The 117,914-nt window shown below is 35.1% G+C and overlaps 3 protein-coding genes and 2 pseudogenes across 4 annotated transcripts in view; 3 read left to right on the top strand and 2 right to left on the bottom strand.

The window, feature by feature from the left end:
* The first annotated feature begins 2,349 nt into the window (after positions 1-2,349).
* On the top strand, positions 2,350-2,910 carry LOC114310049 (protein FAR1-RELATED SEQUENCE 5-like). The gene has a single exon (XM_082890632.1). The coding sequence runs from the start codon at positions 2,350-2,352 to the stop codon at positions 2,908-2,910; it is 561 nt and encodes a 186-aa protein (XP_082746758.1).
* Positions 2,911-25,305: 22,395 nt separating this feature from the next.
* LOC145800878 (GDSL esterase/lipase At3g26430-like) lies at positions 25,306-66,078 on the top strand (annotated as a pseudogene).
* Positions 66,079-69,800: 3,722 nt separating this feature from the next.
* LOC114295745 (uncharacterized) lies at positions 69,801-77,381 on the bottom strand (annotated as a pseudogene). Its single transcript, XR_014342948.1, has 6 exons — positions 76,889-77,381; positions 76,367-76,537; positions 74,523-74,693; positions 74,255-74,434; positions 72,538-73,015; positions 69,801-70,858 (listed from the first exon to the last, which is right to left on the bottom strand). The product of XR_014342948.1 is annotated as an uncharacterized LOC114295745 (transcript).
* A 5,496-nt stretch (positions 77,382-82,877) lies between these two features.
* Positions 82,878-83,474, bottom strand: LOC145800877 (uncharacterized). Its single transcript, XM_082890631.1, has 2 exons — positions 83,255-83,474; positions 82,878-83,140 (listed from the first exon to the last, which is right to left on the bottom strand). Exons 1-2 carry the CDS (start codon positions 83,472-83,474, stop codon positions 82,878-82,880), a joined length of 483 nt encoding a protein of 160 aa, XP_082746757.1.
* A 33,410-nt stretch (positions 83,475-116,884) lies between these two features.
* Positions 116,885-117,914, top strand: part of LOC114295744 (uncharacterized) — a 5,618-nt gene continuing 4,588 nt past the window's right edge. Inside the window, exon 1 of the mRNA XM_028240056.2 lies at positions 116,885-117,314. The gene's annotated coding sequence lies outside the window, so the exon portion shown is untranslated. The remainder of the gene's footprint in view (positions 117,315-117,914) is intronic.

Here is a 117,914-nt window from a genome sequence, read left to right as displayed (position 1 = left end):
TTTGCCTCTTCCCCTTTCAATTATTTTCAGAAAGAAAATGATATATAAACTCACTTTGTAGATCTAGTAATGTGTAAACAAGATGATTGATTGATGATTAAAAAATAAATAAGAGAGAGAGAGAGAGAGAGAGAGAAAGTTGACTTGGACGGGCGAAAGAGCTACATACATTATTTAGGTTGGTCACCCACTCTTCCATAGGCTCTCTTCCCCCCCGCTATTGGGCTTGGAAGAGAGTTAGTTCTAGTTGAATCGCAAGCAAAGCTTAACACTGCTAGCAAAGCTCTATAACAGAGCATTTCCTTTTAATAGAGTGACACATTAGTAGGTTTAAAAAATGAGTCTGACTTTTTTTGACCTAAATGACAATACTCTTTCAGTTATGACTGTCACTCTTCACACTTTTAAGTTAAGTATTAATACCACTTTTTTGTCCAATTAAGGTTAATAAAATTGATATAAATAGATCAGAACTGCTACGGGGCCCGAATATGCAACGGCTCGAATGGCTCAAAAGTGGTTTCCCTCCAAAAATTTGATGCACGTGGAGCTTACGTGTTTTGGAAAGCAAACTAACGAAACAAAAAACAGAAACAAGAGAGGAGAGAAGAGAAGAGAGAGAGAGAAGCTACAGGACTTCACGACGACAAGAGAGATGACCACGACGACCACCGACCTGGTGTTCACCAGCGACCGTCGCTGACCACCGTCCACCGCTGTTCGGAATCTCCATGCCGAATGTCCTAAACATTTTTTATCTGTGCATCTAGATAAGTTATTTATTTATTTTATTTTGTATTTTTTTTCTGAGATGCATTTGTGAGAGAGGTGTAAAAGGCAATTTATTTGATCTGTGTCTGTAAAAAAATTTTTTTTGGTTGTTTTGGAAGCAAGTCCTCTGTTAAACATTTCCATTGTAGTGATGCATGCCAATTGTTTGATGAAAGTTCTCATAGAGAAATTATCTTGATTTTTTATGTTTTGGTTGATGAAAGTCTTGATGCATAGCAATTGTTTTGGTTGATGAAATTATTCCCATAGAGAAATTATCCTGATGCATGCAATTATTTTCAAACAAAAAAGTAAATAAATTTAACCAAAGTCAGATTGTGACCAACCTATATAATGTCATTGAGTTTACAATCCCAATTGAGTTATTTAGCAAGAACAAATGGTATTTAAAGTCCCCCTCTGTTAAATTTTTTTTATTTTTTTATTTTATAAACTAATCTCTATAGAAACTAAGTAATTTTGTGATTAGTCATACAAATTTAGTGACATGATGCTAATCTTTCTTGTTTTTTGTTTTACTATTGTTTCCCTGAAAATGGAACACTTAAATTATGTTTGAATTAACTAATTTTGACATTTAGGGTAATGTTTGAATTACTGTTTGAATTCAAACACTAATCTCAGTGTTTGAATTAACTAATCTCATTACTGTATATTAGTTAATTCAAATAATCTCAATGTTTGAATTTAAGTGTTTGTACAGTGTTCTCATTAGTTAACTAATCTCAGTGTAAGAATTAATTCATTACTGAGATCAGTGTTCTCATTAGTTAACTAATCTCAATGGTATTAATTAACCTTGAAATGAAATATCCCTATCCAATGGTATTAATTAAAACAAATGGTATTAATTAACCTTGAAATGAAATAATTAACCTTTTATGGTTGTGTAATTGAGAAAGTATACTTTTGGCAAGCGGAGATGTCATATAAACTGAATAAATTCCTTTCAATCTTCAGGGATTTCAATTAATTTTGATAGCATTTCAAGTTTCTGGTTTCCAACGAATGAGCTCATCTCTATGTTATCTGGTTGCTCGTGGTGATCTCTTCATATAATAATACTTGTTTCTATGTTACAAATGATATGTTGAATATGATAGACCGATTTCATGGGCATCACTACCATCACACATGCCTTGAGTCATGCATTAGGATTGAGGCTGAAATTGAGGTAACAAGTGACATAAACTTGACTTTTAACTGAAAGATCCAATATATTGAGACATTACGTACTTTTGTGTCAATTCTTTTGTTAAATGCATTCCATTATATTATTAATAAATTAATGTACATAGTGCTCCTTTCTGTGTACAATCATCTTGGTTCTTCATTTCCGTGGCACTAAACTAGTATAAACCTGCAATAAATTGTAATTGTTCCTAGGTTAAGTTCTCTTATACATAAATGATATTAATTAACCTTGAAATGAAATATCCCAATCCAATATGAAAATCTATGTGGGGTACTGGTTATGTTGGAGAATCTTAGAAAAATTGAAATGCACTTACACTTTATTTTCTATTTGGTTTGAAGTTACATGAACTACACGCTTCAATGGACATTGATTCAAATAATCCTTCATTGAATGGGACTGAGGAAGTTAAAGAAGCGGAGAACAATCCGTCATTAAATGAGATTGGTGAAGTTGAAGAACCTAAGAAGGGCATGTGTTTTAGCTCAAAGCAAGAAGTATATTCGTTTTATGCAAAATATGCGAAGCACCTCGGATTTGCTATAGCTTATAGAACACAAAATATTGGACAAGATAGGGAAGTAAAATACTTTGGAATTGAATGTACTCGGGCATGCAAGAGAACAAAACGATCAGAAGTACACCCTCTCGAACCATCTTTGTTATCATTTATTGAATGTAAAGTAAAGGTTAGAGAAACTCTACAAAAGGATGGAAGATTTAAGTTGACCACAGTTGTGCTTGAACATACGCATCACTTGATTCCTAGTGACTCACGATATTTTGCAATGAATAAGAGAATTTCTACTCCTGCGAAGAGAAAACTAGAAATAAACGACGAAGTAGGGATAGGGGTGGCTAGGAATTTTCATTCTATAGTTGCTGAAGCAGGGGGGTATGAGGCATTAACATTTGATGAATGAGATGCAATGAATTATATTCAGAGTATGAGAAAATTGAGCCTTGGGGTAGGAGATGCTGAATCAGTTGCACTTTATTTTCATAGGATGCAACAACAAAATTCGAACTTCTATTTTGCAATTGACTTCGATGAAGATGGTCGCATGCGAAACTTGTTTTGGGCGGAGGCAAGGAGTAGGGCAGCTTATAAAGCATTTGGGGATGTGGTTTCATTTGACACAACTTATCTCACAAACAAATATGATATGTCATTTACTCCGTTTGTAGGAGTTAATCATCGTGGGGGGCCAATTTTGCTTGGTTGTGGGCTGTTATCTAATGAGAACACTGAAACATTTGTGTGGCTATTTAGAGAATGGTTAAGTTGCATGCCTGACATTCCTCCAAAAGCTATAATAACAGACCAGTGCAGGGCTATGCAAAATGCCATTGAAGTTGTCTGTCCACAAGCTCGACATCGTTGGTGTTTATGGCATATAATGAAGAAAATTCAGGAGAAATTAAGAGGATATGCCCAATATGAATCCATCAAGTTTGCTTTGCAAAATGTAGTTTATGATTGTTTTACAAAAAGATGAATCCGATGAAGAATGACAAGCGATGATTGCAAAGTTCAAGATAGATGATAATGAGTGGTTAGGGGTATTATACAGTGAGCGACATAGGAGGATTCCTGCATATGTTAAGCACCTTTTTTGGGCTGGCATGTCAACTACACAACGAAGTGAGAGTATGAATGCATTTTTTGATGGATATGTGAACTCAAAGACAACTTTAAAGCAATTTGTTGAACAATATGATAATACCTTGAGAAGTAAGATTGAGAAAGAGATGAAAGCAGACTTTAAATCTTGAAGCAAATTGTATGATTGCTTGACGGTATATGAGTTTGAGAAGCAATTTTGTGCAGCTTACACAGATGCAAAATTTAAAGAAGTGCAAGTAGAATTGAAGCGACTATTGTATTGTCGTGCAAATCTTGTCAAAAAGAAAGGAGCAATTTGTACTTTTCATGTGAATGAGGCTGTTCTTGTCGGTGAGAAAATGAAGACTGTGAAATTTGTTGTGTACTTTAATGCAAGTGAATGTGAATTGCATTGTATGTGTCGATGGTTTGAGTTTAGGGGCATTATGTGTGCCCATGCAATTACTGTGCTACTTGAGAGGTGTATATATCAGGTTCCAGATAAATACATTGTATCAAGATAGAGAAAAGATATTGAAAGAGGGTACACATGCATTCCAACTACATACACTAAAGCCGGGGCTATTCTTAATGCAAATTTGCATGATAAATATCACAAGATGTTGGATGAAATCATAGAAATTGCTGCCAACGATGATGGTAAACACGAAGTGCTTGATCTTGGGTTGATAGAAATCAAGGATGGAGTGAGAAAAGATCAATCAGGTAGTGCGAGTCATGTACCACCTTCTACTAGTAAGGTGCCACCTTCTCATAGTTCGCTGAAAAGTCCATCTGCTCATAGTACTACAAAAGCAAGCATGTCTCGCAAGATGCTTAGTCCTATGGTTGCTCGCCGAAGAGGACGTCTATGTACCAAACGGAAGGTTAGCAAAGTGGATGAAATAGTGAATCGGATGAAGGAAAAGAGTAAAAAGCCTCCAAAAGCACAAGTATGTTCTTTTCTTGTGTGTGATATGGAAATTGTTGAATGTATTTAAGATAAATTATTCACTAATGTGTCTGTGTCTTACTATAGGGACGTATGATTCCTCAATGTCAGCCTCGGAAGTTAAATTTTCCTGCTATAGATTATATGTAATACAAGACTTATCATGACCCGATATGTATTTAAATTTTTATGTTGTTGGTTGTTTTTTATTTTAATGTTTGAAATGTATAATGAAATTGTGTTAATATGATCATAAGGGGACGCAAACTGTACCTTACTATTTTCCTTGCATGGATGGCACACAACAGAGTATGTATGTACCGGTATGTGTTCAATGTCTGAAGTAAAATATTTGTTCTTGTTTTAATTGATATATATGTTGAATGGACAATTTTTGTAAAGTATACTTGTTTATTGAATAGGCACAGTTTAGTCAAATGCAAACGGTGGACAATATTGGAGGCACATCTCACACTCAATTAGGAATGGTGAACAACATCAGCAGTCAAAGTTCGACAATCGTTTCAAATTTTGTTCACTTCAATGTAGATGTGGATCTAAATGTCCCATTTTTTTTTTTTAGTTTCGCATTAGTACTTTGTAATTTTTTTTTTTTTTGTACTTTTAGTCTTTTTTTGTTGTTGTTGTGGAATGCTCCTGAGATGAGTTTGTTTGTAGAATACTATGAATGATGTTGAATGATGTTGAATGGGGCAGATTTTGGTGTATCCACAAGGCTGAATGGGGCAGTGTTATTGTAGTTTGAGACCATCAAATTCATGAAAGGGTCAGTGATAGTTTTTGGGCTTTGATCAGTAGGAGTAGATTCTGACTTTGATTCTCGTTTGAATTTTTTGTTTACTCTCTTGGTGAGTAAGTTGGAATTCAGAGAAGGCTCGGTGAGGAGTGGAAATGGAGGAGGATTGGTTTTGATTAGTATGAGTTGTTGATGAAATGATCATATTAGCACAAAAATATATATACATTTTAAAAAATCATGTGCATTGCTTGAACTGAAACAAAACAATTTGGAAGCTAATTGTTTTTGGCATGGAATGAAAAAGTCTGAAACAGAGCACAATATCATACCTATCATAAAAGTTTTATACTTTCAAATGTACAACAAGATATACATCTGATTTTAACTAACAGATGTACCCTAACCTTGTTTTAGTTAATTCAAATAGTACATTACATCCATAATAAAATTACAACATCACATTCATTCAAACACTAACATTCAACATGTCCATTACATCCATAATTACATTCATCAAACTTTCCAAAAACTAACAGTCAAGTATTTCAATTCTTACATAATAAAGTACAAAACGATACAGACTACAATCACATAAATCATAGCATTGAATTTGATGTCCATTCTTTGAAGCCTTCTACCATGGTCATGTATTTCATTTTCCATCTCAGAAAGCCTTACCCTGACATCATTCAATTCTTCTGTTCGGATAGCATTACGAGGTCTACTATTGGAATGGATTGTCGAGGTAACGTCCCTATCATTATCGTCCACAAACTTGAAGTATTTCCAGTGTTCTTTGTTACTCTTACTTTACAATGCATGATAATCAATTATTTAATTTACACAAATAATTTCTGAAATACTACAAGTTTAATTTCATAACACATACTTACATATTTGGATGGGCAAACAAAAAATAGGCGCTTTTGATTTTCATTCTCATTGGTTCGTACAATATACATTATAGCTATTTTCCCACAATCACACATTCTTGGTCTTAATCTAATGTTGCTGTTATTAGTAGTAGAAGAAGCCATTTTTAATCTGCATAAACAAAATTCAAAATATTTGAATATTAATTTCAAACCATGTTTCCATATTTCATGTTTTCAATGCTCTATGATATTCACTGGATAAGTGTCTTATACATTCAAAATTCAAAATTGAGATTTGATGGCAGTGAGTTTTTACTAAGAACATTTTCAGGAAAACTCACAACCTAAATCACTTAACAAGACACTTAACATATACATTCAAAATTGTTAAGTGTCTTATACATTCAAATTAAGTGTCTTATATATTCAAATTAAGTGTTCCATTTTTAGTAAAAACTCACAACCTAAATCACACCAACAAGCAACCAACTTACATCCACAGTTTGTTGAATCCTGCATATCAAGCTAGCAAATCAAACATTTTCTTCAAGCATAAGGCAAAGAACATACAAATTCATCTAATTCATCTAATTCAAGAACATACAAAGAACATTTTCTGCACATGGAACATACATCTTCTTCAAGCATAACGCAAATAACAAACATTTGCTGAATCTTGCCATTCACATTTATAAAAATGTAGATAGACGAGTGGAATAAATATCTATTTATTAACAAAATTATCATTGCTTTCATTTCATCCCTAAACTATCATCATTGTTTTCATTTCATCCTTAAACTATCAATTTCATCCATTTAGTTTAGTCCTAAAGTTCCTGGTTTCAATTCATATGGTCTGATGGGAGACAAGCCTAACCTAACAGGGGGAAAAAAAAAAATTGAAAAAAAAAGAAGAAGGTAATTTTACAATGTGGACAACCTAAATCACACCAACAAACACCTAACTTACATCCTACAACTAAATATTCATATTATGCTCCATCCCTCATTTCAAAATAGTGAATAACAAAAAAAAAAAGAGTAGTGTGTAAAAATTGAACCATATGAACTGAAATTGATAGCTTATGAATGAAATGTAAAAATAAAACCCTGTAATTGGGTATGAGAGTCGTTTGAAATTAACCAATGTACGGGAGATCATAGAGTAATAATCGGGTGTGAGAGTCGTTTCAAAATGCTCTATGCTCTACGAGATTAACCAATTATTGAAATTATTGGGGCAAAACATAAAAACCTTAAATCATCAAACCCTAGTTTTGAGCTTACTTGAGATTCGAATCAGATTGGTTAGTAATCCGGCAATGGGGGAATTGGGTGTGAGAGTCGTTTCCGACGTCGTTTTGGAGGAGATAGACTTGAATGCTTTGGAGATATGCTTCGAAAGAAACACGACTTTGGGAGAGACAGAGCAATAGAGAGAAAGAGAGTCTGGATATGAGAAGGAAGAAAAATAAGGAAATAGAGCGAGATAGAGGTTTTAGAGCATGAGTCCACATTTTCGGGCTATTCGAGCCAAATGCATTCGAGCCCTGAAACATTTTTGTAAATAGATATGGATGGCTAAACCTGGGTCGTGATAGGGAGCTCCAATCTGAGCTCCCCCGAATGCCCCGAATTCCATTTTTTTTTTTTTTTTAGCAGAAGGAAGAAGAAGACGGAGGGGGAGGGGGACTGTAGGGGGCCTAAAAAATGGGCTGGAGGCGGAGGAGGGGGGCGCGGCGATCGGCGATGGCAGAGGCGACGAGCAGAGGCATGGCGATCGGCGACGGAGGCAGAGGCGCGGCGATCGGCGACGGTTCTGCGACGGATCGGAGATGACGGCGATGGCGACCTCTTTCTCTCCCTCTCCCTCTCCCTCTTTCTCTCCCTCTCCTCCCCCTCCCCTGCAGGTCGAACAAAAATGGCAGAAAAAAAAAAAAAAAAGCCTAATGCCCAAAACGACGTCGTTTTGGGCATTAGGGGGGCTCATTTTCGAGCTCTCAAGCATTATTCGGCTAAACCTTATCCTTAAATATCTCATTTTTTTTGTCTTTTTAAATATAATGTAATTTGAAGTACTTGTAGCATTCTTACAAGCACCTTGGGATAAAATGGTGGTCCAAAAGGTAGTAAGGGTGGTTTGGGAACCTATTTTTTTGGTGATTTTTAGTTTTTTTTTTTCATGTTTTAAATAATTTTTTTAGTTTTTAAATACACTTAATATAAATAGAATTAAAAAGTATAGTATTTTTTTAAAAAATTCAAAAAGTAACTAATAAATACCAAAAATATAAAAAATACAAAATTAGTATATTTTCGTATTATTTTGTATTTATTATTTTTTTATAAATATTTTTATTTTTTAGGTACATCTAGGTTAACTGTATCTAAAGTAAAAAATTTATTTAAAATATTAAAAAAATTGCTAAAAATAAAAAGATACGAAAAATAAAATACTCAATTTTAAAAAAATTAAATTTAAAAAATTGAAAACAAGGTGATTCACCAAACTAAAAGGTTATACGGAAAATTTGAGTTTTTTTTACCAAACTCATGTGGGTTTTTATCAAATTTCTCAAACTTTTTAAACAAAATTACCATGCCCCGTAGAATGGGATATTTGGCCAAAGTCTTTCATTGGTCCCTTTTAAAGGGTAAACGGCAGTACAAACTTTTTTAATTTGTAAGCATCCCAGAGAAGAAACACCTCTTTCATTAAGGACAATTTTTATTTGTCTATAGATAATTTTACCGTTAGTAATTATTTTATATTTTAAATTTTAAAATGATATAATTTTTGATCTATAATTGATTTTTAATAAAATTAGTAATTTTAGAATTATCTCATCAAGATCTATTAAATAAGATTCATATTGGTTATGAATTTCTTTAAAAAAAAAAATCATATTTTTTCTTTCATGTTAAAACTGACGTTAACAATAAAATTTTATTCTGATTTTACTGTGAAATAAATTTTTTTGCATTGTTTATGTCAATTATGACTATTTTATCTATTTTTTTACATAATTTTAAGTCAACCTAAATCTTATTTGATAAATCTTGATAAGAGGATTTTAAAAATACTAATTTTGTTAAAAACCAAAATCTAAATAATATATATATGTTTTTTTTATCATTTTAAAGTTAAATTATTAAATAAGTCATTAAGAATATTTTGGTAATAGTGGTGTGTGTTGGATTTTTCAAGAAATTTTTTTATACTTATTCGTAATGTATTAAAGTTTTATTATAAGGAGATTTGTAATTTAGTGTAAATTTTCAAAATAAATTGCAAATTAATGGTAAAGTTTACCGACTTTAATAATTGAAGTGATAAGTTTTTACATAATTTTCTAATTTTTTTTTTTTTTTGGTATTACCACTGATTTATAATTTTTCCTTTTAAAATCGTGTATATATTCTACGACTTTATTCGTATAATTTCGGCCTGAACTCGGGTAATAAAATCACGCCTTTGTTGGATTTTTCTGTCGGTAGAAAAATTTAAATAAATATTTTGTGATTATATATTTTTTAATCTTGAGAGTAAATTTGTGCAGAGTGTGATTGGCAGTTTCTATTGAGAGATGAAATGATAATATTGTCGGATTGCCTTGGAAACAAAAGAATTGACTTAATAAATTATTTAATATTTCTAGAGTAATATTCTATTTTAGATTGATATTTTATTTTTTAAAATTTTAACACAAAAATAATAGATTTTATAATTTAAACTAACAACTACTTATTTAGAGCACTACTTAAATTTACTCTAGAAAAATAATTTCTCGTTTGACTTAGGAAATAGTCAAACAAGTATATGAGTTGTTGCTAGCCTTGATATATTAAACGGTTTGTATATGTGCTACAAGTGACAGGGAAATGATTTCTGCTTTGGTATGTTTCAACTAATTCTTTGAAAAGGAAACGTGGGCATTAAAGAGTGGCTATGCTCGATCGGTTGTTCTTTTTGGATCGTGCTGGCAAGTAAAATGATAATCATTGCATATATATATATATATATTATAAATCCATTTGAAAAGAAAGATTTATAGCTAAAATTTTTAAAAATAAGTATAAATTGTCATTTCACTTTTTATTTTTTACACTTTATTTTATAAAAATTTAAAAAATAATTAAAATAGTCAATTTCCCAATGAACCATATATATATGTGGTGGGAGTGTAAGGTGATACATATAGAGAAATATACAGTGAGTGTTTTTTATGTGGTAACATTGTGTGCAAATGTGAAAGCAATACTACATTTGTGTGTATTATCTCTGTGAGAGTATGAGATTGAGAGCAATAACAGTAAAGGGTGTGAGAAAATATTAAGGAATTATATTTGTCATATCATTGTAATTGTTATATTATTTTTAGTAGATTACTTCTCACTCATTGTAGATGTAAATATTTTTGCCAAATCACATAAAATTTTGTATTCTCTATTTTTGTTGTAATTTTTATTTTTATTTTTAATTGCTTTCATTGCTATAGGTTATATTTATTCCTAACAACGACTTTAACAAAGTCGTGTACTTCGATCACGTTTTCTTATTGAAACTGTGTACACCTGTGGGATGGATCGAGGAGGGGCTGGCAGGGGCGACCGCCCCCCCCCCCAAAGTTTTAAAAAAACTTCCTAGATATAGTAATAAAATTACAAATATTTTAAAATTATATAAGTTCGTCACCCAAAGTTTTTGCACAAAATTTAAGAACCGCCACCTCCTAAATTTTGTATAAAATTAATTTTTTTTTTGATAAATACTAAAAAAATAAAAATAATAATAACGATAATAATAATAATAATAATTTATTTTTTAAGTATGATTACTTTTTTATTTTAAATTTAGTAATGTTAAAATAATTGAGAATTTATTTGTTAATATGTTAAAGTCTTTTTTGTCTGATTAGGGCCCAAATTTTTTAGTTGTTTGCTTATAACTAAATAAAAAAATGAAAAAAAAAAAATGATTACTCAAGAACATACAAATCACAATCATATATAGGCAGTAGTTGAAAGAATTTTTTTTAAATATAGCTTAATGTGGCTTATGCATGATTATACTAGATTCATCTCATTAAGTAAGATACATATACATCAATTAGATGGTGACTAATTATTGATGAATGCACCTATATATACAATGTATAGAAGACTAATGCTAATGCATTGAATGTGATGGATTCATTATGAATGAATCTTAGAGATGCATTATGTATCTATTATGAATATATAAGATACATTAATCTATCTAATGAATTCATTAATATAGAAGATACATTATGTATCATGAATGTATAAGATACATTAATCTATTTAATGAAGTTTATTGAATGAATGGATTCTTTGATGGGAAGAATACTAGTATAAATAGTGTAAAGTCCCAAACCACACTCTCTATCAAAACTCAAGTTGTCACCACAAAAAGGCTCCCATCGCCTAGAGAGAGAGAGAAGTGGTTTGAAGATCTTAGACAAGTCAAGATCTTAAAGATCAAGGTCTTCCATTTGAGGTTTCTCTTTCTTGCAAGAGGATTTCATGCTATTATGGATCAAGATATGTATTTGCTTAAGTTGTATAGTAGAAATTCATATAGTTTTCATATATAAAATTGAATCCTTAATGGTTTTTAGTTTATGTTCCGCAAGGTTTTCTATCAATTGGTATCAGAGCCATGGTTCTCAATTCTGATGCATGAAACGTATAAGTATGAATTTCATTTTATGATGATGTTTGGTGTAACAAGTGCAAAACCTTGATTTACACTTATCCAATTTTATTTTTATTTTTGGCCAATCTTTTATTCTATTGATATTAAAATAAAAATTAAAAATTATTGAACAAGTGGTAATTAAAATAATGTTTTATGCACTTATAATATTTTGTTACACACCTTATGAGTTGAAACATTGTTGATCAGCCCAACGGAGGTTCAACACTATAGATGTTTGAACAACCGAGATGATTAGTATAATAAATATGGCAATAAGTTTTTCTGCCCAACGGTGATAAACTTCTCATGTGCTTTAGTTAATAAAATAAAATAAGAGACATTTGAGTTTTTCTGTCCAACGGTGACAAACTCGTTACGGTCTTAATGATTATTTTATTTTATTTTATGTTATTTATTTTTATTAGTCATCTCATTCACTTCTATGAATTGTTAAAATATATTGTTATTCGGCCCAACGGAAGAATAACTTGTTTTTGTATCTAACTAATTATGTTTTATAGTTAGATATATTTAACTTGTGGTGTTATTTTTATGAGATGTGAAAAATAGTTTTCTTAATTATATTATGTAATGGATATTATGTGTTTGCAGCATTGAATCCTATTGCTAGGGGTGAAAGAATAACCGGAAGAACCGACCGAACCATACGGTTTTCGGTCGGTGCTCTAATTTTTTTCGGTCGGTTCGGTTCGGTTTATTATTTTTTTTGTACATTCGGTTCGGTTTTTGGTTTTTGATTTTTTGAACCGAACCGATTCATATAATATTAAATAGTCTTAAAATCCTAGCCATCCACATCGCATCATCTGAGCCGTCCTCGTGTCTCACTATGTTAAAAAAAAAAAAAACACACACACACCACACATATACACGGTTCACACCAACCCACCACACACCACACCATAGATTTTTTCTCTCTATTCGTCTCTTCATTTTCTTCCTGAGAAGAAGCTCTCTCAGTTTCTCCATTTTTTCTCCATTTTTCTTATGCTGTCACTCTCTCTCTCTCATGGCCCTCTTTCGCCATCACTCTCTCTCTCACTCTCACTCTCTCTCTCTCAAGAATCAAACGAGAGCTCTCTGTTTTGAACGAGAGACACCGACTGTCACTCTCTCTTCGCACTTCCTTCACTCATCAACGAAGCAGATAATGAAGATCTTGGTGGGTTTGTAGTAAAATCAACAAGCCGAAGCTTAATCAAAACCCTAAGGTGATTTTTGAAAACCCTTTTATTGATTGTGCCCTAATTTTTGAAATCCTTTTTATTGATCTTGGTGGGTTCTCAGTTTTCCATGCAATTCCAGCTGTTTATTGTTTGCTTTGGTTTTGTTTTTGATGCAACTGTTGCTTGATTGCTGTGAATGTTGTGTTATCAGTTTGAATTTTTGTAAAAAATTGATCTTTTATTTTTTTGGGCTAGTGTGGGAATTGGGTTTTGGAGCTTGTTTTGTGATGAGATGTTGAAATGGGGTTTTGGGTTCAGTGGGAGTTGAATGTGCTAGGTTGCTCTAGTTTTGTTGATTGGATTTGAGTCTTATAGGAGTCCTCATCATATTATAAGTTTAGTGAAAGCATGTGAATATTGAGGATTATTCAGCAAACTAAACTATTAAATATCAATGAGTTTGAAAAGTGGCAAAACTTCATGACTTTTTAATCCCAAAAAAAAAAAAAAAAATACTTGTGACCTCATTCCCATGCTTGATTCACTTGAGTAGCATTTTGACTTCAGAATTTTTGTAGTGGTAGTTTGGGGACTACTATGGTGCAAACAAGAGGGTTAAACCCCAATCCTGTTAAAAATTTTGATTCTAATACTTCTTAGCATTGTTAAACACATTATACTTCACAAGGCAAGAGAAGAGTCCATTTGGAGAAAGAATTTTGATTTGCCCAGTTTTTATTCTAAATGATGTATAAAAATTTATTCCAGATCATCACAATTTTGAAAAGTTAATTCAATTAAAGAATTAGAAGGAAAAGGTAATGAGCTTTTTCTCTTTTCTTTTCTTTTCTTTTGTTTTCTTTTGCCCGTGGTGCAACTTATATCAAAATTTGAAATGAAAAGTAATTCTATGATTATATGGCAATGAGTTCAAAGCAGCTTTTTGATTTCTCACAGCACTTGCACAGTAGTAATTCTTTGATGCTCCTCCTGGGTGCTATCCTATAATTTATATCAATCTGAAAGGTTTATGCTATCATAGATATACTGTTGTTGGTATTTTATGTATTTGATTTGGTTCTTGGATTTCTTTGATTCCAAAATGAAGAAAGAGACACTCATTTGCCTATATTTTAAATGTAGTAACAGACTGTTTGTGTTTTGACATTCCTTTTTTTTTTTTTTTAAATTGTTGTGCTAATGATATATAAAGAAATAATATATATATATATATATAATGGTTTGCAAATTCTTGTTGTTATTATGTTTAGATGGATGAAAATATGCTTGAAGTGCCCAATGGAACTGAAGAACCTATGGTACAAGAAGCTAAGGAAACAAGCACAAAAAATAAATCTGATAATGTGGGTAAAAGACCACGGTCTTTGGTTTGGGAACATTTTACGAAATTGGATTGTGAATCTGGTAAAAGACCTAGGGCCTCTTGTAATTATTGTGGTGTAACTTATGCATGTGATCCGAAGATTAATGGGACAAAATCAATGCTAACTCCTATAGAATCGAGGTGTAAGAAGTATCCTTTAAGGGAAGATGCAAAGTAAAGTACCCTAGGTTTTAAACCAAAAAAGGATGGTGATGGAGAAACAAGTGGTAATCTTGTAGCTGTAAGCTTCAGTGTTGATGCATGTAGAATGGCCCTAGCAAAGATGATAATAATAGATGAACTGTCTTTTAAATTTGTGGAGGGTGAGGGATTTAGACAATTCATGTGTGTGGTGCAACCAAAATGGTTAAAAATCCCCTCTAGGATTACCGTTGCCAAGGATTGTATGTCACTATATTCTAGTGAGAAAAAGGTTTTGAAGAATGCACTTAGAGATCAACGACTATGCCTTACCACAGACACTTGGACATCCGTGCAAAATTTGAATTATATGTGTCTCACCGCACATTTTATTGATTGTGATTGGAAACTTCACAAAAAAATTCTTAACTTTTGTGTAGTTCCTAACCATAAAGGTGAGACACTTGGCAAGGTGATTGAGCATTGTTTGGTAGAATGGGGGATAGATAAGTTTCTCACAGTTACAGTTGATAACGCAAGCTCAAATAATGGTCTCATTAATTTTTTGAAGCGAAAGAGGAAAACTAGGAAGAGTACCATATTAGAGCATGAGTTTTTACATGTGAGGTGTTGTGCTCACATATTGAATCTAATTGTTTGTGAGGGATTGAAAGAAATTAATGACTCCATAACAAGGATTCGGAATATTGTGAAGTATGTGAGATCCTCTCCATCTAGGATGGCTAAATTCAAATCGTGTACTGAAACGGAGGGCATTGAGTGTCATGGTCAACCTTGTTTGGATGTAGCTACCCGATGGAACGCTACATATTTCATGTTAGAGCGGGCTTTACCATTTCAAAAGGCTTTTGAGCGGTTAAAAGATGAGGACACACACTTCCAGTTGACTCTTAGAGAGGATGAGGTTGGTGAAAATAGTGAGGAGGGTGAAGTTGGTGGTGAGAGGAGGGTGAACTTGGTGAGGGATTTAGAGTTGGTCCAACTAATAGTGGAAAAGGAAAAGAGAGAAGAAAAGCAATTGGGCCACCGACAAGTTATGATTGGATGAAAGCGAGGTTGTATGTCAAGTTTTTAAAATTGTTTTACAATGCCACATTGCGTTTTTCGGGTTCTTTGTATGTTACTTGCAATGCATTTTTTTCGGAGATAATGTTGATAAAAAGTGCAATAACCGAATTATGTGTGCATGATGATCTAAGTTTGAAATTATTGGCACATGGCATGAGTTCAAAGTTTGACAAGTATTGGGGTAAGTTTGACAAGATCAATTTGCTATTGTTTGTTGCTATTGTTGTTGATCCTCGTTACAAACTTAAATATGTACAATGGTGCTTGGAAGAAACTTATGAAACTCAACATGTTGATGGTTTGGTAAACAAACTAAAGAGAGGATTGACAAGGTTATATGAGTGGTATGTTTTGAGTGTTCAAAATAAAAGTATGCAACCACAAAATATGGGGCAGCCATCAAGGGAAATGAATTTGGATAAAGATCATGACACGGATGTCCGAACAAAAATGAAATCCAAGTTTAAGATGCATTTGGAAGAAGAAAATCATATTGTTAACAAGTCCGAATTGGAGAGGTATTTGGTGGAGGGTTGTGAAGAAGATGATGATAATTTTGATATATTGGGTTAGTGGAAGACTAATTCCACTAAGTATCGCATCCTCTCTCATATGGCTCGTGATGTTCTAGCTATCCCCGTGTCCACAGTTGCCTCAGAATCCGCTTTTAGCACGGGAGGATGTGCTCTTGATCCATTTCGCAGCTCTCTATCACCCTTTATGGTGGAAGCTCTCATCTGTGCACAAATTTGGTTTCGTTCCCCATCTCAAATTAGTCTTACAGATCAATTGGAAGAATTTGAGGAGCTTGATTTAGGTATTTTTTTTCTTAAGTCACAAGTATTTCTTATTTTCTTTTCTTTTTTTTTTAAATGAAAATTATATGTTTAACACTTTAACCTGTTGTGCATTGGGTCTTTTTTTAGTACTTATGGAAGGAACAAGCAATAAAGATGTAACTGTTATTGATTGATGCTTGAAAGCAATGGTAAGAAATTGAATAGTTGATGTAATTTTTTTTTTATGTTAAATTGAATTATGTTGATAATAATTTTATTTTTTTTACAGGTCTCTTTTGCTTGCTTAGTTGGAAAGTTCATGTTGCTGCTGCTTGCCTTAGATGGTTTCTATTTTATGTTTTTGAGTTTTGAGATTGATTAATGGTCTGTAATATGTATTAAGGCTTAGATTTAGACACATCGTTTTATGGTTGGATTGGATATATGGTTGGTTGATGGCTTAGACTTGCCTTAGATGGTTTCTATTTTATGTAATGGTCTGTAATATTTATTAAGGTTTAGATTTAGACACATAGTTTTATGGTTGGATTGGATATATGGTTGGTTGATGGCTTAGACTTAGACTTGGATACAAGGCTTAAACTTTATGATTGGATATAAGTTATTTTTCATTTTTTTGTTGGTATATGTTAATAACAGGGCAAGGGCCTCAAACTTATGCAAGAATTACATAGCTTTAGGCCCAAATTTTATGCAAATGGATAAGAATATAGGCCCAAAATGTGAGGCCCAAACCTATGAGGGAATTACATGGCTTGAGGCCCAAATTTTATGCAAATGGATAAAAATATAGGCCCAAAATGTGAGGCCCCAAACTTATGCAGGAATTACATGGCTTGAGGCCCAAATTTTATGCAAAATGGATAAAAATATAGGCCCAAAATGTGAGGCCCAACCAGCAAAAAAAAAAAAAAATCGAAAAACCGCACCGTACCGTAATAAACCGAACCGCGCCAGTTTATGTCATTTTTTTGGGCGGTTCGGTTCACAAATATGTAAAACCGAAATTACCGGTTCGGTGCAAAACTAGTGAAAAAACCGACCGAACCGAACCGAACTGATTTCACCCCTACCTACTGTCATTACTAGTTACTTGTTTGGTATTGAAGCTTTGAGTGGAACTAATTTTAAGAAATGGAAGGAACAAATTGAAATTGTTTTGGGAATTATGAATTTAGACTATGTATTAAGAGAGCCAGCTCCTACAAAGCCTAATGATACAAGTTCTAAGGAACACATGGCTGTATATGAAAAATGGGAACGCTCTAATCGCTTAAGTTTAATGATTATGAAAGGCTCAATTACGCCTGCAATTCAAGGAGCAATCCCTGGTTCTGAAAGTGCAGTGAGCTATATGAAATCTATTGAAGAACAATTCATTGGAACTTCCAAATCCCTTGCTAGTACTCTCATGATTAAAATGATGACAATGAAATATGATGGTTTGAGTGGTGTTCGTGAACATATCTTAAAGATGAATGACATGGCCTCTCAATTAAAGGGAATGGACATAGAAATTTCTGAAGGTTTTCTTGTTCATTTCATTATAACTTCTCTTCTTGCGCAATTTGATCCTTTAAGATCAATTATAATATGCAGAAAGATAAGTGGAAGATGAGTGAGTTAATTGCCATGTGTGTTCAAGAAGAAGAGAGGCTTAAAGCTGAAAAGCCAGATATGGTTCACCTTAACACCTTGGGTCCAACTAAAAAGATTTTCAAGAAAGGCAAAAGTAAGAAGAAGAAGAATGCAAATGATGAAACTCACAAGGCTAATGAAGAAAATAAGATTCGATGCCATTTCTGTCGAAAGAAAGGTCACATAAGAAAGGACTGTCCAGGTTTTAAAAGTTGGTTGGACAAGAAAGGTAACACTCAATGCTTTGTGTCTTATGAATCCCTTTTGGTAGATGTTCCACCAAATTCTTGGTGGATTGACACTAGTGCAAGTATTCACATAACAAATTCCATGCAGGGATACCTTACAAGTCGGAAACTAAATAAAGCAGAACAAACCATTACGGTTGGGAATGAAATAGAAGTGGACGCTGAGGCTATTGGCACCCTCTATCTAATTTTAGACTCTGGTTTCACTTTAGATTTAGTAAACACAGTTTATGTTCCTGTTTTTACTAGAAACCTAATTTCTGTTTCACAACTTGATTCCTATGGCTATGAATTTAAGTTTGGAAATAATAAAGTCTCTTCATTCCACAATTCTCATATGATTGGTTCTGGTATTTTATATGGTAATCTTTATTCATTGAATTTAGATTCTACTTATGCACAATCTCTTTTATCCTTTAATGTAAACAACTTGGTAAATAAAAGGAGAAAGCGAGTGAATAAATATTCATCCATGTTGTGGCATAAGCGTTTGGGCCACATATCAAGAGAAATGATGGAACGTCTTATTAAAGACAGAATTTTAAGTTCACATGATTTTTCTGATTTTAGTACTTGTGTGAATTGCATTAAAGGAAAATACACAAAGACAAAGAAAAAGGGTGCTACTAGGACTACTGAATTATTAGACACAATTCATACTGATATATGTAGTCCCTTTACTGTTCCAACTGTTTCTGGACATAAATATTTTATTACTTTTATTGATGACTTTTCTAGGTATACTTATGTGTATCTTATTCGTGAAAAATCAGAAGCACTGGATATGTTCAAACTCTATAAAGCTGAAATTGAAAATCAACTTGACAGACGGATTAAAAGTATAAGATCTGATAGATGTGGTGAATATTATGGTAGATTCACTAAGTCGGGTCAAAATCCAAGTGCTTTTGCTTTATTTTCGGCTGAGAATGGTATTGTTGCTAACTACACAATGCCTGGTACACTTGAGCAAAATGGTGTGGCTGAGCGACGAAACTGCTTTTGGACATGATGAGAAGCATGATGAGTAACTCTTCTTTGCCAGATTACTTGTGGGGTGAAACTTTAAAAACTGCTGTACATGTTCTTAATAGGGTTCCTAGTAAGGCTGTGCCTGTAACTCCTCATGAATTGTGGGTTGGTAGGGAACCTAATTTGAATTATTTACATGTATGGGGTTGTCCTGCTGAAGCAAAAATTTTCAACCCACAAATAAAGAAATTAGACCCTAGAACTATAAGTTGTTATTTCATTGGATATCCTGAGAGATCAAAGGGTTTTAGATTTTATTGTCCCACTCATAGCACAAGAATTGTTGAAGCTAGAAATGCTGTGTTCTTAAAGGATGAAAACATTAGTGAGAGTATGAATCTCAAAAATATTTCTTTAGAGGAAAATCGTGATTTTACGCCTTCTACGATTATCCAAGAAAATGTAGTACTTGAACCTATTGGTACACGAGATTTCTCATATTGGAAAAGAGGTTGTCCCAGTTGCAGAACAACCTTTACGCAGATCACAAAGAGAAAAGAAACCAACCATATCAGATGACTATGAGGTTTACCTAAATGAGTGTGATATAGGCTTGGAGAACGATCCTGTTTCTTATGCCCAAGCCATGAAAAATGGAAATGCAACTCAATGGTTAAATGCCATGAAAAATGAGTTAAAATCTATGAAAGACAACAATGTCTGGGATCTTGTAGAATTGCCTAAGGGAGCTACAACTGTTGGATGCAAATGGGTTTTTAAAACCAAACGTGATCCTAAAGGCAATTGTAGACGTCCCCCAACGCCCCGGGAGGATGAGTCCCGTTCTGTTCATTTAGGGTTACTACAGCTCAGGACTCTCAAATTGTCACGGTTCTAAGTCTGAACCAAGGAGTCCAAATCCGGCAAATCGTTTTGAGAAAACTGATTTTTGAAAGAAGTGCCAAACATGGACTGCTTTGCCAGATACAGAGTCGCCACCTAAATATTTTATTTTGGAGGGAATTTAGGAAACCCTGACTCGTTTGCCTAAGGCCATGTGTCCGTCATCACCAAAGTTGCCTCGGCTCGGGAACTTGGGTATGATTGGGGAAGGTCACTTCGTGAGCACCCCCGCTCGCCCGATCAAAGATCGGCCTCTACTAACCATGATATCTAGTTTTGAAAACATTGTGTGTTCTTATTCCGGTTATTAGCCTAGATTTACTATGTGATGCGCACCACATACAAGTATAGACTGGATCGCCTGAATTGGAACAAAACATTTCATGTTTGTTTATTTGAAAGATGGTTTGCTACTCGCAAGTAGGCTTGAAATGCAGATTTTGCCACCCACAAGTGGGCTTAAGAAAAGATGGTTTTGCCACTATCTAGTGGGCTTAAAACTCACAGTTAATGATTTGTTCCAGTCCAGATAACCCAACCTTCACCCACAGGCATTCAGGCAGTTATATCACATAAGCAAATAGCCTCATGGTAAGCATGTTATTCATGGCAGTCACTCACACGCATGCAAGGATGCTAAAGCATAAAACTCACCGAGTACTCTAAGCCAAAAAAGAAGCTAATTAGAAATCTATGCATGATCCTAATTATACAGAAGTGCCTAATGCAACACATGCAAAAATGCAACTATAGCAGGCTCGGCTATTCTAAACATGGCATATGAAATACTACAGCTAACATGTATTCAATTTGGAATTAAAAATACAATGCAGTTAGTATGATGCGCCTAGCCCGGTGCATGTTAAACAGATGAATGAATACAAACATGCTATCATACTGTATGCTAATTGAAACATGCCCTAATCTAACCATTATAAGCTGGTAAATAAAAGGGAGAAAGACGTGGGGTTGGAAGACATACAACACACACACGCACACTTATTACAGTTGTGCCCTCGCGTAGAGGGTCCGAATAAATAGTACAGTCCAAATAATACAGCCCAAATAATACAGTCCAAATATATACAAATTCTTAATTAATTTACAATTTAACTAAGAAAAATAATAAACTGGCATGCAAGCCAGGGACTGCCTTGACTCTTCTTTAGAGGATGGATGATGCATGTCTGGACTGCCTTGCGCGGAAATCCACTGGGATGCCCCAATTAGCCTCTGTTTTGCAATTATCCTTGGAAAGCGCGCCAAGCTCCGAAAGGTTGCTAATTCTTGATTTGCTGCAACAGAGAGCAGGAAAGGGGCATAGCAATGTATTTTCACAAATGTATGTATGCCTCGATCCTCGTGCCACCAATCACGCATACCGATGCATGATGGCCGAGGAGTCGAATTGTACAACTCAATATAGAATGAATGCACATGAAAACAACAAGACCTAACTCCATCATGGATAATCCGGAGTGTCGGTGACTGGGGAATTGAGACACGTTCCGTCACTCGGAGTACGAAACGTACCTCGTTTTTCGTGCTCGGGCTAACTCTTATCCCAAGCACAATGCAATATGCATGACATGCGTGAATGCAACTAATATACAACCTAGCATGCACAATGCTATGAGATGAAATGACATACGCAATGCAATATGGACTTACACCAACATGAGTGGACCTCAACCACACTCACATAGGAGGCCATGAGATGAAAATGAGACAACTCGGAATGCGTGCACACATGTACGCAAACCGAGGACCGACCCTAAGGCGCAAAATGCCACTCTATCGAGACATGGCAAGGCATGGAATATGGCATACAAGAATACAAATTTTAGAGGCAATAAGTGATGCAAAACAGCCCCGAAAGATGGCAAAATGACACCCGATGCATGAAATGAAACCGAAATGCAAAACTAGGCCTATGCATTGGCCTATAGCTATACAAAACATGCACTATTTGCGTATGACATATGAAGAAAGATTCAAGGAAGTCCAAAAATAAGCACATTTACAGTTTTAAGCAAGGCCAAACAGCAAACACAAATAGGGAAAAACTAGCATGCAAAAATGGCCCTAAATGTGAGATAAAGAAGCAACTCACAGCTGATGACCCCAAACAGATTAGGGCCCTTCAACAATGTTGAAGAGGGGCCCAAAATATGACCTTTTACAGTTTATGGTAAACCACAAAAACCAGCACAGGTATGGCTAAGCTCTCATGCAAGAAATGGGCCAAAAGAGGGGCAAAGAAGCAAGTGGCGGTTGCTGGCCTCAAAAACAAAAGGGCCCTTCAACAATGTTGAAGAGGGGAAAAAAATATTGCACTTTACAGTTGATGGCCGGACCCAAAACAGTATGCATGCAAGCCTAATATACTATGCAAAATGGGGCCAAAAAGAGAGATATAACACAAAGTGTATAAAGGATGCCTCAAACCATGAAAGACCCTTAATGAAACATGAAGAGGGGGTCAAAATAAGGTCATTTTCAGTTTGGACCAGAGTCCAAAAATAGAAGCAAAAGAGGCTAATAAATCATTCAAAAATATGGCCAAAAAAGAGATATAAAGGCAAGTAGCAAATGGAGGCCACAAACAGTGATGAGCCCTTCAACAATGTTGACGAAGGGCTCAAAATAAGCAACTTTACAGTTTATCTCGGAGCCCATAAATGCTTAAAAATAGGGCTAATATATCATGCAAGAATAGGCCCTAAAAAAGAGGTAAAGAACAAAGGGGGAGAAGAATATTTCAAACAGCAAAAAGTTCTTAATCAAACATGAAGATAACCTCAAAATATGATCTTTTTCAGTTTGGATCGAAATCCAAAAATACTTGCAAGTAAAGCTAAATAATCATGCCAAAAAGTGCAAGTTTAAGGGAAATAGAGACTCACCCTTGAAGAACAACTTTTCAGCAGCTTTTAGTCTGAAAATCTGAGCTTTCAACCTCTTCAAATGTCCTCCAAGGTACTGAAATGAGTAATGGAGGTGATAGACTAGGGGTTGTAGTGTAAAAATGGTCCAAGAACAAAGGGTTTTGGAGTCTTGGAAGAGAGGGAGAGGGAGGTTGTGTGTATAATGCTTCAAACAATTTTCTAACCCTCAAATACAGCTGGGAGCTGCTGGTTTTATAAGCAAAAGAGGTGGAAAAGAGGGGGGAAAAATGGGGGGGAAATTGAAATTCAAATTTCTCCCCAAAAAGGCCAAAAAGTGGGATATAAAGGCAAGTGGTAGCTGCTGGAGCCAAATGGCCGAGAGCCCTTCAACAAAGTTGAAGAGGGGCTCAAAAAAAGACACTTTGTAGTTTATGACCAAGTCCGAAAAATCTCACAAGTATGCCTAAAATACCGTGCAAAAAAAGGCCTAAACGAGGGGTAAAGAAGCAAGTGGCAGTAGGAGATCTCAAATAGCAAAAGGTCCTTAATCAAACATGAAAAGAACCTCAAAATATGACTAACTCAAGTTCGGGTCGGAGCCCAAAAATATAGAATGAAGGTTCGGGAGCCAAAACACGTAGTTCGGGGCCCCGAAAGTGGGCTGTTAGGCACCGGAAGTGGTGTCCGACCACGAAGTTGGTCTCTCGGACCGCAGTGTTCCTCAAAAGGGAGTAAATAAGATTCATGCCAAAAACTAGAGCAAACGGAGGTGGTTAAGCGGTCCCGAACCGAGGCACACGGCCAACGGCTCCGAAAAACCGAAAACCGGACTCCAAACGGGCAAAACGGCCTACGACCACGAAACGTAGCCTACGGCCACTGAGAGATGATCTACGAGACCTCTCCCTCCCTTCGGAAAGAGAAAACAGAGAAAACAGAGCCTGGTTCGTAAACCGAGGCAAAGCACAAAAGAGTCCGGAAGTCCGAAGGCAAGGCTCGCAGCTGAGACTCTGAAACTTCTGAACGAACACAATATGCAATATCACCGAGCGCTCAACTGGTGACGTATGAGTCTCAAGGTCGGTCAAAAATGGGGTGTCTACAGCAATGTCGAAAGATACAAGGCCAGATTAGTTGCTAAAGCATATACTCAAAAAGAAAGGATAGACTATAAGGAAACTTATTCTCCGGTTTCTAATAAAGATTCCTTGAGAATAGTCATGGCCGTAATAGCTCATTATGATTTAGAGTTACATCAAATGGATGTTAAAACAATTTTTTTGAATAGTGAGTTGCATGAAGTGGTCTACATGGACCAACCTGAAGGTCTTCAAGATGAAAACAAGGAAAATATGGTTTGTAGGCTTAAGAAGTCCATATATGGTTTAAAGCAGGCATCTCGACAATGGTATCTTAAATTTCATGAAGTTCTCACCAAATTTGATTTTAAAGATAATGTGGTTGATCAATGTGTCTACCTTAAAATCAGTGGGAGCAATATCTGCATTATAGTTTTGTATGTTGATGATATATTGCTTGCTAGCAATAATTTGGGAATGATACATGAGACAAAGAAATTCCTTACGAGAAATTTTGAAATGAAAGATCTTGGTGAAGCTTCTTTTGTCATTGGGATAGAAATTCACCGAGATAGGTCTCGTGGTATTTTAGGATTGTCCCAAAGAGCCTATATCGAAAAGGTTCTTAAAAGGTTCAACATGCAGAACTGTTCATGTAGTGTTGCCCCTATAGTTAAGGGTGATAAATTTAGTGAATTTCAGTGTCTCAAAATAATTTAGAAATGGAACAAATGAAAGAAATTCCTTATGCCTCTGCAGTTGGGAGCATTATGTATGCTCAAGTTTGTACACATCCTGACATAGCATTTGTAGTTGGTATGCTTGGTCGATACCAAAGAAATCCCGGACTTGATCATTGGAAAGCTGTTAAGAAAGTGTTGCGATATTTACAAGGCACTAAGGATTACATGCTCACTTATCAAAGAACAGACAAACTTGAAGTGGTTGGTTATTCAGATGTTGATTATGCTGGATGTAAAGACACTTGAAAGTCCACTTCTGGGTATTTTTATGCTTGCTAATGGACCCATTTCATGGAAGAGTCATAAGCAGACTCTGACAGCTTTTTCCATTATGGAGGCAGAGTTCACAGTATGGCTAAAGAATTTCATATCTAGATTACAACTTGTCGATTCAATTTTGAAGCCCTTACAGATTTACTGTGATAATGATGCTGCTGTGCGGTTCTCCAATAATAACAAAACTTCAGGAGGATCAAAGCATATTGATATCAAGTATCTAGTTGTTAAAGAAAGGGTTCTGAATCAGACTGTTTCCATCTCTTATATTGGTACTACACTCATGTTAGTAGATCCTTTAACTAAAGATCTCACACCTAAGCTCTTTCAAGAACATGTTGCGTGCATGGGCTTAGTAGAAAGTTTATCATGTTTAGACTTGAAATGAGTGTATTATGTTCGTGATAAATGTTATGTTATAATCATCTTCTGTTAATAATGATTATGTTTGTTGTTTTCATTCTTCATACTTGTGTACAATTTAGAAGAAGATGTAAACAACGGGACCGTTATAGATGAATTAACATTAATCACCATTATGTTGCTAATGTCATCTTTGTGTTTTAAGATTCACTTATTCATGTTGATGGAAAATATTAACACTATAACTATTGTACAGTCTTGATCAATGTGTAAATCACTGACTACAATGATTTGGTACTAATAATTTCATTGAACAGAATCTAATGGTGATGGTGTAATCTTCTAGTGGGAGAACGTTGGCCATATTATGATAATCTAGTGATGTAATATAATCATGCAAGCCAAGTGGGAGATTGTAAGAATTTTTCCTAAATATGGCTTAATGTGGCTTATGCATGATTATACTAGATTCATTTCATTAAGTAAGATACATGTACATCAATTAGATGGTGACTAATTATTGATGAATGCACCTATATATACAATGTATAGAAGACTAATGCTAATGCATTGAATGTGATGGATTCATTATGAATGAATCTTAGAGATGCACATTGAATGTGATGGATTCATTATGAATGAATTTTAGAGATGCATTATGTATTTATTATGAATATGTAATAGAAGATGCATTATGTATCATAAATGTATAAGATACATTAATCTATTTAATGAAATTCATTGAATGAATGAATTCTTTGATGGGAAGAATACTAGTATAAATAGTGTAAGGTCCCAAACCACACTCTCCTTCAAAACTCAAGTTGTCACCACAAGAAGGCTCCCATCGCCTAGAGAGAGAGAAGTGGTTTGAAGATCTTAGACAAGTCAATATCTTAAAGGTCAAGGTCTTCCATTTAAGGTTTCTCTTTCTTACAAGAGGATTTCATACTATCATGGATCAAGGTATGTATTTACTTAAGTTGTATAGTAAAAATTCATATAGTTTTCATGTATAGAATTGAATCCTTAATGGTTTTTAGTTTATGTTCCGCATAGTTTTCTATCAATAGTAGCCTACCTAGAGCAATCATCATCTATTCAAAACAAAAAAGCTTATCTTTTCTCCCTTATTTCACAACCGGTGAACTCAAATCATTAGAACCAGTGACCCAAAACACAATCTCTCTCTCATGCATTGTGAGTCTTCCGGCGTTCAAGATCGTGATTCATCCGGGACACACTCTCTCTCTCCATGATCTCTCTCTCTCTCTCTCTCTCTCTCTCTCTCTTTCTCTCTCTCTCAGAGTTAGGATTTATTATTTGGGAAAAAAAGATTGGACTATGAACTTGGTAATGCTGGTAATGGAACCATTTGTGTAATTCTCAGTCATCTATTTATACTTTTGTATTACATTTCTATTGTCAACTATTGAGCACAACTTTAGATGCTTAAGTAGATATGTAGATCAAATAATTTCTTTTTTGAAAATTAATATGGATTTACTAAAATATATCAAATTGTATTTTGATAATATTTTGTAATTATATACGATGAATGGAAACATCTAATTATATATTTTTGTGATATTTGGGTAGATATTGATATTGTCTATCACATGTTCATTACAAATTTTTTGATTGCATATACATTCGCCCCCCGACATTAGAATCCTGCGTCCGTCCCTACCTGTGTGCATGAATGTTACGTGAGTAATAAGGAAATGTCAAAATAATTATTGCAAAATAAAAATATTTAAGAAGTATTTTTTAAGCAAATAAATAAGATACAAAGTTAGATGGATACTATGCCAATTAGGGATGGAATCATAATTTAATTACTGAAAGAGTCAAAATTTTCGCCATATACTAGTAAACATGTATGTATAATATGATATGCAAGTTATATATGAAAAAATAATGCCTAAATACGATAAATTAATGTATATTTGGGAGGAAAAACATTGGGCACACCTAACCTACCCAAACAAAATAAAAATAAGTCAAACTTTCAATAGTATCCTTCATAGAAGGAGGAGGGCAATGCTCCTGTAGTCTTCTCCTAGTTTCATTCCTACAAGTGGTGGAACCTATTATGTTTGTTGTTGATATTTTAGACTGTATTTGAATAATAAATTTGAGTATGGTTGGTGTGGTTCAAATTGGTACTATTTAGGAGTAAAGTAGAACCAAACCATTAAAGAAATTTAGAATCAAACCAAGCCAGGAAAATCTTGAAATCAAATCACATCTAACCATTATGTTGCTATTCGGTTCGATTTGGAACCACCGCTTTTAGAAACATAGTTGTCATTTATAGGGTTCGTTTGGAATGTGTATTGACTTTTTGACTTTTTAGCTATTTTAACATGGGGCTAAAAAGCCTCGTTTGAGACATATTTTGTGACTTTTGTGAGAAAAAATGAAATGATTATGGGTTGAATATGACATTTTGTCCTATTTAGCTAAAATAGTCTATTTTATTCTATAAAGCTGTTGTAGTCCAAACCCTCATCCCAAGCGAGGCCATAATATGATCTGAAAATATTGTTAACAACTAAAGAATTGTTTAGGTAATTGTTTAGAATATATAAGAACAAATTTGAAAGAGTAAAAAGTACAACTTACAATAATAACTTATTTGAGTGTTTACGGTAAATAAATTATATATACGTATATATCTAAATGGGCTGGTTCTGTTTCAAATCAAATTCATAACTATAAAATCATGGACTAAACTGTGAAGTGCTCACCTATTATAAAAATTAGGACCAAACTGTATATTAAGAAAACCAAATCAAATCATGCGGTTTGGTCTCAATTTTATATGGCCCAGTTTGCGATTTTTTGATTTTTTTTTTTTTGTTCAACCCTAAATTTGCGTAGAAATTTCAAAAGAGAAAGGAAAATTGATGGTAAAATATAATTGCATTTTACTTATTTTTTCTTTTTCATTTTTAAATTTACATCTAAATCCATAATCCAAACACATAGGTTTCTTTGGTTTAGTTTTAGAATTATAATTTGAGTGTGGAGTTGTAATTTAAGTGTGGAATTATAAATTGAGTTTTAAAAAGAGAACATTTGTTTAGTTATGAGTTTTGAAAAGAGTTTTGAGTTTTTTAATTTTAAAAAGAGTTTTGAATTGTATTTTGAGTTTTGAGTTTTTGAATTTTGAATGATATTTTGAAATTTTTTGGATTTATTTATTTAAATTTTTAAAAATTTTAAGAAAATTTTATTTTTTTATTTTAAATATATTATTATTATTTTAAATATTTTTATTTTATTTTTTAAATATTTTAAACTTAAAATATAACTTCACACTCAAATCATAACCAAACACATAACAAAAAACTCAATTCAAAAACTATTTTTAAAACTCATAACCAAACACATATATAACTCAAAACTCAATTCAAAAACTTTTTTCAAAATTCATAACCAAACTTTTGTCGAAACTTTTTTTCAAAATTCTATTAAAAAGATTTAAAAAAATATTTTTATTTTGTTATTAAAAATTATTTTTTATTTTTTATTTTTTAAAAATTATTTTTTTGTTATTTTTTTAAGTATTGACCAATAATTTGTTATGATTTAGATATACATGGCAATCCAATTTTTTTTAAAAATTAAATATTAAAAAAAATTAAAAATATTAAAAATATTAAAAAAATTATAAAATAAAATAAAATGTTTAAAAAAAAATACAAAAATATATTTAAAATAAAAAATAAAATTTTTAAATATTTTAAAAGTACAAGTCAAATATTTTAAAAAATATAGCCCACAATTTAATGAAATATAGTGCACATTAAAACAATACAACTCAGATTTTTTTTCAAAACTATAACCAAATAAATTTTCTCTTTTCCACACTTAACTCAAAACTCAAAAACTCAAAATATAACTTCACACTCAAATCGTAATTCTAAAAATAATTTTTAAAAATAAAATAAAAAAATATTTTTTTGAATTTTTTTTAAAAAAAAAATAGAGTTTTGAAAAGACTTTAGTTATAAGTTTTAAAAAGGGTTTTGAATTAAATTTTGAATTGTGTATTTGATTATGAGTATTAAAAAGGTTTAAAATTTTTTTTTATTAGAAAACGCAACCATAATGTTCCTAACATTACTAATTAAATAGAAACACGAATTTATATAAAGTTGTAAATTTGAACAAGATTTCAATGAAATGGTGTAACAAAAACAATGTTATGAAGACATTACATGTGAACTAGTTACACTCTTCTGGAGCATTCGTTCAAAAGTTGATCAATCTTTTTTTTTTAAAAATTATGTTTAATTTTCAAAATCAATTTTTTTTGGAAAAAATTTAAAATTATTTTTACTCTAAAATCATATGAAAATGATGAGTTGATGGGCATGGCCCAAAAGGGCCCAATCCATAGTTGTTATGGGTTTCTCATTTATTATTTGATTAGTTATCATCATGGAGCTCAGCAGAACAGGTCCAACACCAAGCTTGATAGAGAACCCAAAATAGTCAAACCCAGGCACCAGTTGGACATGTGTCAAGCAGGAGTCCAACCACATGGCAAATAAAAATTCTGCAAAGTTATTAAACCCACGCGCCAAGCATTTAATGAGTTTGCCAAAGCATTAAATGCAATAAGATCTCTTACTTTGAAGTATATGGAGAAATGGCCATGGCTGAAGGCAAGTAGGTGGCAGACTTTCGGTCAATGGGACAACATGAATAGACAAGGATATGATTAACAAGAGATGGAATGAAGCTTCTAATGAACCCTTGGCAACAACTCTCTCTCTCTCTCTCTCTCTCTCTCTCTCTCTCTCTCTCTCTCTCTCTCTCTCTCTCTCTCTCTCCACGGCTTGACACTAAAATTTCTCCAAGTTCTTACCCTTGCCATCTTCTTTATCTAATTTGGTCGTCAGAGGGTCCGTAGGAAAGAACCATGCCCATTTTAGAACCTTCCTACTGGACTTGTGGCAGGTATGATCAGGAAGACGCATGATAGCCAACTCGTGGAATGCTTGAATCAGTTCGTCCCATAACCTCAAATAATACCTATCCTAACCCTAAAAATTTTAAAATCCTACACAAATTTACTTTGTGCACCCCCTTACCAATAAATAGAGCAACAAAAATCACATTTGGGATCTCTGGAATTCCATGCAACGAACAAAAATTCTGAATTCATTCGAGACGAAAAGGGTTTCTACTCCTCTACACAATTCGTCCATTCTGAGTTCCAATTATTTCATATGGATACTTAATGCTGAACAAAATATATTTGTCAGAATACTTAATTCTGAACATGTGGAATTTTTTTTCAGATACTCAATACTAAACACAAAAAAATTGGTTCAAGTTGTTTCATATGGATACTCAGTGCCAAAACAAAATATATTTGTTCAGATATTTAATTCCAAACATGTGAAGTTTGTTTGGATATTCAGTGCCGAATCAATTCAAAAACTAACCTATGAAAAACGATGAACAAAAATTAAAAACTTACTTTATAGAAAATTGCTTGGAAACATCTTCTTTATTATTCATTGTTGATTTTAATATGAAATAAAATGCAAGAATGATGGATTTAAGCAAATAATGTTGGGTATGAACATACAAAGTGATAAAAGTAGGAAAAGAAGAGAGAAAAAGAATATTAGGACTGATTATAAATGAGGTGTCCCAAACATTTTTATTTATAATTTTTTTAAAGTCAAGTACTTTTTTATCATTTTAAATGGGAATTTAATAGTAATAAAAAGTATCATTAAATTGGGATGCCTAACCTAAATACAATAGATGGAGTGATGGTTAAAATAAATCTTGTAAGTATTTACCACTATTCACTCATGTTCAGTTACTTGACCAAAAGAGTAGGGGTTAAGGCCTTTTCCACTTGTCTTGTGTGGTTGTATAACTATAGTATGAACGAAATGCTTAGATGACTAGCTAGTGCTGGATGCTTATAACATGTTTATGACCTGCTGGGGGCATGAGGCAAATATAACATTTTTGCAGCAATCAAATTTTACATGAAAGTGATGTTATATGGGCACACGGAGAATTGTGGTTTTGCTTTTATTAATATTTTACTTCTGATTGTCTTTGTAGGGTTTTCTACTTGAACACCAGCCTGAGAACGCTGCTGCAATCATTCGAGTCCTAAATCAGGTACTTATCTATCCAGTTGATGGATCTGTGATGATATTACCCCTGCATTTAATTTAAAGACTAGTTGATTAATTCAAACTCTGATCAATCCGATGAACTTTTTAGTTTTTTTTTTTCATTCCAATTTTTGCTTTCTTTAATTTTGAACAAATGAATAAGTTTATTCTTATACTTCTAGCAGCCTCTGAACTAATTTGTGTTTTTATTATTTAGGTCTAAAATTGCTTGGAGAGATGAAAAATATGGTCAAAAAAGACAGAACATTCAAGATACTTAGTTCTCCTTAAGTTTTTTTTTTTTTTTTTTTTAAAATTTTTTTAATGAAATTTTTGTTGTGTAATCACAGTAAAAAAAACTTTTATTCCTTAACTTTTATTGTATATATTTTTTTAACATTTGACTTTTATTTATGAAAAATATGAGGTTATTAGCTATTCATATGTGGTCAATGTTGTGATTCAAAGAAAATTTTTGTACAAATAATATTGATTATATTTTAGATATTAGTTATGTTCGGATTTTAATCAAAATTTATATGCTATGATTGATAGTCACGTTTTGTGGTCGAATCTTTCTTTTATCATACGTACTAACCGTGATGAAAAATGCATATAACTGTGATCTTATTTCATTATTAATCATAAATTATTTAATTCAATCTCAGATTTTATTGGTTATTAATCACACTTAAAATCCGTGATCTAAATATTTATTGTCACTATCAAAATATGTGATAAAATTATCTTTTAATGATAGTCTCTCAAAAAGTGTGATTGAAAATAACCCTCAATAATCACACTCTCAAAAATCACACTTTGACAAAATAAAAAATTCGTAATTAAATAATGGGATGCGATTGAGAGGTCTAGGTATAGAGCTCTAAATGGAGCTCTATACATTTGGTATTAAAGAAAAAAAAGGCCAAAACATCACATAAATGGATGAATCTCATCTATTAGAGCTCCTTTAGAGCTCTCAAATATTTTTGTTAAATAATAAACACTATACTTAAAATCCGTGATCTATTTATAATTTTGCAGTAGTGTTACTTTTTGGGTGCAAATAGAAGTTCCCTTAAACATTTCACATGAGTCTTGAATAGACCAAAATACCCCTGTAACTCTTCCACAAAACCTAGTGCTTAACCAGGCAAAATTTCTCTCATGGACAAGGTATTTTGGTAAATTTATTCTTCTCTTTCTCGTTATAAACAAAGATGCCTAAAGCAAACATAATACAATATCATGGAACTGTCTTGATTATTACTGATTGTCCTCACTCCTTGCCTCTCTTCTCTTCCTTTGAAATTTCTCTCTTTTAAATTCAAGAGCTCTCTCATGGAGTCTCATTGCCTGAGGCTTCTCATAGTCCCTCTAGTTGTCTAGGTTTCATCAATTTTAGTCCCCAATTCAGTGTTTGGCAAAACTACCACCACCCATTGTGAGTTTCCGGCAGTGTTTACTTTTGGCGACTCAAATTCCGACACAGGCGGCTTGTCGGCAGCATTTGGACAGGCACCTCCGCCGAACGGAGAGACATATTTCCAAGCGCCCGCCGGACGGTACTGCGATGGCCGTCTTGTAATTGATTTTATAGGTATATTTGTGCCATTCTTAACAGTTTTTGCTTCTCTGTCTAAAAATGAAAAGTGGGTAAATCAGACCAAATGTTACAGTTTTGATTTAATTATATTAATTTTTTTGGGTAAAATTAAAAGGACTTGAACTAAAAAGATGGTGCAAAGAGAAAAGGATAAAAAAAAATATATTTTAATATGAATCATATTATAACATAATTTTTTAATTCATTTGTTCGATTCTGTCCTCTGCACTTGTAAAAATTGCAAAGTAAAGTTAATTTCATGATCAATTATTGTTAACAGGTATTTTAATATTATAATGTGTTATTGTTAATTTTTCTTTTCTTTCCCTCTAAGTTTCCAAGTTTTGGTCTTTGTCCACCAAAACTTATCCATCTAGTCATCATCAAGTCTTCGCCAAGACTTTCAAGTCTAAGTCTTCTAAGTCCACCATGCTTATCCTTTCAAGTCCATCCGTTCCTTATCCACCTAGAATCTTGCCTATTAAGTTTTGATTTTTATATATATTTGAGCTTAGGTCCTATCTAGAGGGACACGAAGGGTGAAGAAGTTTTATTGGTTGTGTTGTTATGTCTTGAGTGAGATTATCAGGCAAATAAAAAAGGGTGTGTGTGATAAAGCTTTGAGTTCAACCAATTGTGCAGTATTGGTGAACCATACGACTTAGTCGGGCTGTTGTATCCTAGGGGGGACAAGTCAAGGTTTTTCTGCTGCACCAGTATGAGGCTTTGCCTAACCGCAGAGGGCTTGAATCTCCTTAAAGAGAGCGAATTTTCCGTGCCTCAGCCCTTACAATAGTTTTTGTAATTTCTATTATTCTTATTTTCTAGTGTTTTATTTGTAATTATCACCAATAATTTTAAGGAGATTCAAATAGCAAAAGTTCATGGAGCCAGTACTAGAGAAGCCCAACGATAATACCGGCGATCTCAACAAGCCCTTCTGGTTCAAGGGAGCTCATTTCAAGAGATGGAAAGGCAAGGTGCTTTTCTACCTCAGTCTCCTCAAGGTGGCGTATATCCTCACCGAGAAAAATCCGAACAAAGTCCCCACTGAAGAGATGACCGACGAGGAATATGTTGCTCATCTTGAAAAAATCGAGAAATACAACACAGATGAGAATAAATGTCGATACTATCTTTTGAATTGTTTTTCTGATCAATTTATGATTATTATGATACTATTTACACCACTGTCAAGAAAATTTGGAAAGCCTTGTAAAACAAATATGACACTGAAGAGGCAGGCGCTAAAAAATATGCTGCAAGCCATTTTTTTCGCTATCAGATGTTAGATGGAAAATCAGTGGTGGAACAAGTTCAAGATTTTCAGATGCTAGTGGCTGAAGTTAGATCTGAAGGCATCAAAATTGGAGACAATCTTGTTGTAGCAGGTATTGTTGACAAACTTCCATTATCTTGGAGGGAGTTCCAGAAATCGATGCATCACAAGCAAAAAGAGACGTCATTGGAGACTCTAATCACACGGATTCGGGTGGAGGAGGAAGCACGAAGACAAGATGCACTTATGACACAAGAGCATTCCACTACAAAGGTAAATTTAACTTCTGGAAATACTTTACCTAAAGGTTGATTTCATAAAAATAGTCACTTGAAGCTAGCTAAGAAAATTTGGAAAAATACTGGAAGACCACAAAATAAAAATTACCTGAGGCAAAAGAAATGGAACCAAGAATCCCTTTCACAAGATCTAACAAATGTGATATGTTTTGTGTGTGGCAAAAGTGGGCATATTGCTCGAACTTGCAAATTTCGGAAACAACAGTCTCGACCACAAGCTAATGTTACTGAGGAACCATTTGTGGCTATGATCACAGACATTTTTATGGTTCAATCTGTAGAAGGGTGGTGGGCAGACTCTGGTGCCAATAGGCATGCCTGCTATGATAAAGATTGGTTCAAAGATTTCACTCTTTTTAATGAGGAGAGGACTATTATGCTTGGTGACTCCAGGTTAACCAAGGTGCTCGGGTATGGGGATGTTGAGCTGAATTTTACCTCTGGACGTGTGCTTGTTTTAAAAGATGTGTTGTACACACCGTCCATGAGGAAAAATTTGATGTCAAGTTATTTGCTCAACAAAGCTGGTTTCAAGCAGACTATTGAATCTGACCAATATGTAATCACTAAAAAAGACATATTTGTGGGGAAAGGGTATGCCTATGATGGAATGTTTAAATTAAATGTTAAGAATAAGAAAGCACATGTTTCTGTTTACATGATGTCTTCTATGAATTTTTGGCATGTTCGTCTGTGTCATATTAATAGCCGATATGTGGGAGTGATGAGTAGTTTAGGATTAATTCCCAAACTAACAAATAAGTTTGAGAAATGTGAAGTTTGCAGTCAAGTAAAAATAACTAAAAGGCCTCATAAAAGTGTGGTGAGAAATACTGAATTGTCAGAATTAATTCACACTGATTTATGTGAATTTGAAGGAATTTTAACAAGTGGTGGAAATAGATATTTTATCACTTTTATTAATGATTTTTCAAAATACACTTATGTATACTTGTTGAAAAATAAAAGTGATGCTTTTGAAAAATTTGAAGAATTCCTTCTTGAAATTGAAAATCAATTCGCTAAAAAGATTAAAAGATATAGAAGTGATGGAGGCCGGGAGTATGAATCTTTTGGATTCAACTCGTTTGCTCAGTCTTTGGGAATAATCCATGAAACTACTCCACCATATTCACCTGCATCTAATGGTGTAGTAGAAAGGAAAAATAGAACTTTAACTGAGTTAACAAATGCTATGCTAATTGAAGTAGGTGCTCCTTTAAATTTGTGGGGAGAAGCAATCTTAACTGCATGTTATGTTACGAATAGAGTGGCACATAAAAAAACAAAAGTTACACATTTTGAGTTGTGGAAAGGGCATAAGCCAAATTTGAGATATTTGAGGGTTTGGGGTTGTCTAGCTTTTGTAAGACTTGTGGACACTAAAAGACCTAAATTAGGTGTGAAAGTTGCCACTTGTGCTTTTCTTGGATATGCAACAAATAGTACAGCCTATAGATTTTTTGATATGGAAAACAAAATAATTTTTGAATCAGGTGATGCAATTTTTCATGAAGAAAAATTTCCTTTTAAATCTAAAAATGGTGGGGGTCAAAATTATCAAGAAAATATTTTATCTGAAACCGGTTCCTCTACTCCTGTTTTACAAAACGAAGATCCTATAGTTTTTGAACCTAGAAGGAGTAAAAGTGCTAGATTAGAAAAAGATTTTGGCCCTGATTATCATGTTTTTAATGTGGAGGAAACTCCATTAACTTTACAAGAAGCTTTGGCATCTCCTGACTCTGTTTTTTGGAACGAGGCTGTAAATGATGAGATGGAATCATTATTATCCAATAAACCTTGGGTATTAGTAGATTTACCACCAGGTTGTAAAACTATTGGCTGTAAATGGATTTTGAGAAAAAAACTTAAACCGGATGGAACTATTGATAAATATAAAGCAAGGCTTGTTGCAAAAGGTTTTAAACAACAAGCAGATCTTGACTTTTTTTGATACATTTTCTCCGGTTACTAGAGTTACATCGATTAGATTATTAATTGCAGTGGCTGCAATTCATGATCTAAAAATTCATCAATGGGATATTAAAACAACTTTTTTAAATGGAGACCTGGGTGAAGAAATCTATATGGATCAACCTGAGGGTTTTGTGGAACCCGGTCAAGAAAACAAAGTGTGCAAGTTAGTTAAATCCCTATATGGCTTAAAACAGGCCCCTAAACAGTGGCATGAGAAATTTGATTCCTGCATGATTGAGAATGGCTATAAAATGAATGAATGTGATAAATACATCTACTAGAAATCTGAAGAAAATTCACATGTCATTATTAGCCTCTATGTGGATGATTTACTTATATTTGACTCTAATTTGCATATCATCATAGAAACTAAAAATATGCTTAGTAGCCATTTTGATTTGAAAGATCTTGGTGTGGCTAATTATATTTTGGGAATGAAAATTACCAAAACCTGTGATGGTATATTTCTTGATCAGTCGCATTATGTTGAGAAAATTTTGAGAAAATATAATTTTTATAACTGCAAGCATGTTCTTACTCCTTTTGATCCCCATGTGCATTTATTTCCTATTGAAAATGATGAGGATGTAATTAATCAAAAGGAATATGCTCGTATGATTGGTAGCTTGCGTCATACGACTGACTGTACTAGACCTGACATTGCATATGCAGTTGGAGTACTTAGCAAGTTTACTAGCAAACCTAGCAGTGATCACTGGCTAGCCATTGAGCGGATTATGAAATATTTATCTGGTACCACAAAATATGGCTTGTTTTATAATAAGTATCCTGCAGTACTTGAAGGTTACAGTCATGCCGATTGGAATACCTTGTCAGGTGATTCATTATCAACCACTGGTTACTTATTTATATTGGGAGGTGGTGCTATAAGTTGGAAATCGAAAAAATAAACCATTATTGCTAATTCAACAATGGAGGCTGAGCTTATTGCTTTAGCTACAGCCAGTGAAGAAGCAAATTGGTTGAGAGATTTGTTAAATGAAATCTCTTGTTGGGAAAAACCGATTCCACCTATATTGATTCATTGTGATAGCACTGCAGTAATTAGTCGAGTTAATAACGGTTATTATAACGGTAAATCTAAACCTATCAGAAGAAAACACAGTACTGTGAGATCTTCTATGAATAATGGCATTATATATATGGATTATATTAAATCTGTTGATAATCTTGCAGATCCATTAACTAAGGCCTTGGCAAGAGATAGGGTCTGGAATACATCGAGGGGGATGGGATTGAAGCCCATTGAATATAGCAGGAACCATGTATGAGGATACTCAACCCAGGAACCAGAGATCCTGTAACTGGGTTCAATGAGAAAAACGATCATATGATGGCCGTGAGAAATGCACTAAATTAATTTTTACCCATCCTTATGATGTAAGTGCATTTATCCTGTAACGTTGTAGAGGTTGAGTTATTAAAAAAACTCTTAATGAATTTCTGTAGCTCTTATTGAGTGGGGTGTCATAGTTATAGGAGCACCCTTGACAGAATTCACCTATGTGAGTGTGGTAGTGGGGCCGTTACCTATGAGATTTGGGCTAATTCTCAAATACACTTATGAATCCTAGGATCGCACAAGGCCGTAACGTGCTGGCATTTAAAGCTTTTGTGAACACCTGGAATATTATGTGTGTGCAATAATTATTTATTTCCCTTAAGTAGTCATAGTTCAATGCTGAGCATACTATTGGCTCTGGAGTGGATATTATTGTTTCACTAATAGAGATTCAATGCAGAGCACACCTACCATGATGCATAATATCCTTATTTGCTTAATAATCTCATTTTTTGTTACCTATAATATTAAAATAGGTTGTAGAATGTTAGCAGGTATTTTAATATTATAATGTGTTATTGTCGGTTTTTCTTTTCTTTCCCTCTAAGTTTTCAAGTCTTGGTCTTTGTCCACCAAAACTTATCCATCTAGTCATCATCAAGTCTTCGCCAAGACTTTCAAGTCTAAGTCTTCTAAATCCACCATGCTTATCCTTTCAAGTCCATCCGTTCCTTATCCACCTAGAACCTTGTTTATTAAGATTGATTTCTATATATATTTGAGCTTAGGTCCTATCTAGAGGGACACGAAGGGTGAAAAAGTTTTGGTTATGTTGTTATGTCTTGAGTGAGATTATTAGGCAAATAAAAAAGGGTGTGTGTGATAAAGCTTTGGGTTCAACCAATTGTGCAGTATTGGTGAACCATACGACTTAGTCGGGCTGTTGTATCCTGGGAGGATAAGTCAAGGTTTTTCTGCTGCACCGGTGTGAGGCTTTGCCTAACCGTAGAGGGCTTGAATATCCTTAAAGAGAGCGAATTTTCCGCGCCTCAGCCCTTACAATAGCTTTTGTAATTTCTATTATTCTTATTTTCTAGTGTTTTATTTGTAATTATCACCAACAATTATTATTATTTCACTTGAAAATGAAAGGTGCACAAAAATTAAACAAAAATAAGATTATACAAAATTATTTAGTGGTATTAAGATAAGTCCATGTGATGATCCAATTTAACTTTTATTAATTAAAATAATAAAACTTAGTACTTTTGGATTGGTTTTTTAAAACAACATGATAAGTGTCTAAGATGAAAAGAGTAATAATAACTTCTCCATATATATATATATATAATTTTGGTTCATAATAAAATTAAAAATATTATGGAGTGGAAAAAAACATTTACAAAGTTGGTGTAAAATTTAAATGTATGGTAAATTTATAATTAATGCAATGTAGTTCATGCTTGATATAAATTTATAGCATATTTTTTAAGAATTCTTAAACATTAAGAATTGGATAAATTACAAATAAACTCTCTGAAATTTGCTTGAAATATGAATTGGTTCTTATAGTTTAGAAAATTACAAATATCTCATTATCAGAATTTTTTATTTAACAAAAATAACTATAAAAAAGAAAAATCTTAACTATTCTTCTATACAAATATAAAATTACCTAAATTATTAATTGAAATCTATTTATTATATCATTAAAAACTTTTAATTGATTTAATTATTTATTAATAATATGAGTTGTTTGTTATGAACTTATAAACTTCAAAATGTGAGATGTAATTTTTAAAATTACACGAAGTAATTCGTATTTTAAGTAAAATTTAATGAGTATATTTGTAATTTATCTTATGTTCATTACGGCTTATTTTGGAAAATAGGTTAAAAGTTATTTTTTAATTTTTTTTTTAAATTTTTTTAAAATGTGTAAAAATAAATAAAGAGAAAATGTGACAAAAAAGAGTCAAAAAATTAATTTTTTACTTTTAATCCAATTACCAAAATAAGCCTACGTCGCGATGACTGAGGCCCTGTTTGGTAGAGCTGTGGGAAAGTGCTTATAGTTTTTGCCTTAACAGCTTATACCTTATAACTATGAACATAATATGATTTCTGACTTATAAATTAAGCATCTCCTGCCCCACTCAAAGAATAAGCTGATTTCTGACTTACAAAAAGCTATAAGCTGCATTGTTAAGCTAAACCAAACACATCAAAATAGCTTAAATTAAGCTGAAAGCTGAAATAAGCTGCTTTTAAGCTGCACCAAACAGGCACTGAGACTATAACCAAAAGGCAGGCCTATTGTGTTTAATGTACTTTGGGGTCTTTTCGACCTAAAAAATGAAAATTTTAATTAAAAATAATAAAATAAAACCTATGAATCAATATTTTAAAAATCAGACCAGTGAGTAAACCAGAAAAAAAAAATGGGGTGAACGGATTACTGGTTCAAATATCAGGTTGAATCGAAATTGAACCGTGACATCACAAATATATTTAAATAAAAATATAAGTAATAAAATTATAAATTAAAAAAATAAAAATATTAAATTATGTTAAATATTTCTCCTAATATTTTTTTTACTAAAAAATATAATAATATATCTTAAATATTATTAATTTTAATTTTGGAAGAGAAAACCAAATATTCAATTTTCTCTCCATATGATTTTAATTCAAATAATTTAATTAAAAGAAGATCATAAATTTTAGAGGGATATCAAAATTTTAAGTTTTCCTCCAATAAATTTGATTAAATCTTACATGGATTTTTTGAGTTTTTTTGGAAGAATTTTTTTTCTTATAAATAAGTAGAAACTTTTACAATAATTTCAAGTTCGCAATGAAATTTCTCATAAGAGAAAACCCTTGAAAGAAAGCTTCTAATCAAAATTTGAAAAATGCTTGGGAGCACTAAAAGGAGATCACTAAAGGGAGCACTAATGATGTGGCAGTAGGCCCCGCCCACTTTCTATGCCTTGTTTTTATTTTTTTATTATTTTTTTTGTCATTTCTAATGTATTAGTGCTATTAGTGATGTATTTTTTAGTGGTCTAAATCATTGTTGATCAAAATTTATATATATATATATATATATATCACAATAAAACAATTACTAACCAAGTATTAAAGATATTCGGGGGCCCTATTTTTTAAACCAAATTTGGGGCCAAGTTGACTAACTTGGTCACCTACCCCCGAGCCGGCCCTGCCTATCTTGACAACAGGATGGGCCATGAGCTTTTACTTATCAACAGGGCGAGCTTAGGTTACCATATTCTCGATTTCTAAAGCCTAGGCTTTACACATACTTAAAAATAGGGTTTGTTTTCCTCCAGTCTAGTCACAAATTGGAGTTTCGTTTTAATAATATGAATCATTCAATGTGTAGAACTCGTCGAGTATTATATGTCTATAAAAATTCACGTTAATCGGATATCGATAGTTACGTGATCAAATTAGTTTTATATAATAAAAAAAAGGACGGTGAAAAAATAAATTGTTGATAGAAATCTAATCCGATGAAATAGTTATCTATATCCAATCAATGTAATTTTTTACAGACATATAGTACTCGACGAGTTCTACACATTGAACGGTTCGAATTATTGAAACGAGACCCATGGTGAGGCCCCACAGGCCCAACAACAATGTCCAATCCAATCACGTACTAAAGAGAAGCCAATCCCAAAAATATTGACTTACGGGAATGGCCTGACCTGTTTGCGCTTAATTTGGCTCTAATTTGGAAAACTTCATTAAGAAAACAATATGAATTATAATACAAAATTTAGACCTTATATGTTAAATTTTGTGCCAAGGTTAAAGTAGCCCATCAGGTCAAGTTTTTGGACTGGTCAGGAGTCATACACTCCGGCTTAGGTCCAACCCATATATTTTAAAGCAGATCCATTCTCAATGTTGGAATGGGATAAAAGCCTGATGGGCTGAGTACTGGTCGATCCACCCATTTTGGGCATGGCCAGATATCAACAATAATATTACAGACACATAATCAATTACATGAAACAATTTAGATTACACACATCACATATAAGATATATCATTAAAAAAAAATATAATTTTAATCAAATTACTCTATTTATACTTTATATGATTGATTATGTGTTCGTAAACGTATTGAGAAGTGATTAACATCACCTGTTTTGTGTTGAGTGGGTTTGAGCTGGAAGCTTGGGACTACCATATTTGAGTGCATACCTAGATGCAGTGGGTTCAAACTTCACCCATGGAGCCAATTTTGCAACAGCAGGGTCCACAATTAGACCTCAGAATACAACTTTTCAATAGAGTGGGTTTAGCCCCATCTCATTGAATGTTCAGTTTAATGAATTCAATGAATTCCATCGTCGTTCCCAAATTTTCCGTAACCAAGGTACTTCTCAACAAGCAAACTTCATTTAAATCACAAATTACACACATAGTTTATTTATTGTGTCAGTTTAATCATTATAGTTCTAACTGTATTAATTTTATTTTAATTTTTTTACTTTTTGTCGAATTATCAGTTTTGAAATTGGACTGAAATCAATTGGTAAAATAATTTAGTTACTCTCTTCCGATTGATTGAGACGTTCATTGTGGGAGCCGAATACATAGAAGAGTCGGAGGATGCGCGCTCCAGAAATTAGATACTATCCGGCTTCATATTGCGTGACCAGGACGCCGAATACGTGAGTAAAGCCAAATAGATGGAGATCAGTAGCTCCGAATGAAAGAAAGGGCAATGATCAAAAAGTAGGCCCTGGCCCCGAGGATAAAAAAGAAGAGGTATAAATACAGGAACAACGGTTATAGAAAGGTATGTAATAATCACTTCACAAAACTGGTAAATAGGCTATCTTGAGCGTCTGAACTAACTTGTCCGTCAGAGTGCTAATTCTGGCACCCCCCACCGGAGTGTTTATTTCTTTTCAGGTGACTAGTTGAGGATCACTAGCGTCTCCTAGGATCCGAAGAGTATTTCCAAACCACTTCCCCACAACTGGCGCCGTCTGTGGGAATACTCAAACATATCCATGGCAGGCGTGACTGAAGATCCTCCACTAGCCACTGACGAGACCGCACAGAGAGTTGACCTCATTCCAGCAAACTCGCTTGGACCAAAAACCATCGCGGCAAGACTTGCCTCGGACCTCTGCTCATCTTCAAACCCAACGCAAACGACAATACAAGCGACCATGGCACAAGCTAGGCAAACCCAACAGAGGTTGGCCAACATCATCGCTGAGAACGAACGCCTTCGTCGCGATCTAGCCTCGGAAATAGCAAAATCCAAACAAACGGTGCCCAAGGCTTCTGAGCGACCCCTGAGGGCAGATCATCTCGAGGAGTTAGCAAAGGACGAACGTCTCCACCAATGCGTCCGGAGGAGTATGGTCGAAACACCTGCCCGTTCGGAGGATGCATCTCCGCTTGACACCGTTCACATGATATACAACTTTCCTGCGGCCCCGGCCGTGCATGCGATCCAATCACATCCAGGCCCCCAACAGCAACTCACACCAGTAAAGCAGCCCCGAGAAACGCCAAGTATCACCTTCGACGATTCTGACCTGATCGGTGTAACACTCCCCCACATCGATCCGTTAGTTGTTGAGTTACGCGTAAACCGGTTCACCGTCGAACGCGTTCTTATCGACCAGGGCAGTACCTCGGAGGTTATGTATTATAAAACCTTTACCAAACTCGGATTCAACGAGTCAGACCTGACTCCATCTCCTTATCCACTATTCGGCTTCAATGCCACTCCAGAGTACCCATTGGGAAAAATTAGCTTACCCGTTCGAGTAGGTTCCAGAACGGTGGACGTGGAATTCTTGGTCGTCAGGCTGCCATCACCGTACAATCTCATCATGGGGCGATCGTGGTTGCATACCTTGCAGGCCGTCCCAAGCACCTATCATCAACTGCTACGTTTCCCAACAGAACACGGCATTGAGCAAATCCGCGGATCCCAGAAATCGGCACAAGCATGTTATATCCTTGCCGCCAGAACGCCAAAGGAACTACAAGTAAACTCCATTGAGGTGCCGAATCGGGAGATCCTAAACGATGTTGGGTGATATCCAAATGAGAAGGCCACGGAAGATTTGGACTGAGTTGACATTGATGGCAGCCCAAAAAAGTTCTTCATGATCGGCGCCTCTCTGAATCAGGCCGACAGGCAACAACTGATCTCTTTCTTGCACAACAACCTTGACGTCTTTGCGTGGACTTCGTATGAAATGCCGAGAATAGATCCGTCAGTTTCACAGCACCATTTGAATGTCGATCCGAAATGTAAGCTGATCATTCAGAAAGGCCGACGGTCAGCCGCGGAGCACACTGCCGCCGTTGTTGAGGAGGTAGACAGACTGCTTGACGCCGGAGGAATTAGAGAAGTCACTTACCCTACGTGGCTCTCCAATACAATGGTGGTGATGAAGAAAAATGAGACTTGGCGAGTGTGCGTCGACTTCACGGATCTGAACAAAGCTTGCCCCAAAGACTGCTTTCCTCTACTCAGAATCGACCAGCTCGTCGATGCGACGGCACGCCACCTACGTGGCTCTCTAATACAGTGGTAGTAAAGAAGAAAAATGGGACTTGGCGAGTGTGCGTCGACTTCACAGATCTGAACAAAGCTTGCCCCAAAGACTGTTTTCCTTTACCCAGAATCGACCAGCTCGTCGATGCGACGGCACGCCACCAACGCATGAGCTTCCTCGACGCTTACAGAGGCTACCATCAAATCGCCATACATCCAGATGACCAGGATAAAGCTGCCTTCCTCACCCCAAGAGGAACCTATTGCTACAAAGTTATGCCCTTTGGGCTGAAGAATGCAGGGGCAACCTACCAAAGATTGGTCACCGCCATGTTCAAAGAGCAACTCGGCCACACTATGGAAGTATACATCGATGATATGGTGGTCAAGTCCAAAGAAGAACAGAGTCATATAGCCGATCTAGAAAAGACATTCAGCATCTTACGCAAATACAGAATGAAACTGAACGCTTCCAAGTGTGCGTTCGGAATTGGCTTTGGCAAATTCCTGGGTTACATCGTCAATCACCGAAGAATCGAAGCCAACCCAAGGCAAGTCATAGTAATCTTGGAACTCGGCTCCCTCCGCTTAGTAAAAGAAGTCCAAAAGTTGATGGAGATGGCCGCTGCACTCAACAGGTTTATCAATCGGTCTACAGATCGTTGCTGACAATTCTTTCAGACACTACGGCAGGGTAAGGCTTTTGAATGGTCCGCTGAATGCGAAACAGCTTTCAACGGACTCAAGACCTACCTCCGCTCAGTACCTCTCTTGACAACACCCGCCGCTGGTGACTCGCTCATCCTATATCTGGCAGTTTTCGATAGGGCCGTCAGCGCCATACTGTTAAAAGAAGAGGAGGGAGAGCAACGGCCAGTGTATTATGTGAGCAAGGCAATGGTTGACGCCGAAACTCGCTACCTTCCGCTAGAAAAACTCATCTTAGTCCTAGTCATGGCGGCAAGAAAACTGATGCATTACTTCCAGGGACATAGCATTGGGGTGCTAACAGATTATTGCCTCCGATCAGTACTACGAAGTGCAGAAGCATCAGGACGTGTTTCAAAATGGGCTCTTGAACTCGGCCAATACGATATTCAATTTTTACCTAAAACTGCAATCAAGGGGCAGGTGTTAGCCGACTTTGTTGTCAATTCACCAGCGAGCTCGCCAACCTCAAACCTGATGAAGCTCAACCAAAGGCTGAAGTTCTACCAAAGCCGAACTAGAGAATTTATGTCGGGGATATTTGGCAATTGTACGGTGATGGATCATCTAACCAAAGGGGCAGTGGCGTTAGAGTTGTAATCATGTCTCCAGACGGCGCAGTAATTGAGCAGGCCGTCAAGCTTGGCTTCGAAGCATCAAATAACGAAGCCGAATACGAAGCCCTTCTAGTCAGTCTGTGGAATGCGCACCTTCTCGGTGCTCGGCGTCTGCTTGTGGTTTGTGATTCAAAATTGATAATCAATCAGCTAAAGGGGGAATACGCGGCAAGAAACGACCGTATGGCGGCCTACATGAAAACGGCCAATTCCTTGCTGGCAAAATTTGACCATCACAAACTGAACCAAATAACACGCGACCAGAACACACACGAGGATGCCTTGGCATGCCTAGCCTCTGCCATCAATTCTGAGATCAAGCGGACCATCGAAGTAGGTTTCGTCCCGGAGCCGAGCATTGGCCCTCCGAATGAAATCCATGTCAACGTTATAGAATCCGCACCAAGCTGGATGGACCCCATTGCTGCATTCCTCTCCTCTGAACAACTCCCAGAGGACAAAAAAGAAGATCACAAGCTGCGAAATAAAGCCCTGCGATACTATCTGGATCCGCAAGGAGGGCTCTACAAAAAGTCCCTCTCTGGTCCATATTTAGAATGCGTGCACCCCGACAAAGTGGAGGGGCTTCTGACAGAGATACATGAGGGCAGTTGTGGTGCCCATTCTGGCGGACGCACTCTGGCCCATCGAGCTATAACGCAGGGATACTATTGGCCGACAATGAGAGCTAACGCGGAGAGTTATGTAAAAAAATGCGAACAGTGCCAAAAGTTCTCCCCATTAACCCATCTACCTGCCAAAGAGTTGAATTCTATCACCAGCCCCTGGCCGTTTGCTCAGTGGAGACTTGATATCGTAGGACCATTGCCCAGGGCCCCAGAGAACAAGCGATTCTTAATTGTCGCGACAGACTACTTCACAAAATGGGTCGAAGCGGAGGCTTTGACACATATACGAGATGCGGACATTAAACGCTTTGTATGAAGGAACATCATAACATGATTCGACATTCCGAGAGCTCTCATCTCAGACAATGGCACCCAGTTCGATTGTGGTGTATATTGAGAGCTATGTAGCAAATATGGCATTCGGCCTTACTTCTCGACACCGACCTACCCCCAAAGCAATGGTCAAGCCGAAGCCTCTAACAAATCCATCTTGGACGGCATCAAAAAGAGGCTGAGAAAAGCTAAAGACAAATGGGTGGAAGAATTGCCGAGTGTATTGTGGGCTCATCGTACTACACCAAAGAGATCCACTGGAGAAACGCCGTTTGCTCTATGCTTCGGAACCCAGGCAATCTTACCCCTGGAAATCGGCCTCCCAACTCTGAAATCGTAAGTTTTTGACACGAGCCAAAACGACATGATGCTTGCCTTGGATCTGATCCTCATTGAGGAATGAAGGGACCGCGCCCTGGCATCCATGGCACGGTACCAGCAGCAGCTCGCCAAGTCGTATAATCAGTGAGTTCAGTTACGCCGATACATGCCAGGAGAGCTTGTCCTGAAGAAGGTGCTTCTAGCCGACCGGAGACCGGCCGATGGAAAATTGGGTCCAAACTGGGACGGCCCCTATCAGATAGAACCCATCGCAAGAACAGGGGCATATCGGCTCTCAGACATGTCAGGAAGAAGCTTGCCACGGCCTTGGAATTCAACACATTTACGTAAATTCTATCATTGACCCGACTTGTGGGCTTGATACTGTACATGTTCCACCTTTGCAATACAAAGTTTCTTGTTTTCGCTAGCCCGCTCCCAAGCCTTGATTAATTAGGGCCGTAGGGCCGACCAAGCCTATTAAGGCCGATTAAGTCTCCGAATTCGGAGCCCCTTCTGGTGCATGACACCTTAGGGCAGATTAAAGCCTCCGGATTCGGAGTGCCCTTCGTGGATATCACGATTGGCCAAATTAAAGTCTCCGGATTCGGAGCCCCTTCTAGTGCATGACACCTTAGAGCTGATTAAAGTCTTCGGATTTGGAGCGCCCTTCGTGGATATCACGATTGGCCAAATTAAAGTCTCCGGATTCGGAGCCCTTTTCGGTGCATGACACCATAGGGCCGATTAAGTCTCCGGATTCGGAGCCCCTTTCGGTGCATGACACCTTAGGGCCGATTAAGTCTCTGGATTCGGAGCGCCTTTCGTGGATATCACGATTGGCCAAATTAAAGTCTCCGGATTCAGAGCCCCTTTCGATGCATGACACCTTAGGGCCGATTAAAGTCTCCGGATTCGAAGTGCCCTTCATGGATATCACGATTGGCCAAATGAAAGTGGATATCACGATTGGCCAAATTAGTCTCCGGATTCGGAGCGCCCTTCGTGGATATCACGATTAGCCAAATTAGTCTCCGGATTCAGAGCCCCTTTCGGTGCATGACACCTTAGGGCCGATTAAGTCTCAAAGTCTCCGGATTCAGAGCCCTCTTTCGGTGCATGACACCATAGGGCCGATTAAAGTCTCCGGGTTCAGAGCTCCTTTCGGTGCATGACACCTTAGGGCCGATTAAAGTCTCCGGATTCAGAGCGCCCTTCGTGGATATCACGATTGGCCAAATTAAAGTCTCCGGATTCGGAGCCCTAAGGGTCGAATACATATTCACAGAATCGTTCTTAATTCAAGCCGGTCAATACATGTTTAAATATTTACGCCACGCAACACAAACCCTGGCAGAAAGTTGAAATAATACGATTAATTAAACACAACATTTCAAGACCGAATACAGACGTTGAAAATAAAAGAAATTCTATTTATTCGGCGCGAAGTCTAGTCATTCGGCGCCCTTATCGTCGCTCTTCTCAATTTCGAAATCGGAATAAGAAAAGTAGTGGCGATGATACAGGGGCGAGGCCGAATCAATGCCCACTGCTTCGAGAGCTTCCTCAGTTTGAAGGGCCTTGATCCAGCCGTGCTTGAATCCATGATTTTCACATCGGCAGACCTTCTCGGCAAGGTCTCGTTTGGTCTTCTCTATCCCGACCTTCAGGCCGTCCTGAAACCCCTTTTCATAACCCGAGGTCCGTTGGGTCACTCTCTCAACGACCAATTTAGATTGACCGACCACCACCGACGCGCTCGTTTGAACATTCTTCAGCTCTCGAAGCTCACGCTCAGCCTTTTCCGCGCGAATCTCCAGACTGCGATTCCTCTCGTCTCTTTTCTCACTCTTTCGTCGTGCTTCCCGCAGACGCATGTCGACTTCGTGAGCAGTATATTGTCCTTTCATGGCACCATGTATGCCGTCTCGAAATACTTCGAAATCTTGACGTCCGACCATCGATTGTTGGACTTCCGGTGGGAAGATCTATCGAGCGAACTCGACTGCTACACCTGGGTCTTTAATGATAGAATCCGCCTCCGTTATTTGTCTATTCCTCACAAAAACTGCAAAACTCAACGGTCGTGGCGTCGCATCAAGCTCGATTCTCGGTCGTGGGCGCGAAGAATTTCCCCGTTGTTGCCTGTCCTTTCGGGGCGATACGCTTCGACGACTAAGGGGCTGCTGTGTTTCCCGATCATTGGACGTTCTTCTTCCCATACGCATAGGCTCGCTACTGCGACTCATTGCGGCATCTAATTCAGCCAATCTTCGTCTCTCCTAAGTTGCCTGAATGGAAATAAGTAGGGCCTCTGGTGTGCACCCGCGCCACTTATCCTTCAATGTACGCAGCTCTCCCGAGGCAACGTCAGTAATCCCAGACGTCAAAAGTCGGATGACAATTGTCCAGCCCACGAGCTCCGCCACTCGGCTTCCCAACTCCAAAAGCTCGCGCCCGGGCCAAGGCGAGGGCACATTCACTAATCTGGTCAGCCGATCAATGTGTGCCTCAGCTAGCCCAGGAGTTACGCCATTCGGCTTCTCAAGCTCGCGTCCTGGCTAAGGCAAGGGCAGATTTATTAATCTGGTCCGCCATGTTTTCAAGTGCAAGCGCCGATCTAAGGCCATTCGCACCCTGGCTAAGACGAGGGCAGATTCACTAATCTAGTCGGCCATGTTTTCAAGGGCAAGCGCCGATCAATGTGTGCTTCAGCCAAACCACGAGTTACGCCATTTGGCTTCTCAAGCTCGCGCCCTGGCTAAGGCGAGGGCAGATTCACTAATCTGGTCGGCCATGTTTTCAAGCGCAAGTGTCTGGTCGGCCATGTTTTCAAGCGCAAGCGCCGATCTAAGGCCATTCGCGCCCTGGCTAAGGCGAGGGCAGATTCACTAATCTGGTCGGCCATGTTTTCCAGTGCAAGGGTCGATCAATGTGTGCCTCAGCCAGACCACGAGTTACGCTATTCGGCTTCTCAAGCTCACGCCCTGGCTAAGGCAATGGCGGATTTGTTAATCTGGTCGGCCATGTTTTCAAGCGCAAGTGCTGATCAATGTGTGCCTCAGCCAGCCCACGAGTTACGCCATTCGGCTTCTCAAGCTCTCGCCTTAGCTAAGGCAAGAGCAGATTCACTAATCTGGTCGGCCATATTTTCAAGCGCAAGTGCCTGGTCGGCCATGTTTTCAAGCGCAAGCGCCGATCTAAGGCTATTCGCGCCCTGGCTAAGGCAAGGGTAGATTCACTAATCTGGTCGGCCATGTTTTCAAGCGCAAGCACTGATCAATGTGTGCCTCAGTCAGACCACGAGTTACGCCATTCGGCTTCTCAAGCTCGCGCCCTGGCTAAGGCAAGGACAGATTTATTAATCTGGTCGGCCATGTTTTCAAGTGCAAGCACTGGTCAATGTGTGCCTCAGCCAGACCACGAGTTACGCCATTCAGCTTCTCAAGCTTACGCCCTGGCTAAGGCAAGGGCAGATTTATTAATCTGGTTCGCTATGTTTTCAAGCGCAAGCGCCGATCAATGTGTGCCTCAGCCAGCCCACGAGTTACGCCATTCGGCTTCTCAAGCTCGCGCCCTGGCTAAGGCAAGGGCAGATCTGATCGGCCAAATACCTAAGCTAAGCAGCCGATCTAACCATAACCGAAAGTAATAACATTCATCAACAACATCTTCCTTAGCCAGTTGAGCACAATTCTGAAAATTTTATATACTCAAGTTACCAAACAGAAAGCTACAAGATGAAAATACTAAATTAAAACCGTAAAAATACATTCAAAAAACAAACACTAGCTGTTGCAAAAGATGAAAAATACTAAATTAAAACTGTAAAAATACATGCGACATCCTAAAAACTATCAGTCGGCCGGATCAGCCATCGAAATCAGACTCCAATGGCTCAACATCCACTTGCTCATATGGTATTGGCACAATCAATGAAGCGTCAGCAGCAGTAAGGGCTTTGTGCCAGCCAAGTTTGAATCCCCGATTTTCAAACTTGGGGACTTGGTTCACGTACTCAGCGAGCCCAGCATTTTTCCTGGCCTCGAATACTTTGGAAGACTCCGATTCGGCTGATTCCTTCGCCGTCTTCATTTCAGCCAACTCAGCCTCTAGTTTGGAGTTCGCTTTCTAGGCCAACTTGAGCGCATCTTCGCTCACGTCCGCCTTCCTCTCGGCATTCGACCTCGATTGATCCGCACAACGAGCCTTCTCCATCTCGGCCTCGGCCCTTGAGGCTTCCTTGTCCACCCTCAATGCTTCGACCTCGGACCTTCTCCTCTAGCCTTCAACTTCCTCACGTAAATGACCAATCTATTTGACGGCGTCGCAATGGCGATGGCCCATATCGGCTATCCATCCGACGGTCTGTAAAACAAGAATTTAGAACCATAACTTCAACAGTATTTGGATTAAGTGAAGCTAAGTTCGAATATGTACCAAAAGTGCCGATTGGGCGGCTAGTGCTATTGCATCTAGATCCGTTTCTACCTGGAAAGCCTCCTTGTCAGACGGCAAAGACACGGACGTAGCCAAACTGAATACGACTTCTGGATCTTTAAGCGCTGAAGCATCAGAAGAAACCGGCACGTTTTTTATCATCGGCTGAATGACAAAAGGAATGATCATGTCCGATCCCTCTAATTGAGGACGTTTGCTATGTTCTTCTATGCCGGCTTCAAACTCGGCGGAGCGTTTCTCCGCCTCGACTTCTTGGCTGCCTGCATGATCAAGGTAGATTCGGCATCCCGATTTTCCGCCGTCTCCACCTCAATAACGCGGAAGGACTCTGATTTGCCAGCAGGTAGGAAAAATTGAGATGTGGTGGCGGGTGGTGCTTCAGACGGAAGGGCCTCCGCTCTTCGCCGCGTGGCCAACCTTTCCGCATTCGCCTTCCTGACAAGTTTTGTCAGGCTTAACCCAGTCATGTCTTCGGGGTTTGCAACGAGAATATCCTCTAAATCGTGAAAAACACCGTCAAGCGAAAGATCCCCTCAGCCCGAAGCCGATGGGAGATCGGCCGAATTCAATACCGCGTCAGATTCGATTTCGGACAGATCTGATTCGGTAACATTAGCTACACCTCGCTCCGAATCCGACCCTCCAAAACAAACCTGCCTCAAGTTTTTGAAGTCGGACAAAATGAGAGCGATGAGAGAATCTTCACCCTCTGGAATCGAGATACTTTCCGCCGTCGAGAAGGTCATATATGTCGGCTCGTAGCGAAGTAGAATGTGGGCCGCCCTGCCTTGTTTCTGAAGACTTCGACGGCCGAAATATTTGAGCGCAACTTCAATATCCGACAGAATGACACCGTCAGTTGAAGACAGAACTTTCTTCAAATTTCTCCATACACAAGCCAAGCCGTAACATTTCAAAAAAAAAGGCTTTACAACAAAAACGAACAAATAATAAAAGCGAGAATGCAATCAGCCACTTGGCTCGCCCCTCCGTCTAGAAATAGGGTCGGCGTGATTCTCTCCTTTGCCAAATTCCCAGTTACCCTAGACAACGACCATAACATCATAAACTCATTTTCCAGAACTGAAAAGCATAGTTATCAGCTGATGGTCGACATCCTTGGCCCTAAGGAAGAAACGCCCGTGCCGACCAGAAGACTTAGCCAAGGCATAACAATGCCGGATGGCTGGAATGCCAAGGTTAATTCTTAGGCAACGGTTGAGCGCTATAACCCCCATTATGACTCTAAAGAAATTCACATTAGGTTGGGAAGGGATTAAACCCCAATGGCGAAGCACAGTCCTAAGAAATAGGTGAAGGGGGAAACGGACTCCACCCTCTGCAATTGACAAAATAGGAAAGACAATTGTGGTTTCATCCTCCCTCTCCATATCAAGAGTGCCGTCTGCCACAAGCGACAAACGGACATCATCAGGAATGGAGAAATGGCATTTAAAGCCAGCAATACGATCTGACGAGATGAGGTCTTTTAAATGTTTCGCCATATCCTAGTCTATGAGAATATGCCGAGGAAGGAATAAATCAGAAAGAGTCCTCGAAGCAAGGGAGGAGAGAACTTACAAAGGACGAAGAGGATATCGGAGGAGAGTTTCGGGAACGATCCAGAAGGCAATCCAGCGATGAGCATCATAAAATATATACTGGAAAGGACCTCAAAATTTTAAATCGCAATAAATAGACACGTACGAGGGGGCGGGGAGTCGACACGACAATCGAAAGGGGTGCGCTTAGATGTCCGTAGGATGAGGCCAACTGCCGAATTTTGGCTCCGACTTTTAGGAATTCAAAACCAAGCACTCCAGCTAACTGTCGTCGGTGAAATGCTTGGGGGGCAATTGTGGGAGCCAAATAAATAGAAGAGTCGGAGGATGCGCGCTCCAGAAATTAGATATTATCCGGCTTCATATTGCGTGACCAGGACGCCGAATACGTGAGTAAAGCCGAATAGATGGAGATCAGTAGCTCCGAATGAAAGAAAAGGCAATGATAAAAAAGTAGGCCTTGGCCCCGAGGATCAAAAAGAAGAGGTATAAATACAGGAACAACGGTTATAGAAAGGTATGTAAGAATCACTTCACAAAACTGGTAAATAGGCTATCCTGAGTGTCTGAACTAACTTGTCCGTCAGAGTGCTAATTCCGGCACCCCCGACCGGAGTGTTTATTTCTTTTCAGGTGACTAGCTGAGGACCACTAGCGTCTCCCAGGATCCGAAGAGTATTTCCAAACTACTTCCCCACATTCATGTACAATTTAAAATGATTAACTTCCTTTTGAAAAATTATTTTGCCCCTAATTTATGTTGGATTTCATAACATATGTTATCAATTGGTAATTGACACAGAATTGAATATTAAAGCGCAAAATTGATATAATTAGAACTTTTAAATACATTAACACGAGGTAAAATACAAGATCAAAATATAATTTATTGTCATTTAAAAGAGAAATGCTAATTTTTTTTTTCTTTCTAAATTTTATTATTACTACACAAAATAGTAAGACTCACAAACATTGGATAAAAAAAATTCATCTATGAATATTTTTTTTTAACATTTTATTTAAAATGATTGCAAAGGTCTAAAAATAAAGCAATTGGTGTGTAGGAGTATTCATGAAACTATTACCCAAGGCAGCGGATTTTTCAAGAGCATTATACACATTTGATATTGGCCAAATGATCTCACAGCTGGTTACTTTCTCAACATGTCCACTGATCAAGTTACAGCTTTTGTTCCTGATGTATTGGATCAATTCCAATCTATCATTAAGGTGTGTCATCATGTTAATTATCACTTAATATCATTTTACTTTTGTTAATTTTAAAATCATACATTCAAATCACTCAAAAATGGCTTCATTTTTATCCCTCCGGAAAAGAGTATTTGTACATTTTTTTTCTTAATAATTGGAGGTCTAAATATATGACTTTTAATTTACTTCAACAATACAATATATGCTATACTTAAGGGTGGAAATTTGGCCTAGCTCATGTCGGCCATGCGAGCTCCTGTCAAAATTCGAGTTGGGTTGGCTCATGGGTCATAAAATTAAACCCAGGCCCAGGAGGTATTCGGGCCTTAGCTTGGGTGGGCCTTGACATTTTTTTATTTTTTTCTATTTTTTTCACCAAAATTTTATTCTTTTCTACTAAAAATGACACAGGGCATCGGATTGAGTTTTGAGTAGGCCTTAAGCGGGCCGATGAGTCGGGCCACGAGGCACGCCAGGTTTCAAAATGATGATCCAGGGCCAAGGTCTTGGGCTGGGCTTAACTAGGCTGGGCCCACCCTGGACCGCGGGACATTTTTACATCCCTAGTTGTGCTAAATAAATTTTAAAAAATTAGTATTTTATATTGCACTTTTGACTAATTGATTTTTTTTTTATTTTATAAAATTACATGTTTGTCAATTTAATTTAGGAAAAATTGGTTTAACATCCTTCTCCAACATTAGGCAGAGGCCCACAATATTTTTTATCTATTAGTTAAGGTCCCTCACCCTTTTGTTATATTGTAAAATACCTAATTTACGCTCCTAAATAAGATATGTTGATTTTGATTTAAAAATTGAAAATCTTTTTGACTATTTGGTGGAGATGTCGTAGGGATTAAGATTGCAATTTGATTTCTGATTCTCTGTGATTTCGTCATTCCTTGCTCCAAGGGAGTTGATTTCGAGTTGTTTTTTGTAATTTGTTTGTTGTTCATTGATTTTGATTTAATTTGTGTGTAAGGATTCTGATTTCACATTAGGTTTTCGATTTTGATTTGTGATTTGGAGATCGCGTTTTTGTAATTTTGAGGTTTTTGGAAGCTTTATTCAAGTTGAATTTTGATCGTTGAGTTGATTTCGAGTTGATTTGCAATAAAGGTGTTCGTTGTTTATTAGTTTTGAGTTGATTTGGCTAGGTAAAATCACAATAGGGAGTGTGTGATTTGGCCAGAGAAAATCAACATGATAAGGGGAAGAAAATCAAATTTCTCCAGCCATCATACAAAGAAATTTATCCCAATCTTCACTGTAAAGGCAAGAAAATCCCACGACAGAGAAAATCAACATACCAGAGAAAAATTATGTACATAGATTTTGAGTTGATTTGCAGTAGAGGTGTTCGTTGTTCATTGATTTCGAGTTGATTTGGCCAGAGAAAATCACAAGAGGAAGTGTGTGATTTGACCAGAGAAAATTAACATGGAAGTAAATTTTTTTGATTACATTTGTAGATAATGTAAATTTCTATGACTATATTTGTAGAAAAATTTTATATGCATGTTAGATTGCAAGTGTGTGATGGTTAAAGACGATCAACATGGCAGAGAAATTTAAGAGAAAATCAAATGTGTTAAAAAAATCAATATGACAGTGTGTAATGTACCTAGTGAAAATTAAATGCACAAGAAAGTAAATTTTTATGACTACATTTGCAAAGAAATTTTATATGCAAGTCAGAGAAATTCCATCTACACAAGAGAATATTAAGTTTGTAAAGTGTAAAGTGACAAGCGAAAATCTACATCTCAGAGAAATTCCACACACAACTAGAAAAGTAGTAAGTGTGTGTGTAATGGCCAGAGCAAATCAACATGCTAAAGAAGTAGTAAGTGTGTGATAGTTAGAGAAATTTCACACATGAACACACAAACACACTTAAAGAAATTCTAAAGAAATTGTGACGTGTCTAGAGAAATTCTAGTGAAAATCAAACACACCAAAGCAATCACACTTAATTTAGATTTTAGTATCTAAATATTATCGGAGCGGATGTTTGGGAGGATGTTTGGACAGATGTCCCGATGTCTAGAGAAATTTAACAATTTTCACTCAGAGAAGTTTCAAAAAGTTTAGAATTACTTAGTGAAATTTCAAAATTGGTCAAAGAAATTTTAGAAATGATCAGAGAAATTTTAGGATGAAACCCTAATAACGAACAGTGATAAACTGAGATGAAGACGAACTACCTCAAGCATGAATAGTGAAGATGAGTCAGAGAAATTTGGTTCGGTGGTAAGGATGAAAATGCTTTTGCAAATTTTATTGTTGATCGTGAAAATGAAACCCTAATTTCACTGTTGATTGTGAAGATGATGAACTCAATCATGGAGATGATGAACTCACTTGTAAAGAAGATCAGTCGTCGAAAAAAATGGGAGCCGAATTTCTGTGTTGATAGTGGAGAGTATTTTGGTTCAAAAACTGAATCTAAAATGCGCATTGTTTTTTCAGGGACTCGAGTTATTATGTTTTTTTTTGTGTCTTTTATCTTCTAAATTCATATTATTAGAGATCTTAAAACAAATTCTCCTTTAGTTTATTACTATTTACAAATTATGTTAAGTAAAGATAAATTAATGAGAGTTAATTTGGTACAAATAAACTAAGATAAATTTAATATAAAAATGAAAATTACATATTTGCCCATGTGTATTTATTTATTTTGCAACCTTAAATTAATAAATTAAAATATTATTAAAAGCTAGTAAGTGAAAAAAATATTTTAAAAAATAGTACAATAAGTACTACACTATTATAGTATCTGAGTTATTTTACCATAATAAACACTACAAATTGATAGAGTAATTCACAAAAAAATATGTATAAAGTACATTTTTAGTATGCTAAAATAGAAAAAATAAAATAAAATCGAATATGCTAATGTGCATGTGTTTTTTTGCAGTCTATATATGATCAAGGAGGAAGATCATTTTGGATACACAACACAGGACCAGTTGGGTGTCTACCATATGTCGTGGATCGTCTACTAATAACAACAGGACAGGTGGACATGGTCGGGTATGCGAGCCCTTTCAATGACGTGGCCCAATATTTCAATGCCAAGTTGAAAGAAACCGTGGTCCGACTTCGAATGGATCTTCCAATGGCGGCAATGACATATGTAGATGTGCATTGAAGTACTCTCTCATCAGCCAAGCTACAAAGGATGGTATTCCCTTCTTCTATAACCATTTTACTAGTATGAATGAGTTGGGCCTCTTTAAAAAGCCCAAAGACCATGGTCCAGCCCAGTCCTAAAATATGTGGGTTGGGCTTGGCTCTAAGTGTTGGGCCAATGGCTTGGCCTATTTACTTAGCCTGGAGGTCTACCTAGAACCTAATGTGATGCATTTTTAAATTTTGTACTATAATTTCTTATTTTTTTATTTTATAAAATTTAAATTTAATAACAATAGAAATACTTGAATTAAGGACAAATTAAGCTCAAATGGGTCAGCCCATAAGTCCATATTTTTAAGCCTACGAGTAGGATTTGAGTTTTAGGCCGAAATATGATACATACAAGTTACAACTCAAAGCCACTACGCCTAAAAGTCAACTTGATTGCTAATGGAGAATAGACTTATGTAATTATTTCAAAATTATATAGATGATTGTATTTTTTTTTAATCTTAATGGTTTGTTTTGACTAATTAACTAAGATAAATGAGAAATTTTGTAGGATTTGTGCATCCATTGCAAGCATGTTGTGGACATGGAGGAAAGTACAACTACAACATGAACATAAGATGTGGAGGAAAGAAAACAGTGCATGGCAAAGAAATTTTAGTTGGGAAGCCATGCAAAGATCCATCAGCGATGATCAATTGGGATGGGGTCCACTTCACTGAGGCTGCTAATAAATGGGTTTTTGATCAAATTGTGGATGGTTCATTTTTAGACCCAACAATTCTGATGGAATAAAGAGTGACCACACCATAAATTGGTGTGACTCACTTCACTGAATCTTCTCTCTCTTGCGGTGTTATAAACCTTCCCGCAAGTATATTGAATTATCCGTTAGTTGGTTAATAATTTGAAATCAAACCTTAACAGACACAACTCTGTGAAACATGGCAACTGTTATTAGATTATACCTATTGCCAAGAGTCTTCTATTGATATATAAATAGTGACAACAGGTTGTGAATAAGATATAGAAAAGAACTACGAAGTTAACTATTTTTCTATCTTTTAGATATTCAACATTCTTGTGTGATAAACACCCTCACGGGTATTCCGATCGATTTCCATTGATAGATCATCTTTCAGTGGTATCAGAGCATAGTTACCCATCATCGCAGATGTCGAATTTTAGTCCGGAAGAAAAACAAGTTTCCGAAATCTTTTTGCCGAAAATTCAGAAAATAATTGATCAACAATCTTCGGCATTGGTGAATTCTGTTTGTTTATATAATTATCACCAACGTGTCGTATTCCCAGAATACTATCCGAAGAAAATAACTGTTGGTGGCGCTGTTGTTCCGAACCTTGCCGAAAGTGAAGCCGAATTGCACCGTTGGAAGAAATTTTACAAAATATTTTTCGGTTCTAATTGGGTCTCCAAATCTGCTTCTTCTTGTTCTTCACAGAATTTTGATCACAACGATGTAATTCGTTGTAAAAAACGAAAAAAATTTGATCCACAAAATTCAACTTACAGTGTTTGGACTTCTACCCCCACCGGAGAAGACGATCTACAGTGCCCAGAAAAAGAAGAAGAAGACTCTGTTTTGCAATTTAATAGGGTTGGGCTGAATTCAAAAATTAAAAGAAAAGGCCCAAAAATTAGGACCACAGCAAGGAAATCAATTCCTTTGGGCCTGAAAATTAAAAAGAATTTTGTTCAGCCCATTTACTCAGGCGCAGCCCACAGCCAGGCGGAGCCCAATCCAGAGACACAGCCAGCACAGCACATGGACCAGCCCAATGTGCCAACCCAGCCAACCCAGCGAGCCAACCCGCGTGCCAGCCTAGGTCCGCGCCCAGATCCGCGCGTCGACCCAGCGACCAGCGCCTCGCGTCCGTCTGCCTCGCCTGACTCGCGCGTTGACCAGCGGTTCACGCCGGTTCGGTCTCAGTCGGTCCAAACCGGTCTAGTACATTACCCGGACCGGCAGCAGCTTGGTCCACTTGGTTTTTGGGCTCGTTCTCGCTCATTTCAAGGCCGTTTTCAGTCATTCAAAAGCCAAAATTTTCAGAATTCTTCTAAGAATTTTTTCGTGGATTGTTGCACTAAATTTCCTAAAAACAAAATTCGAGGAGGAGGCTATCCAAGGGTGTTACCAAGGAAAACATCCAAAGGAACATTGTTTAAAAGGCACCATTGTGTTCCTTGGGCTCGTAATTATTATTACAATACTTATAAGCAAAGTATTGTGTTTACTAGGCTTTTGGGTTTTCATCATTCTTCTTACCCAAGGCATCAGTATCGTTCTATTCCATCACATCATTTTCATCACAGGAGCTGATTCAACAACTACAAGGCTTTTCCTTATTGTTGTTGTTTTTAATTTTGCTTATTTTTATTTTTAATTTAGTATTGTAATATTCACATTTGAATTTTCATAGTATCACATTTTATTTTTAATATGGCTATTAAAAATACAATGGATTCTTTGAGAATCGAGATGCTAAATGAAAATAATTTCCGAGCATGGAAACGTCACATATCTTATCTTCTTACACATGAGAAAACATTGCATACTTTATCCACTTCTAAACCAGATGATGATTCAAATTGGTTCCAAAATAAATGGATAGAAGATGATGCAATGGCAAAGGCAACTATGTTACATAATATGAAAGATAACATAATTCCGCTCTTTGAAGAACATGAAACTGCAAGACAACTAATGGAAGCACTAGAAAGTAAGTATGGAGTCCAATCGGATACTCAAATTCAATTGCTCTTGGACAAATATAATAATACTCGTATGAGTGATAATGATAGTGTTGGCGATCATGTTAATCAAATGGAATTAATTGCTAAAAAATTATCCAATGCTGATCACTCTTTGTCGGACAAGATGCAAGTAACTACTATACTTAATAGTCTTCCATTATCTTGGGATCATGTTATCACATCTTTAACTCATAGCGGACGAGACATTTCAGTGGTCACATTGCCTGTACTCTTAGTTTTGGGAAAAGAAAGAATGAAGCGCAGGCGTAAAGAAGGATTGTTTTTTAACTTGTTGATGGCACAATCTTCACCACAACCACAGAATAATACCCACACTCCATTCAACAAGAAAAAGAGGACTTTTTTCAAGAAAAAATGGAAGAAGGGATTTCAGAAAGGATGGAAGAAACCACAAGAATGGCAAAAACAACAACATCACAAGTATCAAATTGGCCCATGTTACAAGTACGGTCAAAAAGGGCATATCAAAGCCAATTGTCCTAAGAAGAATAAGCCAAAGGTGAATAACCCTGTTGCCATGACAGTCTCTGAAGCAATGGTACTTGAACCTTTATCAAATTCATGGTGTATTGATTCTGCTGCAACCAGGCATATTGTGCAAAATAAAGACATGTTCGTAGAATTTACTGAAAATAAGGTTGGTGAACACAAAATCTACATGGGCAACAACTCTTATAGTGATGTTTTGGGTATCAGCAATTGTCAATTCTCTATTAATGAGACTTCTATTGTGCTTCATGATGTGCTTTATGTACCTAACATTCGCCGAAATTTAATTTCAGTTCCGGTGTTAACTCAAAAAGGTTTTGAGGTTACTTTTAGGTTTCACAGAGTATTGATTAAGAAAGGGAGTGTATTAGTGAAAGGTGTAAGAGTGAATGACATGTACTCTCTTCCTATTGATAATAAAGTATGTATTTCTGATTATTTACATGTTTCTACTAGTAATAGTTCTTATTTATGGCATTTAAGGTTAGGTCACATTAATAAAAATAAAATGTCTCGAATGTTTAAAAGTGGCTTATTGCCTAAAGTATGTTCTGATGATTTTGATATATGTGAACCATGTATCAAAGGTAAAATGACTAGCAAGCCATTTATTAAACATTGGAAATCATCGGAATTACTTGAAATAATTTATTCGGACATTTGTGGGCCTTTAAGAACTAAAACTCATCGAGGAATGGAATACTTTATTACTTTCACTGATGATTATTCAAGATATGGACATATCTACCTTCTTAAATACAAATCAGAAGCAATTGAAAAGTTTAAGAACTATAAATTAGAGGTCGAAAAACAACTTAGTCGATCCATTAAACACTTGAATAATGATCGAGGTGGCGAATATGAAGCCATGGATTCTTTCTGCAAGGAGCATGGCATCAAACATTTGTTTACAATGCCATATACACCACAACAAAATGGGGTTGCAGAAAGACGAAATCGTACTCTCATGGAAATGACAAGGTCTATGATGGCTCATGCTGATCTTCCTATTCATTTTTTGGGGGAAACCTTGTCCACTGCTGCGTACATCTTAAATAGAGTCGAAACAAAGGCCAAATCTCTAACTACTTATGAATGCTGGCATGGAACTCAACCTAATGTTCACAATCTCAAAGTTTGGGGATGTAAGGCACATGTCCTTATTCCCAAATCTTTAAGGGATAAATTGGAAAGCAAAACTTGGGAATGCAAGTTTATTGGTTATGTCGAAAATGGGAGTGGTTATCGTTTTTATCATCCCGAACGTGGATTAATAGAAAGTAGAGATGCTATTTTTCTTGAATCAACTGCTCTTGTTACTCCTATTGAACAAATTAAATTGCTCTCTGAAGTATCTCAGGATTCTTCTCTTCTTTTTTTGTCACACAGCCCACCTGTTCTTCTCGAACCATCTACTAGTGGGAGCAAACGCCACTTACATGACGTTGTTTTACCTGCTTCGAATTCTGAGATAAATGGGAGTAAGAGAGCAAGACGTCCATCTATGGTTTTGAAAGATCATTATGTTTTTCAAGTTGAAGAACTTAATAACTTAGTAGCTGATCCTACTAGTTATAATGATGCAATGAGTAGCAGTGATGCTACACAATGGCTTGAGGCAATGAATGAAGAACTTGACTCGATCAAGAAAAATGATGTTTGGGAATTAACTGATCTTCCGAATGGAAGAAAAGCCATTGGTTGCAAATGGGTTCTTAGAAAAAAATTCAAAGTAGATGGAAGTTTGGAGAAATACAAGGCTAGGTTAGTAGCCAAGGGATTCACTCAACAACCTGGAATAGACTTCGTAGATACGTATTCTCCTGTTGCAAAATTTGCCTCTATAAGGATTCTAATGGCGGTAGTAGCCAGGATGGATTTGGAATTGCATCAATTAGATGTTAAAACTGCTTTTCTCAATGGAGAATTAAAAGAAGAAATTTATATGATGCAACCTGATGGTTTCCATAACCAAGGTAACGAGGATAAAGTCTACAAGTTGAAGAAATCTCTATATGGACTTAAACAATCTTCAAGACAATGGTACTTGAAATTCCACCAAGCCATTTTAGAAATGGGCTATGTTGTAAGTCCATTAGATCACTGTGTTTATATCTGGAAAAATGTTGACAAGTTAGCAATATTGTCTTTATACGTGGATGACATATTGTTAGCAGGAAACTGTCCAGATATAATTATAAAAACCAAAATTTTCTTAGCATCTAGATTTGAAATGAAATACATGGGTCTTGCAACCTATGTTCTAGGAATTAGAATTTCAAGAGATAGAAATTCAAAATTATTATATCTAGATCAGGAGAAATATGTAGACAAAGTGCTCAAAAGATTTAATATGGATAACTGTAATTCTTTAAGTATGCCTGTTTGCAAGGGACAAAGTCTTAGTAAAAGTATGAGTCCTCAAACTAAGTCTGACATTGAGGAAATGAGAAATGTTCCGTATGCTCAAGCAGTAGGCAGCCTAATGTATGCCATGACAAGCACTAGACCTGACATCTGTCATGCAGTCGGATTGGTAAGTCAGTTTCAATCTAATCCAGGTAAGGAACATTGGCAAGTAGTCAAAAGAATATTCAGGTATTTAAAAGGCACTAAAAACGTTAAGTTATATTTTGGTTTGTGTGATCTAGACATAAAAGGATACATTGACGCGGATTTTGCAGGAGATATAGATGATAGAAAATCTACTAGTGGTCATGTGTTCTTGTTTGGTGGAACAGCAGTTTCTTGGTTAAGTAAGAAACAGAGTTGTGTTGCAAAATATACTATGGAAGCTGAATACATAGCTTGCAGCACAGCCGTTAGTAGGGGTGGGCAACGGTTTGTCCGAACCGCTCAAATCGCCCAACCCGCCCAACCCGCATATAAATGGCGGTTTCGCAAACATAATGCGGGCGGTTGCGGTTTGAAATATGACAAATTTGCGGGTTGCGGGCGGGTCGCGGTTTAAACCCGCAAAAACCGCCCGCACTTTAATTATTATTATTATTATTATTATTATTATTATTATTATTATTCTTTATATACCAACTTTGTAACTTTTACAGGAGTACTATTATATTCTCTATGACACTAGGATCCTTATTTTTAAGTATTTCTCAACTTTCTTAATGCCGTAGAATTATAAAGTCCTAAACTTGGTTTCTTATTTGATTTTCATTGGTGATTCATTTACTTTTTCCTAATAAAATTTTCCTTCTAATGGTCGATGGAACTTATAGTTTGATTATTGATTACTGAACTGGCAATTCTAATTGAGTACAACCTTTAATGCATTGATATATATTTTTTTCATAGCAAAAATGCTAGTGTAGGGTCTCTTTGTTTTGGGTACTTTCATTTAATGCATTGATATTCAATTTTTATTTGTAAACTCATCAAAAAATTGTTATCACAAATATATAAAATGAATCTGATGCCTAAATTCGCTGGGAAAAAAAAACTTGAAAATTAACTTTTAAAGAAAAAAGTGTAAACCGTAAACCGCCCGTAACCGGCTGCACATTTGCAAACCCTATCCGCACAAACGGCAAACCGCACTGCGGGCGGTTGCGGGTTGACTTTTTCCCAAACCGCATAGATGCGGGCGGGTCAAAACCGAACCGCAAACCGCACAAAACCGATCCGCGAACACCCCTAGCCGTTAGTAATGCGGTCTGGATAAAATGATTTGTTGACAGTTTACAATTAGGTATACCTGTCAGACCGGTCAGTATGTTTTGTGACAATCAGTCTGCCATCTCATTAATAAAAAGTGGAGCAAATAGCTCTAAGGGAAAACATATTGATGTTAGTTACCACTATATTCAGGACATAGTGGAGAGAGGTGAAATAAAAGTCAACTATATACCCTCAGAAGAGATAGTGGCTGACCTTATGACCAAAAGGTTGTCTCTGGAAAAATTCAGAGAACATATAGCTAATATGGGATTGAAAAATACCTAGTTAGGTGGTTTAGCTACTTATATAAGAGCATAGTCGGATGACTCTGGGGACGCCTGGATAACCGATGTTTTTGCGACTCTATCTTGCATGGAAACATGTGTTTGGTCAGGTAACAAGATAGAGGAACTGACAAGGTACGGATATCATAAGTTAGCATGAGATGTAGAGTCCATAATATGCAACGTGCTAACTAGATGATATTGTCTGCTTGATCAACAAAAAGTCATTGATAAGGTATGTTAAGGAAAACCTTCAGGAATGGGTCTTAAAGGAAGTACTTAACAATAATTTCAGTGCAAGTCGACACATGAAAAATGTGTACGGCTGAAGTCGTCAATGGTGATTGCGTATGGACTTTGAACTCATTACTGAAAATTGATGCCGTTCAGTTGTTATATAGTGAATTGAAGTCATCTGGAATGTATTATCAGTGGGAGAACAGATTCGTACGGGTGCGGTCAGATTGGTGACAAAAAACGTGCCCACGTATGGCCAAGTCATAATCAGACGTCGATCTATGAGGTAATTTCATAGATGAAGGTTGACATGAGGCAAAATTTTGGTACCAAGGTTAAAAATGCTCAACTCAGGTTTATCGTCTTATTATGTTGTGTTCAAGTGGGAGATGATGGAATAAAGAGTGACCACACCATAAATTGGTGTGACTCACTTCACTAAATCTTCTCTCTCTTGCAGTGTTATAAACCTTCCCGTAAGAATATTGAACTATCCGTTAGTTGGTTAATAATTTGAAATCAAACCTTAACAGACACAACTCTGTGAAACATGGCAACTGTTATTAGATTATACCTATTGCCAAGAGTCTCCTATTGATATATAAATAGTGACAACAGGTTGTGAATAAGATATAGAAAAGAACTACAAAGTTAACTATTTTTCTATCTTTTGGATATTCAACATTCTTGCATGATAAACACTCTCACGAGTATTCCGATCAATTCCCATTGATAGATCATCTTTCAAATTCCACTCCATATGGCTTGCCATAGACAACCACCGCATTGACCCAACATGTACTCTACTTTGCTTAATGGGAAAATATATATATATATATATAATAATGCAATTTGTGGTATTGTCCAATGTTAATTTTTAAATGTTTTGTTGTTGATTTTTATTATGAGTGTTTGCAAAAATTATCCAGTGTCAATAATAGTGACAATGTTGATCCATTTGGGTCTCACAGAATTCAATGATGGTAATGAATTTGTGATATTGCCACGTCACTATTGTGTTTGTTATAGTGTTAAAGATCGAAAAATTTTATAAGTCCTAAATTTTCTACTAAATAAATGATTAAATATCTCATATGAGTGTGTGGTATTCCTAGCATTACCCTTAAAGATCATTGTTATAGTATTAAGGTGACTTGGAGTTAATTTTAGAAAAATTTGAAGTACCATAAGTGTAATAAATATAATTAATTACAATTATCTTTGTATTTTTTATTAAAATGTTGTTTTACTTCTTTCACTTTCAATTATTTTTTAATGGGTTTGGCTTCCCTCCAGTCCAACTGCAGGGTGCTATTGGACTCGTGTGACCTACCACGGGTCTTGTTTTGATAATCTGAACCGTCAATATATAACACTCGTCGAGTACTATATGTCTGTAAAAAATCAAGTTGATTAGATATCGATAGCTACATGATCAAATCAGTTTTGTATAAAAAAAATAGATGGTAAAAAAATAAACGATTGACGAAAATTTGATTCGATGAAATAGTTATTGATATCCAATCAATGTGATTTTTTACAAACATATGGTATTCGACGAGTTCTACACAATAAACAGTTCGGATTATCGAAACGAAACCCATGATAGACCCCATGGGCCATGGACCTAACAATTTATCGGACTGGAGAGAAACCGATCCCTTTTCAATTATGACTCTCACTCTTTACAATTTTAAGTCAAGTGTCGATATCAATAAAATTGATATATATAGGGATGGCTGTACCTTTATCTTTAAATATCCCATTATTTTTTTATTTTATTTTTAATATAAAGTAAATTGAAGTACTTGTAGCATTCTTTTAGTACAAGCACCTTGGGATAAAATAGTGGTTTAAAAGGTAGCTTAAAAATAGTGGTGGTCCTAAGAGTCTTTATACAAATTTTATCTTTTTCCTTTTTTGGCAGTCCTGTCAGTTGTAGGACTTGTTTAAAAAATCAAAGAAAATCCTAATCTTACAAAAAGGTTATACAGAAAATTCATTCATACAAAATGATGGAGTGATAACATTTCTAAAATTTATACTCATTTTTATAAGTATTTTATTTTAAAATAAAATGTTCCAATCCAATCGCATGAGCAATGAGTTTGTATAAAAATTTTGTTTAATTTTTATGTTTATATTGCATTACTTTAAAATCAAGAAAAATGCTTGGGAGCACTAATTAGTGCTTCCACTAATTAGGTGGCAGTGGGTTCCGCCATTAATGATGTGATGTTTTGGTCTTGGAGTTGTGTTTTTTTTTTTTTTTTTTTTACTTTTTTAATGCATTAGTGCTATTAATGGTGATGTTTTTAGTGGGATGAATCATTGTTGTAAAATCAATATGTGCAATGATTAATTTTAGCAGAAAGTTTGGTGGGACTACCTTACCCAAGAGTCTCTTCAATGCATATGGTAAAATGGCTGCCAAAACTAAATATTTACAGAATATCAAAATTGTCACTCTCCAATGATGGAGCTAAATTTCTCTGCCTTTTTCATGAGGGAGCCCACAAATATAATTTGTATTTGGCTTTTTGTGAAAGAAATAGAAAAAATGATCTAAGTTGCATCTTATCTCAACTTCATATGGTCAAAATTAAGTCATGGAGACAATTTCGCTTAGATTGTGGCCATTATGTTTTCCAGCAATGCTAGTACTCAAAAAGTATCCCAAAAATAAAAGGGGCAATTGTAAAAAAATGGTACAAATATAAAATAATTGTAATATTGTAGAAGTACAAGTAATTTATGCATTATATTGTGCAGCTAAGTCTTATTCTTCCACCTCTTTGCAATTATTTTGAGTTTATGTTATTTTTCTACAATTGTCCCAAAATAAAATATATGACTAGATTTATTTTGGATATGACCTAACATTGCATAAGATTTGAAGTTACATTATATATTTCATATATTTTTTGCAGTAGTTTCTCAATTTTTTTTGAAATCGTAGGCCAAACATCAAAACGAGACTCTAGGTCTTGAGCCTTTGGACAATTGACGCCATTGGATATATAAGGAATTTTCTAAATTTTTTATGGGTCATAGAAAAAATACTAACTTAGCCTATATATTAACTATTTTTCATTATTAATATTAATATTTACAGTAGTGGTTCATCTCCCTAATTTTGTCCCACAAAAGCATCCCACTCTTATTAGTAAGAGTTTATTCACTCAGTCTATAGCGATAAACTCTTATCAGCAAGAATCTTTGAGGAGATGCTTTTGTGAGATAAAATTGTGAGGATGAATCATTTTCTTAATATTTATTACATTTGACGGCCAAAATGGTCTCACTTTGGTTGATTTTTTTTTTTTTTTTTTGAAGAAAACTTTCTGAAAGTGAAAAACTTTATGGTATTACTTTTATTTATCTAGGAGTCTGGGGTTAATAGTTTCACCAGAGGCCCAAGTAATCTGTGCATCGTCTGCAACCTCAAAGTACATGTGATGTGATAAGCATTTTGGAGTAGGGCCAACGCCAACGTTCTCTTTTCCTTTTCTTTTTTATTTATTTTATAATTTGGTGCAATTATTCGCTTGGGACAAGTGCTCTAGTGAAGTCATCTAGGTGCCTCATTCATTTTTTGATTGTGTTTTGATCTAGTCAAATTTTCAGTGAAAAGAAAAGTTAATTTCACTTCTATCCCTTCAATTCTGGTTGTTTTTATTTTATCTCTAAACTATCAATTTCATCTTTAGAATTTTTTTATTCTAGTTAATACGGTTCAATTGGAGATTGATGTTTATATTATTAATCGTTGAAATCTAATTTGATGGGCATAAATATCATTTTGAAATTTTTTTACAGTATAACAAAAATTAATTTATTTTCTTAATGAGAGAAGATAGATGTTTGGTTGTAAGGTGAATAGTTAGTTGTCGACTATGGTGTGAATAGGAAAATGTGTGTTTAATTGTATGACTTGTGTTATCCAAATATAAATTACTTAGTTCTACCGTTACTCATTTGGATGAATTGTCTCTAGGTTTAACATATGAACTAAAATTAGAAACTTTAGAGACTAAATAGATAAAATTAATAAATTGAGAATGAAATAGAAAAAATAATAATAGAATGAACTCATTCAAATTCATAGAACAAAGTACATTAAATTACTCTATATCTATTGCAAATCCAATCATGGAAGCACTTGTAGAAAAAGGAAAAAAAAAAAAAACACAGTTACAACAACAAAACTAGTCAATTTTATTTGCAATATGTGCATGCTTTCTCACCATTCACTGCATTCTCTCTCCTAAGCATCAGCTGTCTTTGCAAACCCATGCCAAAATTCTCCAGTCTATTTGACAAATACATAGTATATATATAGAAAAAAGTATATCACTAGCTATATATGCATATAGATGTTACAATATGCAAGAAAACACTGTCATGGGTCTAGATGGGGATGGGAGATTGGAGAATTATTGAGTTATCCAATCTGTCCTGTCTCTAATCATGCTTTAATATGTTCCAGCTGTAACTAACCTCCAACTCTTTCTTTATGCCCAACCACTCCCATGTGCCATCTCTCTCTCTCTCTCTCTCTCAAAATTATCCATCTTCTGTTTCAATTCTTTGGTGATGATCAAGTGTATGACAATGTTTGATGATGATGATATTTAGCCAACATTTCATCTTAATTCAATCAACCTTCCAAGCATAGAGAAACAAGCAAAAACCCGATGACTTACCTGAATTGTACTCCTCTCCTGCCTGAGTCGATGCCAACAGTGTTGATGACAATGATGATGACAAAGGGGGTAATGGTGTCGACAAAGCTGATGATAGAGAAGTAGATGATGGTGTTGGCTTGAATATGAAAAGTGCATGCTTTAATCCAGGACTAAAAAACCAGTTATGGACATCCCAACACACCTCTAGTCTAGCTTTGTCAACATAGATTGACTCATTACCTCTGAACTTCCATTGAAGGTGCTTCACTCGCACGACGACATTCCCATCTATCCTAATCTCCATGACCGGATCAAGCTCACCTATCGAGCCATTATTGGCAACAAAACCGTAGCATTCGATTGAAACCTCATGAAACGCTTCATTTTCATGAAATTTAGCTCTTGTTGAGAATTTCTTCTTACCAAATATATGCTCTTTCGTTGAAACTAAGATGGGGTCGACAAGAGATGGCCTACAACCCGTCCTCCTGAATGCATCCTTTTTTAGATCACCAAGAAGCAAAACGACCTCTTGATCACATAAAATGGCAACATAGTAATTTGATTGGGGCTCGGTTTCGCCATCGAATTTTGCAGCCTTGAGGTCCCAAACCACATCAACAGACTTACCATTGACAACAAAACGCTTTGAGCCTTCTTTCCTCCAGAAAAACCATGGCTTGAGCTCAACCTTGCAGCAGTAATGGTCAACAGAGACAGATAACCCATGAAGTAAGAAATTCTTGTACCAAGTGACTGTTATCGCCTGGCACTGGCTACCTATCTTTATATGATAAACAGACATTAGTAAATTCTGGCCTATTCTCATAACAGGAACAGAATCATTGTCTGATCTCTCACCTGAGGAAAAGCAAGCTGGAACTCCAATCGGGTGATGCATCATTCTTCATACGATGTCCAAGAACAGATCAGTATATATAACAATGGAGATCAACCAGTATCTAACTAATAAGGGTACAAAAAAATTTGCATACAGGAGATCTTACAATTGAGCATGAGAGATCTTACCCACAAGATTTGGCCATAGATGCTGATGCTGCCAGAGGTTCTTTTGGCAGCATATTATAATTAAGAGAAAAATACCAAGTTTCCAAACTGGCTGTTTGAAAATTAAAGGCAGAGGAATCACAATGAGGGAAGAGATACTATATTATAATATATATTCAATTATCTACAAGCCATCTATGTAAGCACTTTTACCTTTTTTTTCCTTTCTGTTTCTAACAAACTCACCTTTCCTTATCCAAAGTGGTTAAACTTTTGCGGTTGGTTTCACCTCCACTAAATTACCTTTGTGAAAGCAAGGAGAAAAAGGAAACAAAACCCTTTTGAAATGTTTTGCAATATTTGTTCCACTATTATAAAACTAAAGAAAATAAAGAAGGACGAGCCACAATGGAAGAAGAAATAAAAGATCATACATGTAATAAACAATTTTTCTATATATATTCATTACCATGCAAACTCACCTATTTATAGGTGATAAAACCTTTATTATGCACCACTATTCATCAGACCATGTGGTTTAACCCACATGGCATACCACCACATTTCTCACATGGTAAAACTTTCATCTATTTCCATTTTCATACAAAACTCATTAGAATTCCAATTACATCTCTTTTGATAGTTATTCAAATATTTCATAAAAATTGAAAATAGTTTTTTCAATCTATATATATTTTGATGGCCTTTCACCTTGTATGTGAAGAGAGAGAGAGAGAGAGAGAGTGGTCACTCCAGGCATGAGAGCATGTGGGTGGGGTAGAAGACAACAAGATAAAATTTGAAAACTTTTGGAATTGTGTGATGTGGATGTGGATGCTTTTGTATCTTCATGTTGAAGTCCCTTCCAACTATTTGATTACTGAATAGTTGAGGAGAAATACAGTGACAATAATTGCCAAGAATGCTTGTGGAATCCTAGGTTGTGGTACCAAAGTTTAATGAAATATACAGAGGCCAACAATTTACATCTTAAATCAGAGATCTGGATGTTTAAAATTAACCTCCCAATGCGGGAGAGGAGAGATGTCTTCACTTCAAGTTTAGTGAGTTCTAACTATAAATTGAGATGTTGAAGCGTAAAACCTAGTATATTTCAATGATCACTAAAACCTTAATTTTCTACTTGAGAAGTCATAGGTTAAAATCATCTACAATCTTCAAATCAATCCAGCAGTTTGATCTCTTGTATTTGTTGTCGAATGGGCAACATTAAATTTCTGCAATAAACAGAGGATCTTCTAACTCTATATATTAAATCACTTTGTGTGTGTGAAAAAAGTGAAAAAATCAAGACTTAAGTATATAGCCCTAAACCCGAAACCGTAAGTCATAAAAAGAAGGTTTATAAACAACTTGTTCATTATTATTGGAGGCAAAAAGCATAGTAAAGAGTACATAAAAAGAATCAATTAAGGGAGATCAAAGACACCATCATTATTCTATCGAACCAGATTGCAAAAAGAGAAGAATAATGTATTGTACTAAAGCAGTTTAAGATTCTGACATTTAAGCCAGGATTGTATGTACAGGACGAATGCGCACTTGAGAAAGAAGAAATCTTCAGTTGAAATGATTCAGATCAATTATCATCACAGTTATGTCATCCAAACTACCCCTAGTGACTGCAAGGTTTGCGAGCTCATTACAAGCTGCCGCAAGTCCACTAGAAGCCGATCTCTTGTCATGGCTTTTGTACTCTTGATTTGGAGAATGAATCTTCATGTTCATCTGGAATGAAATCCTCCGAGTCTTTGACGGAGGAGGACTTTCATTTTCACAAGCAAAGCCATTTTTGCTTTCTTTTCTGTTAACTGTCTTCTTTTTGCTTGGGCAAGGACGACCCATCTTTTTCTTTTGCTTAACCAGCGAAACCCTTTGTAACATTGATGAAGGACTATTACTCAAGAACCTAAACCCATCATCGTTTTCATCTCGATCATGACCTATGAGTCCTTTCTTTTCAACCAGACACGAACGCATCACAATATCAACCGCTTCTTGATTGCCAACCTAAGCAAAATAGCTAATTTGAAGTTAACAAGAGAACACATTGTAGTCAAATTACTCTTGGTTATATATGAACTGTATGGATATCATGCAGCAGGACCCCATGTTAGAGCCATTGAGCAATAAAAGGAAAATGATAATGACTACCCAAATGGATACCCTCAGGTACATGTAAAAAGTGCAAAAAGTGTATAAATCGCTTATCGCAGAAAAATCAGCAAGAAAAGGAAATCAATCAATTGGGAAAAAGATGGCATCGTATGGAATGCATTCAACTTGAGAAAAAAAACCCATATGACCATAATTGCCAAATAGGATAATTATTCAGTAATCTAGATCTAACAATTGTTATTATAAATAACATTAGATTGCCGCTAGCGGGGGTTGCAAACGTTATGCATTTGCAGTTGTACATCTAAACTGTTCGGAGGTTTAAATTAGAAAATTGTTTAGCAGTTGTTGGGTGTGGAGTTTTAGCCACAACACTATTTTCAAAATCATATTTGTTGTCTATTTTCTGAAAAGAAATATAATGATATCATGTGGTTACGATTATCAAATCGATATAATTTTTTTCGTGAATGATCTACACATAGGATCTTAAAAAAATGAATGGGATGGATCATCAAAGTTGGACGGAGATTGATTTTACATTTTAATCCTTACAAAAACTGCTAAGCTATAAAAAAAACAAGGGGAAAATATAATGTTGCTGTGGTTTTTTGGGAATCAAAATTATGAGATAACAATTCATGCCAAGTGAAAAAATAAACAAAGTAAATAGCTAAGGGGTGAAGGATATGTATTTTAGGTGAATAGAAATGTACGACAAAGCTTTTGAGTTGTGTGCTACAAGTGAACCGAGCTGTTCATGAACAGGCTCGGCTCGGCTCGTTAAGGGCTCAACTCGGCTTGGCTTGGCTTGGCTCGTTTAGTAAACGAGCCGAGCTCAAGTTCGAATAAGCTCGGCTCGTTTATCTTTATTTAAATTATATAATAAATATGTTATTTATATATTAAATAATATATAAATATATATAAATAATAGTAAAAATACATTATTTATATATTAAATAATATTAAAAAAAATCTTATCGAGCCGAGCCGAGCTTGAGTTTCATTACTATTAATGAGCTGAGCCGAGCTCGAGCTCAATAAATGAGCTCAATAAGCAAACAACTCGGCTCAACTCGACTCGTTTAACATTAGATTGCCATGAAAGTAAATGATCTTCTTTCTCACCTCTTCCCACAGTCCATCAGAAGCTAAGACAAGGTATTCCATGTCCGGAGTAAAACATAAAGTCTTTGTATCCGGCTCAGCCAGTACCCAATCCTTCAGGTGAGCATCTCCAATGCTTCTAGAGACTGAGAGCACCCCATGAACTCTCCAAGCTCCTCTGTGAATCTCCACATATCCTCCCTACATCACAACATCAAAAGACGCGTCAAATTCATTTTTCAGCTCTATGTATAATACCAATAAGCTTGGCTGTACTACCATTAAGCACCTTATTCTCTATTCTTTTCCGTTCATCCTCTTGCCCTGCTCTATGATCGTTTGTAAGGGCTTCAGCGACCCCACCTCTGCTAAGAACAGCTCTGCAATCTCCCAAGTTTGAAATTACAATCTCATTACCATCAATCAAGGCTGTTACACAACAGGCACCACTACCTAAACCCTGCAATTATTTCCACTGATTAGAAACAATGTATAGCAACCTACCGGAGGTTTTTGTAGAAACAAAGACAAATTCAGATCAGTATATTGCGAAACAAGAGTACATGAATTGAGACAATAAAGAATTGGAAACTTCTAAAAACAGGAAGGAGGAACCAATAGACTCAAGGCTTCTGTTAAATAGGAGGATTTATTATGAACCTACAAAACAAAATTTGTTTGAAACTTACACTTTTTTCTTTTTACCAAATTGATCTATGATATCTTCAAATGCCCATATCCTCAATGTGCCCAACAAATGTTCCAGCGACCCAGTGAAATGTTGACGTAACATTTGATTAAGTATTTATTCAATGCATATAAACTCAATTCATCTCACAGATTTTAGGTACACCCCTTGTCGAGTTTTACCATCAATCAAACACATATCATTTGCAAAGTCCCACCTTGAGGAACAGAGCCAATATTCCATGTGACCCATATCATATGTCTCCCCTTGTCCATAATTTGGTTGAAAAAAACTAATCATGGGATTAGTCATCCTTCCCCTCCCTCTGGATTATCTTCCCTCCTCATTCAACGGCTAGAAATAATCCACCCCCATTATCCCTTCATTTTATTCCACCTTACCATATATAATACAACTAATCGTATAGTACATAATAATATCCCCCATCCAATATTCCATAATATTCAATCCCCCCAAAATAATCCATAAATCAAACATGGCATAGGTTGGGATATTTGACTTGAAGCCTGACACAGAGACAGTGATGCCTCATATTTTATGTGCCGTATATGTTTATGTCAACTACATATAAAACTTAGACCTTGCAAAATTCACATAAGGCTACTTGTTGGACCAAGTAGAAGCGTATTAATCTAGAATAGAGACAACATGAGGTTGCTTCTAATACTTTTATCATGTTTGACTTCTTAAAAGTGCAAACTTCTTAAAATTCTGGCCCTACACGAAGTGAATTGATAAAGACAAATTCTTTCATATATTGAATTGTTAGAAGTGAGCTCCGTATGCTCTGTGCAACTGAATAGACTTACTGCTTACACAAGAGAAATGGTAACCAGGGCACTCCAAATTTTATAAAATCTTGATTAGACCCATGCAATTTTAAATATTTAAAAGAGGATTACCATTTTAGCCACCTCAAAATCTATATAATTATACTTCAGCCCTCCCAAATTTCACAAAAAAATTCATCAGCCTAGGCAATTTTGAGTATTTACAAACAAATAAAATAAAAAATTAGCATTTTTGATCTCCCAAAATTTTTAAGTCCGCCAACACATCATTTGTTGGTTGTTAGACCTACATAATCCAGATTTTCTCAAACTATAAATCATGCTGTTTTCGTAGACTAAGAATCAGAACAACCCACAAAGAAAAATATGTTATGTCATGAATAATTCGCTGCCAAAGAAATAAATAATCAAGAAAACTTGGTCATATAAAGCCATATTTAAATTTTATACAAAATTTTAATCCAATTATATTAAATGTGAGTAAACACCCAAGAGGGTTGGCAAACTGTCATTGACATAAACACAACAACAAAAAACAAAAAACAAAAAAAAAATACAGTTGCTTATTGTGTTATCACTTTGACAAATTCACACTAAAATTAAGAGAACTAAAAATGCCAAAACTGCCATTACCTGTTTTAAGAACTCCTGGTCTGTTTTAAGATATCCGGCTTTAACAGCTTCCTCCTTCGCTGCATTCCCGGTACAATTCTCAAGCATTTTGAAAATATTTTCATGCAAATTATCAGCTACAAAATCTGCGGCTTTCCTTCCTCCATGTCCGTCATAAACCCCAAAAAAGCCCTAGATTTCACAACCTCAAATTAAATTTCCATTTTTCTAACTCTTCCATGTATGAAATGAAACACCTATGTAAACCCATAATTTTACAACTCACCAAAAAGCCTAGATTTCAACAACTACTCACCAACCTCAAATTAAATTTCAAAATTTCTTACTCTACCATGTATGAAATGAAACACCCCATAATTTTACAACTCACCAACCTCAAATTAGATTTCCATTTTTCTTACTATGCCATGTATTAAATGAAGCACCAATCTAAACCCATAGCCAACCAAAGCCTTATCACCTTTTTACATTCACAAATTCAGACCCATATATAAATTAAATACATATGAATGAATGATATACCTTAATTCCATGAGAGAAAGAAGCAATCTTGTGGGTATCTTCCATGAATTTTTTCTTGCCTTTAACAGAGAAAACCCCAACTCCAGACCCACTGAAGCAGACTTGGTCGTTTTGGGGTGCGAAATCTCTGAGCTCGAGCTTGGTTTCGGCACTAATTTCGCGCAAGACATTTGGGATTTCAATGCTGGGAGGTCTCTTTCGTTTCAGAGAACCAGAAACAGAGGTGGGGGCGGAGACATTATTCCCTGTTTGGTTCTCGAGAAAATGCGAACAAGAAAACGAAGTTGTGGGTTGTTCTTCGGTGGCGTTGCCATTCCCATCTGTCAATGATGAAATGCTCGGCGGAGGCATCTGATTGTTTGTTGTGTGATAGTGGGTTCCGTTCTTTCTATACAATGCTATACAGAGAGAGAGTGAGAGAGAGGGAGAGAGAGAGTTGCAGAGAGAGAAAGGGTGGGGTGTTAACGGCTAGAAATGTAATGTGAGAGAGAGAGAGAGAGAGTCAATTGAAATTTTAATACAAGGCCGTTAAGAAAGAGAAAGATTCCGAACTGTCAGGGCTAAAAGGTCAAAAGTTTGAAAATACACAAAAATTGCAAATCCTTATTCTCCTCCTTTAGAATAGTTGTTGAAGATATATTCAATCCAATTTAAATTAGGCTTATTACTTCTTTGTTGCTCATTCGTACGACTCGATTAATGGATAAATAACAATATATTTTTGTATTTTTTTTTTGTGAGTTTTTACTTGGTCTTATATTTGAAGCGTTTTCACTTAATTTGTTATTTTTAAATCTTTTATATGTAAAATCTCAGTTTTTATTTTGTCCATATAGTTTGGATTTTTGGGCAAATGGGGAATAAGAAAATGAAGAAGAAGAAGGGAGAGGAGGTGGAGGTGGCGCTGGGAAGTTGTTAGCAAAAAATCTGGTTTGGGCCAAATCGACAGGGGTGATTCGACAGAAAAGTCAAACTTTTACAAACAACAACAAATCAAGCAATTGTAGTCTAAACGTTCTATGCCTTGACAAATTCAAAGACTTTTTTGGAGGCTGTAATGCGAAGAAACAAGAGGGAATAAACTGAAAATCAATTGTTGAACAAACAAACTTGGAATTTAATCAGTACAATTAAACTTCCAGTTCAATGTACATGACAATCGACAGAGAGTTCTTAGTTACAGAAACTGAACTACAGATAGACTACTCCTAAGTAAGAATTAACTAAGTTAAGTTACTCCTAATGCTATAAGGGTTATAAATTTGTTGAAGATCCTTCTAACTTCGAATTCCCAGCTTTTATATTGCTGGTCTTCAAACTTCACTGCTGCTTCGCTGCCACGTGTCCCATCATATAGCCAGTTACTTCCACTTCAATGCCCATGATCTCTACAATTGCCAGTAACTGTTTCTCTGTTGTAGCTTTTCTCCTTCTAGGAAACATGACATGTATCCTATATGCCTTGCATGCTAACTTTATGGCTTGATGCATGGGCCATGTTTGGCCACGTTCCACTTCATTACTAGACGAATCGATAGGAAAACCGCAACTGCCACATCTATCTCTTTGACTATTTCCTTTTTGTCACTTGTTCTGTATTCTAGGCTTCATAGTTACTCGCTTTTCACTTGTAAACTTATGGAAACTCGTAGTCTTTAAACCAAGCATCCGCTGGACCAATTCTCTACATTTGTTACATATAATCGACAGAGAATATATAATTTTTAGTGTCAACAATGCCCTCCTCATTCAAGACAAAAAGGAGTTTTTGCCTTGAATGATTATTTAAAAGAAATAAAGTTGGATATTTAAATATTTGGGTTGTTTATCCATAATTTGTAATAAGGCCCAAATGCTAAAAATTAATCCAACATAATTTCCCAGAACTTCGAGTAAGCCCACTACAAGCTATTTGAATGCCAGAATTCAAATCATCATTCCACTATTCTCTAACTTTCTCTGTTATTTGCACTTTCTCTGCTATTTGCTTCTTCAACCCTCTGACTTCGAAAAACCCTTCTGCTCACACTCTCTAATGGCGCCCAAACGAGGTCAGGTCAAAGGAAAGAAACAGACTGAGTCACCAATTGTACAACGCTTTCCAATCGATTTTCAGCAGCTACTGTATCAAAACATCTTTAACAGCTGCATTATCCCACGCCATGGCAATTCTATAGAAGGAGAATTGGGCCCTACTTTCAATTTAATCATTCCTGATGAGCTTACCCAGTATTATCCTATTGCAGACACTGAAACATTACTCTTCAACAAAGCAAAGCTGTCATGGAACCATTGGGATTCCAGCCCCAATCCTCTATGCACATGGCAAAAACCTAATCCAGACTAGAAACGATGGGTCCAATGAATAATGATATACGACAGTGATCCCTGCAGAGCTTTAGGTATTTACGACGTCATCAGGTTATCAACTTTCTCTCTAGACATGGACAAATGGGCCATTAGTGCTGCTACATGTTTTTGGTCTTCATCATGTAATTCCCCCATTCTAAAATGTGGTATGATGTCACCTACTATTCTTGATGTTATCCATTTGACTGGCCTCCCTTTTTCTGGTCAACATATCAGTGCCCTTTTAACCCCAAAAACACCTATTAAGTTGGACACTGACCTCAGTTATGAGAAATTTCAAACAAAGTACCAAAAATTTGGCCTTGAACCCACGGATAAGGAAAGAACAGCTTTTTATTTACTATGGCTTTCCCAATTCCTGGTTTGAAAATCACTAAAGAATACCTAGCATTAGCCACTTGCATTTAGGAGGGTACAGAATTGGCTCATGCCCTCTTTTTACTAGGCACCTTATACAGAGGTCTCTTTTCTTTAGTGGATAAAGAAATTGATCATAATAGTGGTGGTCCTTTCTGGCTTTTCCAAGCTTGGTTTTATGCTTATTTTCCTAAAATTAGGCTTACTACTCAGACTCCATTTCTCCCCACATGCCAAAGCTATGCTGAATTTTTTATTTCCTTTAGACCAATCACCTCTAATTCTTTCACTAAGGTGTTCACTTTTCTTTATGAACTACCTATCGACAGAGATCCTCAGCTTTTCATCCCTTTTCACCAACTTCACTACACCTCATCTAGACTCACCTATGTCCATGATGATCCTTCTGTATTGGGTGATGAGTTGAGACAACAACAAAAGCATTTTTAGGCTTAGATCCTTACTCCAAGATACATTTTAGTGGGAGGGTCCCTTTCAACTAACAGAATTTCTAACTATAGTTTTGAAAGCTATAACCCCTGTCAATGGGCTAGGCAAATAAGCCTCTATCAAACTGTTCCTTGCCCATATTTTCATCCCACTATTCATGAGCAAGTTGGAGCTAGAATTTAATTCAAAAATCAAACAGATGTGGAGGCCCTTCTAGCCCACAATCAAGAACTATTTGATCAATTCAACTTCTACTACTGCAAAGTCATACCATTTCTCTCTACAAGATTCAGAGACTGGTGGCTTCTTATGAGTGTAGTAATCTTTAATAAAGAAGCTCAAATATGCCTCTGGAATGTGCATCCTGACAACAAAAAATGAGTGACAATGAGCATTGGTAAACATCTATCTTCTTCTTACTTTATATTTCTTGTTTAAAATTTCTCTTTTGGGTGTATAACAGGATATATCTTTTCTATATATATGCAGCTGAGTCCCCAGTCAAAGCCATTCCTTTGGCTATAGAAATGCCTACTCCCACTATCTAGAAAAGAAAGCATAAGGGTAATCCCTTCAACACCACTAATGCTGAAGGTTTCACACCTTACAACCCAGGTGTGGAGACTGAACAAAGAGTTTAGACAAGAGAAGAAGAACTTCAAAAATTCTTTGCATCTTAATCACAACCAAAAGGTGGTATTTCTCAACCAATATCGGAAGGTAGTGCAACATGTGAGAGGAGATCTAAAAGAAGACAAGAGGAACCAGTTCCTCTACCATCTTCGACTGCACCAGCTTCTTCCTCTTCCAGTGGTGCAGCACTTGTAACGAAACCCAGAAGAAAGCAAGAACAACTAGTTCCTTCACAAGCTCCTGTTGTACCAGCTTCTTCTTCTTCTAGTAGTTCATCTTCTCGTCCCATAATGATATAAATCTTACTCAATCTATCAATTTTGTTATCATTTTAAACATAATGACATTCTATTTTGCTTGTCTAACATTTTCCTCTTTCTCTTTCAGACATATCTTAAGTCATACAAAAAGAGAAAACTTGTTTCTTTGGCTACATCTTCTTCTTCTCATGAAGATATACCTGAAACTCATACCAACCTATCTCCTCATCTTCCTGAGAATGAAGAACTGGCTGAGGCACAAGTTTGTCCTCCTGAAAGCCAAACTGAATTGCCAGAGTCTCAACCAAACCCCCTTGAGAAAGAACAAATTGATCAAAGGAGAGCCATTTTAAGAAACTTGGCTCCTAAACTGGCTCAAATTTTGTCTGAAATTCCCCAAGAAGTGGCTTTAGGAGACCTAATGGCCTTCCCTCTTAGAGGGGTGCCACATGGAACTGATGAAGTCATCACTTTTCCTGGTGTGGCCTCTTCTCCAAAAGAATCAACAATTCCTGAACATGCTCAAGAAGATCCAGTTAATTCAGACCATGTTAGAGAAGCTCCAATTGACTTACCTACTAATTCTGATAGCCACACATCTCCTATCGACAGAGGTTCTCCTGCCCATGAGCATGTTTTTGAGCCAGATGACAACCTTCTAAATGAAGTTGATAGAGCTGACACTGAGATTTTAGATGATGAATCAACCTCAAGTGATATGAGAGTTCCTCAACCAATTATCATCACTTCCATTACTCAGTCATTTCCAACACAGGTAACATTTTCTCACCCATACACCTTATTCTTATATATATATATATATATGTATAGATGTATACGGTTTAAAAACAATCCCCTTTCATTCTCTTATGCAAGACTGAGATGCCTTTTCAAACATCATTAATTGTTGACATGAGGGTGCATACTACACCAGCTCAAAGTCTCTCAAAAGAGATCTTGGGTACTTTTGCCTCACCTCATATTGTCATAGAGGTAATAATCTCTCATATCATTTTCCATATTCATTGTTCTTCATTTGTTAACTTTACTTTTTTATAACTACAGCCTGCAGTTATCTCCTCTTCTTCCATTCAAGATTTACTTTTGGGAATTTCTACTGTTCAAAAAACGGTTACTAATTTGACTGTTGAAGAAAAATTGAAGCAACTATCCAATGAAGAGCAAGAACTTATTGAACAATTTTTAAATTTACTTGGTCTGTCTTGGCTCTCTCTCGAACTACAATTTTGACTGACTGCTTAGGAGCCATTGCACCACTGATGCCTTAACTTTTTGATCCAGACCAAGTGCAAATCTTTCAAACCTTCATTCAGAGCTTCCTCAGCATTTAATGGCTATCAATCAATTTCAGATTGAGCTAAAAACTGTTGAGAATCAAGCTGAGCAAGTGAGGGAATTAGTGCATGCTTTAACTGAAGCATCTGTTAGATCACAATCCCTCGTTGCTCAATTTAACACTCTTACAACAGAAGAAGCTCAGCTAGAAACTCAACTGGCCCACATGAGAGCCTAGAAAGCTGCCATCAAACAAGAGCAAGCCAACCTTTCTCAGCAAATTCCAAACCTTCTTGCTCAAGCAAAAAGTGGTCCATTAGCTTTCAAGCAAGCCCAAACCAAACTTAGGCAAAATAAGCTAAAGCATCAGGCTGCTCTTCAAGCTTGGAGCAGACTCTCAATGTATTTCCAAAGGGATTAGGTCAAATGTAAAAAAATTTCATTATTTGTCCTTCTGTACTTTTGATACAAGTTTAATGAAAATACTTATTACATTTGTTTTGACTTTATTCTTTCTGTCATATATCTTTATTTTCATGTGTATGAACTCATGCATTCCCACATGGTCGGCTAATACTTCTTTAAATACTTGCCATTAATAATCCTCCTGTATGGCTCACCTTCTAAAGAAGCAAGATGATAGGCTCCTCCTCTAAGAACCTTATGTATTTTAAATGGTCCTTCCCAATTTGGAGACCATTTACCATATTCTGGGCTTTTAAATCCAACTGGTAAAATGGTTTCCACACTAATTCTCCATCAGAAAATAATTTACTCTTAACTTTCTTGTTATAACTTCTCTCAACTTTCTTTTTCTGAGCCACCAAATGATTAAAAGCCACAATTCTTTTTCCTTCTAAATCTTGCAGCTCAATCAACAGTGCCTCTGAATATTCATCCATAGGAATATCCAAATGCATGGCCAGTCAATTAGATCTCACTGTCACTTCCAAAAGTAATACATCATCATGGCCATAAACCAACTCATATGGAGTTGTACCTGTACTATTCCTTTTGAAATTTCTATAAGCCCAAAGCACTTCTGACAAGAGATTATGCCAATCTCTAGGATTGTCTTCAATCATTTTCTCTAAAGTATTTTTGACAATTTTGTTTGTTACCTCGGGTTGTCCATTTGCCTGGGCATAATATGGTGAAGAGTTTAATATTTGAATGCCGTATTCTTTGGCAAACTCTTTAATCTCATCCCCATTGAACATTATACCTTGATCGACAGTGATAGATTGAGGTAAACCAAACCTATGTATCAAATTTTTTTTCAAGAACTCAATAACTTGGACCTATGTCACCACTTTTAAAGGTATTGCCTCTGCCTATTTAGTGAAATTGTCAGTGGCTACCAATAAGTAAGAATGTGCTTTAGAAGATGCTGGGAAAATTTGCCCAATTAAATCCATTGCCCATCCTCTAAAAGGCCAAGGTTTAACCACTGAATGTAGGCTGGTAGCTGGTACCCTTTGAATATTGCCATGCTTCTGGCAACTCTGACATCCTTTTGCATACATTATGCAATCTTTTCTAATGGATGGCCAAAAATAACCATACTTGTTATTCAGCCATCTCATTTTATCACCAGCTTGATGGGCCCCACAAATTCCTTCATGTGCTTCAGCCATAGCTTTTATTTGGTCTAATTTAGCAATACAAAGCAGACTCAAACCATCATGAACCTTCCTGACCAAATCATCTCCCATGACAACATAGTTTAGGGCTTGAAACCTCACCTGCCTACTACTTTTTTCACTGGGATTCGATAGGTCCTTTATTAAAGGGAATCTCCAACCTTCTTCTGTTGCATCCAAAGTGAGAATATGTAGGAAATTCCTACACCTATTTTTAAGTGCATAAAAGTTTCTTTTCTGAATTCGAATCACCCTTTCCGGATCTCCTTTATGTATTTTTAGTTCAGAAGCTACTTGAGCCATCTCATTAGCCTTTTTATTCTCCAGTCTAAACCTATGTGTGAATGTGATATGGTCAAAGAAACTAGTTAACCATTTGACCTTAGTTAAATACTCTTCTAGAGCACCACTGACACATTTGAACTCTCCCAAAACTTGTTTAATGACTAACTGGGAATCTCCAAAAACCTGGAGGCTTATAATCCTGAATTCTATGGCCAATTCTAAACCAATTATCAAGGTTTCATATTCAGCTTGATTACAAGACTATACATATTGTGCTTCCAACTGATATGCAAACTGATACATTTGCTTATTTGGTGCAATCAACACAATACCTGCTCCAACTCCTTCATCTATTTTTGAACCATCAAACATCAATTTCCATGGTTTACTTTCCACCAAATTGACCTCATATAGGTCTAAATCGACAGAAGTGCCAGGGTGTTCCATCAAGAAGTCAACCAAAGCTTGCCTCTTAACTACTTTTTGTGGCACATATTTGAGACAATACTCAATTAATGCTAATATCCATTTTTAGACAACATATATTTAATAACATTTGTTTGTGCTATTACAAACACTTCTGTTGGCAGCAAATAATGCCTCAATTTAATGGCTGCAAAATAAAGTGCCAAACACAATTTCTCAACAGAATTATATCTAGTTTCATCATCATTTAACCTTCTACTTAGGTAGTAAATGGCTTGTTCATGACCCATATCATTTTCTTGAGCTAATAAACAACCAATCGACAGGCCAGAAGTTGATATATACAATTTCAAAGGCTTTCCTGCCACTGGTGGCATAAGCACTGGAGGGTTTGTCAAGTATTTTTTAAGCAAGTCAAAAGCTTCTTGATGGCACACTTCCCATTTAAACTCATGGTTTGACTTAATTTTCACTAAAGGAGAGAATGCTAAAGTTTTCTTGGCCAAATTAGCTATAAATCTCCTTAAAAAATTTACTTTTCCAAGAATACTTTGCAACTCTTTCTTGTTGGCTAGAGGTCTTGCCCTAAAATGGCTTTGGCTTTATTAGCATCCACTGCTATTCCTTTGTGATGTACTAAAAAGCCTAAGAAATTTCCAGCAGATACACCAAATACACACTTTAAAGGGTTCATTTTGAGTTTGAATGTCCTCATTCTTTGAAATGTCTGCTGCAAATGTTCTAGATGCTCATCAAAACTGTCAGATTTGATGGCTACATCATCTATATAAACTTCTAAATATTTTCCAATCAAATCATGGAAAATGAAGTTCATTGCCCTTTGACAAGTTGCTCCTGCATTCTTCAATCCAAAAGGCATGACTACTTATTCAAATGTCCCTAAGGTAACAGGACATCTAAATGTTGTTTTATGTGTATCCTCTGGGTTGATAAAGGTCTGATTATACCCAGCATGTCCATCCATAAAGGACAAAATCTTACTCTTGGCTGCTGAATCAACTAACTGATCAGCCACTGGCATATGATATTTATCTTTAAGAGTTGCTAGATTCAAATTTCTAAAATCTATATGCACTCTTAACTTACCATTTTTCTTCATTACAGGGACAATATTAGACAGTCATTCAACATACCTGGGTGTTCTAATAAAACTTGCATTGAGCAACCTTTTGATCTCTTCCTTGACCAATAAGGTGACTTCATTAGCCATCCTTCTTGGGGGTTGTTTATAAGGAATAAACTTTCCTTTAATTGGGAGTCTATGCCCCACCAATGTTCTATCTAATCTAGGCATTTCTTCATAAGTCCATGCAAAGCAATCCACATACTCAGAAAGCAAACTAACTAGTTTGCTCTTACATTCATTAGATAGATTAGCATTTACATAGATGGGCTTCTTACAGGCCTTATTTCCTAAATTATATTCCTCTAAAGAGTCCTGCACGTCTTCCTTGAGATCATCAAGTTTGGCAGGAGTTGCCTTCAGATGTTTCGATTGCACCTCTTTATAACTCAGAGGGCTACTGTTGATTACACATTTCGCCCGCCCAAGAACAATTAGGCAAACACTTAGGGCTAAACTTACTTTCTAAAAAGAAATAAAAAAGCCTAGAAAAAGTAGATCTAATTACATCAGCTGTCTCATCCAGCTTGTCTTCTTCTGTTACTTGCACTTGCATCACCCCTCATGTTCAGCAATTTCCTTTATCACAAGCCTCTTCTGCTTCTGCATCAGGCTTGGTTTGGCCAATTCCTGGCCTATCTGCTTAAAACCTTCCTCAATGAAGGCCTTGAACTCCTCAGTTGTTAAGCCTTTCCCTTGCGATTTGACTTCTTCTTTATCAATCACAACTGGGCCCAAATCCTCATCATACAGCACAACCTCTATGTTGTTGATATTAGCAACACAAGGATTTGCATCAGCCCAAAAGATTTCCATTCTTTTTTTATTCTGACCACCACCAGTCAGAAAAATTAATGCTTGGTGTAGAGACGAAGGTACACACCCATTAAGGTGAATCCAATCCTTACCTAGGAGCACATTGTAATTAGAAGTGGAGTCTATTACAAAGAAAGTTGTTCCCATTAATCTAGAACCAACTTAAAGCTGTAAAGCTACTACTCCTCTAGCCTCAGATGATCCACCAGAAAAATTACTTATATTTACCTCAGTAGAAAGTAAGTCATCGACAGACTTACCAATAACCTTCAGTGTCCTAGATGGGAGAATGTTGACAATAGCTCCATTGTCTACCAACACCTTTTCCACTGGTACTCCATCCAAAAAAGCTTTAACATACAGAGGCCTTAGATGCTTAATAAGCTTATCTTCTGGTTTTTGAAGTACAACTTTCTCTCCATCGATAGACTTAATGACCTCAATTGATTTCAATAGCTTGGCCTGTGTCTAAACTATTGCTATCTGAACAGCTGGTTCTGTCAAATCTTCAACATTACCTGCCAAGTTATCTAGCTGGTTTGGTTTGGCTTGAAACCTCTATGGGATGGCCATAATCATGTTGCACTCCTTGGAAGGAAGCAAAGAACCAAAATGAATGGCAACCAACTTTTCTCCAAAGTCACCACCTGAACTGTCTGATTTCACTTCAACTTCTTCAACCCCTTCATTAGCATTCTTGTTATCAATGACCATCTCATGATCTTGATCATCTTTCATTGCCACATCTTTTTTGTTATTGTTATCTTCTTCATCAGACATCAGATCTTTCTCTAACTATTTCAGCTTTTGCCTTAACAAAGCCTTCTCTGAAAGCTTACCCACAGGTCTATCTTCAGTCTCTTCTAGTCCCATTTTCCTTTTCAAAATCTGAACTGGTTGCACTGGATGGGTCTTAGAAGTTGAACCTTTCACTTCTTTTCCTTTAACAGCAGGAACCAATCCTTCCCTAGTCCACACTAAGTCTTGTCTTCCAGATGGTTTATCCCCTGCAGCAGTGGACATCATAGCATGAAACCTTCTTTGTTCTCTCCTTTTCTGAGTTCTTGTTTCTCCCATTGGTCTCCAACCACTCATGGGAAACTTTGGATGTGACACTCCTTGCCATCCCAAATGGGATGGTATTGGAAGTTTCACCATTCTTAGCTGAACTAGTTGGATTTTTGGCCTCACTCTTGGGCCATGATGCTGCTGCTAATATCCTCCAAATGGTCTTGCGAATTGTTAATGCCCTCCATATGACCTTCTAAATTGTTGATGGCCACTATGTGATACACCAAATTGCTACTGCTGGCCACTATATGGCCTAGTCAGAACCTTTGGGTTTCCATAAGGCTTATAACCCTTATGTTGATTGAGCATAGCCCTCACATTACTAGCTCCAACTAAGCATGGATGAACAGGTGCTCCCTGGAATAAAAATGCAGCATCATCCTTACCATAGTTCTCTACAGATCCAAAAATTTCAGGATCTGTTCCATCATAGAACAAACAATCGTTATCAAAAATTTGTAAATCTCCATTTCCCATAGTATTAAACCTCAGGCCAACATCTTTTCCAATTTGTTGAATCCCATTAATCACAATGGCCTTAGTTTTTTCTTTCTCAGAACCACATCTGAAACAGATGAAACTCTCACTTGGTTCCTTTTGAACTTTTTTTCTATTGCTTCTTTTGCCATTTTATCCAGTATTTCCTTGTGAAGTTTTTCTAACTCCACTAACAGAACTCTAGGATTTTTTCCTTTTTTCTTCTAATCAGTAGCCACCATATTGATTTCCACCATACTAGGAAATGGATCACTGTCAACTGCCATTACCCCTTTATCTTTTTCGGCATATTTTAACATCTCTTTCTGAATTAAATCCTGCACACAATTGCGAAATGTAACACAATTATTAGTAGAATATCTGAAAGAATTATGCTATTTGCAATATTCCTTGCCAACTTTGTCCCCTTTCTTTAGGAATGTTATGGCCTGGCGTTAAAGTTAAAAACTTATTTGTTAATAACTCATCAAATAATGCATCTGCTTTAGACAAATCAAAAGAATATTTTCTATGTGATATAGCCACATTCTTTTTGGCTGGTTGTGTTTCTGGCATGTTTATAGGTTGGTCTGTCTTTCTTAATGTCTCACAAACCATAGGTTTTTTTTACCTATTACTTGGTCAACTTCCATGTCAAATTCGACTTCTTGATAACAAGTGCCCAATGAGGCTGCATTTCTATGTTACTCTTCTCTGAGAATGGCCTCATAACTAGTTGCCCTTGAAGACAACTCAAATAAATCCCTAAACATCATGCCTTCAAATTTTTTCCTAAGCTCAAAATCTAAACCATTTTGGGCTAATCTTATTTTTTCTATTTTAGGCATGTATACATGACAGCGGTTTTTTGCTTTTTTAAACCTGTCGATGTACTGTTCTGCACTTTCTCCTTGTCTTTGTTTAAATTTTGACAAGTCCACCATTGTCGCTTTAGGTTCAGTTCTTAGAACTGAGCATGAAACTGATTTTCCATGTCTTGCCAAGTATGAACAGAGTTCTCTGGCAAGTTAATAAACCAAGTAAATGCCATTTTCGACAAAGAATGAGGAAAGAGCTTTAACTTTAAATTATCACCATAACCAGGTTCTCCACACTGGAGTATGAATCTGCCCACATGTTCTATGGTTGATTATCTTTTCTCCCCTGTGAACAAAGTAAACTCAGGAGTTCTGTAATTCCTTATAATGAGAATTGTTTCCATCCATGGAGGGTAAGGACTCCTAAACATTGGTCTATCTGGCCTTCTCAAGCCTGGACCATACATTTCCTGTATGATGTTCATTATTTGTTGTCTGTTGACTTGAGGTTCTAAGTATTGCTATTGCTGCCCTCCTCCTTCAACCTCCGGTTGGAAGTAAGGATTAGGAAGACCAGGCCCTCTAGCCCTTGGATGCCTCATGTAGGGTTCAAAATATGGTTGAGCCACGGTAAAATCCCTTGCATCTTGAGGCCTTACTTGATTAAATGGCCTATTTCTCTGTTTTGCCATAGCCTGATAACTAGGCCCTTCGAATGCAAGATTATCATACATTTGTGGCCTTAGTTGCCCCCCTGGTCTCATTCCCATATTATTTACATTGTAATTAAACACTGGGTTTGTATGATATGTGGGTTGTTCCCTCTCAAACATTGGATTTATGTTTATTCCCTTCTCATATCTCTCTTGGAGTGTGGGAGGTCTATAAAATGACAGAGGTTCACTTACTTTTTCATGTTGTTGAGGGGTCATTTGGGACTTAGGTTGTGCTTTTTTCCCTTGTGCTTCCTCTTCAATCTTTCTTGATTGACTGGGCTTGATGTTGGCTTTCTTAAACAAAGCCATTAAGTCATCAATCATCACTTGGTTCTCATATGCTGACATGGAACCAATTGCTTGCTGGGTATGCAGCAAAAGAGCCCTTCTTGGATCAACTGGTGGACAACTGGATTGGCCAGTTTTAGCCACATTTTGGCCATTTCCTTGGCCTATTTCTTGCCTAGCCACTGAATGGCCATCAATTAAGTTGTCTTGTACTCCTTCAATTCCATCGTCCAACTCTTCTTTATCTTCGATCTTTTTCTCAAGATCTTCATGTTGTTTCTTCCTAGCCATCACTCCAAATTAGACAGGTCCCACTGGGCGTGCCAAAATATGTTAGCAAAAAATCTAGTCTGGGCCAAATCGACAGGGGTGATTCGACAAAGAAGCCAAACTTTTACAAACAACAACAAATCAAGCAATTGTGGTCTGAACGTTCTATGCCTTGACAGATTCAAGGACTTCTTTGGAGGCTGTAATGCGAAGAAATAAGAAGGAATAAACTGAAAATCAATTGTTGAACAAACAAACTTGGAATTTAATCAGTAAAATTAAACTTCCAGTTTAATGTACATGACAATCGACAGAGAAATCTTAGTTACAGAAACTGAACTACACTACAGATAGACTACTCCTAAGTAAGAATTAACTAAGTTAAGTTACTTCTAATGCTATAAGGGTTGCAAATTTGTTTGAAGATCCTTCTAACTTCAAATTCCCAGCTTTTATATTGCTGGTTTTCAAACTCCACTGCTGCCACGTTGCCACGTGTCCCATCATATAGCTAGCTATTTCCATTTCAATGCCCATGATCTCTGCAACTGCCAATAACTGTTTATCTGTTGCAACTTTTCTCCTTCTAGGAAACATGATGCGTATCCTGTATGCCTTGCATGCTAACTTTATGGCTTGACGCCTGGGCCATGCTTGGCCACGTTCCACTTCATTACTAGATGAATCGACAGGAAAACCGCAACTGCCACGTCTATCTCTTTGACTATTTCCTTTTTGTCACTTGTTCTGTATTCTAGACTTCATATTCACTCACTTTTCACTTGTAACTTTTCACTTGTAAACTTGTGGAAACTCGTAACCTTTAAACCTAACATCCGCTGGACCAATTCTCTGCATTTGTTACATACAATCGACAGAGAATATACAATTTTTAGGGTCAACAGAAGGGATAGGGACGGAGCGGTGCCAAAGTTGGAGGTGTGGCGATGGCTAGTGGTGATGTGTAGCCGTGCATAGAGAAATTAAGATTTATGTTTTTATTTAAAAAAATAATTTATTTGAGAATCAGAGCTATAATAAAAATAATAAAAGACGGTGGGTATTGAGAAAATGCATATAAAATTACTCGAAGACTATACTACCTCTCTTAAGATTGTCCCAATTAACCCTCTTTGAATTATTTGTCTTCGTTTTTTAACAGTAAAAAATAGTGTTATGCCCTTTTTATTCTTCTCTAACCAAACATGATAATATAGGAGTTTCTGAACAGAAACTGATATCTACTAAAACTTCCTTTCTTCCAATGTCATGATTTGTAGAGGAGGTAGTGATTAATCAGAAGATTGGTAGGATTGGATCACCATATTTGTAAGGTCTCTGCTTCTGGGACCAAGATTTCTTAGGCTTGTGCTTAATCACCATTGCTCCACTTCCAATATCATCTTCATTCAGTAACAGTGTCTTTCACATTCTAATGATGTTCTCATGAAAATCCTCTTTTTCTTAATTTTCAGCAGATAAAATACACCGTGTTTAAGGACCATATATCTGTGCTTATGTGTGAGTCTTTTGCAGCTTCCAATTCATACTTTTTGAGAAAGATGACAAACCACCATGTGTTCTGTTTGGTTGTCAAGAAAAAAGGAATTTTTTGCTGTGAAAACGCATGTTATTCCATGTATTCATATGATAGCACATCTTGTTCTTCTTCTTTGCATCAATCCAGCATGCATAAATTTATATACATTCTGCAGATATTACAGTAAACATGTAAACAATACAAAATATGATACGAGTATGAGAAAATGATGTCTCTAATTACCATTTTTTCTTGTTGATCATCATCTTCTTTTCCATTCCAATACCTGGTGCAAAAACTATAATAATTTGATTTTCCTAAAAAAAAAAAAGATTTTGACCAACTCTGTTTTGGAACAGGGGAAATATGACATAAGAAAAACCAATGTACCATGATTGCATATATGAATTTGGGAAGCTAAATGGAACAAGTCATTGAATTATATTAATCATACAACTTACCTCTGCAGAACAAGGCTAGTTTCACTAACTCGAATCCATTTTAGACACCACAAAACCACCATGTCAACGCCAATGCCAATTATTACAACTATCACTGTTCACTAATCATATATACATGAACAATCACAATCTCAATCTCAATCTCAAGGTGTTTGTGTCTAAAGAGCTAATACTTGAACTTTCCTTCCTTTCCACAGCAAGAATATACATGGGACCTATTGCAAAAATAAGATCAGCAATCAAGAAGGGGTATTCTTATCAGCAACTTATTTTCACATCAACTCATTCTATAGATGTTCTTTAGATAAAAACATTTTTTAGCTGCTTCTCAAATTCTTTCTTTCGACCAAACACTCATATCATACATTCATGAATATACGTGAAAGTAGCATATGTTCATGTATTTTTCTAAAATAAAAAGTAGTTCTCAATAAATTTGAAATAGACGGAAAATAAAGTAGGAAAAATCCATTCCAATTACTAGTTCAAAAACTGTAAGAATTTGATTTCCCTAATTTTTTTTCTTAGATTTTTACCAACTCTGGTTTGGAACAGGGGAAATAAGATATAAGAAAAGCCCAATTACCATTGTTGCATATATGAATTTGGCAAAGTACATAGAACAAATCACTTAATTCTTAATCAACCTACTAATATTTGCAGAACAAGCTTTGTTTTACTAACTTGAGTACTTGAGTTCACTTTAGAGACCCCCCCCCCCCCCCCCCCCAAAAAAAAAAAAAAAAAAAAAAAAAATATCCACTAATTATTAGAAATATCAATGTTCACTGACCTATGTATATATGTATCAAAAATCACAATCTCAAGACGTGAATGTACATTTGACCTATTGATTCATTGGATGACTATCCTTCCTTCCCAAGTACTGATAATTGCTGCAAGACTCCTTTCGCTTTTCCATTATCAACTACCAGATCCACAGCTGCTGTCATCTTCAGGGTCATCAATACTACTCTGCCTCAGCGCTGTTTTTTCATCTCCACCATCAATGTCCATATCATTGTCGCTACCGCTCTCAGTCGATCCTCCTTGTTCCTCGTCAAATTCCTTTGCGCTGTCACCCCAAAGATTTTTTGCAGTGCTGGTTCGAGTCATCTTATTACCAGCCTCTTCTTCTCTCACAATAGCAACAAGGAAGTGAATTTCGTGCGAAGGCTTGGCAGGTCTGTACAACTTAATCATATCCATAGCTTTCAATTTGTGCTCATTCACAAAACCTGTCCACCCATCCACTATCACATACCCATCAAGCACTTGATTGAACATTGTTTTCATGCACCAATCCATGTTTTTGACATCAGTAAAGTAATAATCACGTGGCCCCGGCTCATCACCAGGTTTCTTGATTTCAGGGAAATGCTTTACTATTTGTTTCTCAGGAATGGAAATTCTGCTCCTAATATCATTAGGGGTCAATTGCAGCTCAAACATAAGATTTCCTATACCATCCTCCAAATCAATATCCTCCTCATCAGTCTCGTAATCACTTTCATCAACTTCCACATTTCTGATATATTTAATCAGATAATGCTTGTCGTGTTGAGGATTGATAGGTTTGTAGAATTGAACCGCATCCATAGCTTGCAAGTGGTGAAGATTAATGAATTCGTTCCATTTGGTAGTAATCACAAAGGCACATTCTACAGGAGAGTACTTGAGCGTCATGATCCAAATGTTGCCTTTAGTGTCATAAACTTCTAGCTTCTCTTGAGAAATTTGTTCGGCTGGAGAAGGGAAATGGCCCGAGGCTACTTCAGAAGGAAAGAAGAGCGTGCCGCCTTCAACGTCGCTAGCGGTTAAAATCATCTTAAAGAGAAACATTCTCTTCTTGGAACTAGTAAACAAAAGGTGCAATTTATTCGAGAACAGAAACGCTTGGTGCACAGAAATAGAACGCGGAAAAGTGTAAAGAAAGTGCACCGAGATTCATCCTAGACTTGGGTATACACATGCAAATAATCAAGATCTTGCAAGAAAACCCAAGAACTCAAGTTATTAAATTAATTAGATTCATTCTAATATGAAAATATGAAGATGCAATCTTGTCGGAGGACAATGTAGCCCCAAGATGAAACTTTATCATTCTAATGGGCACAATGATGAAAACCCTAGAGTCTCTGATTGGTTGCTGAGAAAATGGAAATTTTGGAACAAAAAAACCCCCACAAAATTTACTGTACTCTTTATAATTCAATTGGGTACAAAAGATTGTAAAACAAAGTTCACAAAGACGAAAACTCTAGAGTCTCTGTTTGGTTGCTGAGAAAAGGGAAATTTTGGAACAAAGAAAACCAACAATTCAATGTGTATGAAAGCAAATATATCAGTATATGTTGCATATATACATGTGCTATATTAGATTCAACTTCATGAAAGAAACTCGTAAGACTCAGTTTCTTGGAGAAGAACAAACAAGAAAGTTACCCAGATTTTGATTCATCTCCATGCATATTGATCATGTCAAAGCTCTGTGCATCAGTACCAGTCTTTGTTGGAATTGAAGACGATGCATCTGAGTACTTGGTCTTTTTCCCTGGTTTCTCATCCGGACCTCTATCAGTGTCTCTGTTTTGAGACATTTTTCTTTCTTGAATGTGGTGAGTAGTTCTGAATATGAGAGAGAGAGAGAGAGAGAGAGAGAGAGAGAGACTGATTCTTTGGAGGGTGGTGAATATATATAGTTGATGGTAATGAGTTTATTGCTATCTGTTAAGGAGAAGGATTAGTTAGGTTAGTGTCTGCTGAGCTGGTTTCTTAACTGTATTAGATAGTGGAACTTGTAGATGGTGGGACTCAGATAGTGGAACTTGATGAGAGTCTGTTAGAAGATTGAGATTCCAATAAATAGATGATACTCTGGAGATGGCAGATTCAAAATGCGCTTAAGCCAAGTGGGGCTATTTTGGATATGTAGATGGTTCAATTTCATGTCCTGATTTTGTGATGGGGAAATTGATTGATGGTCATCTGTTGTCTTGTGTGACTGCTACAATCTCTTCATTACTCATCTTGTTTAGCAAACACTTGAGGCTCAATTTAGGTGTGAGACTATAGAGGTTAATAATGGTTTCTCTGGCAGTTATAGCATTCAGTTAGAATGTTTCTACAAGAACCAGAAACCTTATATATATTGCCTCAAACAGAATCAAAGAAGCACTACAACATTTTTTTTTTTTTTTGCGAGATGTTGCATTTCATCATAGAAATTTCTTGCACTTGATATTGATGTCAAATTTGAGCTCCAAACCATTCACTTCCTTACAATTTATGCGTCTTGAACACTATCTGAAATAAAAAGAAAAAAAATCTAAATAATAGTGTTATCATGTGTTACTGAGTTTTAATCAATTCATGACTGGAACCCGGGTTCCGAGCCTTGCTCATGTAATGCTTTCAAATTGAGCTGCAACTATGTGTTGGTTAATTTGCTTTGCCCGGTGAGGAGGCATAATAGACTAATAATGGTGATTTTGGGCCTGATTGAAAACAAACTGAGAGGAGTAGCCCTAGTTTCTTATAATATCATACTAAAGAGGTAACTTGTGCTACCTTTCCCCATTGCCATCACTTTCTGCAGTGTCCAACTGGGTCGGATTTGTCCCAGCCTCCTCTCGCCCCAACCATAACAGTGTTGTTTTCACATTCTGTATAATTTGTTCAGATGAATGACCTCTGTTTCTTCATTTCCAGCAGTGATAAAATTTAATTAGTATAAAGCTTAATTGGTTTATGTGTTGATGTGAATTAAAACCTTATGAAAACCTTCTGTTTTTGTCAAATTTGATTTATCATAGATTTTGACAGACTCTGCATTGGAACAGGGGAAATAACACATAAGGAAAGTCCAAGTACCATTGCTGCATATATGAATTTGGCAAGTACAATGAACAGATCACTGAGATTGATTATATGACTAACTCAATTTGTCCTCTGCATAACAAGGATTTTTTACTAACTTGAGTCTACTGTAGACAAAAACAAATTCACCTAATTATTAGAAATATCAATGTTCACTGACCTATGAATGTGTATAAAAAATCACAATCTCAAAAATTAAATGTACATTTGATCTCTTGATTCATTTGATGGCTATCCTTTCCTTCCCAAGTACTGATTGTCGCTTACAAGATTTCTTTCGCTTTTCCATTATCAACTACAAGGTTCACAACTACTATCATCTTTCAGGGTCACGAATACTGCTCTGCCTTGGCGCTGTTTTTTCCTCTCAATCATCAATTTCCATCTGATTGTTGCTACCAGCACTCTCACTCATCCCTCCGTGTTCCTCGTCAGATTCATCTGCATGGTCGCCCCAAAGATTTTCCACCTCTTCTTTTGTCACAATAACAAGAAGGAAGTGAATTGTGTGCGAAGGCTGGGCAGGTTCGTAGAACCATATCACATCCCTATCTTTCAATTTGTGCTCTTTCACAAAACCCTTCCACCCATCCATGATCACGTAGCCATCGAGCGAGAGATTGAACATGGTTTTCATGCACCAATCCTTGTTTTGAGCATCAGTAAAATAATAGTCATGTGCCACAGTCTCCTCAGTGGGTTTCTTCATTTTAGGGAAATGCTTTAGTACATGTTCATCAGGAATGGCAATTCTGTTCCCCATATCTTTAGGTTCCAATCGCAGCCTGAACATTAGATCTACGACAAGATCCTCATCAGGCTCCTCATCATCAGTCTCAGGAGTATCACACTCATCATCAGTCTCAGGGGTATCACTCTCATCATCAACGCCCACCACAAATCTGACATAATTAATTATAAAATTCTTGTCTTGTCGAGGATTGACAATTCTGTAGAATCGAATCAAATCCGGGACTTCCAAACTGTAAAATTGAATAAATTCTTTCCATTTAGAAGTAATCACAAAGCGACAGTCTTCAGGAGAGTAAGTGAGTGTCATGGGCCAACTGATCTTGTTAATGTCCACAAAATCTAGCTTCTCTTTAGAAATTCGTTCGGCTGGATGGAAATGGCTCGAGACTAATTCATAAGGAAAGAAGAGCGTGTCTCCGTTAACATCATTAGCAGTTAATTCCATCTTAAAGAGAAACCTTCTCTTCTTGTTGGATTCACCGACTTTGGATGAACTAGTAAGCAAAGGATTCAATTGAAAATAGGTTAATCAAGTACATAAATGCTAAGTGCACAGAAATAGAACACATAAAAGTGTAAAGAAAGTGCATTGTGTGACTGAGATTCATCATCTACTTTATTCACAAACATAGATTGCAAATAGTCAAGATCTTCCAAGAAAAATTAGATTCATTCCTTGGAAAGAAAAAACAATATTGCTTGCATTAACCCTTATTTTAAAACTATAAACACGATAATACCAAATTCATCTCACAATAGGCACAAAGATGAGAATTCTAGAGTCTCTGTTTGGTTGCTGAGAAAAGGGGAAAAAAAATTAACAAAGAAAACCCACGATGCTGGATGTATGAAAGCACATTATATCACTACATGTTGCATTTGTGCCTTTATAAGTATGCATTAGTACATAGTTATGCACATAAAAGATTCAATAAGTTCATCGAAGAATAGCCTAAGACTTGGTTTCCTGTAACCGAAATAAGCGTTACCCAGGAAATAGAACACATAAAAAATATAAAGAAAGTACACTGAATGACTAAGATTCATCCTCGATATGAGTATACATTGCAAACAATCAAATTCTTCCAAGAAAACCCAAGAGCTCAAATTATTAGATAATTAGATTCATTCTAATATGGAAATTTTGACCCAATACTAGCTGATTCTGTGCAACAAACCAACCAGTTAAATGAATCTTTATCATTCTAATCAGAACAAAGATGATGAAAACTTTTAAGAGTCTCTGTTTTGGTAGCTGATAAAATGGAAAAAGAATTGAACAAAGAAAACCCATAATTCTCCGTGTGTGTAAAGCAACTATAGATCTGTAGATACACGCAAAAGATTCAATAAGTTCATGAAAGAAAAGCCTAAGACTCGGGTTTATAGGAGAAGAACAAACAAGCAGTTACCCTGGTTTTGAATCATTTCCTTCTCCGTTAACATCTGAGAAGTTCATGAAAGAAAACTTTTAAGACTCAGTTTCTTGGAGAACATGAAAACCCTAGGGTCTCTGTTTGGTTGCTGAGAAAATGGAAAATTTGGAACCAAGAAAGAAAAAAGAAAAAAAAAACCACAGTTCTCTGTGTATCCAAGAAAACCCAAAACTCAAGTTATTAGATTCATTCTAATATGGAAAAATTTACTGTATTCTTTATAATTCAAGTGGGTGCAAAAGATTGTAGAACAAAGTTCACAAAGATGAAAACTCTAGAATCTCTGTTTCGTTGCTGAGAAAGGGAAATTTTTGAACAAATAAAACCCACAATTCTGTGTGTATGCAAGCAAATATATTAGTACATATTGCATATGTATATGTGCTATATAAGATTCAAGAAGTTCAAGAAAGAAAACTCTTAAGACTCAGTTTCTTGGAGAAGAACAAACAAGAAAGTTACCCAGATTTTGATTCATCTCCATGCACATCCATCTTGTCAGAGCTCTCTGCGTCAGTACCAGTCTTTGTTCGATTTGAAGAACATGCATCTGAGTACTTGGTCTTTCCCCCTGGTTTCTCATGGGGACCTCTATGAGTGTTTCTGTTTTGAGACATTTTTCTTTCTTGAATGTGGTGAGTAGTTTTGAAGGATGAGAATCTGAGAGAGAGAGAGAGAGAGTGATTCTTTGGAGGGTGGTGAATATATGTAGTTGATGGTAATGAGTTTATTGCTATCTGTCAAGGAGAAGGGTTAGTTAGGTTAGCAAGTAGATTAGTTTTGTAACTGTATTAGATAGTGGGACTCATAGTGGAACTTGATGAGAGTCGGTTAGAAGACTGAGATTCGTATAAATAGATGGTACTCTGGAGATGGCAGATTCAAAATGCTCTTAAGCCAAATGGCTATTTTGGATATGTAGATGGTTCAATTTCGTGTCCTGATTTTGTGATGTGGAAATTGATTGATGGTCATCTGTTGTCTTGTGTGACTACTACAATCTCTTCATCTGTGTTACCTCATGTTTTGGGACTGTCCAGTACTCATCTTGTTTGTCAAACACTTGAGGCTCGATTCAGGTGTGAGACTATAGAGGCTAATAACGGTTTCTCTGGCAGTTACAGGATTCAGTTGGAAAACCAGAAACCCTTACAAACAGAGGACCGTACATATATTGCCTCAAACAGAATCAAAGAAGCACTACAACTTTTTTTTTTTTTTGCGAGCTCTTGCATTTCATCATATACATTTCTTGCACTTGATATTGATGTCAAATTTGAGCTCCAAACCATTCACTTCCTTGTAATGTGTGGATTTTGAACACTAATACAAATAAAAAGACAAAAATCTAAATTATAGTGTTGTGTGTTAATGAGTTTTAACAAATCCACAAGGCAAGGGAAATGCTTTGATTTTTCTTTTCTTTTTTTTAATTATTATTTATTATTAATTTTTTCAAAGGGGGAGGAGGAGGGGGATGGGGAGGAGGATATCAGGACTGGAACCCGGGTTCCCAATGCTTTCAAATTGAGCTGCAACTATGTGTTGGTTATAATGTGCTTTGCTCGGTGAGGAAGCATAATAGACAAATAATGGTGATTTTGGACCTGACTGAGAACAAACTGAGAGGAGTGGCTCTAGTTTCTTATAAGATAATACTCAAGAGTTAACTTGTGCTACCTCTTTCCTCATTGCCATCACTTTTTGCAGTGTCCGACTGGGTCAGATTTGTCGTAGCCTCCTCTCCATTTCAGCCCCAACCATATCAGTGTTGTTTTCACATTCTGTATAACTTATTCCGACGAATGGCCTCTGTTTCTTTATTTCCAGCAGTGATAAAATTTATGGGGAAATCAACACGTGAGAAAAGGCCAAAGTACCATTGTTGCATATATGAATATCAATGTTCACCTAATTATTAGAAATATCAATGTTCACTGATCTATGTATAAAAATTTGGGGGTGTGAACTCCTATAGTTTTAAATTATTTTAAAATTTCTAGTATAATATATGATATTTTCAAATTTTTGGGGGATGCGGCCGCCCCCCAGCCACCCCCTCCCTAGATCCATCATTGCACTGATCTATGTAAGTATGACAAAGCACAATCTCAAGAATTAAATGCACATTTGACCTCTTGATTCATTTGATGACTATCCTTTCGTCCCCAAGTACCAATTGTCGCTTACAAGACTTCTTTCACTTTTCCATTATCAACTACAAGGTTCACAACTGCTATCATCTTTCAGGGTCACGAATACTGCTCTGCCTTGGAGCTGTTTTTTCATCTCAATCATCAATTTCCATCTGGTTGTTGCTACCAGCACTCTCACTCATCCCTCTTTGTTCCTCGTCAGATTCATCTGCATCGTGGCCCCAAAGATTTTGCGCCTCTTCTTTTGTCACAATAACAAGAAGGAAGTGAATTGCATGCGAAGGATGGGCAGGTTCGTAGAACCCCATCACATCCATATCTTTCAATTTGTGCTGTTTCACAAAACTCTCCCACCCATCCATGATCACGTAACCACCGAGCTCGTGATTGAACATGGTTTTCATGCACCAATCCTTGTTTTGATCATCAGTAAAATAATAATCATGTGTCACTGGCTCATCAGTCGGTTTCTTGATTTCAGGGAAATGATTTAGTACATGTTCCTCAGGAATGGCAATTCTGTTCCTCATATCATCAGGTGTCAATCGCATCTCAAATAGAAGATTTCCGAAAAGATCCATATCAAGATCCTCATCATCAGTATCAGGAGAATCACTCTTATCATCAACTTCCACTTTTCTGACATAATTAATCAGATAATCCTTGCCGTGTTGAGGATTGACAGGTCGGTAGAATTTAATTACATCTGCGACTTCCAAATTGTGATAACGAATAAATTCGTCCCATTTGTTAGTAATCACAAAGGCGCGTTCTACTGGAGAGTACGTGAGTGTCATGGGCCAACTGTTATCTTTAGTGTCCACAAATTCTAGCTTCTCTCGAGAAATTCGTTCAGCTGGAGGAGGGAAATGGCCCAAGACTAATTCAGAGGGAAAGAAGACTGTGTCGCCTTCAACTTCATTAGCGGTTAACACCATCTTAAAGAGAAACCTTTTCTTCTTGTTGGGCTCACCGACTTTGGATGATCTAGTAAACAAAGGATTCAATTGAAAGTGGTGTTATTCGAGTACATAAATGCGAAGTGCATGGAAATAGAACGCATAAAAGTGTAAAGAAAGTGCATTGTGTGACTGAGATTCATCATCCACTTTATTCACATGCATAGATTGCAAATAGTCAAGATCTTCCAAGAAAACACCCAAAAAACTCAAGTTATTAGATAATTAGATTCATTCCTTTGAGAGAAAAAATGATATTGCTTGCATTAACCCTTAACCTAAAAACTATAAACACAATAATACCAAAATTATATCTCACAATAGGCACAAAGATGAGAATTCTAGTCTCTGTTTGGTTGCTGAGAAAAGGGAAGAAAATTTAACAAAGAAAACCCACAATTCTTCTTGTATGAATGAAAGCACATTATATCACACAAAAGATTTAATAAGTTCAAATAAATAAATAAATAAATAAATAAAAAATCAAACACTCAGTTTCTTGCAACTGAAAGAAGCTTTATTCAAGAAACAGAATACATAAAAATATAAAGTAGTGCACTGATTGACTAAGATTCATATGGGTATACAATGCAAATAATAAACATTTTTCGAAGAAAACCAAAGAACTCAAGTTATTAGATAATTAGATTCATTCTAATATGGAAATATAGACCCACTACCAGCTGATTTTGTTGGTTCTGTGCGACAAACCAACCAGTTAAATGAATCTTTAACATTCTAATTGAACAAAGATGAAGACTTTTAAGAGTCTCTGTTTGGTAGCTGAGAAAATGGGGAAAAAATTTTTTGAACAAAGAAACCCATAGTTCTGTGTGTATGCAAAGCGACTATAGATCAGTAGATACACGTAAAAGATTCAGTAAGTTCATGAAAGAAAAGCCTAAGACTAAGACTCTGGTTTCTAGGAGAAGAACAAACAAGTTGTTACCCTGGTTTTGAATCATTTCCTTCTCCGTCAACACCTGAGAACTTGGTCTTTTTCGCTGGCTTCTCATCGGAAGGTCTATCAGTGGCTCTGTTTGTAGACATTTTCCTTGAAGCTTTCTTGAATGTTGTGAGTAGTTCTGCAGGCTGAGAGAGAGAGAGAGAGAGAGAGAGAGAGAGAGAGAGATTCTTTGGAGGGTGGTGAATATATATAGTTATTGGTAATGAGTTTGTTGTTATCAAGATGAGACTATAGAGGCTAATAAGGGTTTCTCTACAGTTATGTGTTGCAGTTCGAATGGTTCTAGAAGAACCAGAAATAGTTACAAACAGAGGACCCTCCAAAGAATCTCATATATTTCTTGCACTACAAGTTCTGTTTTTATTTTTTATTTATATATCTATTTTTTCGTTTATTTACTTATAGGGGTGTGTGTGCATGCACATTTCTTGCACTTGACATTGATGTCAAATTTGAGCTCCAAACCATTTACCTTTTTTTTTTTTTATAATTAACGGGTCTCAAAGACTATTACAAATAAATAAATAAACTAAATAATGGCGTTGTGTGTTAAAATAAAAATTTACCAATTCACAAGGAAAGGGATATGCCTAAGAATCTGTTAAAATGAATAATGGTGATAGGGTAAGAGGATATTTGGATGGTAGCGCGAGTGCTGAGCTTAACTGACCCATAAGAATCTGGTTACTTTTTAACTACACCAATGCCTTGCTCATAAAATGCAAATTGTCTGGTGAGGAGGCATAATAGACTGATGTAGGACTTGAATGAACAATGGTGATTTTATGCCTAGGAACAAATTAAAAGTAGCACTAGTTTTTCAGAAGATGATACGGAAGTTTTCTTAGGCTTGGGCTTAATCACCATTAATGCCAACTTCCAAAGTCATCTCCAATATATAATAGTATCCCTTCCACATTTTGGGGTTGTTTGGGATGATCTAAATAAGTGTACTTTTTGTCTTTTTACGAAAAGATGTACAGAAAAATAGAGAGATGATGTGATGAAAAAAAGATAAAAAGTGTGTACTTATTTAGGATAATCAAACTTGGCCTTTCTATACATTTCCTTGCTGTGCAAACTCAAAACTAAACTTTTGATGTTCTGATAAATTGCGGTCTCTGTTTCTTCATTTCCAGTAGTGATAAAATTTATTTGATTTATCGTGTTGATGTGAATTAAAACCTTTATGCTTTTGTCAAATTTAATTTGTTTATTGTGTTGGTGTGAATTAAAGCATTATGTGTTTTTTTATTCACATTTGACTTTTCATAGATTTTGACCAGCTCTGCTTTGGAACACTGGAAATAACACATAAGAAAACATGCATCTTCTTATCTTCTTATACTCTAATGTCAACTTACTCTCCAATGTATATTTGGATGAAAAATCACAATCTCAAAATGGGTAGTGTATCTAAAGAGCTAATACTAGAACTTTTCATTTCTTCCCACGGCACGAGTCCTTTAGCTTTTCTATTATCAACCACAAGATTCACAACTGCTATTGATTCCCATCTCATTCTACCATTGTCGCCTTCATATCCTGCCTTTGCCCCCAACAATTTTTGCAGCACCAGTTTGAGTCAGATTACTCCCAAGTTGCTTCACCTTTCACGGTATCAACAAGGAAATGGATCCCGTACAAAGGCAGCACCTGTTTGTAGAACTCAATCAAATCTGTAGCTTTCAAATCGTGCACACTCAAAAAGCCCTTCCAACCATCCATGATCAAGCAGGTATCAAACTTCATGCACTAATCCTTGTTTTGAGCATCAGTAGTGTATCCACCTCATAAATAGGGAAATGTTTTCTTACTTGTTCCTCAGGAATGGAGAGCTTTTTGTCCACAGTGGCGGTTTGGGCCAATTTCAGCTTAAACAGGAAATTTGCCTGATCCAATTTAAGAATTTTATTGGTTTCCTCTTCATTTTCCCCTCTTTTGACATATTTAATCAGGTAAGGCTTCTCGTGCTTACGTAGGTAAGGTTTGTAGAAGTGAATCACATCCTTAGCTTTTAACTTGTGATCATTAACAAACTCATTCCACCATTGTGTACTCGCGCATTCATGAGGAGAGTATATGAGTGTCATGTTAAACTCATAGGGTAGCTTGTCAGAAATTTTTATCTTCATCTGAGAAATTGGTTCAGATGCTTCTTTAAAAGGAAAGAAGAGCGTGCCATGTTGAACATCTCCGGGACTTAGATGCATTTTATGGACAAACATTCCCTTCTTGGATTCACCAACTTCAGATGAACTACTACACAAAGCTTGAACCAAACAAAGGTAGCATTATTCGAGAAGAGAAATGCTAGGTACATAGAAATGGAACATAGAAAAATACAAAGAAAGTGCACAGTGTGACTGATATCCATCTACGGGTATACACATGCATACATTGCAAATCATCAAGTTTTTCTAAGAAAACCCGAAAAATCAAGTTATTAGATTCATTTTAATGTGGAAATATCTACTGCATTTTGTTGGTTTTAGTTCATGTATTGTAAAAGATGGATCTTTGATCATTGTAGTAGGTGCAGAAGATGGTAGAGAAAGTTCACAAAATATGGTTTGTTTCTCAGAAATATATATATATATATATATTTATTTAGAATTTTTTTTAAAAAAAATAAAAACTAATTTAATAAAAATAAATATCAAAAAAATATTCTTAAAATTTTAAAAATTATTTATGGCCTCCCAAAAATATCAAATTATATAAAAATGATAAGTATTTTTTAATTTTTTTAATTTCTTTTATCAAATTAATTTTTAATTTTTTAGAAAAGAGAATTCTGAAACAAGTTTATAAAAAATCAAACAAAAAAAAACTCTAGATTCTCTGTTTGGTTTATGAGAAAAGGGGAAATTTTGAACAAAGAAAACCCACAACAATCTTTTGTTTATGAGATGTCAACAACTCACCCTTTTTTCTCTTTTGATATAATGTACCAAGATTTGATACATCATAGTGCCACAACAATTTTTTTGGGCGTTCATTGTTGGTGATAAGGAATCTTGTAAGTTGTAATGCCACTTAAATGGCCCTAGTCTTGGGCTAATATTCTTAGTCATTAGGACTCTTTTAATAACGCTTTAGTGGGCCTAGCTTACTCATCAATACTCTTTTAGTACCAATTAAGTGAGACTGTAGGCTTGCGCTCATTAGGTCAAATTTGACTATCCTAAATAAGTACACATTTTTTATCTTTTTATCTTTTTTCTATCACATTATCTCTCTATTTTTTTGTACATCTTTTCGTAAAAAGACAAAAAGTACACTTATTTAGGTCATCCCAAACAACCCCTAAGAAAGCAAACAAAAGACCAATTAGTTTTTTTTTTTTTTGGGGGGGGGGGGGTGGTGGTGGTGTTTAAATGTAACATGCTATTATTGGTAGAATCACTATTCAATAAGAGGAGATGAAGTGGCTGCAATGCATAGCACAACAATCACTGTTGTGTAATCAATGGAGTTCATTTTTGAAATTTATTTTGATAATTCAAATTATTTATTTTTAAAAATATATCAAGGAGAATATGTTTATAAAAAATTAAGTTAATTTTCTGAACATTAGTAACTCTTTCATCGAATTACGTTCATAGTTTATAATTAAAAAAATGAATGACAAATTTAATTTGAAGTATAAAATTGAATACAAATGTCATTCAATGAAATAATTATCGATATCCAATCAATTAAATTTTTTATTAGTCTATTATTATTTATTATTATGCGCATATTAAATTATTATTGTATCTGCGGTCAAGTAGGTGTTTTGAGAAGTTGGTAAAAAGTTGACTTTTGACTTTTTACCAAGCTTTTTAGCTTTTTAGAAATTGATTTGGAAAGTTGGTAAAAAGTTAACTTTTGGTTTTTTAGTTTAATATTTGTTTATGGTGTCAAATCAAATTAAAATTATCAAAATACTCTTACCCAACATAAGTAATTTATTTTTTTATTTTTTTGTCATAGGTCCCAATTTGTAATTTCACACTTGCATTTTTTGCACTTTTCAAATCAATTTTGTTGCATTTTTGCCACTTGTGTTTTTAGATATTTTGACAAAAATGTGACTTTTTATTTTAGTTCCCAAAATGACACTAAGGAACAGGTTAAAAAAAAATTTCTCCAACATGGATGTGAGTTTTACAGATTTTGTGTGCATGTAGCCGGGGAAGTGGTCTGGGTTGGGTACAAAACTTACTACTTAACACGTGTTGATTGGACTGAGTGTGTGACCAACAGCGTCTTCCGCCTCATTTCCCAGCATCGGTACAAATCCACTACGAACATCTCCCTCCATTCTTTTATTTGAGTCACTCGGGGTCAAAGTCCACCCCATGAATACACGTTTTGGCCAACCGCTTGACTTATCCTATAGCTATTTTTCATTTTGACTTTTAAAATTGAGAACTGATAGAGGCCTCGAATCCGAGGCTCGAATTTGCCTCGAAAGTGCCTTTTTTTTTTTTTTTTTTTTTTTTTTCTTTTTTTGACTTTGTGTATTATTTTTTTCGACAATGCTACGTAGCTCAAATTTTGTGGCTCAAAAGTGGCTCAAATGGCCAAAACGACGTCGTTTTGAGTACAGAACAACATAAAAATGGCCAAAACGACGTCGTTTTGGCCATTTGAGCCACTTTTGAGCCACAAAATTTGAGCTACGAGACATTTTCCTATTTTTTTTGTTTATTTTATTTTTTTAGGGTGGTTATATGTAGGAATGTACCAAAAAATTTAAATATTTCGTACCAGTTCATCGTATAAAAATATATAAAATTAATAAATTGATCAGTCAATTTTGGATCAGTCAATTTTATCACTCAACCAGTCTAACCTAATTGATTGATCACTACTGGTTAAAATTTATTAATTCCATATAATTTTGTATGATGAGTTGGTGCGGGATGTCTAATTTTTTGACACACCCCTACATATGACTACCTTTAAAAAAAATAAAAATAAATAACACAGCCCAATAAATAAAATAAAATAAAATAAAAAAATTTATCAGTCAATTTTATCATTCAATCAGTCTAACCCAACTCACTTGCAAAATATCTAATTTTTTATCACATCCCTATACATAAACTATCCTTGCAAAAAGAAAAGAAAAAAAAAAAATACACAACTAGCTGTCTTAAGTTAAAAGAAAAGAAAAAAAAGAAAAAAAAAAAAAAAAAAATAGGATTCGAGGCAAATTCGAGGCCTCAGATTCGAGGCCTCAGGCATTTCCGTTTATTTAATTTATTTTAGAAAACAAATAATACATTGATAGTCAAACAATATAAAAATATTTTATTATATAACTCATACATCTAATATAAACTCAAATCTTAATATAATAATATATTTTTTATATTATATGATAATTAACATGACATTTTTTTTTTTGTCTAATTTTAAACATAAGTTAGATTTAGAATTGAACTAAACAAAACATGAAACATAAAGGGCCAAAATAAAAATTAAAAAAAAATCTTAAACACGAAAGTAGAAAAATAGATAAACATAAATAGCACAAAATGTAATTTATCAATTTTAAAAATTTGTGGGGCTTAGTTAAACACCCATCAATATTCTTATAATAATAAAATGATATTTTCATATACATTTAAAAGGTGCCTATTTTAATAATTTTTAGATTTTTTTAATTAAAATATGAGATAAAAAATTAATATATTTAGGATTTTTTTTTAACTTTTAAAAAAATGCAAAAAAGTAAACATGATTAAAAATGAATGTCTGAATTTTTGTATGAATTGATTTTTTTTCCCCTTTTTTTTACATGTTTACCATAAACAAAACATAAAATTGATAATATTACTAAACACAACCTAAAACTACTCTTGGTAGCTACCTTTTTTCCTAGGTTAGACATAACATGTATTCTTGAAATGTACCAAAATAAATAAATAAATAAAAAAACAAAACAAAACAAAACAAAAAAAGAAAAGGAGAAAAGAGAGAAAGACTACACTAACAATATTATAAAAGATAATTATTCATTAATTCAAAAGTATTTAATAATTTTTTTTATTGAAATAGCTACCAAAATGTAAAATAATTTATATCGTGAATCATCATCTATTGAAACTTTAATGCTAACAAAATATATATTTTGATATGCTTTTCTTTTCTTTTTTTGGTGGATAGCAACCTGGGGGGAGGGGTATCTACTGTATAGCATGCTGTTCGCAAAACGGCACGATTTTGGTGCGTTTCATTTTTCTTTTCTTTTCCTTTCTTTTTTTTTTCTTTTATTTAATTTTTCCTTTGTTTGTTTGTTTGTTTGTTTTTTTTTTTTTTTTTTTGTTGGTGTGTGTCCTGCTGTTGATTTCTTTAATGACCTATAGTTTTTGGTTTGAGCACACACATTTGTTGAAAATCAACCAATAGTCTAACAATAATATTTAATGTATATTTATTGACTCAAATTATTTGTTGATTTTTCAACAAATCAATAAATAATAAAAAATATTAGTGTGTTTGGTTTGAATTTTTTAAATTAAGTTTTTTAGTTTTCGTATTTTTTTGTTTTTAGTGAATATTTTTAAAATTTTAAACATTTTTTTTGCTTTTTTAGATGCATCTTACTTAGATGTATCTAAAAAGTAAAAAAATTATGAAAAAATATTTTTAAAAATTAATAAATATATAAAAATATAAAAAATGTATTTTTAAAAATTAATAAATACATAAAAATATAAAAAATATACTGAATTCTCATTTTTTTTTGTATTTTTGATATTTTGTGAATTTTTAAAAGGTTTTTTTCAAATTTTTTTTTACATTTTAGGTATATTTATGTTAGGTATGTCTAAAAATTAAAAAAAATTGCTCAAAATATTAAAAAAATTCAGTAAAAACAAAAAAAACACGAAAAATAAGAAAGTAGAATTTTCTGAAAAGTGTTTTTAAAAAATGATAACCAAGCATATTCACTCTTATCAATTCATAATTTACTCTGAATGTGTTTGTGTGGTGTAGATTAAATTAATAAAATATGGGATCCATAAATCAAATAAATTTGAACCATTGTTTTCTTTTTTGGAATAAATTCTAGATTCATAAGTTTAAGCTTTTAGTGTTGTTGATAAATAATATGCAATAATACACATTGTTGCAGGTAAATTTAACAACAATATTTTAAGGATTTTATGATTTTCTTTATTGGTTTGCCTAAATGAGTACAATGTTAATGTTGATGTTGATGTTGTTGTTATTGTTTGTTGTTGTTATTATTTAGAGAAATTACAAAAAAAAAAAAAAAAACCCTTAGAATTTGATTTTTGTAACAAAATAAATTATGAATTTTAATTTTGTCAATTTAAATCTTAATATTTTGATTTGTTTTTAATCTTAACCATTCGCCTATTTTTGTTAGGTAAAACTAACCAAAAAAAAAAAAAAAAATTAATCATTAAACTCAATATACATATACATAAAATTTTTAAAATATCATTTTTCGTCAATTTACCTAATGAAAATAGGTCAATTTTTAGATTGAAAATAAATCAAAAAATTTAAATTTAAATTTAAATTGATAAAATTAAAATCTCATAATTTATTTTATTACAAAGATCAATTTTTAAGCTTTTTTTTATATAATTTCCCTTATTATTTTTATTAATTTTGCTTAAAGCAATGTAGTTTTGACATGTGTGCTCAAACCAAAAACTATACAAAGAAACCAACAGCAACCAACACCACCAAAAAAATAAAAAAACAAAAGAAAAATTATATTAAAAAAAAAGAAAGGAAAAAAAAAAAAAACAAAACAAAACGCATCAAAATTATGCTGTTTTGCCGAACAGCGGTGCTGCCCCTAATTTTGAATAAAATTTAAGGCCCTCAATTAGGAGAGTGTATCATTTCATGTTATTTCATAATTATTTTAATATTAATTTAATTTTTTTATTTTTATGTTGCCGTATGGTGTTATTTTGATTCGAGTTCGATTCATGTTTAATGTGAAAGCTTTCACTTTTAGTTAAAAATAACTTAGCAAGTATATTGAGAGATTAAAATTTTTCTCATAAGTTGAATTTTATAAAATTTATTTCAACTAAATAAAATTATTCATAGAATGTTTGATTTTAATTCAATTGCATTTTTCTAATTAAAAAAATTGTACCTTATTACTATATATTTTTTTATTAGATTACTCTAAAATAGTTTACAAAAAAATATATATCTTAAATGAAAAAAAGATATTAGCCTTAATTATTATTTTATATACTTTTTTATTCAATTAGATAGAGTTAAATAAAAGATTAAAAAAATGTCATGCATCCCTTAGTGAATATTTAAATATATAGCTAATAATTCATGTTATTGAGTTGTGTCATTCTTGGATTCATGTTGAAAATAGTCAACCTTAACTTGCTAATTTTATATATTGCTTGAGTTGTGTCGAAAATTCTCATCCTTACCCCCAATTAATTTCTGTTCTTATAGCATTAATAAGCTAAAAAATAAAGATTCGATTCAACTAATTAAACTTCAACTATATATATATATATATATTTGTTATCTAAATTTTGTTAAATTGTAATGCAATAAAAATAATTTTTTATCTTTTTTGTTTTATCCAAATAATTTTTTTTTTTAAATAATGATATATGAAGGCCCAATTTAAAAAATTCGCCTACGACTCCTAATAAGTCAGGCCCATAAGTTAAGGCCAATGTAGCCTCTCTCTTTTTTAATCCTTTCTTTTGATTTTTTACGCCCTGCAATAATAAATTTAATGGATAATATTATTTAAATCCTGCTATTTCCATTTTTGTAGTTTTTTTGAAAAAATTATAAAGCAGTTATATTAATAAAAATAAAAACCAAAACCCCGAAGAGTCAAACAAGAAACTCTACTCAAATTATAAACAACAAACAACAAAATTCATAAAAAAATTTAACTACAGTCTGAAAAAATCATCAATCATTTCACACATATGGTTTAAAAAAATAAGATCTGCATCTAAATAAAGCTTAATCACGTTGTCGTCTTTACTACTGCTATCCAACTCCATCACTGTCTTCTTATATATCGGTCACTGTCGAAAGTCAAAATTGAGGAAAAGTAACACCTACAACAATAAGGGAGGAGAAATAAGTAAAGAGGAGACTATTGTGAATGTTGAAAATTTAAAAATTTATATTAATTAAAAATCGGGAGAGAAACTCTTAAACATTATTCTAGGTATAAAAAATTCATATCAACACCTTGAAAGTGTTTTGTAACTTGCCAAAAGGTTGCTGAAAATCTTAATTCCCTTACCGAGTCATTTTAAAGAAGACTTTAGTTATAGTTTATTTCTTTTTCTTAAAAAAGAAAGTAACATAACATATGATAGCTAACAATAAAGGCATATCGCCTTGAGCCAATATAAAAGAATTAAATTATCCCTCCATTTTCATGCTCTATTTTCTGTCCTTTAAATTTTATTGATTCAAAAGATCGTTTTTGTTGCTAAAGAGTCCAAGAATTTTCTTGACACCCTCAACATACTTTTTTTTTTTATATTATTTTATCCTATAAGAGGTGAACAATTTATTACAATAATATTTGCTAGTCGTTAAAGCATCTCCAATGTATCTTCCATAACTTCAAATATGAAGGATTTGTTCCTCCAACCCATCCTCTAAATCTATCTCTATTTGAGAGGAGGATGAGTTGATTTTCCAATTATGAAGGGAGGATGAAAAATAGAGGATACCTTCCAAAACACTATTTATTCTATATTTTTTATTATATTATAAATAACTTTTAATATGTAAATTTAATTTTTATAAAATTGACATCATTAAAAAATGTGAAATCATACCTTTAAAATGAGTATAATATTAAATATATTTTACAAAAATTTTAAAATTAAATATTTGTTAATGAACAAAAATTACTTTTTGATGAGGGAGGATGAAGAGTTTTAAAGGTTTATGGTTGAAGTTTGAATGAATAGTAACATACTCTATATTTACTTTTTGAATAAAAAAAATTATTTACATCCCCTTAATGAGAGGATTGAGTTGGTGATGTCCTCATAAGAAAAATACTTGGGAGCACTAATTAGTGCTCCCACTAATTAGGTGGTAGTGGGTCCCGTCATTAATGATGTGATGTTTTGATCTTAGAATTGTGTTTTTTTTTTACTTTTTTAATACATTAGTGCTATTAGTGATGATATTTTTAGTGGGATGAATCATTGTTGGTCCTTATAAAATGAAAAATGTACCTCACCCTCTTTCTCTTTGATGTGATGCACTGACATTAATACATCGTTAAGCCAAAATCACTTTTTTATATTTTTGACTAACAAACTTATAAACTTATTAAACTTATGATAAATTTTTTGCCATGCTTGATATTGTTTTATTTTTTCAATTTCAATTTTTATTGTTTTATAAAAAAGCAAAAATTTATTTGGTGAATCAACTGAAAAATATTTTACAAACATTTTATCTCAAATAATTAATAAAATTAATATTTATGACAAAACATCACACCTATTTAGTTTGAATAATGTTATATGCACTAATTAGTGTACTAACTAGTGTACCAGATATGACATAATTTAAGAGGTTTTTGACATTTGTAATTTGTATAATGAGTGGAGTCAATAATAATATCATAAATAGTATTGATGTACTAATTAATATACTAATTGATGCATGTAGCATCACCGATTTAGTGTTAGATTTCCTTTGTTTTTCTTGTTCAATGGGACAACACAACATGAATCAATACCATCAATTTTCAATGGGACAACACAACATGAATCACTCCCATCAATTTTTTTGGATATTTGTTTCCTTACTAGTGAATCAATGCCATAATATATTTATTTTTTAGTCAAATGCTAAGATATTAAGGATAGAGGGTCCCTGCTGTGCCCCCTCCCTGCTGTTCCTGCTGTGCTGTAAAACGGCACAGTTTCACCATTTTTTTTTTCTTCTCTCATGTTGCCACTATGTTTTTTTTAAACTCTAAAATATAAAAAAAAAAAATTTAAGAATTAAACCTAAACTCTAAACCCAAAAATAAAAAAAAATAAATTTTAAAAATTAAACCCTAAATCCTAAAATAAAAAAACAAAAAAAATTTAAGAATTAAATCCTAAACCCTAAAATAAAAATAAAAATTTAAAATTAAACCTAAACTCTAAAATAAAAAAAAAATAAATTTTAAGAATTAAACCCTAAATCCTAAACCCTAAAAAAAGAAAAAAAAATTTTAAAAATTAAACCCTAACCCCTAAATCCTAAAATTAAAAAAAAAAAAAAAATTAAGAATTAAACCCTAAATCCTAAAATAAAAAAAAAATTTATCCCTAAACCCTAAAATAAAAAAATTAAATTTTAAAAATTAAATCCTAAACCCTAAAATAAAAAAAAGAAATTTTAAGGAAAAAAAAAAAATGAAACTGTGCCGTTTTACGGCACAGCAGCAACACAGCAGGGAGGGGGCATAGCAGTGACCCCGCTCCCAGATATTAATGGGAGAATTTTATTATACACACCTATCTACCATATACATATTTAGTTATGTCATTTTCTTCTTTAGTTTTGACTAATTTTTTTCTTTCGTTTATAACATTATTTTGAGATATTTGATTATGACTTTTTTGTGTTTGATTATGACTTTTTTTTTTTTTTTTAGTTATGACTCAAAAATTATAAAATTATGTCATTTTCTTCTGTAATTATAAGTTGCATATAGTACACACCCTTTATCTTTTTTATGTTAACGAGTTAGTAAAGTTTACTAGAAATGTTAGCAATATAGATGATCAAATATAAAAAATAGACATAGATGTTTCACAAAAGGCATGTCATACATATAAGTACCACATCAAGTGAGCCCACCTTTATAAGACACTAAGGGGTGGCACACGCGATGTGTGTGCAATTTAGATAACTAATAATAAAAATAAATAATAAATAATATGGTATTATAATATGTATGTTACTTAAGTGATAAATATGTTTTTAATGAAGCCTAAGGTCTTGGATTTAAAACTTGTTTACGTTGTGTATAATAATATTTTTTTATTTTAGCATATATAAAAGTTGCAATGTGGCATGAGGAAAAGAACACTTTACTAAACTAATTTAGACATTCACTTAACAATAGTATAGGAGATAATAGTATAGATTTGTGTCCAATTTGTCTTTTAGACTTTCTCTAAGTCAAATTATCAAATAGGTTGACACCATCCTATTCTATTGACTCGAACTTAAAATCTTATCTAAATGGTGTTCATGCTCGATCACTTGAGTTATATCTCGAATCAAATACCGTTAAAATTTCCTATATTCATATAGGTTATGATGTGCTCTATATGTAAGTTATGATATTTATGGAGTTGATTTCTATAAATATCATAATAGAATTCTTTAGGGTCATAATTAAAAAAAAAAAAAAAATCATAACTAAACATCACATAAAATATAACCAAAGTCATTTTTTAATAATAACTAAAATAATATCATAGCCAGTATCACAATGAGTCATAACTAATATCACAATATGTTATAACCAAATATTTTAATCAGAGGATATGATATACACTCAAAAAAAAAAAAAAAAAAAAAAATTGTGTATAGTAGGATTTTCCTATTCACACAGTCACAAAAAATTAGTTTCATTTGGTAGCTTCAACCTAACCTTTGCCACCACTTTCTATCGGTGGCAACAATTACCTTCGGGCATCACAGCTAGTGGTCAACAACCAATCACTTTTGCCTTTTATGTCCGATTACCGGCAATTTTTTTTTAGCCACCACCTCCTAGTAGAAGTCACTTTTTCCATCCAGCAACCATCTCCGATCATGATCAATCACCTTCGATCATTCCTTACGGTTAATTATCTCTGTTACATATTTTTAAAATAAAACTTTAAAACTTATGTATGTTATACATTTTTTTAAAAATTTTACTAAAAATAAAACTTAAAACTTGTTTAATATTATATATTTATACACAAATTATTAAGTGTAAAGCACCAATAAGTTCAAAATGTGATCTTGTAAATTGTTTAATCATTCTTTTTTTCTTATGAATCCAAAAGTTCTATTAAAGTGAAAATTAAACAGAAGGATAGTCACTTACATGTTTGGGTTTAATTTTCTAAGGATAAAAGTGGATTTCTCTAAATGTAAAATTACATATTTGGACAATTCGCATTATAGAAGCTTTGAATTTGTAGAATAAATCTCACATTACGAAAAAAAAATATAACACTCTAATAATGTAGCACTCTAATGTAACACTAACGTAACATCCAATATAAAATACTAAAAAGCTCTTTGGTGTACTTTTTCCAAACGTAACAACGTAATACTAAAAAAAAACTCATTAATGTATTTTTTTCTAAACGTAACACTCCAATATAACATACATACAAAAAAACTCCTTAGTATATATATATTTTTCCAAACGTAACACTTCAATCAATGTGACACACAAAAAAACTGTTTAATGTACTTTTTCTAAACGTAACACTTCAATCAATGTAATCTCAAACGTTACACTCCAATGTAATACATAAAAATACTAAAAAATTACTTAATGTAATTTTTTATAACATAACACTCACAATTTGAAATTATATATTTGCTCAAAACTTACTAAGGAATTTTTGTATTCATTTGAAATGGTTTGAAGAATCCCACATCATTTTGGAATGGTTTAAAGAATCTTATAATCTTTTTTTAGAGTGTTACATTGGAATGTTATATTTGGAAAAGAATACCAATGAGTTTTTTTGTGCGTTACATTAGAATGTTACACTAATTTTTTTTTTTTAGTGTTATATTAGAGTGTTGCATTTGAAAAAAAGTACACTAAGAATTTTTTTCGAATGTTATATTAGAGTGTTACGTTTGAGTGTTATATGAGAGTGTTACAGTTTGAAATTATACATTTGCCCAAATTTACTAACGCTGTGTTCGGTTGGGGGATTTGGAAAGGGAAAGGAAAATGAAAAGGTGTGTGAAACTAGGTGAATATGTTTTATTCACATTTCACCTACTTTTTTCATTTCCCTTTCCAAATGTATCATAAAATTCTCAAACCAAACACAACATAAGAGATTTTTGTACTTTTTTTAAAATATTTGAAGAATCCCACATCATTTTGGAATGTTTGAAGGATCTCATATTTCAAGTCATTTTTATACTTCTTTTGAAATGTTTTCCAAATAAAAAAGATTCTCATATAGAAATTCATCTCAAATTTGATTCTTATAAATTGTGTACATTACCTTTCTAGCACCAAAAAAAAAAAAAAAGAACGAAACATAACAAGGGTATAATTATAAATTTAATTTCTAAGTAATATATTAAATCTATATTTTCAAAATTAATGTAAATAATTGGTTTATAAAAAAAAATTTAAAATAAATGAATTATCTTTTTTTCAAAATGAGATTTATAGATAAAATTTTCAATTATTAACGACGCCTTAAAATTCAAATATATTAATTTGTGATATAAAAATTTTTGTTATAATTTTTGATGTGAAAGCTAGAGACTTTTCCAATGGGGACACTGTGGTTTTAGTTTCAAAAACAGTTGCAAAAAAACAATAATGGATGAGAAAGCAAAACCAAAGACCCAAAAATTAAACAGTGGGGCTTAAATTCCACAGGACTAATTCCTATCAAACCCACCAATCTTGCCAAGAAAACCAAATTCTTTCTCTTCTGAACAATCTCTCTCTCTCTCTCTCTCTCGCTCTCGCTCTCTAGCAGTTTCAAATCTCTTTTTCACATATACAGAAACTCATAGATATATACTCTCAGAAAAATCGATCACGAAACTCGTGAAGCAGTTCAAAACTCGTTAGCTAAACTGGGACAAGTAGTTTTCTCGTGATTCCCAACTTTCTATCTCTGCCTACCACCAGATCCTCTGCTCTTGAAGTTTCTCTCTCCCTCCCTGCTTCAGGTGCACTCTCTTTCTCTCTCTAAACATATTGATGTATATATTTCTGTGTTTCAACAATTGGGTGTTTGTAATTTGTGTTAGTTTCTTTGAATTTCAACAAATGGGTAAGTTGATTTGTCATTTTTAGCTAGCTTCGTATTTGGGTAAGTGTTTTTTTAAAGTTATATATACATTATCTTTGGATGTAAGCAATTCAATTGGTGGTATTAACTAGAATACTGGAGATTCGGATGCTTATTTTCGATGAAGTTAGTTTGATTTTGTGGAGGGTCAAAAGGTGTACACACGGTGGCTTGGTTTTGGAGGTACCCATTTGGGGAATTGAATTGGGGGTGTTGAATTTGTACTTGATATATGCTAGAGAAGTGCAATTGTCAAAAGGGTAGCACATGGTTTGTTGCTTTCTTGCTCGATTGCCGAGTCGCTTGTGGAGGGTATTGAGGGTGGAATTGCATGTGATTTGGTGGCCGTCAAATTAATCCATTGAAATCTAAAGGTTTGCTACTTTATGAGTTTGAGTATGATAGTTGATAAAGGCATTGCTTTGGGCTTTTGAGTTTTACACATCTGATCTGGTTTGTAAGATGAATTGAGAAGGTG

This window comes from Camellia sinensis, chromosome 10, assembly GCF_055761805.1.
Source record: "Camellia sinensis isolate YWXY chromosome 10, ASM5576180v1, whole genome shotgun sequence".
Lineage (NCBI taxonomy): Eukaryota > Viridiplantae > Streptophyta > Magnoliopsida > Ericales > Theaceae > Camellia > Camellia sinensis.
The sequence above is the reverse complement of the archived record's forward strand: the minus strand, read 5'-3'. Positions and strand labels throughout refer to the sequence as shown.

Coding starts and splice junctions, on each gene's coding strand:
- LOC114310049 (XM_082890632.1), top strand. CDS start 2,350: ATGGACATTGATTCAAATAATCCTTCATTGAATGGGACTGAGGAAGTT.
- LOC145800877 (XM_082890631.1), bottom strand. CDS start 83,474: ATGTTCAATGGGGATGAGATTAAAGAGTTTGCCAAAGAATACGGCATT. Junction 83,141..83,254: donor TTTCAAAAGGAATAGTACAG/GTACAACTCCAT, acceptor ATGAATATTCAG/AGGCACTGTTGATTGAGCTG.